The 144,179-nt window shown below is 38.3% G+C and overlaps 1 protein-coding gene across 1 annotated transcript; it reads left to right on the top strand.

Annotated features, from left to right (window-relative positions):
• Positions 1-50,625: 50,625 nt before the first annotated feature.
• Positions 50,626-142,327, top strand: LOC150083384 (arrestin domain-containing protein 3-like). The gene is made up of 6 exons (XM_090377234.1): positions 50,626-50,746; positions 87,732-87,860; positions 124,524-124,738; positions 129,541-129,723; positions 136,508-136,693; positions 142,151-142,327. The coding sequence occupies exons 1-6, from the start codon at positions 50,626-50,628 to the stop codon at positions 142,325-142,327; spliced, it is 1,011 nt and encodes a 336-aa protein (XP_090233360.1).
• The last annotated feature ends 1,852 nt before the right edge of the window (positions 142,328-144,179 follow it).

Genomic DNA, 144,179 nt, shown 5'->3' with positions numbered 1-144,179 from the left:
TGAAATGTTTTTTTTTTTTTGGCTGATGCTGTATGAGCTTGCTTTCTTGCATCATATGCCTCTACTAATGCTAATGATATTTCATATATTAGTATTTATCTCATAAGTTGTATATAGTTATAAACCATTTACAACATACATCTATGAGACAAAAGGAACTCAATTTGAATTAGCGCTGAGCGTAGAGAATTATGCGATTCCAAAGCCGTCTTGAGACTCTTCGCCATGCATTCTACTACTGATCCAGGCTAGTATATACAAGAGGATCGGACATGTAGGCATGTCTGATTCACTTGTAGATTGTCTGTGATCAATAATGCGTGCAATAATTCCTTTACCAGCTCGATTCGGTTTAAATCGTCAAAACCTTCAAACCAAATAACAATATAGGGGGGAAATTAGTCAAGATCTTATAGAGTACTATAAGTTTTTGCTAGTCAATAAGTTCATACTCTCTCTCTCTCTCTCTCTCTCTCTCTCTCTCTCTCTCTCTCTCTCTATATATATATATATATATATATATATATATATTTTTTTTTTTTTTATTGTTCTCAAAAAAAAAAGTTGCCATCCTTTCTTATTCCTCCAGTAAATAATTAAGCGTAGGGCTCCCTATACATAACGATTTTTTCCCTCGTTTAAAAGTCTCTATTCCCTTTATATACACTTTGAGCGCGTTTCTATAAAAAAACTGTTATGGCAGTTATTTTAGTAACAAAAATAAAATTATCTAAAAAAATAAAAAACCTATTACTTGTTTCGTACGACTACTAGAGAAGTCACACTGTCTCAGACCACCTACTCTTAGCATCTCAGAAAGAGAAAGCAGGCGTAAAATCAAACGGTGACCGTCAAGCTCTTGCACCTTGCCAAACACCTCATGGCCATGCAGGCAAAGGGTGTTTCAGCCACCTGTTCTACCTGCACCACTCCAGGCCACAAACAAGAGGCTGTTTATGGCCGAGATTTCATCAAGGTCAATGACAGCTCCCCACTTCCTGATTCTCTACACACCTTCATGTATGCGAATAATAAATCCAAATAACCAATAAATACAGTAAGAAGTGTTTGTGCTGCGCCTTATCTCCGCTAAACAAGGAAAACCGGTGACGCTCCATGAGTGCATCTATTGATGCTAGGAAAGAAACGAACACCACGGTTCATTTAGTATGAACATCATTAATTTTGTCACCCTGAATTTTAAATGTATGAATCTCATATTACTATTTCCGCTTTCTTGTACACGTTCCGTTTACTCCCATGTCCAAGCTACTTAGAAATATGAGAAAATAAAAATAAGATATACAACTATATATTTATAATCAAATGATTTAGAGTAAAGAAATATACAGACAAAAGCTAACATACTTTTCTTGATGGAGGGGATATGGGTTATTCAGCAAAAATCTCTAAGAAAAGAAAAACGGAATTTGGACACGCTACTGACTCAATAAAGCTCCTGAGTTTTTTTGAAGAGTTTAGTTTTCTTTAATTTCAAATTTTGAGAAGCTTCAACTGGTGGAACAACCATAACAGGAATCGCATGGAATTCAAATTTGCTACCGGCATTAGATGCTAAATTATTTCGAAACAGCGGGTTCAGATATCACTTAACTCGAAGAGACAGCGAAAACCAGTTCAGCCAAGGAGGGACCCGAACGGCTAGGCGGCTATCGCTGCCGGGGTCAACTACAGCCAAGTCCGCCCCTGAAGCCATGACAGATTTGTCTGACAGTAATCAGTCTTAGGATTAGCATTGTCAGCTGATAACTCTCGTCTCCAAGTGGCCTAGGGTAGGCGGAAAGTGGATCCATAGTCGGCTTAGTAGAATCGATTGTGATTAGGGACAGGAGTGGTTGAATTATTCATAAAATTTGTAATTTTACTTTTGAGTTACTTGACTTGTCTTTACTCGACCACGCATGTAAGGAAAAATGGTGAGTCGAAGGTGAGTAAAAATTATGTAAGGAAAAAGAGTGAAACAATGTGAGTCTAGATATGGAAATGGAGGATGGAACAGTAGAGAAGTCTCCTCCGATATTAAAATCAGGGGTTATTAGGTTGGATACAGTTGATGTTGGCACCTCTAAGAATATATCTCTCAGATATATTCTCAGAGGTGCCTTCCCTTACACGTCCTAAAACAGGACGTGTTATAGTCAAAAATATTTTGATAAATTTCAATATATCCACCGAAAAAATATCAGAACACCTTGAAAAGAAAAATATGGAGACGTCCAAAAATTTTTAGTTTGTGATGCAAATAAATTAACTCGGACTGCGATTAGCAACATTAGCTATGTGGGATGTCCTTGAAAGTAAAGCTATTAGGATCTCTGGAGAACAAAGTGTTAAAGTCAAAAATTCGGGGCTGGAGATATCGCAAAGACTCAAGATCAACAGTTCGCAACATATGCTTCAGTGTTACAAAAAAGGAGTTGAAAAAGAAAAGACTGAACTGAAGCTAAAGAAAGTTTTGCAGTTATTATAAGCACAAATTTTGAAAGTATTGCAACAAGTGAGGAGGGTGGAAGAGAAAATCAAGAACAAAGTTAGACCATCTAACTAAAATAAAAGTTAAATCCATGAATAAGATTAGAAACAAGGAAGTTTTCATTGAAGCAGATTCAATAGAAGTTAAATTGCAGCAAGAGAGTCAACTTGTAAAGCAAATAGGATTGAAGTTGACGTTTCAAAGAAACCGAGCATAAAAGTTGTAGTTTATGATGTATAGACAGATGTCAGTAAAGAAAAATTTATTCAACAAGTATGGGAAAGAAACGTATGTGATTTTCGTTATGACTTGGACCAGGCACATTCAGTAGCTAAGGTGAAAATCAAAAGTGCACAAAAATGGATCTTAAAGGTGCTGAAAACAATTAGAGATGTTTTAGTAGATAAGGGTGGACTTTATGTAAATTGGTCATCTTCAAAGGTGAGAGAGATATTGCAATAGTACTAAAAAGCCCTTTGTTAGGGCTTTTTAGTACTATGTTGGTGACAGAGCATGGATTATGGTTCAAACTGAGTGAGTTAGGGGTTGAAGAAAACCCTAAGTGTGCTTGCAGAATGCTAGAGGACACTGAGCATATAATGAAGCATTACGTTTCATATGATGATTTAAAGAGAATATTTCTCCACTAAATCGACAATGCAGTTGTGGATGTGCAGGAGCTCTTTAAAGAAATAAAGTGAGGCGTTTCTGGACTTGTCAGGAGCTGTCTACCTGAGAAGAAGAAAGTAAGCTCTCATTGTAAATAATTGTCTTAAAATTTATACACAATAAAACTCATGTATATTGATATATTTATGGTATTATTTTTACAAAGCTTTTATAGTTTAAAGTTGTGTTTTTTAAAGGTTTTTTTTAGAATTCAGAAAAGTTGATTGCACTAGATGTTTTTATGCGAATAAAACAACAAATTCTTCAGTTGTGTTGATTAGCAGAGATCCGCCTCTTCGGGGAAAAGGCGATAACACCTCACATTATGCTCAAATCGTTTTAAGTGGAGGAGGCGGCTAAGTGATCATTTTTGTGTTATAATGAAACGAGTTATAAAGTGCGGATGAGCTGATAGCTCAGGTAGCAAGGACTCTGCCTTAGAATTGTAAAGAGATGATGATAGCTGATAGAATTTTTCTTCCGTTTCTTTAAGAATAGTTCCTATTGTTTATGGTTGCTATTTTCCCTCGTTGTCCAAAAGATTATTAACGTAGCCCCTGAAAATAAACTGGATTTTATGACCTTTTTAGCAGAAATAATTACATTGTGATTTTTGAAGCCAAATAGAGTAACCAAAGATGAAGCTAACTTGAGAATTTTTACCAACTGTTACAGTGTGTGGTGCCAATGTAATTAAGACACTCAGTATTATGCGTCTGTAACAGAGTGCAGTCTTCGTTCGGTTTGCTGGATGAAATACCGAAGTTTTCGGGAAATAAAATCATGCAACCCTCCTTCTGAAAGCGACTAACTCGTCCACTTTATAAGAAAGCTGATAAAAGTCTTTCCTATCAAAAGGGGATTTGAACCCAGCTTTGTCCATACAAAGCTGTGGAAGGACTGTGATTGTAACCATTTTGCCAACAACGAGGGCGTGTTATACGGATTTTATCAGAATTATCCTGTGAAAATACGAAAGTTACCACAATACATATTTTTGTGTGACGGTTTAAAATTTCTAAAATTGTATAAGGTACGTTAGTTCTTTACATTCCATTGTTTATCATCCCATATCAATGTTTGTTTGTTTGTTATTTGGTTTTTAGGAGCATTAGCAACTAAGGCCATATTGCTCCAGGATATGCGGTTGTCATTCCCTGACCTTTCCGCATCCTCCGTATTTGGTGGTGACGGGCTCGAACTCCGGTCTAATCAAGAAGAGTGTGCTACGCACTGCTGCTCCTTCCCACCTGGCTACGGAGGCGCCCATATCAATGGGATGGTAAACAATGGAATGTAAAGAACTAACGTACATAATATTAGCATTTTCAACTAACGCTAAACATGAAGGTGTTTTAATTATTCTTTATAAGCGCGACACCGTTGTAATGAACAAAGCGGAACACAATAGAGTAAGAGTATACTGTATAACAACCAGAAGACCACATTCACGTGGGTGTGACGTTAATGCAAATATGACAGCGATGACCGAAAGGAACACACAACACAAGTATTGAGGTGAAAATCGTCACTAGTGCCGGTCCTAGAGTTAAGAGAGATTGGGTGCAAGAATTAACGTTGTGAATACCCAGTCCTTGGGAGCCATTTATTCGCATTGGAATCTTATTCAATCGGAGAAGAGTGCGTTGCACTCACTACATCCCCTCCCAAGGACTAGCCCTAGTCATCATATGACTTTGCATGTCAAAGACTGTACACCCACAAAAATTCTGTTGTGAACTTTCCAGGTAGAGTGAGCACGTAATAAACAGAAGGCAAAACGCACTGAGTTCAAAGTGAGAGGTGTTGATCTTCAAGATAAGCTGCGCACAAGAAGCACTGTATTGTTTAGAATATGCTTCTAAACAACTAATACCATGAGGCTTCCATGTGTCATGTCCGTAAAATGAATGAATTCTGTGGGCGGTTTCCTGATTTTTCTGGATGGTGGGTGAAAAATCAAATCGCAACCCTCGCTGGAATCAACTAACTCTGCCATGTACGAGTAACCTCTGACCTAGTCGTGCCGAAATATAAACGAGTGTGTTGAATAACTAACTCGAAGCACTTTGAATTCACAGTATATTTTAAGTATTATGGCTTCAATATTCCTTATGGGGGGATGGAAGACTTCAAACATGGAAAACATATGGATATGTAATGCTGCCATGCGCTAAAACGCTATTGCTCTTATAGTTGTCGCTTATGATTTTTGCTATTTCTATTTAAGCTGGTTTTCTGTTACAAAATTTGTGTGTGTTGCTAGTTGTGTACACATTATGAAAGAAAAAAAAAAAAAAAAAAAGAGTTGCCTGTAATTGTAAGTATGAATTTTGCCAAGGCTTTTATTATTATAAATATAGGCCGATTCTAAGGCGTCGACTCCTTGATCCTTATTTTTTCCACCCTAAACATATCGAATAAGCAAAGACAGAGCATATAGTGGAAACACTACCCGAAGGGTGAATAGATTATGATGCTAACTTGAATTTTTTTTTTTTTTTTTTTTTTACAATCCGGTACAAGGTAAGTGTGGGGGGAGGAATGACAAAAGTACCACAGTTTTAACGAAATTGCCACCAATCATTGATATAAAATAAGCAAAGCTCGATAGAACTATGTATAACGACCGCTCGAGTTTACATCTTTGAATTAAGCAAAAAAACTTAACGTAAAATTTAAATGGGAAAATGAAAAAAAAATAGTAAAGTTTTATTTTAAAATCTTAGGATTACGTTTTCGTAAATCATTTTCAAAAATTTAAACACTGCCCTAAAAGGATTTTCTTCTGCAGATGAAACATAAGTGGAAAGCAAACTATGGGTACAAATGATAAATAAACAGAGTTCGATGTAAAGAAATGACAAAAGTCTGAAGCGATATCTTAACTCTGAAGTTTATGCTTAACAACAAATTTAAAAGTAAATCATTTGAAAATGTAACTTTTTTTTAACGTAATATTGTAGACTTCTTCCCATTTTATGGTTTCCAGTCTATCTTTCAGATGTAGATTTTTTGAGAGCAATGTGAACTAGATAAATGGTGCTGAAAAATTTTGCCTTTCTCTTCGTAATCAATTATTACTGATAGCTCGATGTCAATGACTGGTCACAAATTTTTCATATAACAAGGAAATGGCGAGGTCACTTTTGCCAACGCTCCTATAAATATCAAGTACGGTCCAATGAGTATACCGAGTTTACCGGTTCCTGCGAAAATAATTCTTCCGAAATCACATTCCGAACCGCTTCCGCATGTACCGTAAATAGTTCGAAGCCAACAATAGAAAATCATTTAAGAAAATGATTTTCTTCGAACAGAAATCATTTTCTTAGTCAGCTTTATAATAATAGTCTGGCGGCGGTCTGTGAAAACAGGGTGACGATGTTATGTAAGAAGGGCATTATCATAAAGAGGTTTTGCTTGACTTCACCTACAATATCACGGCACATTCACGTAATTCAATTGTCCCCTTACTCGTAAGAAAGTAAAACTGCGTTTAAACTGCGTGTTTTCTTTTAAAAAGAAGTGTTTTTATGCTCGTTTAGGAGGGAAAAAGTGGAGAAGATGATACTTTCGCACTCGGGAATTTTGACTTTACTGTTTTTCAGTGCGTTAGCCTATTAACAGCTTACTTGCAACTAATCAACATTCAGTATGATGCACTAGCATTGCATTACGGGTGAAACGCTAAATTATCTCCTTTAACACAAATCGAACACGAAATTTACTTCTAAAAATAAAAATTATAGACAGATTATACACGACATTTAAAATCTCCCATATCTGCTAATCTTTGAACCTGATTCACTCCAGCTATTAGAATTCTTCAGATTTCGAGGTGTGGGAGATCATATTACACACACACTTTCCTATAAAGGACAGCAGTTGAGTGTCTAACAGAAAATATTAAGTTACTTTTAGAAGCAAAAGGCAATCGCATTATATTGGGCAAGGAGATTCCGAATGTCAAGTTTGCTGCGATATTCTCTTACAGTTCCACTGAACGAAACTGAGAATTCCCACGTTTTGTGTAACCCTCAGTTTGCTTCCATGGAGTAACGTTTTATAAGAATCACACTCGGAATTTTTCTAGAAGTATGGCTTCCCTGCATACATTTGCATCTCTGCAAAGAGATCGATAACGGAGTTTTCTTGGTCCGCTTATTCTTCACAGCCCATACCTAGAGAATAAATTTTGTTCCATATCTAAAGGAACAGTGCTATCACAGCACCCTGGATGAGAAGATAATGCAATCCCACCTAAAAGTTTGGAATCACGTTTCATTTTTCTTCTTCACTTTCAAAGTATTTATTAAAGTAGTACCAACTTGTTTATCAATTTTTATAAATAATATTTTATATTATGTATAAAAAACAATAAACCGAAATAATATTAAGAAATATTTAAGAAATTTCTAGAATATTACAGAAAGGTGTAGAAGATTCCTGAATGTGGTAGACCACATTCAGGAAATACGTTGTAGAATTCTAGATATTATGAATTCTAGAAATTCTTATCAGAATTAGATAATTCTAGGAAGTGGGAGTGTTGTTTCAATATGTCCAGTTCTCTTCACGGCTCCGCTCATACCTTTCATCAATCGTAATGAAGAAATTTTGATGAACACCGACGGCATCAAGATACTAACCCCTGTCATGTCTGGAACTGACCCAGCTATGTATAAGATATTTCTAGAATATTCCAGAAAGGTGTAGAAGATTCCTGAATATGGCAGAACGTTGCAGATAAAATCTAGAATATTGTAGAAAGTGGGAGTATTGTTTCAATATGTCCGGTTCTCTGCACGGCTCTGCTCATACCTTTCATCCATCGCAATGAAGATATTTTGGTGACCACCGACGACATCAAGATACTAATCCCTGTCATATCTGGAACTGACCCAGCTAAAATTACATATGCTATAAATAAGAGGATCGCTAAGTTAGCTTTCTATCTTGAACAGTTTGGGCTGCACTAAGCCCCAGTAAATCTGACATAAAGATATTCTCTTTAAAGCCATCACCCAAAATTCTTCCCTCTTTCCGTGTAGCCCAGATTCCCATGGTGACCAGCCACAAAGACCTTGGGGTTATTATTGACCCAAAACTTAGATTCCATCAGCATATTGAGGCGCTAGTAACAAGAATGAGTAGCTTTAGATGGTGCCAAACAAATCTTTGTATATGCAAATGACTATAATAATATAGTCATTTGCATTTACAAATAGAACAATGAAGAAATATATCCGGATGTAATTTACCCTACTGTGCTCTATGCAGCAGAAATTTGGGCTTCAGCTGACTCGACAGCCAAGAAAAAAATATGCCGAAGAGTTTTGGCTACTCTTGGGCCCTTCATGAACATCGCATTCCTCCACTGATAACGACGACCCAAATGGCGAGACAGATAGAGCTTCCAAGGCTACCCAACAACAATAGGCTCAAAACTACTAATAAACTGCTAACTGGTCTCATTTCATCCCCAAATTTCTGGGATCTCTGTACCCGACGCACCCCTGCACAATCTTTAAGGTCAACCCCAACGCTGCTGCCAAAGTTACGCAGACTCAAACTGAGTGACAGATTCACACCGGCGCAGTCACTACCGGCAATTCAAATATTGGAATCGGGTATAAATTTGCATATAGACGCCGAATCGCAAAGCAAGTTTCGGCTTTACTCAATATGTAAACTGCTCAGTGAATTTGATGACACACACATACGTGTGTGTGTGGCCTTCGGATCCAGTGATGAATCCCAAACTGTTACCCGCCAAAATGAGTGCTCGTGCTTCGCCAAACTAATTGGTTAACTGCATAACTGCACGCAGATCTTAACTGTCTAATTGTCTTTGGCAGTTGTGTCAACTGGAGTTGTTGTTGTATGTGTGTGTTCAAAAATGTATGTAATTTTAATATACACAAGGGGGCTCCGTCCCCTGCTCGCTTTTCTCGCCAACCACCGCGCACACTTTTCTACGTAATATGTAGAGGTAGGACGGAGTAAGTCAAATCTTTTCTACGTAAAAGACACACCTGTCGAAACGCACTGATCGATATCTAATCTAATATATAAAAGAAAATAGAAGTGTAAGAAAAACTATAAAAAGTAAAATTGTGTGAATGTTGAGTGAATGAAAGTTATTATTAATTGCATGTTCTATCTTAGCTTCTACACCGGAAAGACTGATGGCTATGCAGGCCATCCAAGCTGACACCATACTGTTGTTTTTCCTAGCTGGCATGGTGTGGGATGCTAGCCATTAGGTTAACTCCCAGGCCAGTGTGGGACAGAGCTGCAAAAAGCACACTCCACCATAGGGATCTCTTTCCCTATGTTCTTTTATTCCTACCACCTAGGATGGTTGAGCATCCTTCCCCCAATCCCCTTCCTCCCACCCTGGATGGCCCCTACGCCCTTTTGCCTGGTGGCTCACCCCATAACCACTTTCAACTCTCACCCTCTGGACCAGGATGGGCGTCCTGTACCAGGGGTCCCCTTACTGTCTCCCCTTTAAAATCAGGCGAGTGCCTCAACTACTGCCCCCTCTGTTCTCTACCCCTTTTATCCCACCCTCTTTCTATCTCCCCGTTATCTCCTTTCCAATAATTTTTTGGGCTCTCCTTGGATGCTTAGGCTAACCCTGGGTTTACCCCGCCAGAGCTTTTTTCTCTCCTAATGTGTCCTGGCCCACCTCCCCAGAGGCCGTGATAGAAAATGGGGATGTTATGGCTCTCCACAGGCTAAGTGGCCAGAGGAACAACACAACCCACACTCATACTTCACAAAACACATACCCTGGCCTTATGCACAATATTCTATTCTACACAGAGTAAAAACGCGGAGTTGGGGGATATCTAATCAGGAAATGACCTATGTAATTATTTAACTGTGCATTTGTAGTGCGCGGCATTCTCAAAATCAAATAAATATCACTATAATTATTTACCTGTGTTTACATAGGTCACTTAAGAAAAGGCCTTTTGCTTCGTGTTTCATAATGAATGGGGAATACTGTTGCATCCCAAAGAGCAGGATTAAAATATTTACAAACTATACAAATATTTAAAAAATACTAAACTACATACTGCATTTACAAATATACAATATTCATTAATATACAAAAAAACGCTACAATGGAACATAAAATATTAGACAGTGACAACCGTGCACGAGGTTGGTGAACGTTATGGAGGCAGTTGTCAATAATTAATTATATTTTTAGTGACGTAATTGCTTCGCCCTCTTCTCCCATTGGTTCGAATAAATATCACTAGGAAGAAAACTTTTTTAATGTATAGAGAGCTATCATATAATTGACACTAACTATAACTTACCTTCCACTTAGAAAATTGTTAATCTATTTTATATTACTGTGCTCTAACTTTTCATTATTATAATTGTTAACATAACTTAAATTCTTTATTATTATATTTCTAAATTGTATGTGGACGTATATCCATGACTTGTCAAACCCCTAGCCTTTGTACCTGGTTGTGTGCAACCTACTGTATCTGGTTGTGTGCAATAAAAAGGTTATTTCTTATAGAAGATTGTAGACGATTCTAGAGTGTTTTGCAATTATAAATTGAGGATTAAAAGCTGTAACTTACTGAACACCTGTCATTCAGAAAGAGTGTTTTGTGTGTTTCCAGATGAATGTTGAAAAAAAAAAAAAAAAAAAAAAAAAGTGCTATTATAACACAGTATAAAGAAAGTTATTCCATGAAAATTATAGTCCCAAAACTAGATGTTTCATTTAAAGGAGTACAAGCTACTATTCGACAATTCAAGGAGACCGGCAGTTTAAAGGGCAAACCACGATCAAGACGACCACGCGTAACAACAGGAGCACAAGATAAGACCAAAACACTGATTTCTAAACGCAGTCGATGACTTACTGCACCTGAAATCCGAGCCAAGTTCAACAGGAACAGAGAAACTCCCGTGTCACCCACTGTAAAACTTCGTATTAAACAAGCAGGACTTCCATGGTCATGTAGCAGTCCAAAAACTCTTATTCAAACCGGAAAATCGAAAGAAACGTTTGGCTTCGACTAAGAGCCATCAACGTTGGACAACTAAAGAGTGGAAAAATGTACAGTGGATGGATGAACCCATATTTTAAATTTTTGGATCCAAGCGTACAGTTCAAGCACAGTGGGGGTTCTAACATGACGTAGGGTTGCTTCTGTTTTTCTGGAGTGGGTGACATCGTCAGAATTGAAGGAATTTTAAGAAAAGAAGGCTATAAAAACATTCTTAAACACAATGCAATATCTTATAGACTTCGACTTTCTGGGAGAAATTTTATATTACAACAAAACAATGACCCAAAACACAGCTCTAAGCCGTGCAAGGACTTTCCAGCAACTAAACAACAGGAGGGGGGATATTGCAAATTATGGTGTAGCCACCCCAATTGCCTGACTTAAACCCAATAGTGCTTTTATGGTATCATCTAAACCAGTGGTTCCCAAACTGTCCGCCGCAGCGAATTCACAGGGGGAGCGGCGGGATATTTTAAATTTTTGAGGGAATTCTTTCAATTTATGTGTATTATTTTTTCAAACGGCTATTAAGTTGTAAGGACATAATACTTATTAAGTTCTTTGTTCCAATCTACTTAATAAACAGAACTGTTAGGTATTTCTTTTGGCCTAGAGGCGCCGTGAAAAAATTACTGAGACATAAGGACGCCGTGAACCGAGAAAATTTGGGAACCTCTGATCTGGACTGTTACGACTGTGAAATTTGCCTATCTTCACGAAATTTATCTATATATATGTATATTCATGTCGATGGTGGCCCCAAGGCTTCTGCCCCTCTCCACCTGTGTGCTCTGTAATTGATGTAAAACTTCTTCAAGGGGCCTGCAAAGTGTGAAATGCAAGAATGTTAGTAAAGTGTAATATGTTATTATTAGCCAGGCCTCTTCGCCACCAGGGAGCAGTCACTATATGGGCAAATGCTCCCTGGTGCCCGACCCCGTCACGAGGAGCCGGGCCCGAATCTACTATTCTGTCTGTGTGACTAGCACACTATACCGCACCCACCAGAAGAAGTGCAAGCCTGGTGGGTGCCAGCCTTCCCGCTCCCAGGTGGCCCAACCTGGAAGCCAGCAAAAAAATAAAAATAATAATAAAAAAAATAATAATAATAATAATAATAAATAAATAAAAATAATAATAAAAAATAAAAAAATAATAATAATAATAAAAATATAATAATAATAACCACTCCAGCAGGCCATAAGGAATATAAACAAGCAGTATACCCCACTTAACCTAACAGGAGTCCCCGCCCAACCAGGAGGTACAAACGAAGCTAGAAAGATGGGCAGAGAAGAGACTCCATGGCAGACACTACAATGATCTCCATCAATATCACATAGATAAAATTGCTTCCAATGCATGGCTCACGAGCGGAACGCTCTTCCCCGAGACTGAAGGATTCATGCTCGCCATCCAAGACCAGGTAATCAACACCAGGAACTATAGAAAATACATCGCCAAGGAACCCGGAGTGTCTGATGACACGTGTTGACGATGCCACCTGGCCTCAGAAACGATCCAACACATCACTGCGGGATGCAAGGTGATCATGGGGACTGAGTACACTCATAGACACGACCAGGTAGCCAGGATAATACATCAGAAGCTAGCAAGGAAATACCAGTTGATCGAAGAAAGTGTACCGTACTACAAGTATGAACCCCAGGCAGTACTAGAGACCCCAACCCACAAGTTGTACTGGGACCGCGCCATAATAACGGATAAGGTAATCCCGCACAACAGACCGGACATAACCCTTGTGGACAAGAAGGAAAAGGCAACCTATCTGATTGACACAGCGGTACCCAACACTGGCAACCTGCAGAAAACCCATGGGGAAAAAAATCAGGAAGTACACGAACCTAAGACAGGAGATCAAAGAGATGTGGCATATGCAACAAGTAACGACCATCCCGATCATCGTGTCAACCACAGGTATGGTGCCAAAGACCCTACATAACGGCCTAGCAGTAATAGGTCTCCCAGCGAACACCTACAAGGAATTTCAGAAAGTCGCAATCCTGAACACCTGTAGGATAGTCAGAGAGTTCCTCGACCAACAGTAACACCAGACATACCAACAACCACCCTGTGTACTTGGTAGCAATACCCGTCACGAGGTGGAAGTTCCAATCAGGGAGAAATAATATAAAAGCAATAATAATAATAAATAAATAAATACAAATTCATCCTGACTTCAGTAAAGAGGAATAATAATAATAAACCTCGATCCGAGTGCCAGCTAAAAAAGAAAAAAAGTATAGTAAGACTTACTATGCACACATGACCAGCACAGACATTTGTCTATGCTTTGTGAAGACAGACTTTGCAAATTCCTGCAAGGCATTAAACTCTTCTCTGCTTTGAAGGTAGAGGTTCTCATTGCACAAACCCAATTCATGAATTACCTATTTTAGTCGCATCCTATATTGTTCATAAATTAAACAGTCGTATAATACATGAGACCAAGACTCTTCACACGAGCAGAGGCAGTTTGGATCTGCTGTTAACCAAAAATAACATAATTTTAAATTAAAGGAACCATGGCCAGTTAAAAAATAAGAAGTTTTCATCACTGGATAAAATCATACATTAAATCTTTTTATCCCAGGAAAACGATATCCTTGGTATGAAGAGCCTGGTAACCACTCCTGTATCACTTACTTCCCATCTTCTCTGCCAGATTTCCATCAACTGATTCACAAGTTTCTTTTTAGCCTTACCACGTTGAATTATAACATCACTTTTTAATCCCATAAAGAAAATATTATTATTCATGTGGGGACAAACGATATTAAACGTACACGATCTGACGATTTGTTGGAAAAATACAGGACCATGCTGAGGAAATGTCGCGAGCTAGGCCATAATGTCTATGTGTCTGCAATTCTGCCCAGACACGATAGGAGGGATTATATGTTAAGAGCCTTGTGGATTAACTCAAGACTTGAAGGAATCTGCAAGGCTTTAGGGGGTAAATTTCTATCAGCATGGCCCACACTTGTAGGTAGAAGGAATTTGTTTTGTAGAGACGGGATACACTTAAACAAAGGTGGTGCAAAAGTTTTTGCCAGTATTATTGAGGATACCTTAAAGGCTCAGGGAAACTGCTAGTTAGGGGGGATGTGGGTAATACTGACACGCGTTTATCTGATAATATTGGTCAATGTAACTCTTGCACATACCTTAAGAGTTCTTATCTGTTACCCCAACTGGACGTATTATCTAGATGTTCTGGGGGCAAAGACGTTTCATGTGAGCAGGTAGCTAATATCAGGGAAGAGAGCCTAAAAAACTTCAAGGGTTGTGTTAGGGTTGTTAAATATACAAGAACAGTAAATCTTAATTGTTTATACAGTAACGTTAGAAGTGTCGTCAATAAAATGAGCGAATTCGAACTGCTGGTTAAAACAAGTAACGCGGACATAATAGGGCTTACGGAGACGTGGTGCCACCCGGAAATTGGGGATGATGAGTTTCAGTACGGCTTGTATAATGTATTTAGGAAGGATAGAGTAGATAGAAGGGGTGGTGGGGTAATGCTTCTTATCAGAAGCAGCCTGAGTGCGACGATAGCTTTCCCAGATTCAGACATTTCACATGCTAGTATAGAGTCTGTATGGTGTGAGATAGTTGGAAACAAAGGTACAATGCGAGTAGGCGTAATCTACAGACCAGGTGATTGTGAAGACTATGACAAAAGCCTCTACATGCAAATGGAATGGGCAAGTAAGCGTCAATGCCTTATTATGGGTGATTTCAATTTGCCTCTAATTGATTGGAGTAAATGGGAAGGAAACTCGACATGGGGAACAAAATTTTTAAATCAACTAGATGACTGTTATTTGTATCAACATGTCAGGGAAAGTACTAGAGAAAAGAATATCATAGACCTCATCATCACACATGAATCAGATGACATAACAGGGCTGACAGTAGAGGAACCAGTAGCAGGAAGTGACCACGGAGTTCTACGGTGGATGATGACGAGAGAGGTAGCAGAAGTAAAAGGCAAAGGAATGGGTTTTAATTTCAGAAAAGGAAATTACGATGCCTTAAGGTACTACATGGCCTCTATTAACTGGGTAGATATCGCGCTGAGAATGAATACAATTGAACTGTGGTACGCTTTTAAAACATTAATCACAGATGCCTTGAATGCGTACATACCATTAAAAAAATACTCCACGAGAAGGGTTCCAAGTTGGATGAATAGTGAAGTTGCCACATTACTTGAGCAGAAAAAGGTGGCATGGAAACGTTACAGAGCAATAAAAAGTACTGAAGCCTATAACAGCTACAAGGTGATGTGTAATAGAGCCACAGAAAAGGTTCGACAGGCAAAGGCAGTTTATGAGAAATCACTAGCAAACAGAGCAAAGAGGGGGATAAAGAATTCTTCACATATATAAATGCCAAGAAGAGCAGGACAAACCAGATCGGACCTTTACGTAAGGGAAAGGGGATAGTAATAAATACACCAGCTGCCGTTGCAGATGAACTCAACAGTTATTTTGCATCGATATTTACAAATGAAAAGCCTTTTGTGGCAATGCGAAATTGTGGGAGCGAAGTTAAAAAATATGTAATTAATGATATTGAAATTTCGCAAGATTATTTAATGAAAAAACTTTCAAGCCTACAGACTAGTAAGGCTCCTGGAGTTGATGGAATATACCCTGTAATCTTGAGGGAGGCGGCAAGCGAGTGCATTGAACCACTGAGGCTGGTTATGCGAGCATCACTAAACTCTGGGGAGATTCCCTTGGATTGGAAAAGTGCAAATGTATCTCCCATACATAAGGGTGGCTCTAAAAGTGAAGTGGGAAATTATCGACCTGTCAGTCTGACTTCAGTAGTAGGGAACATCATGGAGGCATTGATCAAGGGTGGAATTCAGGATCATTTGGATCGAATTGAAATTCTCAAGAATACTCAGCATGGTTTTGTAAAGGGAAAATCATGTTTAACAAATCTGGTTCGCTATTTCGAAAGGGTCACTCACGAGCTGGATTTAGGGAATAATTTCGACATTGTTTATTTAGATTTCAGCAAAGCTTTTGACTCAGTCCCACATGAGCGGTTGCTTTATAAGCTGGAACAGGTTGGAATCACTGGGAAAATCCTTAGATGGATAGAAGGATGGCTTCAGGGCAGGAGGCAGAGGGTTGTGATAAATGGCTATTCCTCAGATTGGGTTGATGTAAGAAGTGGGGTTCCCCAAGGATCAGTATTAGGACCACTGTTGTTTTTAATTTTCATAAACGACATTGATGAAGGGATAGAGGGCGTGATGTCTAAATTTGCAGATGATGTTAAAATTGGTAGAGTAGTTAATGATCACTGTCAAGCTGAGCTTCTTCAGAGAGACCTAGATAGACTTCAAGAATGGTCAGAAAAATGGCAGCTGTGCTTTAATCCAACAAAGTGTAAGGTATTACACCTGGGAAACAGTAATCCCAAAATAACTTATTCACTTGGTGGAGTTCAACTAAACCCAGTACTGGAGGAAAGGGACTTGGGTGTTACGATACGGTCAGACATGAAATTCTCTGAGCATTGTAAACAGGTTGCAAGGAAGGCCCATGGTGTCCTATCGATGATCTATCGAACTTTTGCAAGTAGAGATAATGACGTGATAATCCCATTATATAAGGCCTATGTTAGACCACACTTGGAATACTGTGTTCAAGTATGGAGACCGCACCTAAAGAAAGACATCGAGCTTCTTGAAAGGGTACAAAGAAGGGTAACTCGCCTGGTGAGATCGGCAAAAGGGCGTCCTTATGAAGAAAGACTTCGAATATGTGGGTTGCAGAGTTTGGAAACTAGACACCTTAGAGGAGATTTGATTGAGGTGTTTAAGGCTCTGAGAGGCATCAGTAAAATGAATGAGGACAAAATTTTCAAGATTATAAATGATGCTAGAACTAGGGGACATAAATTCAAGTTACGCGGGGAAATGTTTAGATTGGACTGCAGGAAGTTTTATTTTAGCCAGCGAGTTATAAATTACTGGAATAAGTTGCCTTCATGGGTGGTAGAGGCCGACAGTTTGGGGAAATTCAAAGGTCATCTGGATAGTACTTTCGGGTAAGGGAAGCGCATATGATGATAGGATTAATTTCCTTTTTATTTAATTTTTAATTTCATTTTATTATTTTTATTTATTTATTAATTATTATTATTTATTTATTTATTTAATTTTTGTTTTGTTCGGATTTTTTTTTTTTTTTTGGCTGGTGCAGCATAAGCCATAGGCTTTCTTGCACCATACGGCCGTTACTAATACTAATACTAAATCTAAAGAAATACCCTTCCTTAAAAGAATTTAAGGAAGGGTACAAACAAAAGGCTCTATAAGCCACATACAAATCAAGAGGCTGGAAGCCCGACAGAACTTGGATCGCATTAGTGGATACTGGTCTACAAATCCTAAATAATGAAAGTATCATTTGTCTTTGTATGGACAAAAATTTCTGTTTGAATTTTACATTCAAGATTTTTGTGTACCAAACATTAGCGCCATATACCACTATGAGTAAAACAACAGCCTTGTAATAAAGTAACCAAGGCCCTCTTTCTTAAACCCCATATCAGTTGTTCCAATTCGAACAATGGCAGAGGAGCCGACCGGGCTAGCCAGGTGGGTTAAGTGCCTACCTGGCAACCCAAAGGTCGCGGGTTAGAATCCCGCCTCGTGCTTGGATATCACGATGGTGCCGCACCTCCGGTTACAGTTGGATTTCACGGCCACGATGAACGAAGGAAGCAGGAAAAAACTGGTTCCTTCGTGTATTGCTCACATCATACGAAATAAATAAATGGCAGAGGAAATTTTTTAATATTTTTGCTTAAATATTGTAAGTGCGACATAAAAGTCAACCGATTATCAATAACTAAACCCAAATGTTTAGTACAAGTAACCATAGGGATACATTTACCATCCAATTTTACTACAGGATGTCTTTCAATATCTAGTTTGCTTTTACCCAACATCATGCCTGTTTTCTTATTTGAAATCTTAAGTTTATGTTCTTCAGACCACCCAAATAAACTGTTCATGACCCGCGAAGCAGTCTCTTCTAACTCTCGCCTGGACATACCAGGAACATAGACCACCAGATCATCAGCATATGCAATTCTATGACAATTAATAATTGTCTTCTGCAACCATAAATTCAGCACAATGTTCCAGAACATGGGACCTAGGATATAGCCCTGGGGACACCTACGACTAACGAGTTTAGAAAAATCCATATGCTGAGACTTGATTACTATTTTTCTACCAGTGAGATAACTGGCAATGGCTCTATACAAAAGATCTGAGCATTCTACTTGTCTTAAGGAACGAAGTATGCTCTCATGCCACGCACTATCGAAGGCGCAATCGAAATCGATGTATAGCACGAGAACATACTTGCAAGATGACTGATTGACATAATCTACTAAATCCTTTATTGCTATAATCCTCTTTATCCTCAGCTGAACACTTTTTTTAAACCATACTGAAATTGCAGATGAACTCCTTTTTGAAATAACCAATCAGTCAACCTGCATAATAATAATCTTTCATAAATTTTTGCTATATTAGACAATAAGGAAATTGGCCTATAACCCCTAAGGTCAGTAGCCTCTCTGCCCGGCTTTGATAACAATTTCGCCAAAGCAACCTTCCAAAATCCTGGATAAACACCAGAAATATAACTGATTCCAAACATTTATTAAATATATTTAACAATAAATGTGGGTAAACATCTAGAAACTTAATAATAACATTATTCTCTATTAAGTCCAAACCAGGTGTTTTGTGTGTGTTGATATACTGACAAACCTGTTTCAAATCTGACTCAGTAAATAGCAAATTATCTGGAGGACCTTTATAATTACTGTTCAAATACCAAATGCCTGCTTTTTATTGTCTTCAGCCTGAACATCCCAAGCTTAAATGTCCAGGCTGAACATCTTCAGCCTGAACATTTAAAAAGATGGTCAGATATTAGTTGAACAGTCGACAAACAATCCTTCGTTTCACATTCCCCCTATTTCACCGTGGATATCAAAGAACTGAATTGTAATTTGTTAGTCACTAATTTATATACGAGGCCTCAGGGGTCAGTATTTCCAACCCCCTGAAGTGCAATTGCATAATTTCTGTACGTAGCCAACTACTTAAGTAGATATAAATTGGCATCATGCCTGTCTAGGGGCAGCGAAAGTATTAAAGATCTCTGATAAAGCGAACTCTTGGTTCACTCCACAAATTAAAGTTATTTTTAAAAAGAAACAAAATCTTTACCGAAAGTGGAAAAGAACTGGACATCCGAGTGATCGGACTATGTACAAATGTGAAAGGGCGAGGTCCATTCGAATGAAAAGACAAGCATACTTTGAGGTTATGAGAAAAAAAAAAAAAACTAAAAAAAAGAAAGAATAGTAAGCAAGAACAATAACAAAAAAGAAATGACGGAGCAGCTTTTTAGAGACTGGACAGAAGCCACTTTCGGAAAGCCTCTAAATGAAAACCAGAAAAATTGTAAGGAAAATGTCCGCGAAATGCAGCAAATGATTAAAAAAATTGATGGAAACCGCTGACACGAACCAAATTAGAGCTGGGAACGTAATATTACGTGAAATTAATATTACCAGGGAAAACTTAAGGGAAGCTATTAACTCTGTCCCCAGTAAAGCAACGATCGGGCAGGACCAGTTCCTATTATTCATGATAAAAATGTGTAGCGCATACATAATCGACCAGCTCCACCACCTCTCTTTCAACAAATACTAAGTGAGGGGGTTATCCCGAAAGTATGGAAAAGATATCATGTAAAACCAGTTCCAAAAATAAACAAGCCTAAAACCAGTAAAAATTTCAGGGCCATTGCAATCGGATGCGCTCTGCAAAAAATATTTGAAAAAGCAATCTTAAACACCGTCAATCAGCACTGCCTTGGGGACAGGCCAGAATGCTTGTATTCTATGCTTCCCCGAAGGTCGACTATTACAAAATTAATGGAGATACTACTACGAATAGAGCGAGCTTTAAATAATAAACAACAGTTGGACATCATTTTCTTCGATGTAGCAGCAGCTTTCGACATCTCCATTCCAGCTATGACAGTAATCTTGAAGGAGTATTTCCTCATTATAGGAAGCACCTTGAGAGTCTGACCACTCTTCAAGACATATTATCACAATTAACGGGAAACAAACAGCAACTTACCGTATCTCCAGGGGAGTATCCCAAGGGGGCATATTGCCCGCCACCTTCTTCGCAATAGCACTAGCCCCATTTTTAGCTCAAAATTGTGAACGATTCATTACATATGCAGATGACTTGAAATTTTTTGTTACCTCTTAAGAGCAAGACACTGCACTTCATCTATCCAAGGAAGCAAACAAGACAATCAGGAAGCTAGAAGAATACTTAGATTACATTGGTCTGAAACTAAATAAAAAGAAAATTGCCCAAATGACAATCACCAACAAAAAGAAGAAAAACGAAATTACAATCTTTGTGAACAATACCAGAGTTCAAAAAGCCCTCGCACATGTTGACCTCGGCCTTAAGTGGGGTGAAGGATTAACCTTCATACCTCACTTCGAATACATTAGAAAGACAACATACGCAGCACTCTAAAGCACTAGACAAGAACTCGCGGGTCTCCGAAGCCTTCATCTCATAATCCAATATATTCTGAAATGTGTTACACCAGTTCCGTTGTACGCATCAACTATCTGGTCATCGGCCCGTGAGAACATCAAGGCCTTCTTAGACGTGTAATGCTGGCTCCTGAGATGGCTAAATAGGATCGCAGGGAAATCGTTTATCATTTCAAGAGTGATCATGTATGCCAATCTTGACATCACACCCTGGAAGCATATCATCATTATATATATTAACTCTGGTAAAGTTATTAACAGAAAAACTAGATGCGAATCAAGTAGAAAATTTGATCGCTCGCCCTCGGATGATGCGACTGAAATAAATGGGAAAGAACCAAGTCTTAACAAGTGTGAATTGACTCAGACTCTCTGGGAAGGTTCTTCCCAGCAAATACTGTTAAGTATTTTAATAATTTAAAGAGATTCAGAAAAACTATGTGCATATAATATGTACAGGAAAGAAATCTTTCGTATTATGTACCGGATACTATAGAGAATTATAGGAGCGAGGGAATGATGCCAGCAGTAGGGAAGATGGATCGCAAATTAGTATCACATATGACATACCCGATATCCTTCCTGATAAGATAGAATATACATTGAAGAAAATGAAGAATCAGAAAGCCCAGGGGAAGATGAAGTTACTGTAGAGTTTTTAAAATTGGGAAGAAGAGACATGGCACAAAAACTGGCAAGACTCTTCACAAAATGCATTAGAAGTGGTGTGATGCCTAAGGAGTGGAATAATGAAATAACAGTTTTGCTGCATAAAAAAGGAGATAAATCAGAAATTGGAAATTATAGACCAATTAGCTTGTTATCCCACATCTACAAGTTGTTCACAAGGGTCATTACTAACAGATTAGAAAGAATACTTGATGAGAATCAACCGAAAGAGCACGCTGGCTTTAGGACTGGATTCTCAACTATGGATCACCTTCAGGTAATATCACAGCTAATGGAGAAAACAAATGAATATAAAACACCAATATGCCTGGCATTTATGGATTATGAAAAGGCATTTGACTCCATACAGCATAAGGCAATGTTTCGGGCACTGGAAAGACAAGGCATAGATACCCCATATGTTATGATTTTGAAGAAAATATATGAGAACGCTATCTCCTTTATTAGACTAGACAAAGACAGTAATAAATTTAAAATTGAGAAAGGAGTTCGACAAGGAGACATAATATCTCCGAAGTTGTTTACTGCTGCCCTTCAGGAAGCTTTCAGAAGATTAGACTGGTCACAGAAAGGAGTCAACGTGAATGGAGAATAGCTAAACCATTTACGATTTGCAGATGACATTGTGGTCATAAGCCACGATCCCAAAGAATTAGAGGAAAATCTTAATCAGTTATGCAGAGTTAGTAAGGATTTTGGACTATAGATGAATATGGCTAAAACAAAAGTAATGATGAACAAGTATGCCATAGAAAGGGATATAATGATTGAAGGAGCAGTAATTGAAAACGTGGAGTCATATACTTATCTGGGACAATTCATCAGCTGTAATAATAATACATGGCTGGAAGTCAAGAGAAGAATAAATTTTGGATGGACAGCATTCAGGAAATATAGTCACATACTGAGGAGCAATATCCCAATTTGTCTGAAACGTAAAATAATGAACCAATGTATACTACCTACTATGACTTATGGAAGTGAAACTAGGGCACTCACCAAAAGAATGGAAAAGAAGCTGAGAACTACACAACGAAGAATGGAACGAATTATATTGGGAACCAGACTGTTAGATAAGAAGAGAAGCACACACATGGATTAGGCAGCAAACTCAAGTCAAGGACATTCTGATCAAAACTAAAGAACTAAAATGGTCTTGGGCAAGACACATAGCTCGAAGACATGACAGATGGACTAAGAAAATAACAGAATGGTACCCAAGAGTAGCTAAGAGAAAACCTGGAAGATAATGACGGAGATGGACAGATGAAATTCATGAGTTTGTTGGTAGTAAATGGATGGCCATTGCACAAAACAGAAGGAACTGGAAAGTTGCTGGAGAGGCCTTCATCCTGCAGTGGATGGCCGGCAAGTACAAATATAATAAGAACACTAATTTAATAATAAATATAATAATATTTACTTCTTAACAATTACTTAGTAATTAATTAATTAATAACAACTTAATAATTAATGTAATAATCACATGCTCTGTGTTTTTTTTTTTATTTTAAAATTTTCTAAATAAGTTCATGTAAATATGCTTGTAAATATTGAAATAATGAAACCACACCCTCTAGCCACATGCTGTTAATGGGTGTCTCGAAAGATAAATAAACAGATAATAATAATAAAACTGAAGAATGCAGAATAAACATGGTTTGAGTCTTCCTTTCTGCTTTCCATTTACGAAATAGAATAAAGCTTCTGGTATCCAGAAAAGGTCCGGACAGGAGAATTTGCAGAAGGTAATTTAAAATCGTAATTTCAAATAAGATATTAGTAAACAGCTCAAAGAATCAAGTTTGCACAATTTGTGGTTACTGTTAATTTTGTGCTAGGAATTTTGACTGGTTTACAAGAATTGTGTTACAGCACTCCATTCACATGACACAGTTTCAGTACATCCTACGAATTAACACCAGTAGGAATGGTGCGAATTTTTGAGAAGCCAGATCATAAATAACATGAGTGCTAGTCAAGGGCCCCGCCTGATCCGTTGTTCCACTGGCTGTGGGAGGTATAAGTAACTGAAGTTAAAGTAGCTTTTCTGTTTGTACACTAGGATTATGTCTTGCTATCGCCCACTGAAGTACTTAAGTAACAGAGAGCGAGCAACTAAAACTTGCAAGTTTTCATTCAAGAGGAAGGCTCATGCTAAAAAAAAAGGAAAACACAAATAAAGTTTAGGCAAGAAGCTGTAAGCGAACGGCAAAATGAAAACTAAAACAAAAATTGTGAAAGAATAGATACCCATCAACATCTCAACATCGTCTACGTATCTGAATTCTTACAATTCCCGTTACCAAGCAACGGAGCTGCCCAAGACTAGTTTCCGAGCCACTACACGGTGAATGGTAGCATTAAGCAAAATGAAAAGTAAAACAAAAATTGTGAAAGAATAGATATCCATCTCAACATCGTCTACGTATCTGAATTCTTACAATTCCTGTTACCAAGCAACGGTAAAACTAGTTTCGGACTAGTCTTACCGTTCTTACACACAGTGAATTAAGCAAAAAACAAAAGTATCTTAGTTTCATCGTTAGAAATGACAGCCGAGCTTGAGTTATATACTTGTATATGCTTAGATTCATGTCAAACTACTCAAAAGGTAATTTCTTTTTCTCCAGAGTCTGCAGCACCTTAAAGGAATAAAAGGAACATCTTGTTTTCCTTTTTTACTTATGAACGATATGTTTTTTTCGGGATGAAAAGCACAAGAAACGTACGGGGTAATGCTACAATTCTACGAAACGTCTTGACTAAATTTTGCTTAAGGAGGCTCCAAATTCTTCATAATTAAAGAGATCCGAACTCTTATATGCAACTTTCCACGTGTAAAGTGGCAGAAGTTGTTTACAAATTAGAAGCTCCTATTGGCTCACATTAACCTGTTAATCCACATCCTGTGGCACCATGTGCGCTATCGCCATAGTTACCCAATACATTGCGCGATAAATCGATAACGCTATACCAGTGGTTTTCCACCTTTTTTTTAATAACGGCACCCCTAAGTAATTTATTTTATTTTGCGGCACCCCTACTCAATTTTCTGCCTGTTAGATTCCATTCTCTCTCTGTATATATCCGTGTATATATATATATATATATATAGAAAATTATTTTAATGTTATGTGCAAATCTTTAATTTAACTTATGCTAATAATGAAAATACCGTGTACCCTGGGAGCGATGTATGTTGAATAAAGGGGGGGAAGAACGGAAAAGAGTAACGTTATAAACAAAGTGCGAATTTTGAAAAATGTAAAATTTGAAAAGAACGAAAATAGAAATAGCAGATTATTGAAAAGAACGACCAAAGTAGAAATAGCATTGCAGTATCTTTCATAATTTCTGTGTCATCTTCAGAGGTCATCCACCTAAATTATGAAAAAGAACAGCAATACTCTTACTTCTGTTTCTGACATGTTCTGTATGTCAAAAAAAAAAAAAAAAAAAAAACACGTGTACGCGGACACGTTGTAAAAAATAATTTAGAATATAAATTTTGAAAAAATAAAATACAAGTTAAGCAAAAATATTATTCCAAAGTATAACATACAGAACATGGATGACCTTACAGAAGTAAGTAACCCGCCAAAAAGAGAAGACAAAGGAAGCGAGTGTCCGATTGACAAGAATGACAAGAATGTCAGTTATTGACATTCTTGTCATTCTTGTCAATCGGACACTCGCTTCCTTTGTCTTCTCTTTTTGGCGGGTTACTTACTTCTGTAAGGTCATCCATGTTCTGTATGTTATACTTTGGAATAATATTTTTGCTTAACTTGTATTTTATTTTTTCAAAATTTATATTCTAAATTATTTTTTACAACGTGTCCGCGTACACGTGTTTTTTTTTTTTTTTTTTTTTTTACATACAGAACATGTCAGAAACAGAAGTAAGAGTATTGCTGTTCTTTTTCATAATTTAGGTGGATGACCTCTGAAGATGACACAGAAATTATGAAAGATACTGCAATGCTATTTCTACTTTGGTCGTTCTTTTCAATAATCTGCTATTTCTATTTTCGTTCTTTTCAAATTTTACATTTTTCAAAATTCGCACTTTGTTTATAACGTTACTCTTTTCCGTTCTTCCCCCCCTTTATTCAACATACATCGCTCCCAGGGTACACGGTATTTTCATTATTAGCATAAGTTAAATTAAAGATTTGCACATAACATTAAAATAATTTTCTATATATACATTATGGTTGTAGGGTACCTTTGCTCTTGCAGTGTCCCTGATCCATAATTCATATTATTGATATTCCATTTTATCTCTATTCAAATTCAAATCCATTTTCTTTCTTTACTTAATTTTAATTTTTATTCATAATTATATATATATATATATATATAAATAAACACATAGAAACACAGTGTTTGGTACATGATCAGGTGTAGCCCCCTGATGAAATACCTGATCTATGTACCAATTTTTTAATTTTTAATAATTTTTATTTGTATCTTTATTATCTTCCTCTCACTTTTAGTCATTTCCTTTTCAGCTTTTGCATATGATTTGCCTGTTAATTCAGCATTAATTCAGCCTTAATTCTACTTTTTTTTTTTTTTTTTTTTTTTTTTTAGGTTCTTAACATTCTTTCTCTCTTATTTTCTTCATCTAGGCCTGGCATTTTGTGGTTAATAACTTCTCCATCTATATTTTCTTCTATTTCATTTTACTTTTATTTGTAATACTTATATATATATATTTTTTTTTTTATTATATTATATATATATAATATTTAAAAAATATATATGTTATATTATATTTATTACAATAATATAATTATAAAAATTTCATTTCATAATACAAATTATATATATATAATATACTGTATATATATATAATTAAATATATAACTATATATTCTTTATATAGAGGTACTAAGTAAACATCAATTATAGATCACCACAACATTAAAAAGATACTGTACACCTTTTTATAATGAAATAAACATATAAATTAAAAAATAGTAATAAGTAACTTAAACCCAAATTAAGTGGCACCCCTGGAATGTTGTTGCGGCACCCTAAGGCACCCCCCGGTTGAAAACCACTACGCTATACAACTGAATGCAAACTTCCTTCTATATTCAAGAAGTTTCTTGATTTCGTATTGTGAATAGTGCCAGTTTAATAAGTTGTCCTGAAGTGCAAAATCAGCTGGAGGAGGAGTAGTTTTTTTAATAGTTAAGTAACCACAAACTTTCCGTTATTAATATTATTTAGAGTAAAATTACGCCTCACTTTAATCAAGTAATAGGTGGCCTATTAGAATAATCAGAAAGTGAAGGAGAGGGAGAGAAAGAATGCAAGTTATTTTTTAATAAATTAAATTTCCCTTTATACAACTAAAAGAATTTCTACGTTTTCAGTTTAAAAAAAATAGACAAACAACATGGAATCTAATATACATTAATAAGTTATTTATATAGTACACACTCCCCTACCAAAGTATTAGAGCAATATAGCTAATAGCAATCCTCCTTGGCACAAATTCAAGGGATTAACAAATATTAGTATTTGAATGGCTAAGTGATGCAGGGAAGCAGTGCTTTCTGCACCTGCCTAACAAAACAAAAGGGAAAAAAATCCTAGTCACTCATACATTCTCATCTCCAAAAAAGCATTCATCGAATTTTGCTTTGCACTTAACCAAATTACTCCTCTCCACTTCACTTCACTTCGGCTATCTTGGTAAGCAATTTATCCCAATCATCAATATTTCTAGAGATTTTGATTCATTTTGTAAAGATTTGCCCCATATAATAAACCACCCTTACATAAGCATTCTCATAGACGTCCCAGCTGAACCAACAGCGGTCGAATGATTGGCGAACACAACTACAGAAGAAAATTAAGTTTCTCTTAATTCAATATCTGTCAGCAATGACTTTGTAAACTCTTCTGGTCTCGACAGCATAGAGAATAAACAGAAATTTATTTATTTTGCACAGTGGCATATTCTATTGCCATTTGGGTTCAATGTAAATAAGGCAGAAAAGAATCCATTATAGTTCACAACTATACTTGGTACACCAGAGAGTATCGCTATCCTAAATTTTAGGACTGCAGAACTGAATTCTTTGAATTTTGACGCACTCGCCTTTTCTTTGCTCAAGCAGCGAATATCTATACCTTTCAGATTTACTTGAGTTGTTCCCAATTAGCAAAGAAAGAAGTAAAGGCAGAAGGGATAGTTTTCCTACCGTCTAGGATAGGTCTCATGTTCCGACAGAAGACAATTACAAGAATAAAAAACACTTCTGTAATATGTTAATTTGAATCCAATATTTCAGTGTGGCTTAAAAGAAAGGTAATTCTTTCAGTTAAAATATTATTTTATCGTCTTAAAAATACTAAAGATATTAAAATTTTCTTTGGGCATATTTACTAGAGTTTTTTCAATATCAAAACATCTCTCTAGAAATTCTAGTGCAAGGCAAAGAAAGAATACAGGTACATTCAAATATCATACGTTCAAAGTTAACTGAGTAAAACACACAAAAGTTGTGTTATGGAGATGATTAATAATCTTAACGTCAATATACACTATACTGCCAAAATCCACCGGTCGCGTACATGTTTCAAATAATCTTTTATTGATTCAATAACGTGTAAGCTCACCTTTCACCTTAATTACACACCACATCCTTTCTGGTAGACTCAGAACCAATTTCTGATAACAGAAAGATGGTATTTCTGTCTATTCGTTCTTTAAGAGGGTAGTCAATTCAAGTACTGGTTGCGGACTTGTCGGAATGGTCCGAAGCCGACAGCGCAGTTCATCCCAAAGGTGATCAGTCAGTTAAGGTCAGCGCTCTGGGCAGGTCAATGAAGCGTTTGCATACTCATGTCTTCGAACCAATCACAACATGCTGTGGGAGTATGACATGGTGCATTGTCATGCAGAAACAGAAAATGGCTCGCTCGCTCTCTCGCTCTCTCTCTCTCCCCTAACTGCCACAGGGTAGATATCCGGAATGTAAATGTACCGTATGGCATTTAGTGTTCCAGGAACGATAACTTATGGTCCAAAACCAAACCACAAAAAATAACCCTAGATGGCGGCAGCATCTCCACCAAACTTCAGAGTTGGGACGACACGCACTTCTAAATAACGTTCTGTGGCACCTGCCACATCGAAACGCGGCTATCAGATCGGAAAAATGTGTACAGGAACTCCCCACTTACGTAAGGGTTACGTTCCGCGGAACGCTACGTAAGTCGGAATTTCCCCTATGCTTGTGCAGCAGTCGCAACTGTGCTCGCTGAATTGATTGAATCAAAAAATAAATGTTCGGCAAACATGTATATAAAATGATTTATTGTATTTATTCAATTTTTTTATCTCATGCGCAGGAAAAATTAGAAAAGCATGCAATTTAAAAAAATTTCAAAATTATAAAATTACAAAAAAAAAAAAAGAGAGGAGACAGGCATAACGTCAGTAAGTTTTACCTCTCGAGCATCTTTGCCAGAATCGACGTCTTCAGCTGATAAGTACGCCGCTCCAGAGGTTGAGGTCCGTGGAGATTTAGAAGGGGTCGGCCGCTTAACCTTACGAAAGAACATATTAATGGATGACTGGACGGTGGCTTTTTTCTTTTCATTGTAGATTTCTTTGTAGCAAGCAAGCATATCATTCACCCCTCTGTTAACTTTTAAGAATCGTTCGCTGTCAGGATCCATCTTCTCAAACACCGCCATTGCCGATGCAATTCCATGAAATGCCATTGCCATCTCTCTGGGGATGAAGCATCTCGGCTCCTCACTTGGTTCATCTTAAGCTTCGTCAGCATTTTCTTCTTTCACTATCGCTGCCTGAAAGTTAATAAATTCTTCTTTAGATAATTCCTTCTCTTCTTCCTCTATTAAGTCCTCCACGTCTTTGGCATCAACCTTCAACTAAAGTAGCTCTGCAGCCTTTACAATCTTATCGGTAACCTCTTCATATGATTCGTCTTTTCCAAATCCTTCGAAGCCTTTTACGTGCCGTGGGCATATTTTCTCCCATGCGCCATTTAAACAACTTTTAGTAATTTCCGCCCAGGTGATTATTAATGTTTATGATGGCGTGGTAAATATTGCAAGATTTCTAAAGGTCTCTTAACGTAAAATTTTTCTCATCATCTACTGCAGACAATGCCTTAGCAAACGTTGTGCGTAAACAGTATGCTTTTAAATTCGAAATAACACCCTGATCCATAGGTTGGATGAGTGAAGTCGTGTTTGGCGGTAGAAATATGACTCTCACGTTCGAATTGAAATAATCTAGATGGGTAGGATGTCCAGGAGCATTATCTAATAGAAACAAAATCTTGAAAGGAACGTCGTTGTCTTTACAATATTTTTCAACCTCGGAAATGAAGCAGCATTTAAACCAATCCTCAAAGAGAGGATTGGTTTAAATGTTAGCCATGCTCTCTGGTTCGATCGGAAATGCACGGGTATGGTGGCGCTATTGGATGCCCTTAAATGCACGAGGATTTCCAGAATGGTACACAAGCAGTGGTTTTAATCTGTAATCACCCGTTGCATTAGTCCCAACCAAAAGCGTAGCCCATTTCTTTTGAAGCCGTGGAACCTGGCATTGTATATTCGATCCGACATTTTTTTCCAATACAGAGCAGTCTCGTCACCGTTAAAAATTCTACGTTCAATAGCCGCCTTCATCAATAATTTTTTTCAACACATCACAAAATTTCTCTGCAGCTGCAGAATCAGCACCAGCGACTTCGCCGCAAATTTTAACATTGTGGAAACCAGTGCGATGCTTGAACCTATTAAACCATCCGTTGCTTGCCACGAACTTGGGTTGGGGTTCGCCGTACTTATCCTTAATATCTTTATAAATACTTCTTGCTTTTGCTTGAATGGTCATTAGATTCAGGGGCACTCGCTTCTCAATCTGATTTTCCATCTATATTATTAACAGCTGTTCCATTCTTCGATACAGCACCTGAACGCTGTTTTGTGATCACTGTTGATCTTAAGTGCGTTGATCCTTTGACTTTTTTTTTATACGCGCACTGTACTTTAAAATAGTATTCACTGTTGAAGCAGCGAGACCTAATTCCGTGCAATAGATGACAAACTTTGTTCTGCTTCGTACTTCTTAATTAATAATCTTCATTTCTAAATCAATTTTGTTTCGTTTCGTTTCCTAGCACTACCAGCACTTGCACTTTCCGTTGATCGCTTTCCCTTCATCACTGTCATAAGTAAATAGGAATGAAGAGAAGATTCTGATATTTTTTTATCTGACAGTTTTTTATATGATTGAAAATTTCAGTGAAGGAGGGAATACATTTCACCATAATAACGTAAAAACCCACACGATTCCAATTATCGGAATTACTGCAAATGCAATAAGATCCAGTTTACTACCCATTTATAATTAGATGCACTAACAGAAAAGCAAACATAAATCGGAAAGTGCAAATTGTTTTTATTGTTTTATGGTCGTAACCTCCAGAAATGTGTTTTAGAAAAAATATCACAAAGGAGTTCAAAAATTGATTCTTATAACATAACATACGATAACGATGAAAGTGTAATGCAATTTCCATTATAAAAATGACTTTTAGAGAGATAAATAGCTTAGTTATATAGCGAAAATTTCAACTTCCAAGGACTTGGAACGAATTACAAAAAAAACAGTGTTATTGGGTTCACATTACGATATTTTCACGATACCTCCATTTATTCTTACGGGATGCAAAATACGTTTCCACGATTTTTTTAATTTGCACAGGCCGGCAAAAACTTACTTAAAGTCGAAATTCCGTAAGTCGAGTATTACGTAATTCGGGGAGTTCCTGTACTGCGATTCTTCATTCACAGCAAGCTTTCAAACGCTCCAAAGACCAATTACGAAGGGTTGTGCGCCAAGCAGGTCAACATTACGATTTATTTGCTGTTATGTTTGGTTATGTACAGTCCTTTCACTAATATCCGTTATTGTGGCCTCCCGGAACTCCTCGTTGACAATATTCGACAAAGACTGGCAGGATCTACATGCCATTCTTCTGGGCGCCCTCCGGTCTCTTTCCATCAGTTTCTAAAGGTGTACCCAAACGTTTTCCGTCTACAGTGACACCATAACGTTTCCACTTGGTGATTACATCAGTCACTATTAATCTAAGATGTCGCAGTTCGGCTCAAATTGTACGAACAAATCGATTACCAATATGGCATTCTGTAATTGCTGTTGTTGGTATTTAGGCGCATCAGGTGTATCATCGGTTTGGCTGAAACAAGAAGAAGAAATGAATCACTTATAAGTTTATCAAGTGGAAATCTGCTGTACACCAATGGAAACAGTGAAAGGAGTGAAGGTGGAGTTGACTTTCTGGTCCATAAAGATATAAAAAACATTTTGTAATTCAAAAGTACATCACCAAGGGTGTCAAGACTACTACTCAGGATTTCTAAGAGGTATAAGCTAAAAGTTATAATGATTTATGCACCAACATCGAGCCATGATGATGAAGAGGTTGAAGAAATGTACACCGAAATTGAGTCTTCTAGATGAACTTTTCTAACTCACTACACTATCATTATGGGGGACTTCAATGCTAAGGTTGGAAAGAGACAAAACAGCGCAGAAAGGGGAAACTGTAGGAAATTTTGGAATTGGTGAAAGAAATGAAAGAGGTGAAAGACTTGTGGAATTTGCAGAATCTAGAGGAATGTCAGTAATGAACACTTTTTTCAAGAAAAGGGTAAACAGAAGGTGGACATGGAAGAGCCCAAATGGATTAACAACTAATGAAATCGACTTCATCCTCACTAACAGAAGATATATCGTGAATGATGTTACTGTCCTGAACAAGGTAAATGTTGGAAGTGATCACAGAATGGTAAGATGCACACTTGATATAGATGTAAGAAAAGAAAGGAAAAAACTGACTCGAGTAAATAATACACAGGTCTTTGAGATAACAGAAGAGGAGAAAAGGCAGTATGTACTGGAACTTAAGAACAAGTTTGAGCTTCTGCAGACTGTTCAGGACCAAGATATCGACGAGGAATATTACAACTTTCTGAAAGTGATAAAGCTCAAGAAATCTATAGGTAAAAAGAAATCCAAAGAAGAAGGAAAAAAATCAGTCAAGAAACACTTGTCATGATGAACCGAAGACGACAAATTAAGAAGAAGAAAAACACTGACAGTGAGACAATTGAGTTATGCAAAGCCATTAGAAAGAGACTCAGAGAGGACATAAGAAAATTTAACTCAAGAAAAGTAGAACAAGTATTAAGGGAAAACAAAGGACTTAAATCAGTAATACAGAAAGACAAATGATACTGAAACCGAAGAATAGCTATGGTGTATTTATGAATAGCAGAGAAGGCATAATTCAAATAGCAGAAGACTACTATAAAGAGTTATACAGGGAGCGAGGGAATGATGCCAGCAAAGGGGAAGTTGGATAGCAAATTAGTAACACATACAACATACCTAATAACCTTCCTAATGAGGTAGAACATGCGTTGAAGAAAATGAAGAATCAGAAAGCTCCGGGGGAATATGAAGTTACTGTAGAGTTGTTAAAATTGGGAGGAAGAGACATGACACAAAAACTGGCAAGGCTCTTCACAAAATACATTAGAAAAGGTGTGGCACCTAAGGAGTGGAATAATGCAATCATAGTTTTGCTGCATAAGAAAGGAGATAAATCAGAAATTGGAAATTATAGACCAATTAGCTTGTTATCCCACATCTACAAGTTGTTCACAAGGGTAATTACTAACAGATTAGAAAGAATACTTGATGAGCATCAACTGAAAGAGCAAGCTGGCTTTAGGACAGGATTCTCAACTATGGATCACCACCTTCACGTAATGTCACAGCTAATGGAGAAAGCAAATGAATATAAAACACCATTATGCCCGGCATTTGTGGATTATGAAAAGGCATTTGACTCCATACAGCATAAGGCAATGTTTCGGGCACTGGAAAGACAAAGCATAGATACCCCATATATTATGATTTTGAAGAAAATATATGAGAATGCTACCTCCTTTATCAGAATAGACAAGGTGCCGTTATTTCGATTTTTTTCGTTATCTAGAAAGTTTTATTTTTAATGTATTTAATGCAGAAATAATGCGGTCAAATAAGAAATAGAGAGATTAAGAATGCAATTTTATTAACTGTACATAAAAAAGCAGAAACATGTTGACGATCCAATGTTATATTGTGCCATTAATACACTCTGCTTACGCGCCGTTCTATTTTCTTTATTATCTCAAGTTTAGTCTGCGCGGTAGCATAGAGGTATCGTCACCGTCCTCCCCACACCGGGTGGAAGAGGCCCGGGTTCGAATCCCATCGATAATCCAAGGAACTTTTATAGGCTTTTTTCATTCCGTTAGTCGGTCTCAGGCGTAGATAGCAAGGTTTCCCCCCCCCCAGAAACTGGGGTCTTTTCGTCTAGCAAAACAGGCAAATCGACCAGAGAACACGCACAATTTACAGACACAAAACACATGGGTATTTTGATCAAACCCAGAATTACATTAGGATTGCATTAGGATCAAACCCAAAATTAACATTCTGGGTTTGATCCTAATGTAATAGTTTGGATTATATCAATTTGTCACTAAGCTTTAATGTTCTTCTTTTTCTTCTCTGTATGAAGTTTATTAACTTTAGGAGCCATAGTGAGGGGGTTTTAATTTAAAATAAAATGTACAACACCTTATAATCCTTGATATCAGTACAGAATTCAATTTGAAAATGGCGAACGTAAAGAAATTCAGTAACCACGTGACTTGCAGTTTTCTTTTCTTTTTTTTTTTCGGCACTATTATTATTATTATTATTATTATTATTATTTATATGGTGCAATGAAGCCTGAGGCTTATGCTGCACCAGCCAAAAAAAATTTCCTGATTTACCCTGAAAGAGAGAGAAAGAGTCAAAAGTAGAAGGGAATCGCCAAGAAAGACGAGAATGGTGATATCGAGCTGAGGACTCTGGGTGTGCCAAGCCCATACAGCAGGACATCGGCCTGTACGTATACATCCCATCTCAATGTGCTGTTATTTCGACAGTCTACTCACTGTACTGTCACGGGGATGCATCCTTTGATGCCTCATTGTTGTAAATCGCTAAGCTCAACGCCTCGATCCACTGTAGTCAACAAATCCCAGCGGTGTCCACATACTTTTAGTATTAGTAACGGCCGCATGGTGCAAGAAAACCTATGGCTTATGTTGCACCAGCCAAAAAAAAAAAAAAAAAAAAAAAAAAAAATCCTAACAAAACAATGATAAAAACAAAAAATAAATAAATAATAATAATTAATAAAAAAATAATAAAAAATAAATAAATAAATAAATAATAATAATTAATAAAAAAATAATAAATAAATAAATAAATAATAATAAAATATAAATAAAAAGGAAATTAAACCTGTCATCTTATGCGCTTCCCTTACCCGAAAGTACTATCCAGATGACCTTTGAATTTCCCCAAACTGTCGGCCTCTACCACCCATGAAGGCAACTTATTCCAGTAATTGACAACTCGCTGGCTAAAATAAAACTTCCTGCAGTCCAATCTAAACATTTCCCCCCGTAACTTGAATTTATGTCCCCTAGTTCTAGAATCATTTATAATCTTGAAAATTTCGTCCTCATTCATTTTACTGATGCCTCTCAGAGCCTTAAACACCTCAATCAAATCTCCTCTAAGGTGTCTAGTTTCCAAACTCTGCAACCCACATATTCGAAGTCTTTCTTCATAAGGACGCCCTTTTGCCGATCTCACCAGGCGAGTTACCCTTCTTTGCACCCTTTCAAGAAGCTCGATGTCTTTCTTTAGGTGCAGTCTCCATACTTGAACACAGTATTCCAAGTGTGGTCTAACATAAGCCTTATATAATGGGATTATCACGTCCCTATCTCTACTTGCAAAAGTTCGATAGATCATCGATAGGACACCATGGGCCTTCCTTGCAACCTGTTTACAATGCTCAGAGAATTTCATGTCTGACCGTATCGTAACACCCAAATCCCTTTCCTCCAGTACTGGGGGTTTAGTTGAACTCCACCAAGTGAATAAGTTTTTTTGGGATTACTGTTTCCCAGGTGTAATACCTTACACTTTGTTGGATTAAAGCACAGCTGCCATTTTTCTGACCATTCTTGAAGTCTATCTAGGTCTCTCTGAAGAAGCTCAGCTTGACAGTGATCATTAACTACTCTACCAATTTTAACACCATCTGCAAATTTAGACATCACGCCCTCTATCCCTTCATCAATGTCGTTTATGAAAATTAAAAACAACAGTGGTCCTAATACGGATCCTTGGGGAACCCCACTTCTTACATCAAACCCAATCTGAGGAATAGCCATTTATCACAACCCTCTGCTCCTGCCCTGAAGCTATCCTTCTATCTATCTAAGGATTTTCCCAGTGATTCCAACCTGTTCCAGCTTATAAAGCAACTGCTCATGTGGGACTGAGACAAAAGCTTTGCTGAAATCTAAATAAACAATGTCGAAATTATTCCCTAAATCCAGCTCGTGAGTGACCCTTTCGAAATAGCGAACCAGATTTGTTAAACATGATTTTCCCTTTACAAAACCATGCTGAGTATCCTTGAGAATTTCAATTCGATCCAAATGATCCTGAATTCCACCCTTGATCATTGCCTCCATGATTTTCCCTACTACTGAAGTCAGACTGACAGGTCGATAATTTCCAACTTCACTTTTAGAGCCACCCTTATGTATGGGAGATACATTTGCACTTTTCCAATCCAAGGGAATCTCCCCAGAGTCTAGTGATGCTCGCATAATTAGCCTCAATGGTTCAATGCACTCGCTTGCCGCCTCTCTTAAGGGTTATAGGGTATATTCCATCAACTCCAGGAGCCTTACTGATCTGTAGGCTCGAAAGTTTTTCATTAAATAATCTTGCGAAATTTCAATATCATTAATTACATATTTTTTAACTTCGCTCCCACAATTTCCCATTGCCACAAAAGGCTTTTCATTTGTAAATATCGATGCAAAATAACTGTTGAGTTCATCTGCAACGGCAGGTGGTGTATTTATTACTATCCCCTTTCCCTTACGTAAAGGTCCGATCTGGTTTGTCCTGCTCTTCTTGGCATTTATATATATGAAGAATTCTTTATCCCCCCTCTTTGCTCTGTTTGCTAGTGATTTCTCATAAACTGCCTTTGCCTGTCGAACCTTTTCTGTGGCTCTATTACAGATCACCTTGTAGCTGTTATAGGCTTCAGTACTTTTTATTGCTCTGTAACCTTTCCATGCCACCTTTTTCTGCTCAAGTAATGTGACAACTTCACTATTCATCCAACCTGGAACCCTTCTCGTGGAGTATTTTTTTAATGGTATATACGCATTCAAGGCATCTGTGATTAATGTTTTAAAAGCGTACCACAGTTCAATTATATTCATTCTCAGCGCGATATCTACCCAGTTAATAGAGGCCATGTAGTACCTTAAGGCATCGTAATTTCCTTTTCTGAAATTAAAACCCATTCCTTTGCCTTTTACTTCTGCTACCTCTCTCGTCATCATCCACCGTAGAACTCCGTGATCACTTCCTGCTACTGGTTCCTCTACTGTCAGCCCTGTTATGTCATCTGATTCATGTGTGATGATGAGGTCTAGGATATTCTTTTCTCTAGTACTTTCCCTGACATGTTGATACAAACAACAGTCATCTAGTTGATTTAAAAATTTTGTTCCCCATGTAGAGTTTCCTTCCCATTTACTCCAATCAATTAGCGGCAAATTGAAATCACCCATAATAAGGCATTGACGCTTACTTGCCCATTCCATTTGCATGTAGAGGCTTTTGTCATAATCTTCACAATCACCTGGTCTGTAGATTACTCCTCGCATTATACCTTTGTTTCCAACTATCTCACACCATACAGACTCTATACTAGCATGTGAAATGTCTGAATCCGGGAAAGCTATCGTCGCACTCAGGCTGCTTCTGATAAGAAGCATTACCCCACCACCCCTTCTATCTACTCCATCCTTCCTAAATACATTATACAAGCCGTACTGAAACTCATCATCCCCAATTTCCGGGTGGCACCACGTCTCTGTAAGCCCTATTATGTCCGCGTTACTTGTTTTAACCAGCAGTTCGAATTCGCTCATTTTATTGACGACACTTCTAACGTTACTGTATAAACAATTAAGATTTACTGTTCTTGTATATTTAACAACCCTAACACAACCCTTGAAGTTTTTTAGGCTCTCTTCCCTGATATTAGCTATCCGCTCACGTGAAACGTCTTTGCCCCCAGAACATCTAGATAATACGTCCAGTTGGGGTAACAGATAAGAACTCTTAAGGTATGTGCAAGAGTTACATTGACCAATATTATCAGATAAACGCGTTGTCAGTATTACCCACATCCCCCCTAACTAGCAGTTTCCCTGAACCTTTAAGGTATCCTCAATAATACTGGCAAAAACTTTTGCACCACCTTTGTTTAAGTGTATCCCGTCTCTACAAAACAAATTCCTTCTACCTACAAGTGTGGGCCATGCCCCCCTAAAGCCTTGCAGATTCCTTCAAGTCTTGAGTTAATCCACAAGACTCTTTAAGCAATATAGTATTCATAGTATACTAAATAAGGCTGCTCTTTTGATATATAAACGCGGTACTCTCTCCTCTCTCCCATAAGCGCTTAACTATAACGTAGATATCTCATTGTTATTGAGAAGGATTTATTGTAGTATAATGAAACGATAACTTGTATAGTACTCTTCATGGAAACTAATATTAAAGACTAAAGAAACAAAGAAATATATATATTGTTCAAGGGATTTATTAATTTCTTTTCCTTTGATGTCTGTGTTGGTTAAGCTAAACTTATACTGTACTTTCATTTTTATAGCAGGGGGTTCTGGGGTTTCATGCATTTCATTCAGGAGTTCAGCAGATAAAGATCATCTTTCCACACATTTCCCAACCCATTCTATTTCTCAGGAGATAACAGCATGTGGTGTCATTACGTAATTTATACTCACCCTTACGTAATTTATACAACATATCGCACTCCATTGCCGAACTCATACTACCTTTTCAATGTTCTAATTCCAGTTGGATTAAAGAATAACTTAGTATTCATTCACTGAGTAGAGAAAATTGACAAACATGTCATGCATCTTAAAAACGAATCCCAGCAAAATTCCGAAATAATTTTCTCTCGCGAAGGAAAAATATCCCGAATTTAATCGTAAATTCGATTTCAGATTTTAACAAGAGTTTTTCTTTCTCAGTCTGTTTGCAAATAGGTTGTGCCATTCTCCAACCATCGTGTTCTTTATTCCTGTTTGATATTTTCCTGTTGTTTGTTTGTTCATTCCTTTCCGAAAGGCGCTTCCGTCGTTTCGAAAACTGAAGGAAGAGGAAATCTTCTGCCTCCTTATTCCATTAAAAGTACTCAATGTTTTACCTGGAGGACAGTCACCTGTCTTAACTGTCCCTACGCAATCCTTTAAGTAATCACGTGACTAAGCATCACGAGGTCGCGGTATTCCATCACCTTGGGCGAATTTTCCACTACGAAATCCTGTTTAGTACCCAGCCCTTCGAATAAATGCCAGGGGCGGTCTGGGGAGGGGGGATGAAACAACTCACCATACGAGTAAGAACAAGATAAGTGGAAGATGAAGGTAGGAACGGGAAGAATATACGGAGTTCTCAGGTTCTCTGCCAAGAACGGGACTAGGGTTTGATGCGGGATGTGAAACGCATATTTTTCCTAAAACTTCGCGCAGAGGGGGGTGTGTACTCAGCTAACCGTTGCTGACTAACGTTAATCTAGTGTAGTGTGCAGGATAAATAAGCTGAAGGTCAAGGTAAGAAATCTTTGTTTTAACTCCCTTTAAATGTTTTATAATTGGCAGAATCTACATATTTTGAAATGCGATTTCCTTGTGATGATAGGAATACTAACTAAGCTGAATGATTATCATTGAACTTTCTTATCACCAGTGTACTGTAATATCGATGGGTTGTCCTCATCTGAAATCAGACACGAGAAATCAATATTTGAATGGACCCCATTTAGTCTCGTTCAAAGTTTTCAAAGTTCCAGAGTTACCTTCGCATTTAGTGAACTTTTCACTCTGCTATATAATTACGGCCTACTTTATATTCTTTCTAAAACACAATTTCTTGTATTTTCAAATTAAAGATTCCTGCTTCGCTTTTACAATATACCATTAGCTATTTCTCTGTCGGTCTTCAGTTCTTTACTGCTTACAATAAAAAACAATAGAGATTACGAATATGAGGAAGTTTCACATGCACATTATCTGGGTTATTTATATGTGAACGTGTCAGTGCGTTTTCCACTAAATTAACAGAAACGTTTTGTGACTAAAGTCTAAGTAGTATTAGTGAAACAGTATTTGATTTAAACAGAAAAGCTCAAGAACTGTTCAAACACGATATACGAATATGACAAAGAATTCCAGAAGTCGATTCTGTAAACTCTTCGTCATCCCCATTTTTTTTAACCAAAAACCACCTCTCTTGTTAGAAATAATTCTTTCAGAATTGGATGTGATTTTTCACCCACACCTGTAACTGACATTTACCTATTTAGACCATTTTTTTTTTTCGTACACCACACATAGTGGAAGCCTTAACTGATTTATCAATGTTTTCGAAGCTTTTCACGACGCAGGTATGCCTAAAAATTGCTTATTATGGGTTTATTTTCACTCCCTCTTTCTTTGATAAGTTGACTGAAATAATAAGCGCTGTCGTTAGCTATCACACACTGCTCTATTGGCTGACGTAAAGAAGGCTTACTATATTGACATAACCAGCAATTAGTAATAAAATTAGAGAAATTTAGCTCTTATGTTGTCCGCAGGACGCTTCCAAGCACCACTCTCCAAATTTAAAACGAATATAAAACTGGTTTAAATGGATTCTTTGCACCTAAAGAAACATTAATGATACGACGCATCCGGAATCGAGGTAAAGGAGCTCCAACCCAACCCCAAACTACTAACAAATAACTATGAGCGAAAGCAGACATTTTGTCAATTTACTTTATAGAAAGTAAAGAAAATTTCAATTTTTTATATCATTTTCGTAATCACTTCCCTCGGTTTTATAAATTGACAAAATGTCTCCTTTCGCCCATAGTTATTTGTTGGTGGTTTAATGGTTTGGGGACGAGTTGCAGCTCCTTTACCTCGGTTCCGGATGCGTCTTATCATTAATGTTTCTTTGGGTGCAAGAATTCATTTAAACTAGTTTTACATTCGTTTTAAATTTGGAGACTGGTGCTCGGAAGCGTTCTGCAGACAACATAAAGGTAAATTTCTCTCGCTTTATTACAAATTGACATACAACGCAGAACCTATTGAGCCCTGTAGCTTTGTCTGTTGCTTATTATATTCATGACATAACTAGCATACAAATCATCAGGGCCAACAAGACAGGTGAGAGCATTATCCACTATAAGAAAACGCTTATTGTCCATTACGTTTTATACAATCATTCTACACAGCAGGGGCAGGAATAGCATTAAAACACTGTTGCCTAAGTAACAATGAACCTCTTTATTTTCTATTTGATCTACAAATCATCGGTAATGTGTAGGCAATTATACACAACATTACCGATGGGCAGAAACCAGCAAGAGATTCGCTTTATAGACTTTGTATAGCTTTAATACCAAACAGAAAGAAAAAAAAAAAACAGACGATGTTTAGCTGTTTAAACCCCAGTGTGCTCTTCTCTTCATTGGAACTGCTTGCAGACTACGCTTCTAACAACGCCCTTGTTTCATTAAGCACTTGTGGTGAATAACCCCTTCGTAATCTTTTCGTTCATGATGGTAGCTAAAGCAGTCTCCCATTGTGTGTATTAGCAGTTCAATCACTTTTATATTATGCAGACTGCTATTCTTCATAAAGCGCTGGAACCATTTCTGACCAAAATGTTGCAATTTCTAAACTTGCATATTTTTGCTTTAAATAAACTCCTTCATTGATTTCAGTATTTTCCATTAGACTATCCCTTATTTCTACTATGTAGTATCAGTGGGATCAACTGACGATGTTACCAACAGTAAATTCTAAGTGGAAAGCATTCAAGGAATTAATCGTGGATGTTACTAAAAGTTTCATACCTATTAAGAAATATTGTTCAAGGTTTAGGCCTAAATGGTTATCTAATGAACTAATGAGACTCGTAACAGGGAAGAAAAATGTATGGTATGCATATAAATTATCAAGCGACTCAGAAGCCTATGACAGATATAAGCTAGTCTGTAATCAGGTCACAAAGGAGGTTAGGCAGGCGAAGGCAGATTACGAGAAATCCTTGGAAAAAGATGCTAAGATAAACAGCAAGGATTTCTTTACTTATATAAAGTCTAAAAGGAAGGGGATTAATCTGATTGGTCCACTTGACATCGATGGTTCGACTGTTGATGATCCTGCTCAGATAGCAAACAAACTGAATGAGTATTTTGCATCTACATTCACACATGAGGAATTATTAAGGTTTGAAAACGCAGAAGGTTATCAAATTGTAGCAGGATACTTAATGCTTTTGTAATAACTGATGAGAGCAAAGCGGAGGAGAAATTGTTGAAGTTAAACATAAGAAAAGAACCTGGGGTGGATGGGATCTATCCAGTTATATTAAAGGAGGCGGTAAAGCAACTAGACAAACCCTTAGCCATAATTATGAGGGCATCCTTGGACTCAGGGGAGGTTCCCACGGACTGGAGATGTGCAAATGTATCCCCAATTCACAAAGGGGGATCGAAGGGTGACACGAGTAATTACAGACCAGTTAGTTTAACTTCTGTTCCGGGTAAAATAATGGAGTCACTGGTTATAGATGCATTGCAGGATCATCTAGAGACAAGACTGCAGCAATAATTCAGACACAGCATGGAAACCCATGTTAAGGGAAAGTCTTGTCTGACAAATTTGATAGGATATTATGATGTGGTTACAAAGGAACTGGATGCAAAAAATAATTCTGATAACATATATTTGGATTTCAGGAAAGCTTTTGACACTGTTGCGCATGAAAGACTATTGTACAAATTGGAGCAGAATGGTATTAAGGGTAAGTTGCTACAATGGATAAAAGGATGGTTAAGTGGGAGAAGACAGAGGGTGGTAATCAATGGGTGCTGCTTTCGTGGACTAATGTTATTAGTGGAGTCCCACAGGGTTCGGTGTTGGGTCCACTGTTGTTTTGTATATTTATCAATGATATTGATGAAGGTATATCAGGCTTAATGTCGAAGTTTGCAGATGACACGAAGGTTGGCAGGGTTGTTAATGACAGTCATGGCAGTGTGCTACTGCAACAGGATCTAGATAATTTGGGCAGATGGGCTAAGAAGTGGCAACTGAAGTTTAACCTTGACAAATGCAAAGTACTGCATATGGGTAGAAGTAACCCCAGAGAAACGTACCAACTGTGTGGTACTACACTTAAGGTGGTAGAAAATGAAAAAGACCTGGGAGTAATTGTGCAGGCAGATATGAAGTTTTCTGAGCAATGCAGACAGGCTGCCAGGGCAGGTCATGAGTTTTGTCATTGATATATAGGAATTTTGCTAGCAGGGAAAAGGAGGTGATTATCCCTCTGTATAAGGCCACGGCTTGAGTACTGCGTACAGGTCTGGAGGCCTCATTTTAGGAGGGATGTAGATTTACTTGAGCGTGTACAGAAGAGGGCAACAAGGTTGGTGAGGGGAATGAAGGGATCCTCTTACCAAGAGAGGCTTAAGTTCCGCAAATTGCAGTGGCTGGAGACTAGGCACCTGCCCGGTGATCTGATTGAGGTGTATAAGGCCTTGAATGGGTCGAGCACGCTGAATTCTGATGGGATCCTTCCACTTGTTCAGATTACGAACCTAAGGGGGCATAAATTCAAATTAAGAAAGGACAGATGTAGAATAGATGTGCAGAAATTTGCCTTTAGCCAGCGGGTGGTTAATTGCTGGAACAAACTTCCATCTGTCGTTATGGAAGTTGATAGGTTGAATAAATTTAAGGAGGAACTGGACAGGCATTTGGAGAGAACGGTGTGTTTTTTTTTTTTTTTTTTTTTTTTTTGGCTGATGCTGCATAAGCTCATACACATGCTTTCTTGCATCGCATGCCACTACTACTGCACCTTAGCAACATCTTTTAATTTTATTAGCACTAGAGCACTGTCCTTACTATCTTAATATATCACAAGCATTATCAACACAAACAACTCATTACCCTGAAACTAAAATTACTGTAACACAGAGCGAAAACGGATACAAAAATAGATTTTGACAAGTTTAATAATGGGAAATATATTTTTGTATCCGTTTTCGCGCTGTGTTGCAGTAATTTTAGTTTCATAATGAATCCAGAGCGCACAGGCCTCTTTAATTAAACTCATTACCCTTCATTAAGAAGTTTTAAATATCTGGTTTCACATTTATAGTTTTTCGCTAAATCACATGTTGTTACAATCTTTCTTAACTTTTTTCATTCATAACTTATGAAATAAATTACATAAAAAAAGGAATATATCGCATAGCAATGCTACAGAATTAACTATTCCAAAAGAAGCACAACAGAATCTTGTTTATCAGAAACTATCAGGAGCCAAACTTGTTCGGATAACCGATATTTTCGTATATTAAATATCTCAAAACTATACATTAAATGTTTTCAGAAAGATATTAAAAAAATAGGCGAACGTTTTATTTTCAGAAAACTACATTATATATAAACATTGTGATGTTTTTATGTACTAAAAAGACCTAAACATTCATTCAGTCCGGCTTTGGCTCTTCTGGTTTTTTGTAGCACTTTTTACCCACTGTCGGCTTACTGTGACAGGCCCAGCAAGCCGACAGTGGATAAAAATGATAAGCCGACAGCAAGAATAAAAAGGATACCAGCAGAATCCAAGCAATGGAAATGAAGGTGTTAAGGACTGTGCTACGTAAAACTAGAAGAGACAAAATTAGAAATATTGGCATTAGAATGAACTTGGGAATAGAAAGTTTGAGGGAGAAGATGACTGCATCACGTTTGCGATGGTTTGGACACATGAAAAGAATGAACTCGAACAGAATACCAAGAATGTTTGAGATGAAAATGGACAAAAAAAAAAAAGGCGGAGAGGAAGACCCAGGAAAAGATGGAGAGATCAGATTAGGGAAGATGTGGAAACGAAGGGAATTGAGTAGGAGAGAGAGTGACAGAAGATAAGATTTGGGAAGATAGAAAATGGACGGCTTTCATTCACGTGACTCAAACCTAGATTGGAACAGAGAGGAAGATGCAGATACCTAAACATTGTTATAGTATTAATGAGTACTAAATGTGCTGATAATATGCAAAAAAAAATTAACAAGAATGTAGCCTGCCAGGTTTAAAAAAATTGCTGGCTTGCAAAAGTTCAGCATTAAAAGGATATTAAACTTAATCATTTACAAGCAGATTCTAAAATCTCAGAATATAGTTTACTTTAAAAAAAATATTTCATTACTGAATTAGAAAGATATCAGTAATTACAGAAAACTCAGTAAAATGCGGCACTTTACAATCTGGAATTGTTTAAAATCCAGCAAATTTTACAAAAAAAAAATAAAAAATTAAAATTAAAATCCGGAAATATTAAGAAATCTGGCACTCATTGCTTTTAAGAAAACAAGCAAAAGAAGAGTGACATTCCTTTCTTTGACAATCTTGTCCTTTAATCTGTTGTTTTTGCGGCTAGGCGGATTTTAACTGCGTAGGTTGTTAATTTTCACCGCAGAACAAACCTGCCTTTGTAACGAGTTTCCTGGCACTGCACTACTTTCAAACAAATGGCCTCACCAGAAAGTTTAATTGGCCATTTGTTTAAAAGATGAGACACTTACGACAGCCTGTTGCGGGACTAACTGGTCTCTCATTAGACAACAGGTAATCTCTGGTGGCAACACGCAGACAAAACTGTTGCAAAGAAGTTGTTCGATGTGAGTTGCCATGCGGTAAACGCGATCAGTTTTCAAAGTTGTAATATAGCTAAAGCTATCTGTTGAAAGTAGTGCAATACCAATAGCTAAAGCTATCTGTTGAAAGTAGTGCAATACCAAAGTTACTAGTTACAAAGGCAAGTTTTTTTCTGCTGCGAGAATTAAGACTATTGCATTATCCATCCAGTTTAAATCCTACTTCACGCAAAAAGAGAATAAAGAAAGAAGACAAGATAGTCAATATAAATGTTTACAGATGTAAATAAGTTCAGCTCCTCTCACTAGAATGCATAACTTTATAAAACTTCTTTACAGATAATATTTTCGGCATAGATATTTGGACAACAGTTAACTGCATAAACCTTTTAAGGCTGCGGAGAACTTTCCGGAATCTCCATAAGATAGGTATTAGCAAACGAAATGTATGATGCTCATCTTTCAATGGCTTTTACTGATCACAACTGATAACGTTTGTCAATCATAACAATGTCATCGATGATAGCCATCGAAAATGGAACTCTGTATGACAAAGTTGAGTTTTTATAGCCTTTATTAAGTTTCTTAAATGCGTAATTAAAAACTAATCAACCTAAGTTTATTAAATAAAGTTACCTAATTTGCCATAACCTTATTTAGCCATAACCACGTAAAACAGGATAATTAGTAGTTGGTTTTAAATTAAGCATTTAGGAAACCAAATGTTATTAAATAAGGATATGTTACTTTTTTATTTAAATTTGATTTGTAGTAGTTGCCAGTGATGAGAGTTTTATTGTCAATCTTAATCAGTAGAAACCAATGAGAAACGAACGTTAGTGAGATTGTCGAACTTTCGACCCATCGAAGATACTCGGAAAGTCCTCCATAGCATTAAAAGGCCTCCTTGATCTTTCTTGGTAGAGACGTTGACTGTCTACTTTGTTGTGTTTGAGGTTTAATAAAACTTACCTTTTCCTTCAGGTTCCTCTAGACAGTGGTTCCCAAACTACTGACATCTACGGATCCTTTCAAAAATAAAAAAAAGTTTACGGACCCCTTCAAAAATCAAAAACGTGCGGACCCTATGTATATAGAGAGCGATTCAGGAAGAATAGTAAATATTTTGGGAGGTTATAGTATCGATTATGAAAAAGTTCATAATAAACATGTCCAATTCTCAATAGATACGGAGATACAGCCATTTGAAACTGGCGAGCACAGCTCCCTTTCTTTTTTTTTTTTTTTTTTCAAACCCCAAACACGAGAGGTTTACTTAGTACCGTGCTTGGGTTGGAGGTTGAGAAGACGAAAGAAGATATTTGTTGACATTAGACTTTAACTTCTGTAGACTGTAATTTTCAGGATATACGTATGAAGGAAGGTTGTTCCAGAAAACTGCAGTTGAATGAATAAACGAGGAAGATGAAAAATTGGTTCTGTGAGTTTGAAGTTGGAGAATAAATGGATGTTGGCTGGTGACAGCACGTATTCGGACTGTTTTGAAAGAGAAAGCGGGAATTATAGAAGCCAATTCAGAAGAACAGTGCCTATGGAAGTAACTGTAGAAAAGGCATGCAGCAGAAACAGTACATCTATGAGACAGAGATTGGAGAGATTCTGTTAAAGAGGTGTCATTAATAAACCTAACTGCCCTCTTCTGAATGGAACCTACAAGCCTGAGAGAGGTTTTGGGGGCACTGTCCCAGATGTAATATTCCATGGTAGGGTGGATTTGCGATTTGACAGAGTGATCAGCTGTTTGGAAGAAAAGTAACGGCGAGAGCGAAAGAGAAAACCAAGTTTTTTAAATGCAGAGGAATCAATATTTGTAATGTGCTTGTGCCAAGAGAGATTAAAAGTCAGGGTAATCCCCAAAAGAGATATATCATTTTGCCTAGAAATCAGAGTGTCACCAAAGATAAGCATAGGAGCAGAAGAATCCTTTTTTGCGAGATATAAGACAAGACTGAGTTTTAAAGGATTGAAATCAACTAAGCTGTCTTTGCCCCACTGGAGAATTACCTGGAGATCGGCATTTGAGGAATTGGTAGCGGATATTCAAGAAGTTGAAACTGACTGAGCATGGCAAGGTTTTTGAAATTGCAAAGTGCAATGCTATATGCTATCATCGGCAAAACTATGGATAGGATTTTCAGTCCATGGAAGAAGGTCATTAATATACAAGAGGAAAAGAGCGGGGGGAAGAACTGAACCCTGGGGAACACCAGCATTAGTGAAGAAGTTTGAAGACAGAGAGCCATCTACCATCACCCTCAGTGAGCGATCAGAGGGAAAACTGGATAACCAATTACAAAAAACAGTTGGAAAACCATAAGATGGAAGCTTGTTTAGAAGACCTTTATGCCAAACGCGATCGAAAACCTTTGAGATGTCAAGAGCAACTGCTTGTGTTTCACCAAATTTTTCCATTGAATTTGTCCGTAAACGGGTAGCATAAGCCAAAATATCACCAGTGGATCAACACTGACGGAATCTATACTGGCGATCGTTGATCAGACGGAAGGTTTCTAGGTAGTTTAAGAGTTGGCGGTTAATTGATTTCTCCATTACTTTAGAAAGAGTAGAAGTAATTGCAATGGGACGATAACTGGATGGGAGGGATTTGTCACCCTTTTTAGGAACTGGCTGGATATGAGCAAATTTCCAAGAAGAAGGAAAAACACCTTTGGAATAAGAAAGTGAAAAAAGGCGGCAAAGAACAGGAGTAAGTTCAGGAGCACAGGTTTTGAGAACAAGTGGAGAAATGCCATCAGGACCTGGAGCTTTCTTACCATCGAGATTCGTCAAAATCCTTCTGACATCCTTTTGACGGAAGACCACAGGAGGCATTCAATGGAGCGTGTTGGGAATGGTTGGAAGTGTTTTACCAAGATAATTAATACACGAGTTGGAAGAGAAATGGGATGCTATCAGGTCAGCTTTATCCTTGGCTGAAGTGACAACAGAACCATCTGGTTTTGACAGATGTGGGAGCAGAGATGGGCAAAAGTTGCGGCCAATAGCTTTAGCAAGAGACCAGAATGCTCGGCTACCATTAGGGCAAGAAGCACGTTTTCTACTCCTAGCCTGTTCAAAATCTAGTTTGGACTGATTAATAACTTCTTTACAATTGTTGCGAGCTTTAGTGTAGGCAGAAAATGAAGAACTGGAAACAAGCCAATTAAGATAATGCAACATTCTTCTCCTGAACGGACTTAGCACATTTATTGGAAAACCAAGGTTTAGATAAAGGACGAGATTTTTGAGTGGAGCGTGGAATAAAGGACGAGATTTTTGAGTGGAGCGTGGAATAAAGGATTCCATTCCTACAAGAATAAGTTCACTGACACGATCTGAGCAAACGTTGACGTCAGAAGTTTTGAAACAGTGGTCCGACCAAGGAAAAGAAATCTCGCAGGTCATCCCATTTTGCATTCTTGTAATGCCAAACAATACGAGGTTGGGAATAGCCATGAGATAAAGACTCCATTGGAGAAGAGACAATCACCAAGTTATGATCTGAGGTACCTAAGGACCACTCGGTTCGACCGTGTGCTTAGAAGGGTTGTTTGTGAGAAAAAGATCAAGCGTGTTGGCTGTATGGTCGAGATTGTCCGGTATTCTTGTAGGTAAATGAACAATCTGTGCAAGGTCATTAGAAATTGCAAAAGCCTCAGCATCTCGACCAGCTGGGTCGGTGTGACTAGAAAACGGAAGCCAGCTGGAGTAGTGAACATTAAAATCACCAAGGAAAATTACCTCACTGTTAGGAAAGTTGGACTGGAGAAAGTCAAATTGCAAAGAAAGGAAGTCAAAGAGCTCCAAGTGATTAGTGGACTTGGGAGAACGGTAGAGACAACAGATGAATTTGACACAATGAGGTAGAGAGATTTTAAGCCAGAGAAGATCGAAACGAGGAGATTCCAAATTACCAAGTCTCTGATAGGGATAATCGGAACGGACATATGCACAAGTATCACCTTTGAGGCGAAAGGAATCATACAGCGAATAATTTGGGCAACTGAGATGGGCAGTGGTCGAATCAACCGATAATTGAGATTCTGTCAGAAAAAGTACATGGGGTTTGGCAGACTGCAAGTGGAAATGGACATCGTTGAGATTAGAAATAGTGCCCGAGAAATGCTTCAGTCCACTGTAGCGCGCGCTTTCGCTCTTTCTCACTTCTCCCCCTTCTTTGACCACAAAACACTTTGGGTACTACTCATTTTATGGCATTATGTCACTACCCGCTATTAGTTCCTGTGTGTGTGTGTGTGTGTGTGTAAAAACAAATGAAAATTCATTAAAACTCCCTACGTTCTCTTTCTATCTTGTGAACTCCTGTGATGCTATGGTTCCGTGTCGGAGTATGAACAGAAAATTTATTTATTATAAAAAATTAAGTTTCAAAAGAAAATATACTCTGAAAAATCTTTCCTGCTATTGATACTTTGAAGAACCATAACCTGTATAACCATAACCTGCATAAGCTTTTTCTTCACACAGAAATTAGTCTAGATCTTTTCTTTGATGAGGGAGGTGGGGGGGGGGTGCTAACCTAGATATTGTTTAATTAAAAGAATAAAAAAATTTAATAAAAAGATCAGTAATGAAATGTTTCTCCCTATATAAGTTGGTTATTTATTTTTCTTTTTTTTTTTTCATTACTGGGTACACAAAACAAAATTTAAATATGCACAATGTGACCTGATAGACAAATTAAGTACAAAGAAAAAAACTGCTGAACTTTTACAATACTTCAGCTTATACAGAAAGTCTGTATTCGTAACGCATATGCTTTTCCATTTTCAGACATTAGAAGAAAACGAATGAACCAAAAAGGAAATTCCCTTTGCAAGAAGTGAGACCAAATCAGCTTTACCAACCCTTGTAAAGTTACAATATTCATAGGGACCAGGGTCATTGGCTCGACAAGGCTACAATATTCATGAAACATTTTCAGTCATGAGCAACGGTGCGTCTGTTTTCCGTGAGCATCGGAATAGAATGGATCTGCTAGAATGATGTGAAACAGAAGCATAAGATGGCGCGGAAACTACGGAAGTTTATGATCTTATTGGAAAATGAAAGCCTGCTCTACTTGCCAGGATCATTTCTTACCGGCAGGGTGGTTATGGAGTTTGATGAAGATACCCCTGTTACAGGTAAGAGTGTTCTGCACTTAATTTCTGGAGAGCATTTCAGTAAATATACAAATAGGTTCCTTGAATAGTCAAGGTAGAAAACTAGGTTTTACGCACTCTACGATATTCATTAAGCAATCATAGTTTAATAAACTATCGTAGTTTATTAAAATTGAGTTGCATTATTTAATTTAATTAGATTTTTAATTAGATTATGAAAAAGCATTTTATCGAGTAAACAGACGAAAACTATGGGACATATTGAGTAATAAAGGATACCTAAAGCATCTTACAAAAATAATACAGAGTTTATATAAAGGAACAAAAATAGTAATAGATACAGGTAATAAATTAATAGAAGAAAGTATAATAAATCAAGGAGTTAGACAGCTTGTCACCAGCGTTGTTTAACATATATATCGAGGATATGATATGTAAATGGAAAGAGGAAATTAATACAGGCATATATTTAAATACAAAGAATAGGATTAATACACTGTTATTTGCAGATGATCAAGTAATTATTTAAGATAGTGAAGATAATTTACAAAGAGCAGTATTTAAAGTTAACCAAATAACAGAAGAATATAAAGTTAAAATATCAACGATGAAAACTAGAACAGTGGCTTTTAAGGGGGAAAATACGGTGAGAACAAAAATAGTTATAGACAATAAAATATTAGAACAAGTGAAACATTTTAAATATCTAAGATGTGATATAACATATGATGTCGAAGAAGATATGAACCAGAAATTGGCGAAATCTCAAAATATATGTGGAACAATAAAAAGAACTCTGGCCAAGAAAATAAGGAAAGAAACACAATTGAAATTTTACAAAGTAATGGCAATACCAACACTTCCTGACGATTCTGAAACAAAAAGACATTAATAGAATACAAGCTGCAGAAATGAAATTTTTAAGATATGTTAAAGGATGTACAAAATTAGATAAAATACCAAATGTAAATATTAGAAAGGAATTAAAGATTTGCTCAATTATAGAATATAGACAAAGATGGAAAGAACATGTAGAAAGAATGGAAGATAATAGATTCCCTAAATTAGCTTACACATATAGAGCAAAAGGAAAACGAGACAGAGGAAGACCAAAGGAAAGGTGGGCAGACCTCTTTGAGATCGGAACAGGCGGGTCGCCTAATCCGTGAAGGAAGACAAGACAATACATTATTTAAATGTTTTTTCTTTATTACCGAGATTTTTTTGTTCAATCCTTTTACCGGATATTAGTTTTTGTCTATAATACAGAAAGTTACACGGTGTGTTTATCCCAAAAATGCTTACTCCAATTTTCTAGCATTAATTAAATGAAATCCAAATCCTAAGTTAAAATGGGATAGCAGAGACATCTTCCTAGAATTAGCACCAAAGATAACTGAGGAGATGAGATAGTCATGGCCCTGGCTTACATAAACAAGGTCACGGTGATCCCTGCATCAATGGCAATTGCATTGTTCCAGTACATTCGCAACCTTGGGGACCTGGAACCGGTGTGTTATAAAGAATCTGTTGTCATCATCTTTATATTCTCATAGGCAGCATAGTGTACAGCGCCATTGTTTCCCGTCGCCGGCCGAAATTATGAAATATTTGCATAGGGGAAAGAAAGAAAGAAAGAAAAATTATGGACCTTTTTTTTCAAGCCATGTACGAGTGTCTTGTACGAGGATTGCACGTTTCATTTCCTCCCCGAGGAATAAAAAAAAAAAAAAAACAGGCCGACCACAGAGAACACGCAATTTACAGACAGTCTCATTGCTTTAGTTGCCTTGCAGCGTATTCTGGACAAATCTCAATCTCCTTACAATCATACTTGGGCAAGCTCTAATAAATAGCTCAAAACCAAATAACTTCTCATTCGTTATTTTCTAGCGTATAGTTTAGCTACACTTGGATACCCCCACCCATAGTTGTCAGAAGGAGATTTTTTTCCTTATAAAAGGCGACTGATCTCTACTTTTGGGTTAAATTTATTAATATTCTGTCAGGAAAACGTTACCACGACGTCGCCAGTAACAAGGAAGAAAGAAACAAAGAAGATATAGATTAACAACTTCGACAAGGTGACCATGGTTTTTAAAATAGCGCAATCAATTTAGGTAGCAAAATTCATATAGCGACTGCATTACAAGAACATACAAGGTGGGGATATATTATCTGCCACATTACTAACCGCCGCAAATAGAAAATATAGAAGATAAAGAAAAACGGATTTTATTTGAAACGAAAGGACAACTCTAAAAGTTTCGTGGAACTGTATGTAACATAACTGCTAAATGGTGAGGCTGTAAAAGCCGAGTATGAAAATAGTGTCGACGAAACAGAAAGCAATTTTGTGAAATGTATTGAGAGTTTAAATCTGTCATTAAAGTGCAAAGATGTTACCCGCTAGAATATAGAGAAAAATCACCAGGAAGACAGCTATCCAGTGATAATTGAAACAGTTTAAAGAAACATACAGGAACTGCTGCATCAAGAGCTTCTGCATCAGACAAGTAGACCGGCAGAGCTTGTTTAGAGTCAAGGTACATATTTGGCGTGAGGGTGAAGACCGCTTGTTATTTTACAAGTTATAATTATAGAAGGTTGACATTTAGCATATATTAAAATAGTTTTCGATTTCGTTAACTGTTGTCAGAGGTACATCGCACAGCAGCTTATGAGCCGTTTATATTAGAGAACGCAAACTGATTAATTTTACTAATATTATTAATTTAACAGTTTAACATATTAAGTTTTATTCCCAATTTTACATGGTTCTAAACGGATGGTAATCATTTTCAAGTTGTACGGTTATAGAGGTTCTTTCAACAGCAGAAAACCTAAAATCAAGTTTAGTGGATGTCTAAAATACCACCTTCTTTTTTTTGGTTTCTGTCATCACTATTTCTATACTTCTTATCACTACATAGTAAAGGTTAAGTACGAGGCTCGTATATTTCACAGTTGTATGGTGTTTGTGGGCGCCAAACCGTTATCTTGTAGGAAACAGTTTGGAATATTTTGGCCGGAGAACTGGATGTTATCCACGTTTTGGAATAAAACTGCAGACTTGTAACTTGATATTAAAACACTATCTCAGTAATAATGTGTAACGGCTCTTTGATTGTACGTTTAACTCTTTTCTGTCGATGATCATGGTTCCGACATCCCCCCCCCACACTTTTTATAATTATGTACCGTAAATAAATAAATAAATTTTCTGTTTATACTCTGGGACGACCAAACGGTCAGAGGAGTTCACAAGATATACAGATTACAAGAAACAGCACCGTATTCAGTAGTCACGGGCTTGAACCCCGGTCACTCAAGACACGTGTACTTATGCACCGGCGCGCCTGACCACTAGGCTACGGCGGCCTTCTAAGCTCTTTTTCAGCGCCATTTTATCGACATTTCATTAATAGCCTACATAAAGGCAGCTGTTGCCAAGTGGTCAGAGCAAGTGCACGTGCTTTGAGTGACTGAGGTTCAAGCCCACGGCGTCTAAATACAGTGCTGTTTCTTGTATTCTCTTTCTATCTTGTAAACTTCTTTAATCGTGTGATCGCCTAGGAGTATAAACAGAAAAAATTTATTTTTAATAATAATAATAATAATTAGAACAAAATATCACTGGCTTATAAAAATGTGTTTAAAATACAAGGCCAGACTGGCAGGTTTTAGAGTCAGAGACTCTAAACAATTGTGGCCCTCATCGTAATCACTTATGTCATGACTTCAATTCCAAAATTTTCTGCAGGCTCCGGAGGCGATAGCCTCTTTTTACATAAAGCAGTGTGCACTCTCGAAAAGAACCACAGTACCACCACTCACTCAATGACACAGAGACTATTGCTTTTGCCATACTGACTCTCGAAGGGCACGACTAAATGCGCTGTTACTTTTGTTACTGTAGATATTTTTCCCGCAAGTTATTTCGTCAATGTTTGCACTAATCTTACAAAATTACGATGTATACCTTAATAAGGATTTAAAACCCTTTTAGTCATTAATTAATGTGTATAAATTAATACTTATTGCTACTATTTCAAGCCAGTAAAAGGCAATTTCAAGGCCAATTAAGAATAATTAGAAAGAGTTCATCGTTCAGGAATACGATTCTCATTCACTTGATTGATAAGAGCTTTCAGCTACATCGTAACATAAAAAGTAGGGCTATTTAATGGGGCCATCTCTTCGAGTCAGTTTTATTGGATCACATCTTAATGTATAAACAACTATAGCATATTTGTAGAGTCGAGGATCACGTCATCTACAGGTAGAGGGAAGCCTGGCTTCCCTAGTGTGACGAGGCAGTAATAGCAGTACAGTATTAGGGTTTTAGGAGCACCAGCGACTAAGGCCATATTGCTCGTGTATACTGTCTAAATTGCGTGCGTTCGATTTTCTTGACGAAAACCCCCTAGTTTCTGCGAGAAAAACGATGCTACCCTTACCTGAGACAGGCTAACTCAGCCACGTTTTGAAAAAGGCCCATGAAAATTCCTCACGTCATCGAAGGGCTCAAACTCAAGTCTTTTTCCATCCGGTGTGCGGAGAGTGATGATTCCACCAACTGTGCTACCCACGAAGGCAGAGTGACAAGGCACCAATATCATTGGCCATCATCATTAAGCACTTGGCCTAGAATGAATTTCACCGAATCATAATGAAATTTTAGACAATCTGTAAGATGAAAAATCTTACACGTTTAATATTTTAGAAAAGAGTGAGATTTATTTAAAATAAAGATTAGGAAATGGCAATATGGGGCAGCGGAACAGTACTGGCCACAAATACTAATTAGATAATGGGTCACAGGCAAGGGGATTAAATGTAGACAAGGTAACGAGTAAAGGTTAGCGTGGGAGACTACGGGCCGAACGTGGCTATGTCTACTGGCGAGGAGGTGCGAACAATTTAGGCTAGGACAGAACAATACGAGAAGGACACAATCGGTCGGACATTCCTTTTGATCGGGGACCTCCGGAGTCCAGCCAGGTGGTAAATAGGGGTCAAATGTTAAGGTGAGATTTTAAAATTGGCGTCCGTCTGTCGGCGATCGCAAGGTTAGAAGATAGTGAAAAACAAATTCGTTAAAAGCACAAACAAAGTAGCGGCGCGCTTCAAAGGAACAGACAATCTGGGAAAATTATAATTTATTAAAATAAGAGGTTGAATTGTACATAGTAAAATTAGCTTGAGAAAAGTCGAAGGACGAATAGGGCAGAAAGAAAGTCGAAGAAAAGGAGAAGATTGGTTATAGAAAAAAAAGGGGGCAGAGCTGACATACAAGGGCGGTACGTAATTCAGAGAAACAAAAAGTGAGAAACGGGACGAAGAAAGGGAGAGCCTTCTTGGAGTGGTTGAAAAAAAAATGGGAGTTAGAAGCAGAATGGAGTGATGTGGGTATTTTTGGAAATGGGTTAATGTTATACTAAGTTGAATTTTCTGTCGTGTTTGATAGTTGGGTGAGATAGTTTGGACACAACACACTGAGTTGAGTTTGGTGGTAGTTTTAAGGAAATTTAAATAGTCAGCGGACACAGCAGTTAAGAGTTTCGACAGTGTAAGGAAAAGTAAGTTAGTAACAGTTAATAGTTGAGGGTTTCGTCGTTGTAGAAATTATGTGTTAGCAGCAGTTGAGTTTTTGGGGTGTTAGGAAGAGTAAGACGATTAAGCCGGTCCGTCATTAGAAGGCAAGAGCAGTGGCCGTTTTTGCGAGTCAATCCGTCATGGATAGTGGCCGTATGCTAATGAGCATTGTCCAATAATTCTTATTTTAATAAGAAGTTTGTGAAAGGAGGAGTAAAGAAGGGTAGCGCCCTGTGAAGTCTTCTTCTTGAAAGTGTTTTTATTAGGTGGAGCGAGGGTAGCCCCTGTGGTCTCTCTTGTGGACAAGATAGCCATATAAGGTGAGAAAAGGCCTCAGGATGGAGATAGCAGTCCCCATATCGACGGAGTATGATAGTGTGCAACGTGCCAGCCCAGTTCAGGTGTACAGTGAGTCCATCAGAATACCAGAATTGTGATCCTCACTAGAAAATTCGATAGGAGTTCTAGAATGAATGCCCTGATATTCGATGATGACATTTCCAACTAAGAGTGGGAGGATCCAAAACAGCGAAGCCCGACTAAGAGGAAATTAAGTAAGTGACTAACATAGTATTCTCGTTACCTTAAAGGACTTTAGGACCCTAATAACAGATTAGTGGAGATTTAAGATACTGAGAGATATATACATGTATAAAAATATATACGTAATGTAGAGAGAGATAAGTTAGGTAATAATAATAGAAATTTGACAGGTATAACTTTGTAATTAGTGAAAGGAACTAAAGAAGAAGAAAAGGGTGTTAATGATAGTAGTGGCTTTGATTAATAATAAAACATATGTTATGTTATAAGCAAAGGAGAGAAAGGGAATATTTGTCATAAGTTGTTTCCTGAAAAATGTAGGTATGATTAGCATTTTGGAAGGGGAGGGTAAGGTCCTAAACCAGTGTATAAGGTAAGAATTATGGAGCATGTAAGGAAATTTATGGAAGAAACTATAACAGTTGCTGTACTAATATTGTTTGTGTTGTAAAGGAAGGGATAACATTAATAGAGTATAACCAATGTATTTAGTTATATATATAACTAATACTAAGTAGACAAAGTTGAATATTAATAGTACATGCCTCAGTTTGTTCATTTTTTATGTTGTATATATATATATATAAATAAACTATGTTATATTATATATTTGTGTGTGTAGTTTGTCATCCTGGAACACCCATCTCTTCCAAAGGGAATTATAATTAATCGAGAAGTTCCCTTGAATTTGGAATTCTCCTAGGAAGTAAAAGTCAGATGCGTAAGTGGGGGAAATAAGAATAAAGTGGACAAACATTAAAAGGGAACAAACGAAATAAAATTAAGAATAAATAAGAAGAAAAAACAATAAAACGAAAATAATTAAATATATAAATCATCGTCAATGAATTCCACCCCCCACAAATCTATCTTATTTGTGTTGAAGTAGGGTTTTAGGAGAATTAGCGACTGAGGGCATATACTCTGTGTATACTGGCTGCAAATTGCGTGTTCTGTGGTTGATTTTCTGTTTTCTGTAAAAAAAAAACGCAAGTTTCCAAGAGAAAAAAAAAAACTATGCTGCCTTCGATAAAAAAACTATGCTGCCCTAATACTGTACTGCCTTAGACCAATTAAGTCAATTACGTTGTGAAAAGCCCATAAAAATTTCTCACATCATCGACGGGACTCGAACTCAGGTCTTTTCCACCCTGTGTAGAGATGACGGCGATTCTACCAACTGTGCTACCGAGGTCCCTATCTTCTTTAAACAAAAACACAGCCAACGACGTCGGAACACCAAAGGAAAAATTGCACAAAATGCTAGTTCAAAATTAAAGCAAAATTTTCGAGATAAAATTAAAGATGTTTTTCATTTTAACTTCAGTTTTGATTAATAAATACATTTCATACTGCAACTTTCGTTCACTTATATATTTAACAGAAAGTTAATTTTAGAAATTTAAGAGTCAACTTAGAACCATAGTAATCTAGAAGCACAGTAGATTAAGTAGCACCAATTTATAAAAATTGATTGAACACGGTTGTAATTGTTGCACTGGTCGTAGATGTTTCTTTTTCAAAGTTGGAAGAAAGACGTCAAGCTCTGTCAGTTCAAGTTTTCTCACTTTAATACTTTGACGATTTGAGGAAAGATGCTTTGTAGGAGAACGTTGTGGATGGAACAACTACGAGTTAATATTCGTTACAGTTCATAGAGTGAATTAGTCGCAGTAATTCTTATGGTGGGCAAAAGCAATCGAAAATATACCTTCTCAAACGAACGGTCTACTCGCTGTACAGGGACAGAAAAGTAGAAATAATTCTCGTAACATTTAAAGACACACTGCGCAAATAGTGGCACACTTACGTGCGTTCGCTTCACCTGACTACTAATGTCAGATTGTTTTCGATAACCGTTACGGCAACTTCGACTATGAGATGGTAGTGTATTGTGCTTCTTGATTTTTCTCCGAGACAATTTGATACTTCAACGCATTGTATCAATAAATTGCGGGGCTCTGCTAATAACATTAGTCAACGAAGAAGAGTGTCCATTGATTACCACTCTGTCTTCTCCCACTCAACCATCCCTTTATCCATATCAGAAACTTGCCCTTAATGCCATACTGCCCAATTTGTACAGCAGTATCATGTGCAACAGTATCAAAAGCTTTCTTGAAATCCAAGTACTGTATATGATATCAAAATTATTTTTTGCATCCAGTTCCTTTGTGACCACATCGTAGTATCCAATCAAATTGGTCAGACAAGATTTCCCCTTAACCATGCTGTGTCTGAACTATAACTGCATTCTCGCCTAGATGATCCTGCATTGCTTCTTTACCCAGCTAATCTATTATTTTCCCTGAAAGAGAAGATAAACTAACAGGTCTGTAATTACTCTTGTCACCCTTTGATCCCCTCTTTGTGAATTGGGAATACATTCGCACTTCGCCGTGGGGATCTCCCTTGAATCCAAGGATGCTCTCATAATTATGGCTAAGGGTTTGCTTACTTCCTTTTCTGCCTCCCTTAATATAACTGGATAGATCCTCATCCACTTAGGTACCTTTCTTACGTTTAACTTCGATAAGTTATCCTCCACTTTCGTCTGTTATTACAAAATCCTATAGCTTCCTGTTTGAGTTTGATAAACTTCCGGCCTCCAATTCCCTACAGAATTCCTCATGTGTGAATGTAGATGTAAAATACTCATTCAGTTTGTTAGCTACCTGAGCATAATAATAAATAGTCGAACCACTGATATCAAGTGGATCAATCTGATTTGTCCCCTTCCTTCTAGTCGTCTTTGCCGTTTTTTTCTGCATCATCTGCCAAAGATTTCTCGCAATCCGCCTTCGCTTGCCTAACCCCCTTTGTAACTCGATTACAGACTACCTTGTATCTACCATAGACTTCTGTGTCGCCTGATAATTTATATGCATCCCATGCGTTTTTCTTCTCTGCCACGAGTCTCATTAATTCATCCGACATCCATTTAGGCCTAAACCTTGAACAGTATTTCTTAGTCGGTATGAAAGGCCCAGTAGCTTCCAAGATTAATTCCTTGAACGTGTCCCATTTATTCTTGAGCACCTTCGCCAATCTTATTCTTCCAATCCGGACCCTTCATAGTTAGTAAGTGGAAGACCTCCACTTAACTATCATATCAGTACATGTCACAGCACTGGCAAGGCCCTTTTCGCTTTTGAATTATATCGAGTAAGTACTTGGCTGCGCGCAGCCCTGGAAAAATTCAGTTGTCCATAATCTTACATGATTACGTCATTATTCTTGTAAACACTGACTAGACAATAGCTCTAGCTCTCTCTCTCATCTCCACTCGCATACCAAAAGAAAAAACAAGAGCTAAATTTAAATCTACAGAATTTTAATCTTACGATTTGCTACCGTCTGCGCTTATCAGTTGCCTATGTTACTTTACTCGCAGCAGGGTCGCTGTCCGCGGTTCTGTTTGTTCCCAGAGGGGAAATGTGTGGGGTCGGCGATCGAGTCACCTTGTAGCATGTACGTGCTGATGTACCCGACGAGTCTCTCTGTCCTTGTTCGTGACCTTGATCCACAAGTCATTCAAAACAAGGTATTATCGATTTCCTTGTAGAGTTTGATACGCACCTGTCATCTTAGCCACGCTCTTGTAATCAAGTAAGAATCTTCGTGGAAACTCGTTATCTCGATGTCATTCTTCTATGTATGTCGCTAGAATCACATTACGACTCCTATTGAATTGAAAAGGAGAAAAAGTTTTCTGCCTTTTTACAGAGGCTTGAAATGGTATAGATCACCTGACGATAGGCAAATTCAATTTAATTTCAATTGTCGTTTAATAAAAGTTGACCAGAGATATTCCATTATTACACAAAGACATGAACAGCAATAACTGGGGATACACAACTGACTATCCGTCACACCAAATATTGCTATCCTTTCAGCCTCTTTCATACACATCAGTGAAAATCTCGGTGGGCTGATTTATATTAAATAGATCACGACTTCCAAGTGAAATTTGTATTGCATCCTTTATATAGGATGGTTCAAAATTCACTCAACCAAAATATCAGTTTTAGTTCTTTTATTATCAGATTACGTAATCAAGCAATTATAATAACTACAATAAGTAATTGTGAAAAATATCTGGTACAAGTGAACCCGGAATTTTGCTAGGAAATTCGGAAGGAGAAACGAAGCGACAGCGTAGGTGTGTGCAAACGGCATATAAGCAAAAAAAAAAGAGACTTCTAGGAATCGCCGAAGTGGCAAATATTAATCTAGCGACGTCCTAGGAAAACCATGGGCTCCAAATGTCCAACGATGTTTGGAAGTACGTCCACAGTCCTAGAGATTTGCACAACGAGGGTTCCGCGGCAAAGGAACAAGCGCCGCTACATTAAATAAACGAAGCCAGACGTCGACTGCACGGGAGCCTTCTTGAACTGTGGAATAATGACAATAGAATCTATGGAGCAACGACTTTACAGGCTTCACATCAGACGGTCACAAGTTGTTTTTGTAGTAGAGTTTTAGGAGCATCAGCGACTAAAGCCATATTGTTCCGTGTCTATATAGTGTCTGTAAATTCCGTGCGTTCTGAGATAGAAAAACCCGAGTTTCAGGGAGAAAAAACCATGGTATCCTCGCCTGAGACTGACTAACTTAGCCATGTTGTGAAAGAGGCCCATAAAAACTTTTCCCGTCATCGACGGGACTCCAACTCAGGTCCTTTCCACCCGATATGGGGAGAACGGCGATCCTACCAACTGTGCTACTCACGAGGGCAGACGGTCGCATGTGGAGAATGCTTGTGGAACGTGATATATTGCAGTGAATTGTACTCACAATGAAATTCGGAGGTGTGAGATGCACAGTGCGGGACTGCTTCTAGGTCTGAGTAGGACTGATGCCAAAAACACTAACGACGATTGCTACAGTGACATGGACAATTTCATGTCTACACTGTAATAGTTCTATTGAAATTGGCCCTCCAATGTTCCAGCACGTTAAATCCCATATCGAGCAGTGCAAAAACCTGATTTTAGAAAACGAAGTCCAACAACTCAATTTGCCAGCCGAAGAGTGCGGACCTAAATCCGATCTTACACATTTCGAATGAAGTGGAATGCAGATCACTGCGCCCCTTGTAGAGCTGAACTAGCTACAGCACTGAAGGAAGAACGGACACAAATTCTTTTTATGAGGAATTGCTCGAAAATGTTCCACGAAGGACTGATACGGCTGCTGGAGCCAAAAGGCGAGCTAGTTCCTTATTGATTTCATTAAAACTCAATTTTCTAAACGTGATGGTTTCCGAATACTTCTGGAAGGGTAGTGTGTACTTATAACAAATATCAAACTAAGTATTCTTGTTAGTTTATTAATTTCATTTATAGCTTAAACAAACTGTAGGAATGCGTCCATACTTATCCACAGATCAGTTAACTAGGGACAAATATATATATTTTTAATGCTGTTCTAAGTAAACCCTTTTGTTTTTTGCTTAGGTTGCAAATAAACCAATTCTTTTTGATTTCTGACTAGGACGTAAAAACTTCACTTTCAAATGAGATGAGTTTTGTTCAAATGCTGCTAATATTTATTTTTCATTAAATTATTTTAAAAGGCGGGCCAGGCATACTTATTCCGCTTTAAGCAACGTTAGCTAGTAATTAAAAAAAAAAACAAAAAACAAGGTAATCGCTATTCTTAGAAGAGCGATTTACTCCATATGTCTAACTTTTTTTTTTTTTTTTAATTGGTCATCGTCCAAAGAAGCTTGATCAGACCTAGGGAATGGCTTAAGATTTATATTCTCTGTATATTAGAATTACCTCTCAAGAAAACAATACACCAAATTCCGGATCTTCCAGAGATACTAAATTCTCCCAAACAGGAAATGCAGTTAGCATGAATAAAATAGCTCCTCCCTCTCAAAATTTTCTATATTGCATGAGTGCCGATGAACTAGCATTAAGAATAACACAGCACGCAATCAGGCCGTCAATCGAAGTTTGACTTCTAAAGCGTTTGATCATTAGTGTCTCGACTTATCAATTTATTTTTTTTATCTTCTAGCAAGCTCTATAAAAATTATATTAATATGTTAATAAGAATAGAGCCCAGGTCCTGTACTAACCTTATACTAAAGGAAAAACACTTAATTTTTATTTATTTATTGCAGCTCTCAGACGAGTAATATAAATTGCAATGCAGGGATAAATACCTGACTGTGTATTATGCTGGTAGCAAGAAATGCTTGTGAACTAATTTAGTGAACTTAAATGTGTGATAAAAAACTGGATTCCTTCGCGGGAAATTCCTTACACTCCTCTTGATACCGGCTAATTACAGCCCACAATGTAAAGGCTTTTAATAAATTCTTTCCAGTCTTTGATTGCATGTGAAACTAATATTTCCACACGAATGTTAAAAGGCCAAATCGCTATACAGTCACAGAGTTAATGTCTTTTGAGGTTATGATGGACATCATAGCAAGATCCAAACTTCCTTACATTTCGAGGGTACAGCCGCTAGATAGTCCACCGGACCGGACTGAACCTATTGGTAACTGTCTAGGAGGCTTCCGGATCAGCTAGCGTATAATCTTCTGGCTCTATACTACCAGAAAGTAGTGCATTACAGAGACCATATTTGGTCAAAGAGCTGGGTATATTCTTGCCATATCCAAAATTTAATTACTTCATGTAACATGTCTTCGGCACCTTTTGTTACTACTAATAGAACAAACTTATCTGCGAAAAGATCTAAATCTCCAAAAACACTTCGTTCGTTTCACAAATATACGTGGTTTCAGTTCCAATCTCAATGATGTACATTTCCACTTACTGTCTGCCAAACCCCATGTACTTTTTATGACAGTATCCCAGTTATCGGTTGATAACTGGGATACTGTCAGACTTGCTTCAATTAATGCTAATCTCAGTTGTCCGAATTTTTCGCTGTATGATTCCTTTCGATTCAAATGTGGTACTTGAGCACATGTTTGTTTTGATATGCCCTGTCAGAGACTTAGTAAATTGCAATCTCCTCTTTTCGATCTTCTCTGGCTTTCTGGCAAATTCATCGGTTGCCTCTATCGTTCTCCCAACTCCATTAATCACTAAAACCTCTTTGGTTCCCTCTTTGAAACTTGACTTTCTCCAGTCCAACTGTCCTAAAATTGAGGCAAGTTTCCTTGGTGATATTAATGTTCACAACTGCAGCTGGCATCCGTTTTCTAGTGACACGGATCCAGCTGGTCGAGATGTGAGGCTTTTGTAATTATTAAAGACCTCACACAATACCAAAGACGCACCCAACACGTTTGAGCTTTTCCTCACAAACAACTCTTCTAAGTACACAGTCGAGGTAAGTGGTCCTCAAGGCACCTCGGATCACAAACTTGGTGATTATATCTTTTCCAATGGAGCGGAAAGGTCAGGGAATACCACCGCATTTCCCCCGAGCAATATGGCCTTAGTTGCTAATGCTCCTAAAAACCAAATAACAAACAACAACCCACCTCTGTCAAAACCAGACGGTTCTATTGCCACTTCAGCCAAAGATAAAGCTGGCCTGCTAGCATCCTATTTTTCTTCCAATTCGTGTATAGATTATTTTGGTAAACCACCTTCCGCCATTCCCAGTACACTCCATTCAATGCCTTCTGTGGGCTTCCATCAAAAGAATGCCAGAAGGATTTTGACGAATCTTGATGCTAAGAAAACTCCAGGTACTGATGATATTTCTCCACTTGTTCTCGAAACCTGCGTTCCTGAACAAGAGAAACCTGTGTTTCTCTTGTTTTTTTTTTTTTCACCTTTTTTTCACTTTCTTATTCCAAAACGTGTTGTTTTCTCTTCTGCTTGGAAATTTGCCCATATCAATCCAGTTCCTAAAAAGGGTGACAAATCCTTTCCATTCAATTATCATCCCATTGCACTTACTTCTACTCTTTTTAAAGTAATGGAGAAATCAAGTAACTGCCAACTCTTAAACTATCTAGAAACCTTTCATCTGATCAACGATCGCCAGTTTGGATTCCGCCAGTGTTCATCCACTGGCTTACGTTACACATATATGGATAAACTCAATGAAAACGCTTGTTGAAACTCAACTAGTTTCTCTTGACATTTAAAAGGGCTTTTTATCGTGCTTGGCATAAAGGACTTCTAAATAAGCTTCAAACTTATGGTTTTCCAACTGCATTTTGTAATTGGGTATCCAGTTTTCTCTCTAACCACTAGCTGCGGATGATGGGCTCTCTCCTTCTAACTTCTCCACTAATGCTAGTGTTCCCCAAGGTCCAGTTGTTTCTCCCAATCTTTTCCTCTTTTATATTAATGACCTTCTTCCATTGACCAGAAATCCCATCCATAGTTTTGCTGATGATAGCACATTGCATTCCACCTTCCAGTTTGAGAAACCTTGCCCTGCACAAGCAGCTTCAACTTCTTGAATATCTTCTATCAGTTCCTTAAATGTTGATCTTCAAGTAGTTCTCCAGTGGGGCAAAGATAACTTACTTGATTTCAAAGAACTCAATTCTCTCTTATATCTTGCAAAAAAGATTCTTCTTCTATGCCTCTTCGAAAAAACTCCGATTTCTAGGCAAGATCATCACTATTGGGGATTACCCTGACTTGTAGTCTCTCTTGGCATAAGTACATTACAAATATTGCTTCCTCTCCATCAAAAAACTGGGTTTTTTTCTTTCGCTCTCGGCGTTACTTTTCTTCACTCTGTATAAATCGCAAATCCCCCCCCCTACCATGGAATATTGTTCCCACATCTGGGGCGGTACCCCCAAAACCTTTCTCAGGCTTCTAGAATTCCTTCAAAAGAGGAAAGTAGCTTAATTAATGACTCGTCTGTACATTCTGTGTCATAGACGTTCTGATTCTGCTGCATGCCTTTTCTAGATACTTCTATGGGCACTGTTCTTCTGAATTGGCCCATGTGGGTAGCACAGTTGGTAGGATCGCTGTCCATACCCACACCAAGTGGAAAAGACCTGAATTCGAATCCCGTCGATGACAGGAGGAATTTTTATGGGTCTTTTTCACAACGTAGCTGAGTTAGTCGGTCTCAGGCGATGGTAGCAAGGTTTTTTCTCCAAAAACTCGGTTTTTGGTCCCGCAAACAGAAAATCGACTTAAGAACATAGCAGTTTTACAGACAATATACACGGAGCAACATGGCCTCAGTCGCTGATGCTCCTAAAATCCAATAACAACAACTTCTGAATTGGCTTCTCTAATTCCTGCTCTCTTCCAAAGCAGATGTTTGCCATACAAATCTGGGTAACGTTTAGAAACTACCCTATTCAAAAATTTCATCAGGACTTCAGGACAAGTCCTGCAGTATTGGATGTCGCAAACCAAGTCTCCAACCTTTTCTTTACAGAGAAATGATTGGTACGAAAATTTTGAAGCTTGCTAAACTGCAAAGAAAAGAAATAGTATGATGAATAAAAAAAAACAAAAAAAACAAAAAACGTGCACTTCAGCTATGAAGATCATACCCTGATGAACGCTATCCCCTTTGGAAAAGAGAGTTCAGGTCCGTTCTAAGACTGAAGAAATTTTCTATAAATGTTGCTCTCACTCAGGTCCGTAATTAGCCAGTCTCAAGACTGGAAGGTTCCGCCTCGGAAACTACTTTTTTCTCACACTTGCGTTCAGATCGCTCTAGAATACATGCAATTTACAGATATGTATACAGACGCCTTTGTTACCTTAGTGCTTGCATTAAACTTCGTTAATAATTAGAACACCTGGGGTAGACGGGATCATATATTAAGGGAGGCAGCTAAGGAAGTAAGCAAACCCTTAGCCATAATTATGAGAACTTCCTTGGAATCAGGGGAGGTCTCCATGGACTGCAGGTATGTAAATATATCACCACTTCACAAAGGGGGGGAGGGTTCAAAAGGTGACACAAGTAACTACAGATCTGTTTGGTTTGGTTTTTTTTTTTTTAGGAGCATTAGCAACTAAGGCCATATTGCTCCGGGATATGCGGTGGTCATACCCTGAATGACCTTTCCGCATCCTCCGTATTTGGTGGTGACGGGCTCGAACCCCGGTCTAATCAAGAAGCGTGTGCTACGCACTGCTGCTCCTTTCCACCTGGCTACGGAGGCGCCCGTACAGATCTGTTAGTTTAACTTGTGTTCCGGAGAAAATAATGGAATCACTGGTTAAAGAAGCATTACAGGATCATCTAGACAAGACTGCAGTAATAATTAAGACACAGCATGGGTTTGTTAAAGGGAGGTCATGTTTGACCAATTTGATTGGATACTATGATGTGGTCACAGAGGAACTGAATGCCAAAAATAATTTTCATATCGTATACTTGGATTTCAGGAAAGCTTTTGATACTGTTGCACATGGAAGACTGCTGTACAAATTGGAGAGGTATGGCATTAAGGGTAAGTTACTACAATGGATAAAGGGATGGTTGAGTGGGAGAAGACAGAGGATGGTAATCAATGGGTGCTGCTCTTCTTGGACTAATGTTATTAGTGGAGTCCCACAGGGTTCGGTGTTGGGTCCACTGTTGTTTTGTATATTTATCAATGATATTGGTGAGGGTATATCAGGTTTCATGTCCAAGTTTGCAGATGATACAAAGATTGGAAGGGTTGTTAACGACAGTAAAGACAATATGCTACTCCAACTGGATCTAGATAAGTTGAGCAAATGGGCTGAGAAGTGGCAACTGAAGTTTAACATTGAGAAATGAAAAGTACTGCAAATGGGTAGCAATAACCGAAGAGAAACGTACCAACTGTGTGGTACTACACTCAGGAAAGTGGAAAGTGAAAAAGACCTGAGGGTAATTGTACAATCAAATATGAAGTTCGCTGACAGTGTAGACGGGCTGCCAGGGCAGGTCATGGAGTTTTGTCAATGATATATAGGAATTTTGCTAGCAGGGACAGGGAGGGGATTATCCCGTTGTACAAGGCAATGGTCAGGCCACACCTAGAGTACTGTGTACAGATCTGGAGGCCTCATTTTAGGAAAGATGTAGAGTTGCTAGAACGAATACAAAGAATGGCAACAAGATTGGTGAGGGGAACAAAGGGATGCTCTTACCAAGAAAGAGTTTAAGTTCTGCAAATTGCAGCGCCTGGAGAATAGGCACCTGCGAGGTGATCTGATTGAGGTGTATAAGGCCTTGAATGGGCTGAGTAAGCTGAATGCTGATGGGATTCTTCCTCTTGCTCAGATTAAGAACCTGAGGGGGCACAGATTCAAATTGAGGAAAGAGAGTTGTAGAATAGATGTGCGGAAATTTGACTTTAGCCAGCGGGTTGATTGGTGGAAGAGACTTCCATCTTTTTTTGTGGAAGTTGATAGCCTTAAATTTATTTAGGCTGAGCTGGAGAGGCATTCAGAACGAATGGAGGGGTGAAATGGGAAGATTTTTTTTTTTTTTTTTTTGGCTGATGCTGCATAAGCTTGCTTTCTTGCATCGTATGCCTCTACTAATGCTAATACCTTTGTCCTGAGGCCTCAAGCGAGGTAGTAAAGCGGGGAGACGGTTTCAGACAAACTGACCTTCAGAGGAATGGCATACATCCCTTTTCAAGTGAATTCACCAGAAGTAATGGAGTTGGACTGTTAACCCTCGCAAACTCGTAATGGTAACACAAATATATCCATAGTACATTTTAACTTATTATTATGATTCTTATAAATAAAGAACTATTAGTTATTAGGCCTAACCGAACCTTAAGTACAGATGAGAACAGTAGCAGATATAGAAATCCTTAGCTAAGCACTGTTCATATCCTTAATTTAATATGGGACATATTTATAATAATTGTTCTAACTTTAATATATCCATTATCACTGATGAAATTCAAAGAGAGATAAAATCTTTATTCGAGATAATCTTCAGCAATGTTCATCTTCTATGAATCGTGATGACACTCAGTCAGTGTTGGTTGACTATTTTGCAACTGAGAAGGAATGATAAAACTTGGAACGCGGAAGTAGGTTCGTTTATGCCGACAACAAAGAGGTTGGGAAACTTTTATAATGATGCTCAGAAGTCTGGAATCGGAGTGCTATTTCATCATTTGCGGTTTTCATTCGAATACAATTCTGCAAGTTGTTCAAGGCTGGTTTCGGCCACAAAAGTATAAACAGACAAACGTCCAGAGAAAATTTTCCATTAATAAAACCAGTACTTATTCTGTCCAATTAGCTACAGACTTGTCTCTGGTACCATTAACCTCGCCTTGTTTCTATACCTTTCCGAGAACCGTACAAGTTCCCACACAGACCTTCAGAGGTTGTAGAAATATTCCGCATCGCCTCCACTTTATGGCCTGGCACAGATGCTAAAAAGTCAAAGTCATTGACCGAGCCGCGTGCAAGTGGGCATTGCTAACATCTTTCGCCAATGGCGATGGGAAAAGTAGAGAAAGCAAAAACGGAACGTGGAGAATTGAATGGAGGGAGGGTTGAGGTGAGCGAGAAGAAGTAAAAAAATGGATTAAAAATTAAATGGCTAAAACTGGACTTCTTGTAAGCATCAGATTTTTATTACTTTTATTCACATTCTTGTACCCTTTCATAAACCGGGAAAGAATGCAAAATTACTTAAATGTTGAAAGGGATGATTATGGAAATAAAGTTGACATAAGTAAAAAAATTTAAGGCGTATTAAAAAGGAAAAATAAAACTTAGATGTAAAATTTCCTAAATGACATTAGCTAATGAAATCTTTTTTAATGCACTGGAAGCCCGATTAAAATAATTTTTTTGTAATTTATGTGAACATATACATACATATATAAAATGAAAAAAAAAAATGAGGGAGATAGAGAGCGATAGAAGGATGATGGAATGTAACACATAAAATATGTATAATAATTACAAATATATATATATATATATACTTATATTTGAATAATGTTTGAAATAATTGAAAACGAATCTTACTTAAAAAAGGGGGTAAAGCATCAAACATTTTTCTTGGTAAATATTTTCACTATTCCTATACCTACTTTTGAACTTACGGTTTACACTCTTCATTGTTTTCACCCTTCATTCACTCTTCATTTCTTTTATATATTTTAGACTTTATATACTTTTTATATATTTTTGTAACTTTTATATGGAGCCACAAAATAATGAATACATGCTACATGGGCAGAGTAGTATAAATTTGACCCCGGGAACACATGCTCTGTACAGCATCCCGCAACACGTCTATCAATCTATACATACACATATTACACACACAGAACAGAGCACAGCAGCATCTAATGCTTCTAACTTGGATAAATATGGGATCTATAACTTTAAATACAACACATGTAATAATAAACTATGTTTAACCTGTCCTCGCAACACATAACAAATGACGCTAAAAAACCTACCTTTTGTAAATCCAGTAATGTTATATATCTAATAACATGCAAAACTTGTAATATAAAATACGTTGAACAAACAAGTAATAAACTACACCTGAGACTAAATCTACACAGATCAGACATCAACAACGACAAATATAGACACATAGTAATAATATAGAACAAGAAATAGAATATATGCACTTTCAAACACACAGCTTTACCAATATATACATATCCATACTAGCGCACATCAATAACACCGACATTAGAACTAAACAAGAACTATACCCGTATGGGTATAGTTCTTCTTGTTTACCCATATGGGTACCCTTTATACCCATATGGGCTCAATAATAAATTCAACCATAAAATTATTACTAATAACATAGCAGACTGTTGTATTGACAAATTCAATATAATTAAATTCCACAGCAAACCACACAAACATTCTAAAAAAAATCTAAGAATGCTAACGGTAAACATAAGCCGATTTTAGGCAATTTTGATGCAACCTTTAAAGACTGGGACAAAAATAACATAGATGTACAATATATACATAACTTACTTTTCAGCACTAAACACAGTATACTGAAAGCACTGCACAAGTTCATACACACATTCAACTTCGGGTCCAAACATCTCTTTCATATAATAGACGATATCTGTAAATTCAATCTAAAAAACCCACACAATATAACGGATACAAAAGAATCTATCATAATCTTAAATTTCCATAGTAAAATAATGGATAACATCAACATTAATAAATATATAAATCATCATAATGACCTGCTTCCTAACAATAGCCAATGCAACATAAAAGTTAGATATAAATATAAGAAACCCTTTGGAATATTAGCCTGCAACTACAAATCAATAGCAACTAATTTAATATCCTATAATACAGACATTAACGACTGCATATGCAAACAAAGTAACATGCAACAATATATTGATCCTGACCATGGGCACATCATCACAGGAAATTTAAACATCCTTCCAGATCCAACGCTCAGATATATACTAGCACAAGGATTCAAATTCAGACCATGTACCAAAATAAATCTAACTGAATTCAAGAAACAGCTATATCAAGACCTATTAAACTACTGCTTTCGACAAGTATAAACATGCACACCTATATAAGCATACCACATGTTTGATTTTTTTTTTTTTTCCTTGTTAGTTGTTGGCGCATCAGCTTCTATGGCCATAATGCACCTCCCAAAGATTTTGCATTTTATTGTGATCCAAGCCCGAGGCGAGAATCGAACCCGCGACCTTTGGGTTGCCAGGCAGGCACTTTTACCTACCTGGCTAGCCCGGTCGGCACACATGTGGATTAGCTATACTTTCAACCTAAGAGGAAATACTTGATGATTTCTACTTCAAAAACCTGAAAGAATTTAAATTCACACGTGAAGAAATCTCACAAGAGATCACTTTCCGATTTAAAATTAGCTCCAAATCAAAGAATACTTCGAATTGGGTGTTTGCTTTGCCCCACGTATTTTTTCAGCTATCTCTACTTTAGACATGTTATTTATTGGGTGGACCGCTCACCGATTTAAGCCGTTCACTGTTGTGACGAAGTGCTATTGTTGTCTTGCTTTCGGACACACTTCAAGTACGTGTAAACAAGAAAGCCCTTCTTGTGGGCCGACCGGGCTAGCCGAGTGGGTAAAGTACCTGCCCGGCAACCCAAAGGTCGCGGGTTCGATTCTCGCCTCGGGCTTGGATCAAAGTACTACAAAAACCTTGGGAGGTGCAATATGGCCACAGACGCCGATGCGCCAACAACTACCAAATAAAAAAAAAAAAAAAAAATCCTTCTTGTGGACATTGTGGAAAACTAGGCCATATCTTTGCTGAGTGCCCCAGCAAGGATCAACCGCCTGTCTGCATTAATTGCAAAAGGCACAAACATGATGCTAATCATTCGGTCAGAGATATCAACTGTCCTGAATACATAAAGGCTCAAGACACAGTAAGGCAACGAACAATTCCCTTCTAATATCACAGTCTTATCGAGTTCAAGCACTTCCCAGTCAAATATTTCGACTGTAAACTTAAAATTTCTGCAAGCCAATCCTCACCATTCACGCACCGTGGCAGATGAGCTACGTCGTGTATCTGAGGAGGAACACATTGACATTCTCATTCTTCAAGAACCATATACAAGTCTTGAGTCCTAATCACTCGACTTATTTTATCTCAATGTATTGCCCCTAGTCATCTGAATTGATTCCTCACTTACACTATATCGATTCCGTATTCAATTTATTAGGCCCTATTCCTCTGTTAATTTTACTCGACTCAAACTCCAAGTCTGCATTGTGGCATAGTTCCTTCACAGATGCGCGGGGACTACTGCTTGAGGATACCATCTTCTCCCATCAGCTTACTGTCTTGAATCAACCAAACCAGCCATGTACCTTTTCTAATTCCCTGAGTGAATCAAATATAGACATCTCTCTGGCCACAGCCCGTATTGCTCCTTATATTACTGACTGGCACGTCGAAACTGACCTAACAACAAGTGACCATCGCTCTATCGTCTTCCTGCTGGGATCAACTCTTCCTCTTCAACAACCTCTTCGTAATCTCATACGTTACTCTCTTAGAAACATAAAATGGGAACGTTTTAGTCGTTCCGTTCTCTCTCACTTGTCTGAAGACAACCTAGAAAATTTTAATTCTCTTACCACCGAACAACTAGCACTGCAGATTCAAAACATTATCATCACTACAATTCAGAAATCTACGCATAAAAAGAAACTAAAAACTAACTGCACACCTTGGTGGAATAACGAACTTTCCTCTACTCGGAAACTTGTACATAAAGCCAGAAGAAAGTTTCAGCGCAAACGGCGTACTTGGCCTCAAGAAGAAGTCAACAGATTACATGAAGAATACAAAACTCTCAAAAGAAAATACGTAAAATTTATTTATGAAAGCAAATTGCAATCCTGGCACAATTTTGTCCGTACGTCTGGGAATAATAATCCTTGGGGCATCACCTATAAAATTGCTAAAAATAAAATGATCTTGGGTGACATTTTTAACTCAATTACCTCCAACAGTATGGAAACTATTACACTAACAGACTCCATAAATGCCATCTTGGACCAACTGCTGCCTAATGATGATCTCACTATTGACACTTCACGCCGTCTATCTATTCGAGATTTAAACCAAAAATACCTTCCTTTAGAAGAAACAAGTCCATTCACTGCAGAAGAACTTACTTCAATCTTGAATAAAATTCAGTCAAACAAATGTCCTGGCGATGACCTGATTGACAATATATTTATCAAACACTTTTATGACCTAAGGCCCAAAGTTCTACTTAAATTATTTAACAACTGCTTAAATACTGGAACGTTTCCCAAACCATGGAAACACGCCATTCTTAAGATTTTACATAAACCTGGTAAGCCACTAGATAATGCCAGATCCTACCGCCCCATAGCCTTGCTCTCTCACCTGGGAAAAGTGTTAGAGAGATTAATCGCCAATAAAATAACCACACTGCAGGGAGCCACAAGCTCCACATCCTCTCTTCAATACGGATTTCGGCAAGGGCTTGGATGCGAAGACGCCTTATTAAACTCCACCACCTCATTGACTGCTCCACTTCCAAGTACGTTATGGCAATCTTTATCGATTTTGAGGGCGCTTTTGATACTTTATGGTGGGAGAGTGCCCTCAGTAGATTCCGTTCCAATCACTGCTCTCTTCAGCTTTATAAACTTGTTAGAAACTACTTTGCTGATCGCACCGTCATCACTAAAAGCACGAAGATTAACAGATGTCTCCCGTGGTTGCTCCCAAGGATCAATTTTGGGTCCCTTGATTTGGAACCTAGTTCTCGATGATTGGCTGCTTAGGACGACTGAATTTCAAAATGTGCAACAACTTGCGTATGCAGATGACATTATCATTTTAGTGAATGGAAACTCAAGATCTGAATTAGAACTCTATGCCAATAAAGTACTCTTTGAACTATCGTCCTGGTCCTCTAAGAACAAATTAAAATTATCCCCAACAAAATCGAAGATCATGATTTTTAAACACAAATTAGATTATCGCAGACCACCAGTTGTAAAACTTGACAAGAAATCACTTCCACTTGTCCGAAGCACCAAATTTTTAGGAGTCATCATCGACGACCACTTTTCCTTTACTGAGCATATTCAACATCTGTCCGTCAAAGTTAAGAGTTTTACCGCAATGCTGCTCCAAATTACCAGACAAGACTGGGGACTGAACACTAAAACCCTACATCTATTTTATAATGCTGCCATAATCCCAATTACAACCTATGCTGCCAGCCTTTGGTTTAGACGTACTGCACTCAAAACAGTACAAACCAAGTTATCCACTATTCAACGTTGTTTTCTCCTTAGCCTACTTCACGTTTGCCGAACAGTATCAACTCCAGCATTACAGACTCTTGCAGGCACCATACCACTTGCCTTGCATGTTGTGTTTAGAGGGCTTTGCTTTCACATCCGCAAAGGCATTTCTACAGAATTTCAGGGAATCATTGTTCCTCAGGCTAATCCCAAAACTGAGCGAACCAGATGCTGGAATTTGTTAGTGAACACCTGGCAGAATAGATGGAATTCTACCGAAAAAGGAGCTATCATCAAAAATTTCGTTCCCGACGTAACTGCACTACTCTCATCATCCACCAGAAAACTGTTTTCACCCTCACTGTTTACCTCCTACATACTAACTGGTCATGGTTCGCTTAAAGCAAAACTCTACCAATTCAGACTTTCCAGTACAGTCTCCTGTCGATGTGGGCTAGCGGAAGACTCTCCTCACGTACTTTTTGAATGCTCCATTTACGACGATCTAAGATTGGCTCTTAAGGCAACAGTACCAAACTTGTGTCCCGGAGGTGAGAAGATACTCATTTCTGTCAACAATTTCCAGGCCCTTCAAACCTTCTGCAATGCTGCTTTTAATCGCAGAAAGTCTCTCAACCTCAATGTTAACTCAAGAAATGAAACTGAAAACACATCATAAATCAGAATACAACTGTGCGCTGCCTCGTCGTCCTGATGATGTCATATACAAAATTGCTGTGGCTTTCAAGAACACGCAAAGATTTTAACAGATGCTGCACTTCTCTGACTCATCCTTTATCAAAACTCTATTCAACTAAACCTCTGCTCAGTGATACCGTCATCGACCAAAGACTTCTGACACCACTCCAGTTTAATAAAATTCAGAATTATATCAGAACTTGTTCCTGCCGATCATGATTGAATGACAATACTACTTCTGTTTGACAATACACCCTTTCTCTTTGTGGACCACTTTGGGCAGCACTACACAAAGATGTGGGCAAGAAATGGATAAAGATTTTATTTTACTTTTTTTTTATATATACATATCTTTTTTATTATTATTTTTTATTATTATTATTATTTTTTTTTACTTTATGCTATTCTCATCCTTATTTCTTCGTCTTCTGCTGTCCTGTCTCCTAGGAATGAGAGAGTGTGTGTATGTGTGTGTGTGTGTGCGCGCGCGCGCTCGGTTGCCGGCTTGCTGGCACGGGGTTCTTTTTTTTTTTTTTTGAATGGCTCCAAACCCTCTTTGGACATTTAGTACGTGACTGTTGAGGTTGGCCATGGTTCCTGCGCAGTTGTGGCCTACCTCCCCGTAGTGTAGACGGACACTGGGCAGGCTTTCCAGGTGATCGCCTGCCTGGTAACAAAACGGCCAGAAACAACTAAACAACACACACACTGCACGAACATAACGTTACACACATTTCTGGCCTGTTACAGTGCTTTGTAACCATCACAGTGTACAAAGACGGAGTTGAACTTTCGTTCAGGTGCCGTCCTACATAAGATACTATACATGTCTACACATACTTTCAACCTATTAAAACATAAATATGCATCACTAAGTTCAAATATATATATAGACAGTACAAAACCAACTACTATAACTTACCTAAATAAAAACTACTAGATATACACAAAGACTTCATCATTATACATGTGGATAAAGCATCAAACAATTATGCCTGTATTTGCAAAACTTTTTATGCACACACCTTGAGAACTGAACTGAACTGAACTCCAGCAACACATACAAACCAATATCCAGTGCCTGCAATATTATTACAAAGAAACTCATAACTTTCAACAAAAAATTAAAACTGAACATTAACAATTATAACTTACCATATATATATTTCATTCCAAAATTCCACAAAAAAACCCATAGGATTCAGATTTATAACGTCCTGCAAGAATAGTTATGTACACAAACCGGGCAAAACACTTGAACAGCTACAGCAACCGCTGTTAAACATCATACATAATAGCAGAATCATAGGCAACAACCTACCAGTATTAAATTTCTTACAGAATAATAATGTTACCAATATACAAACCTTTGACTTCCACAGCTTATTTACAAGCATTAACCAAACCAAACTAAAAACAGTACTCAAAGATATTTATGTTAAATACAGAGAGAATATAACCTGCAATACCAATTTCTGGAACAACCTACTGAACCTGTGTATATCCAATAACTTTGTATACGACGGCAAAACAGGATATCAACAAACTAACGGAACACCCATGGGAAGTTCTGCTTCATGCATTATAGCTAACCTATTTCTATATTGGTCTGAAAACTCATTTCCACAGAACCTTAACTTCTACAGATATATAGATGACCTCATAGTTATTAACTGCCCTAATTTCATTATAGATTATGGACACTTATACCCCAATGAACTCATACTAGAAAAAACAAACAACGATGCTACTGCCCATTTCCTAGATCTAGAAATTACATTAATAAACAACAAACGTGACGCATTCAACTTTAATATAGTCAACCTCACACAGTGGAACTCCAATATTTCTAGACGAGTACACATGCCAACGTTATACTAGCGCAAAGCATCAGAATAGCCACCATTTGCAGCAATACAACTATCGATAACATCAAGATACTATACAAAAAACTAATTAACAACCATTTTCCTAAAGCATATCTTCGCTACCATCTCTGTAAAGCCCTTAACATCTTAAAGCATAAAAAACTATGGGACATTAAAATAAACAGCATAATCTTTAATTAATAACTAAACCCATACACACCAAGTAACTTATTTCATATCATTTCTATTTATACAGACACCATAACATAATTTTTTCCACACCTAACGCTAGGAGTCGCTAGCATTCCCCACATAAATATACCGGCACCCCGCCATCTTGTTCTTTTGGTCAGTTTTACAAAGTAACGGTAAGTCCCTCTCTTCCGGCCAATACTGATATTCCTTACTATAGTTTATCCAGTTTTTTCAATTCTTTTCACTTGCTTCGGTAAGGTCATCTATGATCTGTATGCACTACGTATTATAACCACTTTTATTGTCAGATCCCCTACAAACTTAATAATGCAAAATTCATATCAAAATTTGCCTTCGCAGCACGTGGCAACTACACACGTGCACCATAGCATTCAGATCATGTCGGAAACAGAAGCAAGAACATTGCTGTCTTTTTCATAATTTTGGTGGATGACCTCTGATGATGACACTGAAGTTGTGAAGGACACCGCAATGTTATTTCATTTTGGTCGCTTTTTCACTTCTTATCTATATTTTAATTTCCAGTCCATTTCTTCCTCTTTTTCATTCCATATATCGCTCCCAGTGTATACCATATTTTCATTAGACTTAAACCAATAAAATCTCATCCACGCGTTCTACTTATAATATTATATATATATACACAAATTGTGGCTGCAGGGTACGTTTTGCTAATGCAGTGTCCCTGATCCGCAAGCTATATTACTATTATATTTTTCATACAGGCACTTCCCCCCCATATTAATTAGCTTGTTAATACCATTATTCATTACTATATATATAGGGTTGTTAAAATTAAAGTATCCCTATGTAGAGGGCTCTGGAACGAGTTCTAAAAAATTGAAGAGAAATTTGGACAACAGGTACAATAAAGAATGCGCTCGCCATTTATTGGGAAAAAAAATTAGTTACAAAATTTGTCACTGTATGGCAAGTAACTATCATAATTACGATTATGCAAATAACGTACGTTATTTGCATAATCGTAAGTTATTGCCACAGCGCCACTACTCAGCTCTACTGTACTGTATAAAAGCAAAGCAGTCTCTTTAATATCATACACTAGATGTTTGCCTGCTGTAGAGCAGGCAAACATCTATTGTATGATTACAGTCTACTATTGCTGCTGTAGTGCAGGCAATCATACATGTTTGCCTGCACTACAGCAGCAAGGCCAACAACGTTGCAGTAAAAGGAGCTATTAGTGAAGCTGTACTATCAGAACAGCAATAATGCAGCTGTGGCTATCAAATAATTCGGCATCAGAAGCGCAGAAGGCGTGGACCTATGACTGTTTGTACTGTCCGCAAAACGATTGCGAAATTTGAAGCAACAGAGCATCTTGGTGTTCAACCAGGTAGAGGTCGAAAACGAGTGGACTCCTCTCGTGTTGAAGATGTGGCTATCGTGGATTTATCAAGTCAATCTCCATGTGGCAGCGCAAGTGTGTCTGCCAGCTGTTTCTCGTGAAGTGGACATGCCGTATTCCACTGTAAGGCTAGTAATGCGTCAGGTGTTGCGGTACTATCCTTACAAAATGCGCATACTACAGCAGTTAAATAAAGCATAGTGATGCAGATATTCGTTTCACATACGCACTTCAGTTTCTGGTGAAAATGACAGTGGATATCACTTGGCCATGGCACCCTTTGGAGTGATGAAGCCCACTTCTGCTTAAATGGACAAGTGAATAAGCACAACTGTCAAATTTGGACAACAGAAAACATTTGAGTAATCCAAGAGGTCCCTTTGCATTCTCCAAAAGTGACAGTGTGGTGTGGATTTACGGCCACATTCATGATTGGGCCATATTTTTTTGAATAGGTAACACTGACTGGACCCTGCACCTGTTCCGTCACTGAACAGCGATATTAGGTATGTTCGGGGTCTGACGGCACCTGGGATTTCTCCCATCTCCGCGTATGTTCTCTGTATCGGACAAGCCAGAGATTTAAAAGTGTGTGGGATATGTACTATATAGTTTGTTGTGCCCATTGTTCGTCCAGCCTGTTAGCCGCCGGGCCCCTAGTGAGACCCGACGTTACCAATACCTGCCACGGGGAGGCCGGCCGGGTGTTACCAATATTTGTACTCTGGCGGGTCTTGCCACTTACTTTCCTGGGATTTCAGTGGCTAGGACCAAAAAAAAAAAAAAAAAAATCGAAGTCGAAATTAATACTAACTTAACAAGTTAGTATTAATAGTATGTGACGTGGGGCTGTGCGGTGAAAGTGAATTTTAAAAACCAAATAGGTTTGGGCAAGAATTTTGATATGTAGGGCTAAACGCTGTGCAAGACAAAAGTTTGGGGGGAGGATGAAGACTGGGGGGAATAAATTGGAAATAAAGGGCCGACAGAGTAGATGGCCCCTGCAGGTAGTGAGGCATGCCCGTGCCCCACCAGAGTGAGAAAATTGGGAAGGCAAACCTCTCCCCCCCCCTTCTCAGAAGTTTGTAAAGAAAGATCTGCTCAAGAGAGTGCGGATTTGGGTCACCAATAGGCTGTCCCGGCGGGAGAGTGCCACCGTATGTCGTCTTCATCAGTTTGCAGGCCCTAAAAAGCTGGCCATTGAGTCTCATCTAGGTGGGAAACTAATAGGGGGTTAAATCTGGGATGTCATCCTTCCAGACTGCATGTGGTCTGGGTCCTATTTTCTGGTCATTATCTTGGGGTCATAATCAAGTCTACTGGCTGTCATTATGGGGTTTCATCCCTTCCGTGATGTTTGCTGGTCCTTACACTACCTTTTGTCATTATGTAGTGGGTCTATGCTGCAAGGTCTTGGGGCAGTGTCCCTTTGTTCTGATGTCACGACTATTTAAAGGTGTTTTTCGCTTCCATTGGCGGTAATCATGACTCTTGTGGTTAGACAATATATATTTTCACTTGTCATTTTCCAGTGCATTTTGTGGTCAGTCCAAGGTCTGTATAGTCGGCTCCTCTGTGTCATCTCGTTGCTATTTGTAGGTTTATTTTGTTTCATTCCGTTAAGGAATTCTATATATGGCGGTTAGTGTTTGGCGCCTGGTAAATAATCCTTGGGCAAAATCACTTAAGGCTAAATATTCCTCTTGCGTATCTAAATGTGACTCAAGATCCCTGAGTAGATAGTGAACTCTAGTTATTAGTCTGCATCTAAGGTCTTCGTATTGGGTACACTCAAATATAATATGCACCCAGCTTTCTTGTTCCCTGCAAGTACAACGCAGGTCCTCCACTATTCCCAATGCTGTAAGCTTTGCATTGAAAGCCCCATGACCCGTAAGGAGGTAGGTCATGTAAAGTCCAGGTTGGAAGAATGGGGTATACTCTGTCTACGTCCGATATGAACTTTTTGGTGATATTCCCTTTTGTTGTGTTTGTTCAGCGGTATTGCCAGGTTTGTTTTAGGTATTTCTGCAGCCTGTTCTTTTCAGCCTTGTGGGTTGCACTGTTATTCATTGTGCAGTCTAGGTGGGTGCAAGGCATTCCTTTGGTTATGTAATAGGCTATTCCAATGCGTATGATGTCCAGGTCAAGGGGAAGGTCTCCGGCCAAGACCTGTAGGGCAACAGTGCTAGTGGTGCTGCAGGCTCTAGTAATGGTTAACAGGATAGTTCTATGGATTGAGTCGATTATGCGTCTATTTACGGCGGTTGATGCTTTGTGATACCAAACCACCAAGGCGTATGTTATAGCTGGTAGGAATGTTGTTTTATAATATAAGGAGAGTATGCGACGTTTAAGTCCCCAGTCACGACGGACCACACGGGCTAACAGTGCAGAGTACTTCCCTATCTTTGTTCTTAGATGTGTGAGATGCTGCTTGAAGGAAAGATTACAATCTAATATCACCCCCAGGTACTTAAGCTGGCTTTGGAGTTTAATTGTGCTGTTGTTCACCTTTATTTGAGGCGGCCTGCGCAGGTCAATGGAGCTTTTTAGTAAGATTGAGGATGTCTTAGTTGGTGAGATTTTTAGGCAGTGTAAGATGGTCCAGTCCTGTAGTATCTTGAGGGCATGGTTTGCTTTTACCTCCAACTGTGCAGCAATTTTCATGATCAAGTCATCGGCAAAAGCTTGGGTTTGGACGTCACCAAGGTCCATGGCCAGGAACTCATCCAAGACATTGTTCCACAGGAGCGGCCCCAGGACGGAACCCTGGGGAAAACCCCTGCAGACACGGCGGTTTACCCTACCATAGGGTGCTACGACACTAATACTCCTGTCGGTAAGGTAAGACTTGATAGTGAGATACAAGTTGCAGGGAAGGTTGGCCCACCTTAGTCTTGCCAGGACACTCGGCCACCAAATGGTGTCGAAAGCCTCGGCAAAATCTATGGAGATGATTAGGTAGTATTTACTGTTGGAACTGGCCACACCATGCAGCAGATGTCTAAGTGCCTCTACTGTCAAAGACTCGGGCTTAAAGCCGAACTGGGTAGACATATGCAGTTCAGCACTCTTGTAATGTGTGTCAATTCGGGCATATAGCATTCTCTCAAATAGTTTGCTGATCACTGGTAGCAAAGCTATTGGTCTGTAGGTGGTTGGCTGTTGTGGAGGCTTCGTGGGTGTTTTTGGGATCAGCTTCAGTCCCGCAGTCTTCCAGTTTCTTGGGAAGATGCCTTGATCCAAACAGTTATTGAATAGATTTAGGAGGAGTTCAGGGGTCAGGTCCGTTACTTTTCTGATAATTTCCGGCTCGAAATAATCGAGGCCAGGGCACTTATTATTTCTTACGTGATTTGCCGCGGATTTGATGTCATCTAGCGTGAACCTGGTTCACAGGAGTCAGTGGTGTACATGTCATTTTCTTGGCATATTTTATGCTGTTCAGGTGAAGTAGGCATGGCAGTCTCTGGGAAAATAGTGCCCAGAATATTTGTGATTGACTGTTGCCATGTGGTGGTTTGGCTCCCCTGTGGTGTCAGTGTGGTAGAAATAACTTCCCTTCCCCTGGGGAGTTTCTTTGTGATTATCCTATAGACTACCCCCCACGGCTCATTATTTCCTGTTATGCCTGCCAAGTTTTCCCAGGCTCTTTGTTTGCTGTTGTTTATCGCATCCGTATATCTGTTTCTTGCTTCTCTATAGCGCTCCTTCAGTATCTGGACCTAAGCAGCAGGCCATGTGCGTCTTGCCCGTTGAAAGAGTTTTGTTCTTCTCATGGTCTCCCTTCTGAGTTGCTGGATCTCGTGAGTCCACCACGGGACTGCTCCCGGTTTGGGATTTCTCCTCTTCATTGATGCTTCACTCGCCGCAAGTATTATTTCCGTTACCCTCTTTTAATTCTAATCTGGGTCCCCATTCTGGTTTGTTGTTTCCAGGGCCACAGTGGGCATTAAGACCTCTCTGAACCTTTCCCAGTTCGCCGGGCGGATGGAGAAGCGATTTAGTGTTTGTTTAGGTATCAGTAGCCTGTTTAATGATCTTCTGATTTGGCGGGTAATCACCCTGTGGTCGGAAGTCGTCCACAAGTTTCTGACGATCCAATCCTCAACGTACCCTGCAAGGTTTCCCGTGGACAATGTGACGTCAATAGTCGCCTCCCAGAGGGTATTACAAAATGTAGGCATCTGGTGTGGTCTGTTCAGGACAGTGAACCGGGAGTTCGAGAGAAAGTCCTCTAAAATCTGTCCATTTCTGGTACCTCTGTCATTTCTGTCTGGGGTCAGACTGTGCCAGGCTGGGGAGCGGCAGTTTACATCTACCCCAATTATGATACTTTGATCAGGGAGCATGTCGGTCAAGGCCTGGAAGTACCTGGTGATGGGTGCGATGTCCTCGCCCAGCCTGCTGTAAAGGGCCACAGCATAGATTTGGCCTAATGGCATTAAGATGTGGGCACACGCCGCCCAGGGTGCACAAAGCTGTGTTACTTTAGTCACAGTATAATTGGGAATGAGCACCACAACCGCAGCCCAAGGGGTGTCACTCTCGTCATGGACTATTTTGTATGCTGCCAGATATCCGCACCTCGTTTTGAGTGTGGTATATGGTTCCTGTAGTAGTAGGACGTCAGCTGCTTCCTCGTCCGCTATGACCCTAAGTTGCTGGGCCACTGCTCTAGCTCTCTGCGCGTTATGCTGTATTATTGCAATTTTGGATCTGTTGTACTCTTTAGTGAGTCTCTCCATAGTCGGTTCGTGACTGATATAACCCTTTTACTTTTAGATAAACTGGACAGTTTGGGGTATATGGTATATCTGATAGAATGCGAATAGTCCATTTTTCCCTGCCTTACAGTTTGTACAGATTGGATCTTGCTCAGACATGTTTTATATTCATGTCCCCTGCCAGAGCAGTGACCGCAGGTTGATTCTGTTTGTATACACGTATGAGTTGTGTGGCCGTATTTACAACACCGGAAGCATTTCGGGATTGCCACATGCTCCCGGAATCGGTGGGATCCCCATTCAACGTAGATTCTCTCTTGATTCTTTAGTTGCTGCCAGACAGTCGGGGCCAGCTCTAGAACCCAGATTCTGTTTGGTCCTGCCCTAGATCTGATGGAGCACCTGGGCTGCACCAGGGTTTGCTGTTCCTGTAGTTGCTGGCAGGTCGGTCTCAGATTTCTGTTTATGATCGCTGTGGCTAACTGTTCCGGGGTTAGGTCCTTGTCTATGTCAAAGACAATGATAGCAGGTCCTCTCTTTTTTGGCAATTCTGCAGTCAAACCCAAGGTGGCAATTTTTGGGTTATCCATTATCGTCTGTATGTCTTCGTTTCCCTCCGTTTCAACAACGTGTCCTACATTCCCCGTTTTCCGGATGGACTTTATCTTAGTAGCTTTGAGGTCATCTTTTAGTTCCTTCATCGCAGTTGTCTTTATTTCTTCACTAGTTCTCTTTTCCTGGAGGCCATCTGTAGCCACAGGTCTAAGCATAACCAAGTTGGGTGTCTTCGAGAGAGGTTGCTTATTTTTTTGGGGTCCGCTGTGAGTTTGTTTTCCCTGATTTTGGTTACTCCTCAGCGTTTCAGCATATGTAGGAGCACGCTGTTGCATTTTATTTGCCCCACAGTCTTTATAGGCCTGCAGCCTTGCGGTGATCTTTTCATTCTCAACATAAGTCTTGAAAAGGATAGTCTCCATCTTGTTAAAGATTGTGACGATTTGCTACCTCACAAAGGTGGTTATCCTGTTATTCGGTTCTTTAAATATTAATTCCAGTGGTGTCTTGCGTGCCAGTGACGTTTCATAGACAGTGCCCACCGGTAGGGAGGGATCCATGGGGGGAGTTTCCTGCTGCTTTTCGTTGTTTGTTTCTTTCTTCGCATTGCCACTTTCCTGAGTGTCCTTATTCTCAGTTTGGGAGCGTGTTCCGTGCTCTATTTTTGCTGTTAACAGCTTTTTGTTTTTATGCTTGCTTTGCGTTTGGGGGTACCTGGACAGGCATCTTCTAAGTCCTCCTGTTGTTCTAGGGGGGGGGGGGGGTATCTCGTCGTCCTGCCCTTTTGGCTGAGTTTCTTTCAGTTTGTGATTTCTGCTATCCATATCAGCAAAGGTTCCGGATAATCGAATGTGCGGATAATCGGGGTTGTCAATCCTTTTATCAGTTTGTGGCTGTAATACGCTAGTGAACAATACCTGCTACACGTACTGGTGTTTAATGTTCAAATTTAGAGTTTAAGGGTTGGAGAGGCTTTAAATTGTGGCGCATGTTTAGACACTGATAAAACCTCCAGTATTTGTCTTAAAGTTTTCTGAGTGGTTCCTTTAATAGAGGAAGCCATCCTTTCTTTTAATGATATTTGTTGAATCAAGATCCGATGACGTTTACACCTTAAAAAGTTTGCCGAAAATCTCTCGTTTTTGTAGTTTGGACAGTACTAGACGTCAGTTACGACCACGTACCCCCAGGGCTTTTCCAATTTCTGTAAATATTTCATATTATACTGAACAAGCGGTTTATGCAAGTATTCCTGCGTCTTTATACATTCAGTCTTAGTTGGCAATTATTTTCACCTAGCATGCGATATTAAACAGCTTTGAAGCAATTCACTCGTTACCGATCCAAGATGGCGTCGCTATTGTTACGATAATAAGGGATCGGGAACGCGAGAAACGAACATATAAAATATCTCTAGACTCTGTAAAAATATCATTTTTTTTTTTTACTGATAATAACTAAAGAATCTTATGAGGGCAATAAAAAGAGAGATTATTTTGTAGGTTTGTAGGGCTTCCCAAAGTTTGGTCCGCTTTAATCAAAACGATTATTCTAAACATATGCTGCCAGCATATTGCTGTACTGGTTTACATAGGAAAATTTCTTAAAAACGTTCATATCTCTAAAAATAGTTGACGAAAAGTCGCAAAAGATCACCTGTACATCCAGTCCAATTTCCTCTTTCTTCCAACACCATCTGCGATCAGAAATTCGATGTTTTTCACAAGAAAAATAACTTTTTTTTCCCCCACGGAGCTCACTATTCGCGTGACTACACTGGTCAGGGTATTGTTGGCAAATTTCGCAATACCAAATCTGCAGCAACGTGAATGCCTTCAGGATACCATATTCATGCAAGATGGTGCGCCACCCCATATTCACCGTTGTGTCCAAAGATTGCTAAGGCAACACTTTACAGACGAACGGGTCATCAGCCGTTGTTTCCAGACATTTTGGCCACCCCGATCACCGGACCTCAACCCCATGCGACTTCTGGTTGTGGGTTTTTTAAAGAACCAGGTGTATCGGGAAGGATGTTAAACTCTGGTAGATCGGAAGGACAGCATTAGACGTCATGTGCTGGCTATTCCAGTTGACATGTTACGTTCTGGTGTTCTTCGAATGGAAACTGTTTTTGACCAAAATGGAGGATACATTGAACAATTGCATCGCTGCTCAAGTGATTTGTATTGCCACAGCGCCATATAGTAACAAATTTTGTAACTATTTTTTTTTTTTCAATGGCGAGCATATTCTTTATTACATGTTGTCCAAATTTTTCTTCAGTATGAGCCTTAAAACTCGCTCCAGAGCCCTCTACATAGGGATACTTTGATTTTAACCACCTTGTATATATATATATATACACACACATATATACAATTTAATTGATGGAGAGGGTTACATTTCAGGTGCGTCAGCAAATAGTAATAACTGCTGATTTATAAAAAAACAGAGAGAGAGAGCGAGTAAACGACATGCGCGAACCACGAAAATTTCATTTCTGTGCATCCGCCACATTAAACATTCATTCATCCAACCAGCCAATGTCGACAAACATACATGTCCTGTGCTTCAGCTGTAATATACGGTATATAGATAGCATATGTGATATTTGTTTTTTTTTTTTTTTTTTTTTTTTTAGGGGCATTAGCAACTAAGGCCATATTGCTCCGGGGATATGTAGTGGTCATTCCCTGACCTTTGCGCATCCTCCGTATTTGGTGGTCACGGGCTCGAACCCCAGTCTAATCAAGAAGCGTGTGCTACGCACTGCTGCTCTTGTCCACCTGGCTACGGAGGCGTCCGTATGTGATATGTATCAAAAAATAATAATAATTGCCGCATTTCTATTGGTCCGACTTGGAAATTTGGAATGGACTGACAAATATTTTTAAAGGGCTCCAATATAAAATTTCATGAAAATCTGTCCACTGGGAGTCGAGCTGTACAGGAGGATGGAAATACGACATGGTGAAGGTAATAGGGGCATATATGCACATATGCTAAAAACAAAGTTAGTGGTTAAAATAAGTTTTTATTTAGCTATTAGTGGGCTATCGGACATGCAAATTTTTTTTCCTTCTTAACTTTGTGTTACATTTTAATTTAAGTCAAAGTGTGGGGATTTAAGAAGTATCTTTACATTAGTTTTCTCACGAAAGAAAAGTAAGTGACGTGACAATGAAGAGAAATACGAGTATAATAAGTTTGTTTTTCATCAGTTTGCAGCTGTGTCCTTGTCGTAGTTTTGGGCTATTTCCTTTGAATGACACGTTTAGGGAATGTTGTTTATTTACAAACTATCAATTTAGCACTACGGTTCAGCGCTATTATTAAAACATTTGTTAAGAATAATATATAAATGTAAATTAATGAGGACAAACCTAATTTAATAGGTCCATCCTCATATTCTCGCCCTACATTATATGATCGCACTAAATTTCATGGCAATCTTCTCACTCTATAGTATAGTTTTATAAATATGAGTAGAGTATGTATGTAAATAAACTTCCTTTTTATCATACGTATTTTATTAGTTTTTCTTTCATTTTGCGGAATTCCTGGATAGATTTCCCAATAACTTCGGACAACCGGGAGTCTAATACAATAAGAACATTTCTACTTTCGACTGGGATCTGTTTTTCCATTCCCTCTCCATAGACGGTAATTTAATTCCTTTGCTATGATAAAAGTCAATCTGAAGAAAACTAACAGTTCATTTCATGTTACAGGTCTATCCTTCCATATAGTTGGAGAAGGCGTAGTTCGTTTATCCGATAAACATGGTACAGGCCACAACGACAAAGAGAACTATATTGACTTCAAGCTGGTTATGTTGGGTAAAGCAAACGAAGCGGGAGGTAAGTAGTGATCAGACGTATATACCGAATGCAGTTTTTTTAAATCATTATCCGGTGAAAAGTAACTATAATAGATGAATATTATAGTTTCGTTTTTATTTCTGCTTGCACTTTTCTCCATATATTTTTCTTTGCTCTTTTTTCTTTCTGTTCGTTCGTTACTTACATATATTTCCTATATTCATTATGATCGTTGGGTTCTTTCTCTCTATCATTGCCTCTAGTTCAAAAACAACTCTCATCTTTACATCTTTCTTCCTTTTATATACTATACTATATATATATATATATATATATATATTACAGCAGTATGAAAATAATCATATAAAACTTAATGCAACAGTATATTTAAGAAGTTAGTTAGTTAACGTACGCAGTACACATTTCAGGCGCGTTCGCAAATAATAATATTAATTCATGATTTATAAAAGAAGTCAACTCATCGACATGAAAATTTGTTACAAATATTTCAACAAATATTTGTTACAAATATTTTATGCTAAGTAAGCACTAAATTTTGAAATGGATCAGAGCTCCTGTTAAATTATTAAATTTATAGTAATAAGGAAAACTGGGAAAGGAATGATATGAAATTGGAATTTAACTTAGAATATATGTTGAAAATTTGGTAGCAAATAGCATTTTTCTTGTCTATTAATGAAAAAAACACTTTATGCACCACTACCCTATTCGGCTCTTTTTAAGTTAATATGGTCGAACCCACAAACAACCTTTTCAGCTCGAGTTAATTACTCAACCATGACCAGGGTTTCGAAACTGACTGGAGTCTCGTCAGTGGGCAGGTAGTTATTGTGAAGACCCGTGCAACGCATATGATGGATATATATTGTATATGACAGTATATATCCATCATATGCGAGATTCAAGCTGGTGCAATAAATAAAATAAGACAGTAAGTCTAGGGCAAAAGCCTCAAGATATTGAAATTATATAAAGCTATGCTGGGCATAGTCTCTCTCTGAAAGTAACTATGAGCAAACTGGGTTTCCTGCTTAGTGCATCGACCTTATATTGTGGAGGCACTTCTCCAAGAGTGACCTTAGTACTGCGTTGTTTGGTTTTTTGGAGCATTAGCAACTAAGGCCATATTGCTCCGGGATATGCGGTGGTCATTCCCTGACCTTTCCGCATCATCCATATTTGGTGGTGACGGGCTTGAACCCCGGTCTAATCAAGAAGCGTGTGCTATGCACTGCTGCTCCTTCCCACCTGGCTACGGAGTCGCACCTTAGTACTGCACTACTCTAAATAAAAAGCAATACTCCAATAGAGAAGTATATTGCTGTTTATTTAAAAAGTGTATGCAACTACCCAGACCCCAACTTAAGATTGATTTACTGACTAGCAAACCCAGTTTGCTAACAGAGGCTATATGCCCGGCATGTACAATGAATTTTTATAGCTTTCATAGTGAGGCTTTTATGCTAAACTAAATTATGTCTACTTTATTTACTTCACCATCTTGCATCCCACATATTGTGGCAATCTCTCGTCACCGGGTTTTTCACGTCTTCATAATGCCTGCCTACCGATGAGACTCCAATTAGAGTCGAATCACGGGTCTGCGTAGTGGCATATACTTAAATAAAAAGAGATGCACTTTTCTATTGGAGAAGTGCCTTTTCTTTAGCGTAGTACAATAACAAGCAAACTCGTGGCGAAGTGCCTCCACAATATGATATCGATTAACTAGGTAGCAAACCCAGTTTGCTGCTAGTTACGTACAGAAAGAAGCTGTGAGCGACATTGTGCAATTCTTCTGTTTTATTACCGTTGAAAATAACAGATCTAAAGATTTTTTGTTCGATATAAGAAACACTAGCGTAATGATGTTTAATGCTCATTAACGTTTTGGAGAAGTTTAGTATTAGTTTTGTTTGATTTACTTAATTAAAATGTGCAATTAGTGATTTAGTTTCTTTTAATTTTAAGAATTCTCCCCTCCCACGAGGGAGCCACGCTCCACAGTTAGCAAACAGCCAACATAATACGTTACTAACATAATCGTCGAAGAAGGAGGAAATATTCATATACTGCTAAAGAAAACATACCCTCTGATCATAAGCATTAGTTGCGGCAAATGATGCAAGCAAGTAAGCTTATACAGCGTCAGACAAAAAAAAACCTTAAAAAACGACGCCCCCCCAGTAGCGGATTAAGATCGGTTGAGGCCCCGGGCGCAGAAGAAAATATTGGGCCCCTTAAAAAAAAGAGAGACAGGGAAAATAAAAATACATGTTAACCATTTTTTTAAATAAATAAAAAATATTATGTACTATTGTTTTATTTCCAATAAAATTTGAATATAATATATGTATAATATAATTAATAATAGAATAATAATAATAATAATCACAAAGTTTTGAACTAATAGTTGAACATATTAGTTCAACTAATTTGTTGGGGTTTTGTGTGGGCCCTTCTGAAGTCGGGGCCCAGGGCGCGCGCCCGGTGCGCCCGCCGTTAAATCCGCCTCTGAACCCCCTCCCCCATTTCACCTATTCATTCCATCTAATAGTTTGTCTAGTTCCTCCTTGAATTTATTTAATAATCGACTTACACGACACATGGAAGTTTGTTCCAGCAATCAGCGACCCGCTGGCTAAAGACAAACTTCCTCATGTGTGTGAGATTGAACATGAGGAAGAATCCCATCAGCACTGAGCTAGCTCAATCCACAAAAAGCCTTAAACACCACAATCATATCACGTCGTAGAGTTCTTATTGGTAATAGCACCCCTTTGTTCTCTTCTCCAATCTTGTTGTCCTTCTCTGTACTCGTTCCAGCAGCTCTACATCCTTCCTAAAATGAGGCCTCCAGAACTGAATGCAGTAGTCTCAGGCCACATGCCTGACTACTGCCTTATACAATGGGATAATCACCTTATCCCTGCTAGCAAAATTCCTGTATATCATTGACAACCCCCCCCCCCCATGAGCTGTCCTAGCAGCCTGTCTGCATTTCTCAGAGAACTTCATATCCGACTGCACGTTACCCCCAGGTCTTTTTCATTGATTAGACCGGGGTTCGAGCTCGTGACCACCAAATATGGAGGATGCGGAAAGGTCAGGGAATGACCACCGCATATCCTCGGAGCAATATGGCCTTAGTTGCTAATGCTCCTAAAAAAAAACCACCTTTTTCATTCTCCACTACCCTCAGTGTAATACAGCAAAGTTGGTATGTTACTCTGAGGTTACTGCTACCTATATGTAATTGTTTGTTTGTTATTTGGTTTATAGGAGCATTATCCGTATTTGGTGGTCACGGGCTCGAACCCCGGTCTAATCAAGAAGCGTGTGCTACACGCTGCTGCTCCTGCCCACCTGACTACGGAGGCGCCTCCATATGTAGTGCTTTGCATTTTTCAATGTTAAACTTCAATTTCTTGCTCAGCCCATCTGCCTAACTTATCTAAATCCCGTTGCAGTAGCATACTGTCATTTCTGTCATTAACCACCCTGCGAACATTTACAAACTTGAACATTAAGCCTGATATGCCTTCAATATCATTAATAAATATAGAAGAAAACAATGGGCCCAACACGGAATCCTGGAGAACTCCTCTAATAACATTAGCCCACAACATGTCCATTGATTATCACTTTCTTGTCATATCCCACTCAACCATCCCTTTATCCATATCAGAAACTTGCCCTTAATGCCACACTGTTCCAACTTGTACAGCAGTCTTTTATGTGAAACAGTATCAAAAGCTTTGCTGAAACCAAAGTAAATTACATCAAAATTATTTTTGCATTCGTTTCCTTTGTGACCACATCGTAGTATCCAATCGAATTGGCCAGGCAAGATTTCCTCTTAACAAACCCACGCTGTGTCTGAAGTATTATTGTAGCTTTGTCCAGATGATCCTACATTACTTATTTTACCATTGACTCCATTATTTTCCCTGGAACAGAAGTTAGACTAACACGTCTGTAATTACTCGTGTCACTCTGTGACCCTCCCTCTGTGAATTCGGTATTCTTTCGCACATCTCGAGTCCGTGGAGAACTCTGCTGAATCCAAGGGTGCTCATAATTATGGCTAAGGGTTTGCTTACTTCTTTTGCTGCTTACCTTAATATAATTAGATAAAGCCCATCCACCCCGGGTGCCTTTTTTTTTATGTTTAACTTCAACAATTTCTCTTCCACTTTCCTCTCAATCATTACAAAATCATTTAACTCTGTTAGAATTTTATAAACTTCTGGCATTAGCTTCACTAATGAATTCCTCATGTGTGAATGTAGATGCAAAATACTCATTTAGTTTGTCAGCAACCCGAGCAGGATCATCAAGAGTCGAACCATCAAGTGGACAATCTGATTAATCCCCGTACTTCTAGTGTTGACATAAGTAAAGAATTCTTTGCTTCCTTCGCCAAAGATTTCTCGTAATCTGCCTTCGCTTGCCTAACTACTTTGTGATTTGATTACAGACTAGTTTATATCACTAGCTTCTGTGTTGCATGATAATTTATATGTATCCTGTGCATTTTTCTTCTCTACCACGAGTCAGACAAAAAATTGTATTCAGTTTGTCGAGTATTATCATTACATTTTCTTAAATATGTTTATTATCAGTGAGAAAACTGATCGTTTTCCTGAATATTTTGGAATAACCACATTTTCTAATGGCGCCATCTCGTGTTGTTGTTTGATACTTACTTTCATGTGCTGGAGTACTAACAGATTAGAAAGAACACTTGATAAGAATCAACCGAAAGAGCAAGCTGGCTTTAGGACTGGATTCTCAACTATGGATCACTTCCACGTAATATCACAGCTAATGGAGAAAGCAAATGAATATAAAACACCATTATGCCTGGCATTTGTGAATTATGAAAAGGCATCTAACTCCATATAGCATAAAGCAGTGTTTCGGGTACTGGAAAGACAAGGCATAGATACCCCATATATTATGATTTTAAAGAAAATATATGAGAACGCTACCTCATTTATTAGACTAGACAAAGACAGTAGCAAATTTAAAATTGAGAAAGGAGTTTGACAAGGAGACAATATCTCCGAAGTTATTTACTGCTACCCTTGAGGAAGCTTTCAGAAGATTAGACTGGTCGCAGAAAGGAGTCAATGTGAATGGAGAGTACCTAAACCATTTACGATTTGCAGATGACATTGTGGTCATAAGCCACGATCCCAAACAATTTAAGGAAAATCTTAATCAGTTATGCAGAGTTAGTAAGGATTTTGGACTAAAGATGAATATGGCTAAAACAAAAGTAATGATAAACAAGTAGGCCACAGAAAGGGATATAACAATTGAAGGAGCAGTAATTGAAAAGGTGGAGTCATATACTTATCTGGGACAAGTTATTAGCTGTAATAATGATAAATGGCTGGAAGTCAAGAGAAGAATAAATTTTGGATGGATAGCATTCAGGAAATATGGTCACATATTGAGGAGCAATATCCCAATTTGTCTGAACGTAAAATAATGAACCAATGTATACTACCCACCATGACTTATGGAAGTGAAACTTCAGCACTCAACAAAAGAATGGAAGAGAAGCTGAGAACTACACAGCGAAGAATGGAACGAATTATATTGTGAATCAGACTGTTAGATAAGAAACACACAAATAGATTAGGCAGCAAACTCAAGTAAAGGACATTCTCATCAAAACTAAAGAACTAAAATGGTCTTGGGCAGAACACGTAGCTCGAAGACATGATGACAGATGAACTAAGAGAATAACAGAATGGTATCCAAGAGAAGCTAGAAGAAAACCTGAAAGACAACGACGGAGATGGACAGATAAAATTCATGAGTTTGTTGGTTGTAAATTGATGACCATTGCACAAAACAGAAGGAACTGGAAGGCTGCTGGAGAGGCCTTCATCCTGTAGTCCATCATCATCCTGGACTGAAAACGGATGATGATGATTTACTTTTAGAGATTTTCGAGGGGTGAAAAGATGACTAGCATCACAAATAGAAATATAAACAAAAGATATTTATTAATAATTAAGGCAAAGCTAAGTAATATTTGACAGGTGCTCTCAAAATATTCCAAAATGAGCATTTGCAACTTTTATACAACAATTTTGGTATACACGACAATGTGGCTGAAATGTTATCAGAAGCTCTTAATTTGCTTCAGTTTATCATTTTAAATGGAAAACAAAATGAAAAATTCACCAGATGCAAACTAATATTTAGTTGAACCGCCTCTGGCCCTGATGGCAACAGCACACCGTCGAGGCATTGACAAGATCAATTTCTGAAAATAATCAACTGATAGTTCCTGGTTCCAAACACGGATTATGGCTTCCTGAAGTTCACGAAGGGTCTTTGGTTTCTTTCTGGCAACTGCAGATTCCACACGATGCCAACAGTTTTCTATAGGATTCAGGTCCGGACTGTTTCCTTTTTTTTTTTTTTTTTTATGAAAACCCCAAACACGAAAAGGTATCAAAACCTATAGTACTTAGTACCGTGCATGGGTTGAAGGAGAAGTATGGGGGGAGGGGGATGCCGGAAACTTTGCTCTAGAGACTAAACATGGGTTTCACCACTTCAAGCCTCCAATAAGCAAAGTGGTGGTATTTCACCGGTTGATGAAAGTCACCTACCACCTATGTGGCCATAATGCACCTCCCTAGGTTTCTGCAGTACTTTGATCCAAGCCCGAGGCGGGATTCGAACCCGCGACCTTTGGGTTGCTAGGTATGCACTTTACCCACCTGACTAGCCCGGTCGGCGGCTGTTTCCTGGCCAGCTAACAGTTGTAATGGACCGTTCTTCCAACCATTTTTTCACCTGTAACAAATGTAAACACATTACTGTCGAACCTCTAATGCAGAAATTAAGCTAAAGTAATTACACAAGTGCCTACCTACACTTTCCGCCCGATGACAAGGAGCAGAGTCGTCCTGAAAGATGCAGTTGTTTGGTAGGTTGATGTGGTCTCTAATGGTTGGCAGCAATTTGCCTTCGAATATAGTCAGGGATCCATTGGCATTTACGAACCTTTTATAAACTGCAGGTGACCTACTCCGCGATACGAAATGCACCCCCATATCATTTGGCTGGTAGGGAATTTCACTGTAGACACCATACAGTCTGGATGGTATTCTTCACCACGTCTACGGCGAATCGTTTGTCTCCCATCAGAGCCATTCAGGTTGAATTTCTTCTCATTCGAGAAAATAACTGACTTCCACTACTCAGGGGTCCATCTGACATGCTCCTTACACCAAATTAATCTGGCCTTTTTCATTCTGTGTGAGGAGGGGCTTCTTCTTAGGACGACGGGCTACAAGTTCATTTTTGAAGAGGCGTCTTCTGACTGTTACTGCACTTGCTACCACTCCTGTATGTTCTTCCCATTCTCTTTTCAGTTCGGACGAAGAAGCTTTACGGTTTTTAATGCATAAGCGCTTAAAAAAACGGTTCCTCTTTTCCTATCAGCAGAACCAGTATTCTTGAGTTTGTAAAGAAATCTACTCACTGTCGACTGATTACAAGACACTATAAACAATATGACGGGAAAACATCCTTCCTCAAGTAAAGCAACAATAGCACTCTTTCTTCGTGGCGTCAACTGCACGTAACTCGCCATCCTGACACAAGCAAGGAATGACTGCAACTCTTGCATAGCGTGCTTATATAGCTGAAAGTAACAGCTGATGCAATATTATGTCATCACCTACGCGTGTCCAACTTATCTGATGCAATTTGTAAGAAATATTGCCATATACTTATTCGGACGACAGTTACAATTTTAAGGGGTGATGCACTTTCTTTGAACACCAGTGTATATATAACACATAACAGCATTAGTTAAAAATTATATATAATATTAAATCGCATATTTATTACTGCTCTATCGATAAATATGTCCAATAAACATATTGCACACATTTATCAGTAAACGACAGTACACTACATGCCACCTTTCAGTTCGACAAATCCTGCTCTATCAATTAAAGATTTAATTTTCAAATTAGGATTTTTATTTTAAAAACTTTATTAAACATTAGTTTAAGAGACGTATACGGCATAATACTGTATTAACAATTTCTTATTAAAATATTTGAAAGCTTTAAAATGAAAGGCGTACTTTTGTGGCCTCTCCAAATAACTACCTTTCGGAAGATATTTAAATTAGCCAGTCCGCTGTCAACTACAGTTATACTTTTAGGGCCTCTGGGAATGGGTTTACATAGCCCATGCCCGGAACACAGCTATTCTTATTCATGATTAAAAGTATTTAAAACTTTATGAAGTTTTATATACAAACTCTTACAATGTGGAGAGGGCCAAAAATCCACAGTACCTTATGTCCAGTCTGCATATAGCACAGTAGTTTTATAAATCGAGCCTTTTCCACACCGGGTGGAAAAGGCTCAGGTTCTAATCTCGTAAATGACGCAAGGAACTTTTATGGGCTTTTTCACACCGTGGTTGAGTTAATCAGTCTCAGCCTTGGGCAGTAAGGTTTTGTTTTTTTACCCAGAAATTCGTGTTTTTCGTCCAACAAAACAGCCAATCCGACTAGAGAACACATGCAATTTACGGGCATATTAAACATGGACAGATGAGTCAGTTTGATGTGGCTCTAGTGTGATATTTTATAAAGTACCTTAGGTCCTCAACTGATCTAAACTCGCCACTGGAATTGGTCAATATAATCGAGAGTAGCAATCCGCATAAAAAGCCTGTTAGTTGCTCCTGACTTATGGAAGACATTATTTTTACTTTCAGGATTGAGAAACGTATTTCAGCGTGCTTCAGTCGCAGGGGCGATTAAAACAATCCTTAAGACGGCAAACACCTTGCAAATTAATCTTGTATATAAATTTCTGCTATTGTTTCAGCAGAAATTTCTTCCTCTGTAGTATCGATCCATGGGTGATATCTTGGCTTATTTTACTCGTCTTTGGAGAAATTTCATGAATGTTTGGCATAAAGGTCTTCTGAGTAAGCGTCCTTCTTATGATTTGCCAGTTTTCTTTCAGACCATCCAATACTTGTGTTAGCTCTGTCTAACTTCTGGGCACTGATGCCATGAAAGTCCCTGTTCTTTCACCCATACTTTTCTCGCTATAAAATTATGACCCTCTTCCTTGGACTAAAGTCCTATCCATAATATCTCTGTTGAAGTACACATTCCACCTTCCAGTTCGGCAAACGCTGCTCTGCACAAACAGCTACAGCCTCTCGAATATCCCCAACTAGCTACTCAGAGGGCAATATGTCCCGGGTGATCGGACGACGATCCGCCAGGGCCAACTTCAAATTTGCATCATCGACTAATCGTTATGACATAAGTGATTCAGATGGGGCCAAAACAGCCAGTCCGGCCCTGATTCGTCTCCAGTATGGACGGATACGCGGAAGCAGCGGCCACCTTCTCGGTGATTGCTGCTTCTTGTAGAGGCCATAAACAACTAAGCAATACACACTGCACCAACATAGAACTATACTCATTCCTGACATTTTACAAAGTCCATCATCACAAAATATCACGGCTGATATTAAAGTTCAGGAGTCGCCTACATAAGCTACAATAACCATGTCCATTCCGGCCCTGACCTTTAGATTTTCTCCAGTGGATAGACGAAAACAGTCTCTTTCTTTCTAAAATCTCGGTTTTCTTATTTCTTCTGGGGAAAGTCCGTTTCTCTTGTGTTCATCTTCGATAACAGGAAGATTTCTAGACAAGACCACATATCTTTATTGGGAATAACTCCGACTTCTAACCTCTCTTGGCATAAGCACACTACAAATATTGCCTGCTCTGCATAAAAAAGAAACAAAAAACCCTAGGTTTTCTTTTTGTCCTCTTGGCGATACTTTTTCTTTTTGATTCTGTACAAATCTCATATCTACCCTACCCAGACGTACTGTTCTCACATCTGGTGTGGTTCCGCCAAAACCTCTTAAGCCCTTAACATTATATCTTTTGGACAGAATGTAGGAGCTTAAGAAGTTATTTAATGATATTTCTCTTAAAAACTCTCTTCATGTTGTTACTGACATTCAGTTTACGTCAGTCCGAAAACGTGCCTCAAGTTACTTAATATCCATTCACTGTTCAATCCCAAATTCACAGGACTAACTTTTTCTCTTTCTCATTTACCCTTTCTACTTTTGTCCTTTGAAAGGAGGAGGGGGACTTCCACTACAAGTATTATTTACTGAAAATTAATCTAAAGAAATTCAAGTGCAATGTCAACAGGTATCTTTTTGTTTTCAACCTTTATTCCACCTACACTACTAGGATATACTACTGGTTCTAATACCTTTGGTTTTTAAAATTGCCATGAAAAAAAAAATGCTTCAGAAGATGGGCGAACATAAATTTACAAACAAATTAGCATTAGCAGTGGCAAATGATGCAGAAACGCAAGCTTATACAGCATCAGCAAAAAAACCCGACACCTCCCATTTCATCTATTAGTTCCCAGCCAAAAGTTCTTCCTTGAATTTATGTGCAACAATATCAAAAGCTTCCCCGAAATACGACTACAGTATATGATATAAAAATAATTTTTTGCACTCAGTTCGTGACCACATCGTAGTATTCAATCATATTGGTCAAACAAGATTTCCCCTTAAAAAATCTATGCTGTATCTGAAGTACAATTGCGGCCTTGTCTAAATCAGTGGTCTCCAAACGTTTTGGTCGCGCACCCTTATTTTACTTAAAAGGATTAGCGCGCACCCAGGAATAAGGCAATGGTCAGGCCACCTTGAGTACTGTATACAGTTTTGCAGATTAAGTTATACAGTTGTTCAGGCTTAAGTTTTGCAGATTATAGTGTCTGGAGACTAGGCACCTGCGAGGTGATCTGATTGAGGTGTATAAAGCCTTGAATGGTTTGAGCATGCTCAATGTTGATGGGATTCGTCCTCTTGCTCAGAATAATCACCTGAGAGGGCATAAAATCAAAATGAGGAAAGACAGTTGTAGGATAGATGTGCGGAAGTTTGCCTTTGTAGTTGATTGGTGGAAGAGACTTCCATCTTTTGTTGTGGAAGTTGATAGCCTAAATAAATTTAAGGTTGAGCTGGACAGGTATTTGGAACGAATGGAGGAGTGAAATGGGAGCTGTTCTATTTTTATTTATTTTTTTTTTTTGGCTGATGCTGGATAAGCTTGCTTTCTTGCATCGTATGCCTCTGCTAATGCTAATAATTGCGGCCTTGTCTAAATCAAACGTTTTGGTCGCGCATCCTTATTTTACTTAAAAGGACTAGCGCGCACCCAGGAATAAATAAATTAAATATATAATTTATAAAATCATTTGTTTGATCTATATTTGTTCAGTTCAGCTTTGAACTATCGTCCTGGTCCTCTAAGAACAAATTAAAATTATCCCCAACAAAATCGAAGATCATGATTTTTAAACACAAATTAGACTATCGCAGACCACCAGTTGTAAAACTTGACAAGAAATCACTTCCACTTGTCCGAAGCACCAAATTTTTAGGAGTCATCATCGACGACCGCTTTTCCTTTACTGAGCATATTCAACATCTGTCTGTCAAAGTTAAGAGTTTTACCGCGATGCTGCTCCAAATTACCAGACATGACTGGGGACTGAACACTAAAACCCTACATCTATTTTACAATGCTGCCATAATCCCAATTACAACCTACGCTGCCAGCCTTTGGTTTAGACGTACTGCACTCAAAACAGTACAAACCAAGTTATCCACTATTCAACGTTGCTTTCTCCTCAGCCTACTTCACGTTTGCCGAACAGTATCAACTCCAGCTTTACAGACTCTTGCAGGCACCATACCACTTGACTTGCATGTTGTGTTTAGAGGGCTTTGCTTTTACATCCGCAAAGGCATTTCCGTGGAATTTCAGGGAATCATTGTTAACCCTCAGACTGATCCCAAAACTGAGCGAACCAGATGCTGGAATTTGTTAGTGAATACCTGGCAGAATAGATGGAATTCTACCGAAAAAGGAGCTATCACCAAAAACTTCGTTCCCGACGTAACTGCACTACTTGCATCATCCACCAGAAAATGGTTTTCACCCTCACTGTTTACCTCCTACATACTAACTGGGCATGGTTCGCTTAACGCAAAACTCTACCAATTCAGACTTTCCAATACAGTCTCCTGTCGATGTGGGCTACCGGAAGACTCTCCTCACGTACTTTTTGAATGCTCCATTTACGATGATCTAAGATCGGCTCTTAAGGCAACAGTACCAAACTTGTGTCCCGGAGGTGAGAAGATACTCATTTCTGTCAACAATTTCCAGGCCCTTCAAACCTTCTGCAATGCTGCTTTTAATCGCAGGAAGGCTCTCAACCTCAATGTTAATTCAAGAAATGAAACTGAAAATGCATCATAAATCATAATACAACTGTGCGCTGCCTCGTCGTCCTGATGACGTCATATACAAAATTGTTGTGGCTTTCAAGAACACACAAAGATTTTGACAGATGCTGCACTTCTCTGACTCATCCTTTATCAAGACTCTCTTCAACTAAACCTCTGCTCAGTGATACCGTCATCTACCAGAGACTTCTGACACCACTCCAGATTAACAGAATTCAGAATTATATCTAGAACTTGTTCCTGCCGATCATGATTGAATGACATTACAACTTCTGTTTGACAATACACCTTTTCTCTTTGTGGACCACTTTGGGCAGCACTGCATACAGATGTGGGCAAGAAATGGATAAAGATTTTATTTTTTTTTTTTTTTTTTTTTTTTTTTTTTTACTTTATGCTATTCTCATCCTTATTTCTTCGTCTTCTGCTGTCCTTTCTCCTGGGAGTGTGTGTGTGTGTGTGTGTGTGTGTGTGTGTGTGTGTGTGTGTGTGTGTGTGTGTGTGTGTGTGTGTGTGTGTGTGTGTGTGTGCGTGCGCGCGCTGTTGCCGGCTTGCTGGCGCGGGGTTCTTTTGAATGGCTCCAAATCCTCTTTGGACATTCAGTACGTGACTGTTGAGGTTGGCCATGGTTCTTGCGCAGTTGTGGCCTACCTCCCCGTGGTGTAGACGGACACTGGGCAGGCTTTCCAGGTGATCGCCTGCCTGGTGACAAAACGGCCAGAAACAACTAAACAACACAACAACACACACACTGCACGAACATAACGTTACACACATTTCTGGCCTGTTACAGTGCTTTCTGTAACCATCACAGTGTACAAAGACGGAGATGAACTTTCGTTCAGGTGCCGTCCTACATAAGATACTATACATGTCTACATATATTTGTTCAGTGGTTACTCTGTACCCTTCCTCTCCTATCTCCGCTTGGTGAGGCATGAGCCTGCCCCACCGACTTGAGGTTATCTTTACTATTGGCCCCATATTTCTGTCTCTCACCCCCCAGTCTTCAGTCTCCCTTCCCTCTCTAGCTATCTCAACATAGCGTTTGACCCTTGTCAAAATTATACAAGCCCCACACTCAAAAAAAATTGCAACTGAACCCCGCATAACTTATATCTCTTTCGGCCTGACCCAATATCTAGCGCCTCTCCCCCCCTCCTTTTTTTTAGGTCCTAACTACTGGAATCTCAGGAAATTAGGTGGCAGGACCTGCCAGAGTAAATCTCTAAAATACTGGTGTGCCTGGTCTGCCTCCACGTGGTATAGTGTGGGCAACGGCGGGTTCCATTTGGGACCCAACGGCTAAAAGACCAGATGAACAACGGTACAAAACATTACACACCACAATAACCATACACTTAAACCTCTGGCTTCCACAGCTGTATCACACCACAATGTATACTATGCGGAGATGGGGGAAAACCCCAGGTGCCGTTAGACCCTAAACACTATACAGTACTATATTTGTTCAGTAAGTTAAACATGGATGGAAGATAATACTCCGAGCCCGAAGCGAGCATGTGGCTGCTTCGTTTCGGACATGGGCGAAACCGACGGCATGATCAAACAAAGCCGCATATTGAAGTACTGTATTAAAAAAACATTTATAATTTTTATTTTCAATTACATTTCGAAAAACTAAAAAGTTTTCATAATTAATAAATATTGATTTATTGCGAATTATCTCGCGCATCCCTAGGGGTGCGCGCACCCAACTTTGGAGACCACTGATCTAATTAATCCTGCATTACTTCTTTTACCATTGACTATTATTTTCCCTGGAACAGAAGTTAAACACGTTAAATTATGATTACTTAATCAAATGCTTCTGTGCTTCATTCATAAATACTATTGCTGGACTCTTCATAATGTAGAAGTTATGAAGAATATAAGCAAAATGTATTAATTGCATTGGAGCTCATGGGGGTTTATAATCATTACTGAGGTTTATAATCATCAATAGCCAAGCCATGCGGCAATCTTTCGCCACTGGAAAGACATGGGCAAATATTACGTTTATATTATATAAAACAAGAACTACAGTATAACTGGAAAGATGTCCAGACCAGTCAATAAGTATAGTATTAGTATAGTATAGCAGTCAATAAGTCAACTTCCCTTGAGTGGAAGAATTACTAGTCATGGGAGTCGAAAGAGACGGCGCCACCTCTAGATTTTAGACATACTTTTTACTAGATAACTGAATAGACATACATGGGTTATTGTAATTGTTTTTTTTTTTCAACTCCACAATCACTTCCCTAAAAGAGTTGTGGCAATATTCGTGTTACTGGGTGTGACAGACGTCTGGCTTTCTTAATAAGGCTTGATTTTATATCAAAGTCAAACCACAGATGTTGCTAAATGTACCATTCACACGCGGCAGAAAATGCTTGAAGAGGGGAAATTATTTTCGTTAACAACAAAACTAACCTCAAAAAGGAAAATGTGATATACAGTACTGTATTAAACATTTGCAGAACGCGGGAATTCAGCGCATGTACTGTACTCGTATTTTGTTAATACAGTACTGGGAATACTATACTGTATGGCCCCTCCGTAGCCAGGTGGGAAGGAGCAGCAGTGCGTAGCACACGCTTCTTGATTAGCCCGGATTCGAGCCCGTCACCACCAAATGCGGAGGATGCGGAAAGGTCAGGGAATGACCACCGCATATCCTGGAGCAATATGGCCATAGTTGCTAATGCTCCTAAAAACCAAATAACAACATAACTATACTGTATACTGAAATAGTTTATATCTATATAATATCGGTGTAGATACAACATAGATAACTCTTAAGAAACTACGATGGTAGGCATCACTTGCTCTATCTCATATAGTGCTCTTCCTTCGCAACGAGTTGCCATGGTATTGCACTACATCAAATAAGTAACACTTCACTAGTAGAGAAGACTATTGTTACTTATTCTCAGTAAGTACCACCACCCAGACGGCACCGTTTTGAAATATTGTATGGGATAATAGTTCTCGATTATCCTCATACTATCCCTATTAGACTAAGAAAAGCAATAAAGATGTAGGAAGGTGATAGCAGGAGAGGTAGAGGAAAGAAATGCCGTAGAAGGAAGAAAGGGACAGTTGCTCCTTCAACTCGCACAAAAGCTCATATATTCCCCGAATAGGCAACGCTTCCCCAGTAGAGAAAACTGTTGTTACCTATTCGAGGAAACTCAGCTCCTTCGACTCTCACACAAATCTCATATATTCCTCTAACAGGCAAATGCCTCTAATAGGCTAATGCCTCTAATCGCTTCCCCAGTAGAGAAGATTGTTACCTATTCGAGGAAACTCAGTGGCCATCAAGCCCCCCAGACGGCACCGTTTCAAAACTATTGACCTATCATCGGTGGGGGGGGGGGGACAGGTACCCTGGTATTGCAGACATGACAACCCAGTTGTGAAGATAATCAAACAATATGAGAGACGCCAAAAGGTTTATATAATAATGTTTTAAATTAACTAAATGCAACAAGACATTATATACTTTAAGAGTTAAGAGTTTAATATCTATATAATATCGGTGTAGATACACCATAGATAACTCTTAAGAAACTACGATGGTAGTGTGGTAGGCATCATTTGCTGTGTCTCATTATGTTCTTCCTTCCACAGATAAGAGTTATCTATGGTGTATCTACACTGATATTATATAGATATTAAACTCTTAAAGTATTATGCCTTGTTGCATGTAGTTAATTTTAAATATTATCATATAAACCTTTTGGCATCTCTCATATTGTGTGATTATCTTCACAACTGGGTGGTCATGTATGCAATACCAGGGTACCTGCCCACCCACCGATGAGCGGCCAACTAACCTTGAAACGGTGCTGTCAGCCTGACATTCACGGAGTTTCCGAGAATAGGTAACAATCTTCTCTACTGGGGAAGCGTTGCCTATTCGAGGAATTTATGAGCTTTTGAGTAGTGTGAGTTGAAGGAGTAACTGTCCCTTTCTTCCTTCTACGGCATTTCCTTCCGCTATCTCTCCTACTATCACCTTCCTACATCTTTTTTGCTTTCCTAGATCTAATATGGATAGTATGAGGATAACAGAGATCTTTATCCCATACCATTTTTCAAACGGTGCCATCTGGGTGGTGGTACTCACTGAGAATAAATAACAATAGTCTTCTCTATTAGTGAAGTGTTACTTATTCGAGGTAGTGCAATACCATGGCAACTCATTGTGAAGGAAGAGCACAATATGAGTTAGAGCAAATGATGCCTACCACACTCAGTGTGGTAGGCACTTCAGAAACTACCATCATAGTGTCTGAAGAGTTATCTATGGTGTATCTACACCGATATTAAACTCAAAGTAATATGCCTTGTTGCATTTAGTTAATTTTACACCGAAATAGTTTATATATACATATATATTTTTAGTATTCTTTTTATTATTATTATTAGCTGTATGGTGCAAGGAAGCCTGTGGCTTATGCTGCACCAGCCAAAAAAATCTGAATTACCCCGAGAGAGAGAGAATCGCCAAGAAAGAGAAAAATGATGATATCCAGTTCAGAACCCTATGTGTGCCAAGCTCATACTCACCAGATGTGAGCCCCTGGGGTTCCCCCATAAGGGGTTGATATTCGAACTGCAATCAAACTAAAATTGATCTGAATGTTTATGAACATTTTTACAAATGTTCATGAAATGGCAGCAAAGAATATAATTCGTTCCTTCATGCACAAAATGGGAGAATATCAACTATGCTGAAATTTGTCGAAATTATTAGATATCTAATCTTATTCGGTGACAAAGCGGAATATGTGAAACATCTAATTGAGGAAGGAATCGAATAATTACGGTCGAAATCTGTTGTGGCATTGTTCGGGGGCTTAAGGCAGCGAAAATTTATGGACTCTTAAGAGAGTCAAGTAGAAAGGATTAAATTTAATTCACGAGATGGAACAACAAAGTACTTATTAGGATAATTTTATTAAGTCCAGTAATATCCAAAATATTAATCTTGAAAAAAAAAAAATCTTAATTTTTTTGTTGTTAAGCTAATAATTTAACAGGCTTTTGCCCTAAATTCACTGAGATTAGTAATCTAATTAAAATGATTATATACAAAGTTCTATTCTTAGATCTCGCATGCAATAATTTCCCTATGCATCGTACTCTCAGCACACGCATCGAGTCAGCTTTGCCTGTTGTAATTATTTCCATCAAAATATTTATTGGTATAAATTCTGACTCCATCATGTAACTTTATATTGTACAATCCCTTTTCCTAGTTAAGTTTTTAATTCAATAAAATGAAAAGCGTTCATGCTGGACCAAAAGAAAAAAAAATGTAAAATTCAACTTAAAAATACCAATCCTAGCAATCTTAAATACCAATCTTGTTTCCTTGTAAAAATAGATGATTTCCATCCTTTACCCCAAATACTTGATTTAGCTTTGGATTTTATTTATTTAATTATTTGTTTAAGAGGACATCTTTGCCACTTTCCTCAGAAGTTTGTCACCCTGTGCGAATATACGTTTTTGTAACAACCGTGAGCTGCACTCTAGGAAAAATAAAATTTCAGAAAACTAAAAAATTAAGTTTATCGCTTTCTTTGGATAAGAAAGAAAAACATTTTTATCGTTTTTATCAAAGGCCTGTATTTCTTAAAATCTACAACATTGACAAATTATTATTATTATTTATTATTAGCTATATGGTGCAAGGAAGCCTGAGACTTATACTGCACCAACCAAAAAAATAAAATTCCTGAGAGAGAGAGAGAGAGAGAGAGAGAGAGAGAGAGAGAGAGAGAGAGAGAATCACTAAGAAAGAGAAGAATGATGATATCCAGTTCAGGACCCTGGGTGTGCCAAGCCTATACTCACCAGATGTGAGCCCCTGGGTTAATGTGGTGTAAAGGTTAATACGGCTCTTTATAAATCTGACGTGTTTCTACAAGATGAACAAAGATCGTTTTCTACTTGAATACGTAGGGGTCTTCAAACATCTGGTTCTAGGCGAGTTGGTGTAATAATTCGTTTAATTTTAACGCGAAAAACACGAGGGGAAGACAAATATGACTTCAATTTTTCTGAAAAGGATACACAGATCATTAACCTAACTGGTTTCAGCCGTGTCGAACTACAACTGCATCCGGGCAAGGACAAAGTTCAGAAGCCTAACAAAATGATAAATTGGTCTAGTATTTACGCCCCAAGTTAACGAATACACAAGATTTAATATGCTTGAACAGAAAAACATGTGCAAATGACCCACAGAAACAGGAGTTGGTGAACAAAAACTAAACAAGCAATATTTAAAGATACATTTAAAGCAACGTACAAAGAAAATATTCCGTATTTTTTTAAACGTGTTCCTAAAATGTCCTTAAAAATCGCTTTTGTAATTTCTTTTAATTTAAGCAAATGAAGCAGACTGCGACTCCCATCCAAAAGATAGTTGCTTTTCACTGGGAAAAAAAATACTCCTAACCTTTGTAGTTGGCAGTGAAGATTTAAGAAATAAAAGGTAAATACTGTATATGAATATAAATAACTAAATTTTCTGTTTATACTCCGGGACGACCAAACGGTCAGAGGAGTTTAAAGATACACAGAATACAAGAAACAGCACCGTATTCAGCAGTCACGGGCTTGAACCCCGGTCACTCAAGGCACGTGAATGCACCCGCGCGCCTGATCACTAGGCTACGGAAGAGATCAGGCGATGAAGGACGAACAAACAGATGAGAGAGAAATATATATGATGTTGGGGGAAAAAGATAGGGGATGAGACAGAGAGAAGTCGGAGCAGAGAGTCGAAGTGGTAGTCGGAATGTAAGGCAGAACAAGAACGGTGTTGTGAGAGAAGTAAGAGTAAATAATGATAGTGCATGTAAAGTTAAGATAGTTATGTGCCTGACAGGGAGAGAGAATCTCCAAGTAAAGCGATGCCCTTATGGAGAAATGGAATCCATACGAGAAGTGAGAAGCTAATCCTTATTTGCCCACGACAACCCGCCAGCAGTACAGCCTACTAAGCTAGAGTGAAGGCCATCCCTTAGGTGAATTAATCGACAAGCACCAGAGATCCTTCAGAAAGATGGAAGCAGCAGCAGTAATTACCCAAGGGAACACCAACTTAAGACAAGGCAAGAGCCGGATGGAATAAAGTAAGTGGACTGTTACTTTCACTATATATAAGACACAAAGAAAATTCCAGGACATATACATATGGGTGTAGGCCTAAAGTTTGGGCAGTATAGAAAAAAGGAGTAGCAGCGAAACTGGAATATGTAAGTCAACATAAATGAAGGTATAAGAACTAAAGTACTTGTATGTTTATATATATACATACACTAAGGCTCTGGTAGCACTAAGTAATAGATTGAGTGCTTTAGGTAAATGAATTGTGTTAATTAATAGAATAAGTTAAAGTTGTGATAACGTTAGGGAGAGCAGATATAGTTAATGTTCCACAGAAGGAAAAGTTTCGTAAATTAAGAAACCTGACACGTATAGGAGGTTTCTCGTACAGAGGGTAGATATTAAAATAGATCGCAGCTTGCTATACACAAGCCAACTTCTTAAAGGTGTTGAGAAATAAGATAAGTGAAATTTTGTATTAAAACTCAAATGGAAGGGCTTCAAGAGTAGAAGATTCCCTTAATGTCAGAAAGAATAATATATATATATATACACACATAAAAAAAAAAAAAATATATATATATATATATATATATATATATAAAGTAAGGAAGTTTAACCTGTTAGAGAGCAAGAGCAAAAAAAGTAAAATTGTTAATTATGCCTATATTGTTCACCAAGATTAAGTATACATAATGAGATAACCAGATTAGACTCGGCTAGTATATGTTTGAGCTCTCTTCATTTTTGAGAAGTATTCGTAGATATTGTACTTATGAAGTATATAATATGTATTATGCCGACCAGGCTAGCCAGGTAGGTAAAGTGCCTGCCTGGCAACCCAAAGGTCGCTTGTTCGATTCCCGCCTCGGGCGAGAATCACAGTAAAATGCAAGAACTTTTGGAGGTGCATTATGGCCATAGAAGATGATGCGCTAACAAGGAGAAAATATGTATTATAATGCACTTGTAAATATTATGACATGAATTAAAGCTGTATCAAAAGTATAATATTTGTTGGTAATTATTCATAGACTCAGACACTGGCTTGTCGACATAATTAGGTTTTATGAGGACCGAGGGAAATCACAACGCCCTATATCCGAGGTTTGAGGGCACTTCTCTTTATTACTGTTTATCCCATTAATTGAGTAAGCATATTAATAGAGATAGCGAAAACAAAATACAAAGATCTCCCACAATATCGTTGATATAACTCACAAAGATCAAAAGGGTTTTTTTTATGACAAAACTATATCACTAAAATATAATTTTGAAAGTTAATCATCCCAGAACGAAAACTAGTACGATGAGTAGATTTACTAATTTCGATTATTCCAACTTTTAGGGGATGTATGAAAAGCTCAGAGACCGGCCCGCCTCCAACGCTGTAACAGGCTGCAGTGGGGAGGAAAGCATGTCATGGGGGCAGAGATACTGAGTTAGAAACGTAGAGACAGATATTAACTTTATTTGTTTGCAATCGCGTAGAAAAGTTCACGGATGGCTAAGAGACGTTGGAGCTTATCAGCTACATGCAAGTAGGACATAGGTATTCAGGTGGTGGAAGCATTAAGAATGGCAGGCTTGCTCCTTCCGCATGATTATGCTATTTATTTATCTAACGTATAAGTTTGTGCAGTGGCATCTAGTTAACTTCTTCGTAACATGAGGCTATTGCCCTAAAAAAAATTATGCTATTTATTTATTTATTTTTTTTCTTTTTATGCTAAATGCGTCGTTCTACAATACTGGGTTCTACACAATAGACCGACAGACGATTTTTATTTCCATTATTACTGAGTGATGCAATTTGGAAAAAGTACGTAAATGCTGAGTGAACAGTGATTTTTTTCAAGATCTCATTAACGTTGTTATTCATTTTGCCATCTATAAGAGCTGGAACCTGGGTGCTGTCGTTTTGGGACAACACGGTTCTGGCTACAGGATAACACTGGACTAAGTGTAGCATGAGCGATATTAACAGCCATTATGAGCTGCATATACCGTATACTATACACGTATAGGATGGATCATGCTCCATGCGATTTTTAGGCGTTCCTGACCTTGAAAAGTGAGCTAAGATGACACTGATTTGGTAGATATATGAAGGTTAATGACGGCCGTCGTAAGTGTATATTAAAGAATATATCCAACAAATGACTGTTGCACGTGTTTGAGAAGTGGAATGCTGAGAGAGGTAAATTACATGAAGCACTTTGAAGAGGACACTGCTTCTAACGTTCCCGTTCCAAATAACACATAATGCAGTATAAAAATTTTTCATTATATTATCCTTTAAAATACAATAATTAGCTATTAAAAAGTTGTCGCTTAAGGTTAATGTGCGATTTGCTCGTATAAATACATAGAACACACAGTGTCACAACTTTCCGTCATCAAAACTTCTTTTTAAGGAATTGATCTAAGAAAAGTTTCTTATTTAAGAGCGAGAAGAGAGGGGAAAAAAACGCAAATAAATAACTTACAAATACTCATCCTGTGACTAGCTTGTACGGGAATAATTTATATTGTTTGACTCTTATTGATCGGTAAACTCCTAGCAAGGATATCCTTATTCCTTAGTGTTGGAATGTATAACTGAATTAAGTTATACAAATACTTTTCTCTCTTTTGGTTAAAAATAGAAAAGATTGAATGAAGACATGAGCGAGAGAAGTCATAATGCAATTCCAATTAAATGCTACCGGTACGGAAAACTGTCTTCCTAAACAAGCTTGAGGTCTAATTCCTTGCACATTCTTAAAAGAATGCAAATCCGCACCTAAAATGGGAAACACACTAAAACGTTTTCCAGACGATACGAGCAAGAAACGGAAGAGCCGATTATAATCAGCCCCTCAAGATCATATGAATCCTGTTAAAAGTTATTATTTTTATTATTAGCCATATGGTGCAAGGAAGCCTGAGGCTTATACTGCACCAGCCAAAAAAAAAAAAAAAAAAAATTTCTGAATTACCGAGAGAGAGAGAAGTAGAAGGGAATCACCAAGAAAAAGAAGAATAATGATATCCAGCTGAGGATCCTGGGTGTGCCAAACCCATACTCACCAGATGTGAGCCCTTGGGGTTAATTTATGTATAAAGAGTAAAAACAGTTTATAGACTTATGAGTCTATAAACTGTTTGAGACGACAGGAAAGTGTCCCAAATAGGTGTTATCTATTTATTTCTCTTACAGTTCTGGCAATTGACTCGAAAATATTTAATATAATTAAATTAACAGTGTTTCTCAACATTTTACTGTTCGCGGTCTCATTTTGAGTAAACTAAAGGCCAAACTATTCCGTAAGTCTGGCCATAATAAGCAAGCTTATTTCATCTTCGTCTCGAGGCAATTTATTTTGGTATGTTGCGACCTTTCATGGGATCACCCTAAGAAACTGCAGCACAACGATTGGCGGACGGGGCCGGCATGAGGACAATTTGGCCTCTAATAGTTTCGAAAATTGGTTTTTGCTCAATAATTAGTACTTCACAGAAATTAAGTTTCACTTCTTCAGTCCTTTTTTTATACATCTTCATTTTTTTCTTATATGACTAGGAGACCAAAAAGCGAAGCGATCAATTCTCTCCGAACCTCGGGTCTGTGTCCAGTTAGGTTGTTGGTTTTTAGGCGCAGCCGTATTGCGCTGTTGTGTATTACGACTGTACAAGGGATTGTACACGGACTGAACAACCCGGAATAACTAATGGCAGCCGTAGCCGAGTGGTCAAGCGCGGGTGCATAAGTACACGTGCCTTGAGTGACCAGGGTTCAAGCCCGTGACTGCTAAATAAGGTGCTGTTTCTTGTATTCTGCCTATCTTGTGAACTCCTCTGATCGTTTGGTCGTCAAGGAGTATAAACAGAAAATTTATTTTTTTAATGGGCGAAAATCCTACTCCCTCCGCCTGAGACCGCCTAACTATATCTCCGATCGAAGAGGCCTTAAAGAATTCTTCCAGTCTGTGACGAAACTCAAACACGGACTTCACCAAATGAAAGACAAGTGGTGAAACTACTGTACTGTCACGGAGGACAGTTGACATGTAATTTAACATGGCACAGAAGTACATTTTTCTAAGGATGTTATGCATTTCGTAAAGAACACAATGTTAATATTTATGAGACATAACAGAATAACTATTAACGCAGCTATGCTGTTATATGTCATTGCTAACAGACAAGAGTTCTTTTTTTTTTTCTTTTCTAAACCACATATTTTTAAGCCAGTAAAGTGCACATGGCACGTTTGTTGACAGCTCGCCAGGAACCACTGAATGATCGGAGAATTTTATGCAGAGACGATTAAATAATTCAGGATATCATGAATTATTTAACCAGAAATAAACTGAATTTGTTACAAACAATAGATAATGACAACTAAGTCGGCATAAAATTACGGTAAAAAGTTAAATAAGCTATAGATATGAAGGCCCTCAGGATTTCGACGGATAAATAATACACCTGTTAACCGTTAATAGCCGAATTTTTTTTTTTTTTTTTTTTCAGTTTAAGTTTAGAACCGATTATTCTTGATAGCAATAAATTCCGTTTGACATCTAAAAGATATCGAAACCACATATATTTCGAAGAGGAAATAAGGTATTTAGGTGTGTGTGTGGGGGGGGGGGGGGCAGATGCTGAGAAACGACCCGTCGTGATTTTGACCATGGGAGAGATTCGGAAGAGATTTGTTAATAAACAAATCTCTTCCGAATTATACAAAGAAAAATCGGGCCTGGCGTAACCGATTGATCGGGTGCACACGCAAATACGTGTATAGTAGTACAAGAATTTGAGTTAATCAGGTTCTGGTGCACGTTGACGTTAAATACGATTAAATTCTTGTATTCTCTTTGTTGTAAATTCTTCTCATGCCATGTAACTGTCCCAGAGTATTAATATAAATCATTATTAACATTCAAATCCGCATGATTAACTCAACTTATGACTTAAAGATTGCAGGTTGATTAGGCACAAAACAGAAAAAATAGACAAATACGTTGGCAAACACCTGAAATCAAAGCAAATTACCATATAAATAAAAGTAATAGTTAGTGAAATAGCACTAATTTCCCAGTTTATTGATTGTCCAAAACAAAATCATTTTGACGAACACAGACGGCCAATTTAAGCAATATATCAGAAAGCAAGAGTTTCTCTAATATACTTGCACTCCTAACAAGGGGACACTTTTACCACAGAACGCCAATCAACACCTTTTAAAAGTAATCTAGAAGTAATATTTGGTAAAACTTTAGTATCCAGTACCCCCTGGCCTTGGCCAACGACAGGTTTTTGCTTGAATTCCCCCAGAAGACGCGTAAAAACATAACCTTTTTTTTTTTCATGACCTCTCTTATAGGCTTTTTTTTTTTTTTTTTTACCTTCTAATTACAACTGGGTTTTTTTTTTTTTACCTTCTAATTACAACTGGTTTTTTTTTTTTTTACCTTCTAATTACAACTGGGTTTTTTTTTTTACCTTCTAATTACAACTGGGTTTTTTTTTTTACCTTCTAATTACAACTGGGTTTTTTTTTTTCAGTTCAAGTCCTTCACGCAACCTTCTGTTCATCGTGTAGAGTAACACGAGGAGTACTGGATACTAAATTTCAGCCCAATATTTAAACAGCGTGAGAAATTAATAGCGACTTACCATTTCAGAAGAATGATCGAGCTAGGCAAAAAGTTTTAGATCCTCTCAGATACGGGTAGCCATACCAAAACAAAAATCTTTCAAAAAATGTATATTAAACATTACGTTTCATATGGCGAAGCTGTTGGCTCAACGAATGTCCACAGTGGTAGAGGAACGACCAGGATATGAAAACAGCAAATATTACACACTTTTCCAACTTTCATGACCATTTGAAATAACTACAACCCCAATTATCTTGCATGGAACGAGCGAAGAAACGTCATAGCAGGTGATTCGTCGCATGAAGTGTAGATCAAGATTTCAATTTAAATGTACAGGTAAGCGTATGCCAGCATTTGTTTTGGGAACATATACCACGTTAATTAATACCCAAATTAAAACTGAACAAAACAACAACTTTGACGTGTAAACAGAATATAAAACAAGATACTTCACTGAGACCGAAAACAAAACAATTTTCACTTTTCTTCCTACAATTGCACCTGCTTCCTAGGAATATAACTTAGACAGAAACAACAAAATACTAGCCTCTCTGTTACGATCTCTATTGTGGTCAGGTAATGCATGATAATGCCGCTTGGCAATTGTAGGTGTCAACGCGACATAACCATGCACCAACTCCCAAAAGAGGAAGCGATGGATGATGACAGAGGGGTGTCGAAGAATGAATGATGCGAGACTTCCGAATTGAATAATGAGCTGGTTGCTTCTGTTCGACTTCATCAATTATTAAAATAACAAAAAGGATTTTCAATACATAAAATAGATGATTTGGTCCAGGCACAGACTGTTTACGAGAAGAAAGAGAAAATGCTCAATAACAGCAGAGAGGGTAAAAAAAAAAAGCTGTTGTTAGTTAGAGTACTATTAGTTGACGTACCGACATGAGTCGTGTTCGCCAGTGCATATGGTACCAAATGTCAACTTTATCGTGTATTACGAGCGTGTGTGTGTGTTCATGGGACGGATTTGTATGGCGTGGTAGACTGAAAAGCCCTAAATGACTCACGTGGAAAATGTCACAGTATGTAATAAGTTGAATTTTAATTTCTGTAATTTTCAGGAAATACGCGAAGAAGGTTGTTTCAAAGAAGAGAAATAGAAAGGTTTTATATATATATATATATATTAGTTACAGTCGTTATAATTATTAACTTTCTTTTTTATCACTAATATATATATATATATATATATATATATATATATATATTGATAAAAATAATAGGATATAATGACATTACTGAACGTCTAAGCAAGCAAGAAAAAGTAATAAATTACACTAGTTTACAAATTTAAGTTTGTTCACTGGGGTTTGAATTTCAATAGGTCCTACTGCCGAAATATGTTGCTGTGATTTCAAATATGACTTAGATTTTTTTCTATCACATCCAGATACATCACAATTTAAGAAATAAAAAAGTATTGTTTTTTACGAAAGTATATAACTTTATTGTATTTAGTAATGACAATTGATCGGATTACATTTTCATATATCAAAAAATACGTAAATACTAACAAGTATTAATCAAAATTCTGAAACTTTCATTAATCAGACCTTTGTCTCTTTGTTGGAAAAGAACTTTTAATTGTTTTTCTTTTATGTACAGTGCCCGATTTCTCTCTTTTTAAACACCAGCAGTAGTCAGCCATCATGCTTGTATTCCACCTTCCCTAGTACCTCTGCTCCGTTTCCTTTATGTCCTGATGGAATCTCTCCCCTTGTTTTTCGTTCATCTATGCAAGATTTTCGGGGGGGGGGGGAAATCAAGATGGGCATGCAAAAAGTGAATTTTGATGCTCATATTTCAACCTAAATTGCGAAGCTTTTCGAGCATATTCTGAACAATTTTCTCATAATCCTATGATTTATGATTTCCTAGAAAGTTTTCCATTACACTTTTAAAAGCAATCCAGGCTTTCCTTTCAACGTCAGTCATAGCAGTTTCAAACTGACCGTCTAAAACCAATTTTCCAATTTGGGAACCAATGAAGATACTCTCCCTTAAGTTTTGCGTCAGATAAACCGAGAAATTTACTGCAAAGGTACTTAAAGCAGTTGCCATCCTTATTCAATGCTTTAACAAATTGCTTCATTATGCCTAACTTGATATGCAGTGGAGGTTAAAGTATTTTATCTGGCTTCACCAATCTGTCGTGTACAATATTTTTTGACCCCGGTGCAAGATTGTGTCTCTGAGGCCATTACTTCTTTGTCCAATGCAGCGCTTTAGCTCTGCTATCCCATTCACAAATAAAGCGTAGCATTTTAGTATACCCACCCTGTTGCTCCAACAACATACATAACACTTTTAAGTCTCCATATAGTTGCCATTCGTGATCTTGATATTTCATTTTCTCCAGAAGCAACTTTAGTTTGTCATAAGTTTCTTTTAAGTAGACTGAATGAGCAACTAGCACAGATGTGTACTTATCTCCATTATACAAGAGAACACCTTTTAAACTAGTCTTAGAAGAGTCTATAAATAGTCTCCATTCACTAGGAACATATGATGGAGCTCCTAAGGCACTTATTAAACCAGCGATATCACTGCAATATACGAAAGGACCTTCTTGTGAAAAATACTGTATCAACTCCCTTTCACAATTTCTGTACCAGGAAAATGATGTACCTGGAGCAAGTAAGTTCTTCGCTTGAATCTGGATCCCAGAATTTCAGCAGAATACTTTGGAAAACCTAAGTCCCTTACTAAATCGTTCAGTTCGACTTGCGTGAATTGCTGTGGTGATAAAATATTTTCTGGTTGATAACATTCCTCTTCACTAACCTCTTTAGCTTCTGTTTCGGTGGAAGAAGATGTGGACTCCAAAGTTTCTGGTGGAGGTTTTACAGGCAGATCAGGTCCATGCGGAACAGTTCTTATGGCTGACGGTAGATCTGGATATTTGATGTCTTTTTTATTTTTCGAATTGTAACCTTTAACGTCACATACACATAAGTAACATTCGGCATGGCTTACTGGCTCGCGCCACACCATAGGAATAGCAAATGGCAAGCACACCTTTTTTCCTTGACTCCATTTTCTAAGATGTTCGACACATGTATGGCATACTTTATGCGGTGCCCACGATTTATCCTGATCGCCTAGTTTTATGTCAAAGTATGCATAATACGATTTTTTCACAAAATCAGTAATATTTCGCCTCTGCTTTACAGAAACAGAACCACATATGTAACAAAATATGTCGGGACTGTTTATACATTTCTGGTTGCCATACTAAAAGAAAACTAACACACAATGAGAGCTCACAACGGTTTTTACAGGAGTACTGTGACCGCATAAGGGATGTGCCACTTATATAGGGTCTGTGGTTGAGTGGACTGTGCAAACAAGTGAGTGCATGCTCAGACAAGTTTAACCCATAACTACACACAGGAGTCTCCCTGACTCCACTCGGAAAATAAAATTCTGGGAATCACAGATGACCAGACAATATACTATAATCTGTGATAAGAAAATTTTGGATTTGTACAGAATCAGTAACTACTCACAGCTAAAATGACTCCAAGAATGAAAGCGGTGGATGAGGAGGACGAAATTACAAATTTTGTCTCCCCTCCTGGAAGACTCTCAAACAGGTTGCCCTGTGGCCTTTAAACAGCCATACCAAATCAACCTTCAGGCCCTCTGGTTATTCTGATAGTATTCTCCTCCCCACCACCACCACCCTCTGCAGTGGCGAATCAGGTGGCATGGTAGTTTTGCTAGTGATGTAGGAAAATGCTTTGCGATGCTTATTCTAAGAACAGTTAGAAGTCAATATCAATCTATCCAAGTAAAGATGTATTCTTTTTTTGCTAGGGCGTTGATCTACTGCCCTACTGCCCCAGAGGAAGAAAAAGAAAGGGAAGTTGGTGAACCCACCTTCAATCCTTTATCAGCTAGTTCACAGAATAGCTTTGACTACCGAAGGACAGGAGGAATGTATACCACCTCGACATTTAGGAGCACACATACAGTTGAAGTTCAAGGACAAAGTTGTTCCAAGCTGTACATCCTATTTCTCGGTATCCTAATATTTTGAAAAGTAATCCGAATTACTGCTGCCTTGGAGATGTTAATGAGGGCAGGAGGTCTCCAGGCTGGATTTCTCTTGGACAACACAATAGCAAGGATATCAGATGTCCCTTCATGTACTGTCGCAGCATGTTTCCTATCTGGTCCAATATCTATATGCTATTTCATACTGTGTGAGGTTTGTTCTCCCGATTGGTCTGCAGGTACCTGGTCACAAAGAATTCCTTGGTTGAGTCAGCTGTGTGATTGTTGGGCTGTGTTCTGAAACAATAAGTAGGTTGTTTTGTTTATTTGCAATGAAGGGTATTAAAGAAGGGCCTGAAAATGATCCCATTGGTCTGATTGGTTACTGATAATTTGTTCAAAATGGCTCTGGGGAGAATTCTATTTTGAAAGATGCGTAGTACGATTATTGTGGGTTATTTTTGGATAATAATTGAACTTGTGAAAATCTTCGGCAACAAAATAAAACGAATTATTCATTGGGAAGACTGTTGTTACCTATTCTCGGAAACTCTGAGCAGCATAAAGTATTCCCTGACCGGTTGGAAGCTAGTTGGCTTTATCATCGGTGGGTGGGCAGGTACTGTAAGCGTTCGCTTACTATGGAAGCATGGTGTAAAGCTACTATACTTCAATAGAAATGCAAGATTGAGAAATTTCTGAGAAGTAGAGCTCTCTCTCTCTCTCTCTGAAAAGGTCAAATGGATAAGGAAAATGAAAAGGAGCAAACACGTTAAATTTGGCATAGTGGTGTACCTTACAATAACGATGAAATGAGGAGACAGCGAGAAAATTCGGACAGGTATAAGAGATTTATAGGGATTGTATAAGAATTACCAAAACGGTCACATTACGGAAGTCGATACAAGATGCGAGAAAATATGGTCATATGACATTAATAAGCGTATGATCCCCTCCATCGGCTAAACAGGTCCAACAGCGGTGAACCATGATCAATATATGGGTGTGTATAAGATTCTGTGGCAACAAATCCCATTCTTCCACCAGCACAGACCTTAGCTCACCAAGTGACCGAGGAGATGGCTGTCGGGGTGCAAAGCGACGCCCAAGGGTGTCTGGCCACAGAAGTCGTTGGATATTTTCAGTTTCAAGATATTCCTTCACCACTTAAGCTCTATGTGCAGTGGCGTTGTCGTGCATGAAAAGAAAACCTGGGCCAACTGCAACCCTAAAAAGTCGCACATGGGGTTGTGGATCTGTTCTCGGTACCTCTGCGGAGTTACGGATGACGCGAGGAACTTTAGTGGACTTTTTTCACGTGGCTGAGTTAGTCGGTCTCAGGCGTAGATAGCAAGGTCCCCCCCCTCCAGAAACTGGGGTTTTTTCGTCCAGCAAAACAGGCAAATCGATCAGAGAACACACGCAATTTCCAGTCATAATACATATATGGGTATATGTGAGAGATTACGGGTGGCCCTAAAATAATAATTTAAATTTTAATTTGCGCAATTACGGTACACCTATCAACAACATAAAGAGGGATACCGCCGTTGATCGTCATTCCGTTTCCACCATGTTTCCCTTTTTCTGATGTTGGAGGGATGGTACCGCATTCCTTGTATTTGCATGATATAAGGTCTAGAATCTGTAAGCTGAAACAGTACTCATCAGAGAACAGAACTGTAACCCATTTGTCAGGACTCCAAGTCATATGTTCATGGCACCAGTTTTGACGAGCTCTACAGTGGATTGGGTATAATGTGATACAAACCACTGACTTCCTTGCGTAGAATCCGCTTGAATTGAGCATTCCACACACAGTCCATTTGGAAATGTTTTCACCTGTGGCCGTAGCAACCTCAAGAGACGGTTGATGACAGGACATCGTAGGTATCCGTCTTGCTGTTAGAGCCAGATAGTGGTCTGTTCTGGTGACCTTGGCCAGCTCTTTTTGCGTGAAGCATACACATTAAGCCAACGTGCCACCTCCGCCTGCAACTGGCCTGCTGCAAGTCGTCCAATGGCCCACCATCTCAAAGAATGATCTAAACGATGATGACTTGCCGTCCTGAGTACCGAAGGTTAGCATTAGCAGTGACATATGATGCAAGAAAACACGGTTATACAGCATCAGCCAAAAAAAAAAAAAAACCTTCCCATATCAACTATCCATTCGCTCCAAACGTTTGTCTAGTTCTTCCTTGAATTGAGTTAAGCTATCAACTTTTGAAGTTTGTTCCAGCAATCAAGCAATCCAGCAATTTGTTCCAAGATGTTTGTTCCAGCAATCAAGCAATCCAGCAATTTGTTCCAAGAAGTTTGTTCCAGCAATCAAGCACACGCTTGCTAAAGACAAATTTCCGTCCATCTATTCTGCAACTATCTTTTCTCTATTTAAATTTATGCCCCCGCAGGTGCATAATATGAGCAAGAGCAAGAATCACATCAGCATTGAGCTTGCTAAAACCATTCAAGGCCTTACACACCAGAATCAGATAAACTCGCAGGTGCCTAGTCTTCAGACGGTGCAATTTGCAGAATTGAAGTCTTTCTTGGTAAGAGCAACTCTTTGTTCCTCTCACCAATCTCGTTTCCCTTCTCTCTACTCGTTCCGCAGCTCTACAATTCCTAAAATCCGTCCTAAAATTAGGTCTCCATACCTGTATGCAGTATTCAAGGTATGGCCTTACCTTCGCTTTATACAAGGGGACAGTCACCTCCTTATCCCTGGCCCTCGTGGATAGCACAGTTGGTAGGATCGCCGTCCTTCCCACACCAGCTAGAAAAGACCTGAGTTCGAATCACGTCGATGAAGGGAGGTGTTTATGGGTCTTTTTCACAACGTGCTTGACTTAGTCGGTCTCAGCTGAGGGTAGCATGGTTTTTCCCTCCCGGAAACTTGGGTTTTTTGCCCAGAAAACCGACCTCAGAACTTACGAAATTTACAGACATTAAACACGGAGCAACATGGCCTTAGTTGCCGATGCTCCTAAAACACAATAACAACAACAAATACCTTATCCTTGCTAGAAAAGTTCCTGTATATCATTGACAGGACCCCATGGGGTTGTTATAGCAGCCTGCCTGCACTGCTCAGAAAACTTCATATCTGGCTGCACAATAACCCTGAGGTCTTTTTCATTCTCCACTACCCTGAGTGTAGTACTGCACAGTTGGTACGTTAGTCTGGGGTTAATGCTACCCATATGCAGTACTTTGCATTTTTCAATGCTAAACTTCAATTGCCATTGCTCAGCCCATCTGCCTAACTTACTAGATCCTGTTCCAGTAGCGTACTGTTATTACTATCACTAACAAACCTACCAACCTTCGTATCGTCTGCAAACTTGGACATTGTCTGATATACCTTATCAATATCATTGATAAATACAGAAAACAACGATGGGCCCAACACCGAATCCTGGGGTTCTCCACTAATGACATTAGTCCACGAAGAGCAGTGGCCGTTGATTACCACTCTCTGTTTGCTCCCTCTCAGCCATCCCTTTATCCATAGCAGCAACTTTACCTTAATGCAATACTGCTACAATTTGTACAGCCTTCGGAGCAATATGGCCTTAGTTGCTAATGCTCCTAAAAACCAAATAACGACAACAACAAATTGTACAGCCTTCTTTTATGTGCAACTTTGTCAAAAGATTTCCTGAAATCCAAATACAGTATTTTTTGCACCCCGTTCCTTTTTGACCACATTGTAGTATCCAATCAAATTGGTCAGACACGACTTCCCCTTAACAAACCCATGCTGTGTCTGAACTGTAACTGCAGTCTTGTCTAGATGATCCTGCAATGCTTCTTTAACTCCAGTGACTCCATTATTTTTCCGGAACAGAAGTTAAACTAACTGGTCTGTAATTACTCGTGTCATCCTTTGATTCCTTTTTGTGAATTGAGAATACATTTGCACACCTCCAGTCCACGGGGACCTACCATGAATCCACAGATGCTCTCATAATAGTGGCTAAGGGTTTGCTTATTTCTTTTGCTGCCTCCTTTAATATAACTGGAAACACCCCGTCCAACCTAGGTGCCTTTCTTATATTTAAATTCAACAATTTCTCCTCCGCTTTGCTCTCAGTTATTACAAAATCCTTTAGCTCTCTGTTAGAGTTTGATATACGTCTGGAAATTCCCACCATAAATAACTCCACGTGTGTGAATGTACTCGTAGATGCAAAATACTCATTCAGCTTGTCAGCTACCTGAGTAGCATCATCAACAGTCAAACCACTGATATCAAGTGGACCAATCTGATTCTTCTCCTTTCTTTTAGGTTTATATAAGTAAAAAAGTCTTTGCTGTTTTTCTTTGCCAAAGATTTCTCGTGATCTGCACTCGCTTGCCTTACCTCCTTTGTAACTTTATTATAGACTAGCTCATATCTACCATGGTCTTCGGTGTCGCCTGATAATTTATACGTATCCCATGCATTTTTCTCCTCTGCCACGAATCTCATTAGTTCATCTCATATCCATTTAAGCCTAAACCTTGAACAGTACTTCTTGGAACAAAAAAAAAAACATTGTAGCTTCCAAGATTACTTCCGTGAATGCTTCCCATTTAGAATTTGATGTTGGTAACATGTAGCTATCCCACTAAAAAGCCAAAAAATGGGAATGAAGTGTTGTGGTCGCGGTATTTCTTCCATTTCGAATCTTCTTGAGCCTCTTATGCTTTTCCCCTTCTTATCTCCAACCCTTTCTCTTATTCCTGAAGTTTCTAAAATGTTCCTCATAACTTTATGAAAACTTTCATTTGAACCCGACGTTCACCCACATTTCGAAAGTTGATCCTGGCTTTCCCATCTAACTTCAACCCACGCCGCTAGCTAAGACCACGGCTCTAAAATTCTCCGCGGCTGCTCCTACTCTTCTAGATATCTCATTCGACTTTCACATGCGTCCTAAAAACTGAGCCCTTTTCCCCGCTTCTACGCCCCTTATATCTCGAAAATGTTCTCCCATTTCCCCTCTCCTTTTTCTTGTTTAATCCTCTTTAATCCGACCTGTCCTTGGCCATCTTACTAACCTCACTAAATAGAAATACGTGTTTGCTCCTTTTCATTTCCCTTATCCCCGTTTCTACGTCCCTTATATCTCTAAAATGTTCTCCCATTTCCCCTCCCCTTTTTCTTGTTTAATCCTCTTTAATCCGACCTGTCCGAAGTTTCTCTCTGGGAAGAAAGAAACAGTCCAGATGGTATCCCATAGTATGTCATGGTCAGGAGCGGGTGGTATAGCAGGCGCGGCGATAGCAGCCTGTATGCGTATTTTCCACTTGAAGAGAGCGGTGCAGAAATGTAAGAAGGCATTGAAAGCCTCCTTGGCCTTGACCAGGGAGTGAAAAGGCTGTACAACTGAAAGATTGCTCTGCAGAAGTAACTGTTGCTCGAGATCAAAGTATGTGACACATTCGAGTATAAGATGGTTCCAATCTTCTGTATCTCCACATATACAAGTGTCATCATCGGAGACGCTGAGTTGTCTAAGTTGAGCTTTGATAAATCCATGACTTGTGAGGATAACGGTAGTCTCCAGGTTGGGGGCAAGTCAGGGTACGTTTGGTGAAGAATTCTATATCTGGGATGAATGTCCTTGTGGTTTTGTTGCCTTTGGTATCGGTAGACCAGCGGGCTTTGCCAGAATTTGGAGACATTTTTAATGTTATTGTATGATATTTTTTAGCACTAATAGTGGTATATGATGCAAAAAAAAAAAAAAAAAAACCAAGCTTATACAGCATCAGGAAAAAAAAAAAAAACTTGTCATTTCACCTAACCATTCCCTCCAAACGTTTGTCTAGTTCTTCCTTGAATTTATTTAAGCTATCAACTTCCACAGCGACAGATGGAAGTTTGTTCCAGCAATCAACCACCCGCTGCTGGCTGAAGGAAAATTTCTGGATAGATGTGCGGAAATTTGTCTTCCATCCACAGCCTCTTCTTTTCCGAGACAAGGTTCCCATCGGTAATGATCGAGATTCCAAGAAATTTGATGGGCTGGTGCCATGGTTCTGGTGCCATGTAGGAGCTCAGAGAAAGCGTTGTTTGCAACGATAAAGCAGCATTGTGTACTTACCACATTATCAGAATCATCGGTAGGGTTTCCCGCATGTACCCATGGTCAAGCATCAGTCGAATTTCGCCATCGTGTAGCGCACACCAACTGATTTTATCCATTTTTTTCTTTTTTTTTTTAATTTATATGTCAATCTCTATATTATTTATGAGTTTTAAATATTTTACGTGCTCTATCTATTCTTAATGAAATTATTTTTCGGGGAACAGTTTTACTGCATTTCATACATATGGCATGTGAGTGCCTTCGGCCTAATTCCGCATGTTTACACTATTGTTTATCTATTTTGCAATTCACGGGACAATACACTATTTTATTCATTGTCATTTATTATAACACTTATTAATTCTTAGAAAACATTTGAAGAAGTATATCTTTAAAAATAAAATAAAATAAAATAACGCCAATGTCTGATCCAGGACGATAAGTACGTGAACCCATACTTATGTTATGTTATGTTATATTCTGTGAGAAAATGATTTCCTAGGTACAAGATTTCGCTTTACGTGATGATTTCCAGGAATTAGGAAGCATCAATCGCATAACTCTAACTCGAGGGAACACACACACACATACAAAAATTATATTATGGTCACTCGTAATTTCTTACATAAACCTGTATTTGTGTCTGTAAATTGCGTGTGTTCTCTGGTCGATTTGCATGTTTTGTTGGACGAAAAATCCCCAGTTTCTGAGGAAAAAAATCTTGCTATCTACGCCTGAGGCTGACTAACTCAGCCACGGAGTGAAAACACACTTGGACAGACAATTAAAAAACATTATAAAAGAAATTGCATCTAGTACTATGAAGCAGCAACCATAACCACAGTAATCGAGGAATCAAAGAAGGAGAAACAAACGACAGCGAATTTCTGGCGGCCTTCACGTGCAAGGAAACAAACACCTCAGAAAGGGACCGATTAACTCGGCCACTGTATAAAAATAAGCCATTTAAATTATCCAGTCTCGAATGGATTCGAATCGTTCGGTACCATTGTGTTAACCAAAAGTGGATTAAAGTTTCTTTTTACTGCTAAAATAGAGGGTGAAACAAGGAACATCATTATATCCATAATGAAATGGATATAATGCAGCTGTACATTCTATGATTTGGTTTGCTTCTTTAGCAACCCCACCACAACTAACTCGGCCCGTAACAAACGCTTGCCCCAACTACAAACGGATCGTATGACTGTTCCTAATGTATCGAATAACTAATCGTGTGTGTGTGTGTGTGTATATATATATATATCTGATCAACATTCGTACAAATTTTCAAACGGATCCATACATTCCTTCTAGGCAGAGAAATTAAAACGGCAACTGGCTTATTAATGAAACTATCAATCGATAATAATTCTTATTTTACTTTTTGTTTGTTTGTTTGTTTCCTACAGCAACTGAAGGACGTGTGGTTATTATGTCTCCGGGACTTCACACCTTTCCTTTCAAGTTAGGACTTCCGTTGGGATTGCCATCTACATTTCTTGGAAAGCATGGTTGGGTTCAATACTTCTGTAAAGCAGAACTACGTGAATTCAGTGGCGTTATCCACAAGAATCAGCAAGTGTTTATTGTGATGACCCCCATAGACCTGAATCTGGAACCATCTCTTTTAATGGTAAGCAAGCAAATAATCAATTGGTCGTTACTAAAATGAGATTGAAGGAAGAAAAGAGGATAATTTAAATTGCAAATTATGCCTTTACATACCTTACATATAAAGCATATTTTTTGTCTGTAGTAAATCACCGAAGTAGGTGAAATGGCATCGTTTTTGTTACACCTCATATTGTGAACGCCTTCACGAGTTGCCTGTTATTGCACTACCTCGAATAAGCAACGCTTCCACAGTAGAGAAGACTAATGTTGCATATTCTCGGCGGTTACCACCACCCAGATTTCGTTTGCACCGTTTCCAAGTTTTCCTTGGAAGCACCGTTTCCAAGTTTTTTGGCCTCTCAATCTGTTATATAATGAGTAACAACCCAGTTATGAATTTTAGCTCCACATTATGAGAAATGCCAGACGGTGTGCGACCTGTCGATGACCTAACAAAGCGATGCCATTTCACCCATTTCGGTGATTTACTACAAACTAAAACGATGTTTTGCACTAACTCTTTCGTCTAGTAAATTTTCCGTAGTCTGAGGCTTTCGCCCTAAACCATTTTTAACAAATTACGTATTTATTTTTTATGATTATTACATATAGGCATATTATTGGAAACGCTCTATCAGTACAAGATTGGGAAACCTTGTACGCTCAATGGCAACCTTCTTAGTACTCAGCATGAGTTCAACTAGTTTCATAAAAATAATCAGAATGGGAGCTACATCACTCTTGTTGCAATGCAACCTCCTAAGCTTGTTGTAGTCGAAAGTAAGATTTCTCTATCGAATACCACATGACAGACATCTCGGTTTTTTTTTTTTTTTTCGAGTTAAGGTACAGTGACTGTGGATGCATATATGATACAGCATTGGCTGTCATGCTTCTTGAACCATTTCAAACACCTTTAGCTCGATGGACAATAGCACTGCTTGCTACTGGTTGTCCTGATTGTCTTTTTAAAAAGTCGCATGTGGCAGGTTGGGATGTTTAGAATTTGCATCAAAGCAACTAAGATCATGAGGCGTTAGTATATCGTGTCTGTTAATTGCTTGCATTCAGTAGAATGCAAGCAATTAACAGACGCAATATACTGTCCTGTAACCCTTTTCCGAGACTGATTACCTTGGCCACGATATGAAAAACGCTCTTAAACTATACAGCACGACACAAACAAAACAGAGATGGACTGGAATTTGCGCAATGGATCCATCCATGCTATTGTTGTTTTTGGTGGTGGTGTTCAGTTTTCAGGAGCATCGGCGATAAGGCCATGTTGCTCCGTGTATATTGTGTGTGTTCAGAGGTCGATTTTCTGTTTGCTGAACGAAAACTAGAGTTTCCGGGAGAAAAAACCCATGCTACCCTCGCCTGAGAGCGACTAACCTCAACCACATTGTGAAAAAGACCCATAAAAATTCCTCCCGTCATCGACGGGATTCGAACTCAGATCTTTTCAGCCCGGTGTGGGGAGGACGGCGATCCTACCAGCTGTGCTACCCATGAGGGCCATTCATGCTATGACAGTGTTCCTCCCCCTCACCCTAACACTATAACAATCTATAGAGTTTTATACTGTGGAGGTTATTCGTTCAAGATGTGGATGCGTTAGTTCACAATTAGATCACATCTAGTTTGGTGTCACACACATACACCGATGAGCCAAAACATTATGACCAGCGAGTCGTTATGCAAATCGAAGCAACTGCAGGTGAACTACGGCGCGTGCGCAGGTCGGGACACGGTATAAAAAACACCTGATACTGAGCTACGTTAATCAGTGTTACTCTTGTTCTTCAGATGGGAAAGGCAGCGGACTTAAGCGAGTTTGACAAAGGCTAAATTGTAATGGCCAGACGACTGGGTCAGAGCATATCCGAAATGGCATGGCTGGTGGGACGCTCATAGTCAGCCGTGGTTAGTACCTACCGAAAGTGGTCCGAGGAGGGGGAACCCACGAACCGCAAGCGAGGTGTTGGACGACCACGGCTTATCGATGCTCGAGGTGAGCGAAGGCTCTCCAGGATGGTAGGATGGTACGTGGCAACGGAAAGGCGACTGTGACGCAACTCGCCGGTAATTGGAATGCTGGTGACGGGAGTAATGTGTCACAACACACAGTATATTGAACCCTGCTGCAAATGGGGCTGCGTAGCCACAGGCCGCTCCGAGTGCCCATGCTAACCACGGTTCGCCGGCGACAGCGCCTACAGTGGGCATGCGAGCATCGAAACTGGTCCTTGAGCGATTGCAAGAAGGTCGTCTGGTCCGATGAATCACGTTTCCTGTTGCACCATGTGGATGGCTGGGTTGTTTGTTTGTTTGTTATTTGTTTTTAGGAACATTAGCAACTAAGGCCATATTGCTCCGGGATATGCGGTGGTCATCCCTGACCTTTTCGCATCCTCCGTATTTGGTGGTGACGGTCTCGAACCCCGATCTAATCAAGAAGAGTGTGCTACGCACTGCTGCTCCTTCCCACCTGGCTACGGAGGCGCCCGATGGACGGGTACGTGTGCGTTGTTTACCTGGGGAAGTGCTGGCCCCTGGATGAACCGTGGGACGAAAACAATCCAGTGGTGGCGGTGTCATGCTTTGAGCGATGTTCTGCGGGAATACCCAAGGTCCAGTCATCCATGTCCCGGGCACTCTGGCGTCTACCACCTACCTAAACACCATTGCTGACCAGGTACACCCTTTCAAGGGCAACGGTCTTCCCCTCTGGCGGTGCAGTCTTTCAGCAGGATAATGCGCCATGCCACACCGACAGAATTATTCGAGACTGGTTCGCGGAACATGAAAGACTTCCAGGTATTTCCTGCCCTCAAAATTCCCCAGACATCAATCCCATCAAGCATCTGTGGTTTGTGTTGGAACAGCAACGCCGATCTGCGGCGTCTCAACCACGGACCTTACAGGAGTTAAAGGATCTGCTGGTTAAGTGTTGGTATCTGGTACCAATTAGAAATTTTGGTACCATTTAGAAATTTTGTAGCGTCCATGCCTAGCCGGGTACGAGCTTTTTTTGGCTGCACGTGAAGGACTAACATCATATTAGATAGGTGGTCATAATGTTTTGGCTCATCGGTGTAGTGCCTGCTGTATATTAGAGAAGAACCTAAATGTGGAGCATGATTAACAATTTTTCTTTGGTTATATACATAATAAATGAACTCTTTCGTCAGAACAGCTTTGTACCAATGAAGTACTATAGTTGGCTGGTTTTTGTAGGGTTTAGGCGCATCAGCAAATTGGGCCATATTGTGCTCTATATTATGTCTGTAAACTGCATGTGTTCTGAAAAAATCCGAGTTTTCGGAAGAAAAACCATGCTATCCTCGCCCAAGACCAACTAACTCGGCCACATTATGCAAAAGACTCAAAAATTCCTCGCGTCATTGACGGGATTCGAACTGAGATCTTTTCCACCCAGTTTGGGGAAGACAATGATTATACCAAGTGTTCCACCCACAAGGGCCCAATGAAGTATTTTAATTTTTTACTTTGAAGAGATATAGGATAACTGCGGTGTCTCAACCACGGACCTTACAGGAGTTAAAGGATCTGCTAAACTAACCTGTCTAATTAGGCTACATGAGGGAATGTTTGCCATAATTGAAAGTACATTATCAGACAGTAGAATGGCTGCTGAAAATGCTTTATAGTCCTATCTCTGACAAAATTGGCATTTGTTAGAGCTGGATTACACAGCTTTAAGATTTGCAAACTTTGTTAACTATCATAGTGAGCAGAAGAGTTGCTATAATCATATACATAATAAATGAACTCTTTCCTCAGAACTGATTTGCAAACTTTGTTAACTATCATAGTGAGCAGAAGAGTTGTTATAGTTATATACATAATAAATGAACTCTTTCCTCAGAACTGATGATTTGTATCAATCGTGCTTCCTGTTTGAACTGCCAAGTGCTTTGCTCCATGGCCCTACTTTTATCAAGATGCCCGAATAATACTTGGTGTAGCCATATGACGTCACAATCACTTATTTTGCATACAGTGATGCACTTACGCTATGACTGGGGTTTCTAGAATTTTGGCCAGTATGTGTATTTTAATTTGTTCTTTCCAATAATAAATATTGTTTTGACAGTAGTTCCCTTAACTTAGATTCTGTTTAGATTTTTTTTAGATCAAAGAACAATTAATGTCCAGATTTACAGGGTAATTTTTAATCATCATACTATTTCCTTTCATTACAATTTCGCCAACTCAAATCATTACTCAGTAGAGAAGAATTTGGAGATACTGTCGGCAACATTGAAAACTGCAGGAATTGTTCTGGAGTTCCTGGATGAAATTTTTGACAACATGGTGGTTTCTAATCGCTACCCTGAGGTGTATGGCAAGGAGTGGAGCCAACAATTTCAACCGATTTAAACCCATGTGATTTTATCTCTGCGGTTATCTGAAAGATAGAGTGTTTCAGAAGAATTCAAGAACACTCCTTGGCTGAGGAAAGTGATCGAAGATGAATTTTTTCTGCGTCGGTGGAAACGTTGGGGCATGATCATCGTTGCCTCACACTCCAGCGGAGACATATTATTGATCAACGTGGAGGACGCATTGAACATGTTGTGGAGTGAATTTCTCCAACACTGCTAAATACAGTTCAAGTGTTAATTTCTCTTTCTAAACAATATTTTACATTCTTCAGATGAATAAAACGGTATGATGAATAAAAAAAAAAAAAAAAAAAAAATCACCCTGTACTATAAGCTGGCTACAAAAATTTCTTGCAAACAATGTTCATGCATCACTTCATCCTCTGTCTTGATGAAACATTTCTTCCAGCAACCATTCCATTGTGAGATCGAGGAAAATCTCGGAGTGCCATGTCTTACTGCTGGTCCAATTACCTGTCGAATACGACTTGATCGCGGAGGTTATGTACCTGGAGAGAGTATTTGTATTTATGCTGCCATTGACAATACAAGCAAGGTGACAATACGTAGGACGAAAGCAGTTCTCACTGAGGTAATGCCATTTTAAAAATACTAAATATTAGAAAACCTTTTAATAAACGCTCCAGTGAACTTTGCACTTTAAAAAAAAATTTATAGTGTGTATAAATAATATACAGGGCATTTCAAAATTGCAAGGAACAAATATAGGAACATGTTCTATAGCTAAAATAAGAAAAAAGTTCCCAAAAACATGTCTCAAAAGTGTTTATTTACTAGGTATTAAACATTAACATATATCATAAAAAACTCTTGTTTATTTACCAAATATTAAACATTAACATAAATTACAAATCGTGTAAAACGCAAAAACATTGTAATGTTTAAATTTATGTCATAAAAATGTGAGTGTAAAAAGAACTTTAAACAGTACAAAGCATATGTACAAACACCAACATGAACAGTGTTGTTCTGCTACATGAATGATACCAATTACTTAGTAATCAGTGTGGCGGAGTACATATTAACCTGTCAAGTACGGTTATAACCAGCAATTACCATTAATTGAGTTTCGGATTGCAGGACGACGGCTTCATTGTTTACTGTGCATTTATTAAACTGATATTATGGAAGATACTACAAATCTGTTTACCTTTGCCAAGATAATCTGATATGATTTTAATTTATGGTGAGGTTCATAAGAATTCTGTAGCTGCTGTTCGAAGATACATCAAACAATTTCCAATCAACGAACGCCAAATCATAAAATATTTGTTGCATTGGACTTAGAGAAACAAGTGCACCGAAACTATTACGAGTGAGCGCTAGTAGAGGGCTATTTCCACGAATATTGGAAATATCCCTCTGCGAATACTGAATGGCAAATACACTGTGCTGGCACTTTATTAGGTACACCTCTTCTGTGCACACAAATGGTTTGTCCCACAACGTTGCAAGTCACATGACCACAGTTGTGGATATAAATGCAGCAGAACAACCTTTCTAGTATCAGTTAATCGCCCAAACCGTAACAAGAATGGGGAAAAGGGGTGATCTAACGGACTTCGAACGTGGCATGGTAGCAGGTGCAAGATGTGCAGGACAAAGCATCTCTGAAACGGCAGTTCTCTTGAACTTTTCACTCACCAGTTTCAAGGATGTATCGAGAATGGTGCAACAAACAGAAAACATGCTCTCTCAACAGCACTCCTGTGGAAGAAAATCGCTTGTTGATGAGAAAGGTCAGAGGAGGATGGCTAGGATTGTGCAAGCAAACAGACGGGCCACAATGTCGCACATCGCGTCAGAATACAACCTTGGTGCGCAGAACAAAATATCGCAACGGACCACTATTCGCACTTTGTAGCGAATGGGTTACAACAGCCGACGGCCACATCGCGTACCTTTGTAATCAATGAAGAACAAGAGAGCACGCCTCCTGTGGGCACAGCAATACCAGCACTGGACTATCGAGGATTGGAAAACAATTGCTTGGTCTGATGAGTCGAAGTTCCTGGTGCATCATGTTGATGGAAGACTCAGAATTTACCGAAAACAACATGAATCCATGGACCCGCCATGTCTGACGAATACTGTGCAAGGTGGTGGGGGCAGTATTATGGTGTGGGGAATGTTTTCTTGGCACACGTTGGGTCCATTGATACCCATGGATTCACGTCTGAATGCCACATCGTACCTTAACATCGTTGCTGACCAACTGCATCTTCAGTCAGATGGTTACTTCCACCAGGATAATGCGCCGGTGCACAAAGCCCGAATCACTATGGAATGGTTCCGGGAACATGACAATGACTTTTCTTTGCTGCAGTGGCCTGCTCAGTTCCTCGGATCTCAATCCTATTGAACATAGGCCGCCGTAGCCTAGTGGTCGGGCGCGCGGGTGCATAAGTATACGTGCCTTGAGTGACCGGGGTTCAAGCCCGTGACTACTGAATACGGTGCTGTTTCTTGTATTCTGTCTATCTTGTGAACTCCTCTGACCGTTTGGTCGTCCCGGAGTATAAACAGAAAATTTATTTATTTATTTTTATTTTATCATTGGGATGAGCTGGAAAGGGCTGTTCGCTGCAGGCCTACACTTCTGTCGAATCTCATGAAACTGTGTGAATCTCATGTCTGCATGGTACTCCATTCCTGCACAACGTTTTCAGCATCTTGTTCAATCCATGCCTAGACGAATTCAGGCTGTTTTAAAGGCTAAAGGAGGCTCAACACGTTACTAGCTACGTGTACCCAATAAAGTGGCAGCACAGTGTACTTCATGCTGTTGAAATATCTACCTACCAAAATTACTAGAAGGTTGTTAGATTCTGTAAATGTTTCAAGGTATGGAAGGCACTCCATGAATAGCAATCGTGTCCATTTCAGAGTACACAGATGCAAGAACTCGTGCCACAAGATATGAATAAAGCAGAAAATTTTGGAGTGGCTCATTTTGCGATGCACTCGTGATCCGCAATTTCTCGGCCATGTTCTGGTGGAATTCTCGATATACCTTTAACTTTAATGTTTAACTTTAAAACACTACAGTGTGTTTTTAACAGCAACACTTTCAGAAATGGCATACCTACATTGTCTGCGGAACAATTTGTGGTAACCATTTGAACATTACTAATGTTCAAACGGTTAATCGGCGGAGGATGCGGTCTATGCACGACGGTGCACCAGCCTACTTTTATTACGGGTCTGACTTTTTAAATACGGAGTACAATAACCGATGGAATCTGTCTGGAGACCCTTAATAATACAATAACTGATGGAATGGTCGTTTGATCATCATGGCCATTGCAGACCACCACTATCATCAGATCTCACATCCTTAGATGATTTGGTGTGGCGCCACATGAAATCCATGGTTTATTCTACGCGTATTGCCATGAAAGAGAAATCGCATTTTCTCTTTCATGCTGCACTAAACAAAATGGAGGTCACTTTGAGAGCTGCCTTAGATGTTTTCCTTTTAGCGGCTCATATTAGTTTATTTTTTACTTTTTACTTACTTATCTGTTGTCGTTCCAGCTTCTTGCCGGGTCGATAAGATAACCAGTCTTCTCTATTTAGTTCAATCTTACCTCCATTTCTCTCACTCCCATCAAATGTCTCTTCTCTCCACCTTTTCTTGTCATCTTCTTCTCGGCCTTCCTCTTGGTCTTTTACTCTCCATTTTCCTTTCTAACACCCTCTTTGGCAGTCTGTTATCCCCCATTCTTTTTACATGGCCAAACCATCTCACTCTGTTTCTCTCAATCATTTCTTGTAATCGTTCTTCTACGTTCTCCCGAATGGCCACGTTTCTTACTCTTGTTATTGTTGTAATACGATTTTAGGAGCATCGGCAACTAAAGCCATATTGCTCCGTATATACTCTCTGTAAATTGCGTGTGTTCTGTGGTCGATTTTCTGTTTGTTGGACGAAAAACCCGAGTTGCCGGGATAAAAAAAGCCATGCTACCCTTGCCTGCGATCGACTAACTCAGCCACGTTGTAAAATAGGTCCATAAAAATTCCTAACGTCATCGACAGGACTCGAACTCAGGTCTTTTCCACCCGGTGTGAAGAGAACGACTCTCTCTCTCTCTCTCTCTCCTGGTCTTTCCACACACACCTCTCAGAAACTTCATTTCCATCGCTTGCATTCTGATAATATCCTTCACCAACATTACCCATGATTCCGTTCCATAAGTTATTACTAGTACATAATAAGCTCTATAGAGTACCATTTTGCACTTCTCAGGTACCTCCTTTCTCCAAACAGTTACACAGTTATAAAACATACTTACTTTGTCTGCTCTTTTACATATCTCCTTACAGTTCTCCCTTCTATATCGACTGTATTTCCTAAATATCTGAAACTATCCACTTCTTCTATCCCTCAATAAAGACGTTAATTCCCTCCTTTCTTGTCATTCTCATTGCTTTACTCTTGGCATCACTAAACATTAAACTGTATTTCTTTGCCTTCTCTACCCAGCTTTCCGCCTGCTCCTGTACCCCCTTCTACACATCCCCATAAATGAACAAAAATCATCAGGAAATATCATTACTCTTATTTTTTTCTGTCCCAATTCTTTTTTCCACAATCTTCACTATATGAACAGTAGAGATGAGAGTGCACTACCCTGTCTCAGTACATTACTAAATTCAAACCAGCCTGTGTTTCCAACCATTGTTTTCACACAGCTTTCAATTTCTCTGTATACTCTCTATCAACGCCTTTCCTACTTTGTTTCCTTAACACTTCCCAAACTCCTCTTCTCTCTATGCTATCATACGCATTTTCAGTACCCAAAAAAGTCATGCACAGATCCCTTCTACACTCTTAATGTTTTTCTATCATTTGCCTCACAGAAAAAATTAGATGCGTGGTTGATCTGCAATTCCCTCATCCTTCTTTCAACCTTTTATCGAACTCTCCTCTCCATCCCTCTATAATTCTCACAATCAATCTTCTCTTCCAATCTGTCGGTATCCTTTTCTCTTTCCATACTATGTTCATTACTCTGTGCATCCATTGCAACCCTGCTTGGACAGTACATCTTACCATTTCTATATTCACTTTATCACACCCTGGCGATTTACCCCTTTCATATTTTCCATTTCTGCCACCACTTCACTGCTTAATGCCCCCTCCTCTCTTCACCTTACCTCTTCTTCCATTGTATCTCCTTTTTCTCTGCTGTTCAATAGCATCCTAAAATAGTCTTTCCACCTCCTTATTTCTTCTTCATTTGTGATTATTCTTCCCATCCCATTATACAGGTAATATTGCTCCTTCCTATCCCTTCTCCTATTCTTCACTAATCCAAATAACATCTTTTTTCCTATTATTAACATCCCGCAGATCTTGCAACCAACTCTCCAACCATCTCTTCTTTTATTTCGACTATTCTCTTTGCATCCCTTTTTGCTTCTTTATATTCGCTCTCTGACTCGTCCGTTGGGTTTTTACATCGCTTTCTAAAAGCCTTATTCTTCCTTAGAGTAGCCTCTTTTGATTTCTCGTTCCACCACTGTATCTCTTTCCATCTTCTCACACACTTCCTCCGCAGTCGCAACCAAAGCGTTTTTAAATCCTTCCCATTCCTCCTCTACTCCTTATACTTCATTCTGCTATTATCCAGTTGGACAGACAACTTGAGTAGTCGAGAAGACCCGCTAAAACCCGACTACTCAAGTTGTCTGTCCAACTGTCTAATAAAGTTTCGAGACTTTAGGACCTTCACATATTTTTTTTTCACTTCCATTATCCATAGATCATGGGTAATGGGAGAATGAAGGCCTCCGTTTCTCTATACATTTTTTTTATATTTTAATCCTCCTCTCGTCTTCTTTTATTTCTCTTTTTCATTAATGATATCACCCCTATAAATAGTTTATGATCACTGTCCATCGCTATTCCCTGTAGTACCTTAATATCCTTCACTCTCTCAACCATAGGTCACTACTAATCAATATGTATTCAATTATTGACTTCTGTTTCCCGTCACAGCTATACTTCGTACAACTGTGACTATGCTGTTTCTGGAACCACTTATTTTCCAACTTCTTAGTCCATTTCTCAAGTATAGGCCCAACATTCTTTGGCCCTCCTCACCTCTCCCTTTTCCAAACTTGCCTAAAACCTTTTCAGTTTCTTTTTATGTTTTGTAATTTGTGATTATCCCGGAAATAAAGACTTTTCAGACATGTTTATAGGACAGTTTTTAGGCGCATTATCATATATGCATAATGCACCTATTGTCCTCACCATGTCCGTCCCTTCCTCTGTCTGTCTGTTCGTCCGCCCTTCTGCATGTAACAACTCTCAGTAAGCAGATTTTTAAGAAATTTTACATTTCATGAAAATCTGTCCACTGAGAGTCGAGTTATTTTACATTTGGACCGTGCAAAAAGATTTGTCCAGCCATTCCAAATTTCATTAAAAAAATAGGACTAATAGAAATCGGACAATTATTATTATTGTTATTTACTTATTATATATATATATTTTTTCGTCCTCATGTAACAACTCGACTCCCAATGGATGGATTTTCATGAAATTTTATATTTCGACTCATAGAAAGGCTTGTTTAGCCATTTCATATTTCATTAAAATTGAACCGACCGAAATCTGACAGTTATTATTACTTTGCCCATCCGTCCGCATGTAATAACTCAAATCTCAGTGAATGTATTTAAGAAATTTCATAATTCGCTCTGTTAGATTTGTCAAGCCTTCCTATATTTCATTAAAAGGACCGATAGAAAGTCGGTAATTATTATATTTTTCATACGTATCACATAGGCTGTCCATATCATCATTCTCTTTCTTGGTGATTCCCTTCAAGCTCTCTCTCTCTCGGTAACTTAGAATTTTTTTTTTTATTTATTTATTTATTTATTTTTTTTTTGGCTGCTGCAGCAAAAGCTTTGGGCTTCCTTGCACCATATGGCTAATATAATAATAATATATCCTATATTGTAGCTGAAACACTGAATATCATTTTTGTTGCCATGCGCTGTTTGGAGGAATGAATTGGCAAAACAGCAGATACGTAGAAACGAAATTTTCTCAGTTCACTCATAAAAGTGGTGGCATCTTTTTATTATTATTATTATTAAAATCATGAATTATTAATATTTGTTAACCAGCCTGAAATTTAACGCGCTGCGTACATTAACTAACTTGTTCTTATCTTATTTTTAGGCTGTCAAATATGCTCTTAGCAATACGTGTTCCGTGCAATTTTGAAACACCCTGTATATAAAAATTTTTAAACATTAAATATATATTTATAAATAGCACATTTGATAGCTTAAATGGGAAAATTAATACCTGTACTCTTCTTTTATTTCAGACAATCCAATACACTGCTAAAAATAAACTCGTCCAAACTGAAACGCGAGAATTGGCCTCACTCCAAAAAGGGAGAATCTCACCTGGCTCACAGGATCAATGGCAGAACGAACTTCTTCATATTCCTCCTTTACCGCCTACTAATCTTCGTGGTTGTCACCTAATCAGGATTCAGTATGATGTCTATGTAAGTTGGATTCTTAAAACTACCGAAACAGAATGCATGAGCAAAAAGATAAGCACTTTCTGCTGATATTCTTATTCAGTAAAGCGCCATCCAAATACTTGTGAAAAGGATAAATGCAAACAAAAGAGTAACAATATAATATATCATTTAGTGTTGGTGATTCTTTTAAATAAAAAAAACTAACTTTTTTTTAGACATTTTAGGCTTTGTTCATAATTGTTATTTGTATTTTAACAATTAGTCATAAAATAATGGTTTACGAAACACTGTTATACCACGTTAAAGGAATCATTGCGAACTGCAACAATCAATGTTGAAGGGGTGCCAAATGCATCTTCGTTCAAGCAAAAATTAAAAATGAAACTATCAAAATTGATTAATTAATTAAAATTACGAAACAGATGAGCAAGGGCCTACACACTCGCCCAAGCAAGTACAGACGCAAAGTCTCCTGTTTAACGAATGGCGCAACTGCTGCCAGAAACAAGCCAGGAAACCCGACACTGCATCAAATCCAACAGGTGAATACAGACACCCACCTAAAAATACAAGCACGAGAAAGTTTGAGCGAATCACACTTCAAGAAGGCATCGGCTCTTTAGAAATTCCCAAACTGCTCACTTTTTGTCATGGCCTGCTAACTCCAAAAGAACATTGGAAGCACAACACAAAAATAAGTCTTGAATATGGATAATCCCCTAACTAGGTAGCAACTCAAACAAACCGGGGGGGGGGGTAAATTTCTATGTCGACCGAAGCCAATCGACAAGTAGGTACTGCAATATAAAAAAAAAAAAAAAACATTTGAAATAATGAAAACTGTGAAAAAAAAGCACCAGGAAGCGAAACAAAAGTGTAAAAAAAAGCTATGAGAAATATAAAAACATTGAGAATAAAATTCGTATTTATTATATACAATTAACTGATTACAGTTCTATCACGCGCCTCGTTACCGGTACTAATCCCCCCCCCATCCCATCGCTCCTATTCGAACGCATCAAATGCGAATTCGGTGTAATGTAATGAAAATACTGTAACGATATACTGAGGTGTGCGAATCCCCGTTTTTTATTTGTTTATTTTATTTTTTGTTATTAAAAGCTAAATATATTCGAAACTGAAAAATATATACTCAAATATCAGCAACGCAATACAAAGCTTAAGCCCCCTCCCTTCCTTCACAAGAAGAGGTACTGGATAAGCATACGCAAGGTGACAATATGAAAAGAGAAGTACTGATAATGTTAGTCTCCCCCTCCCAATTATAAACCTTGTTAGCAATGTGTTATTTCTGTTCAGGTAGAACAAGATAATGAAACATGCCACATACAGATTACAAAACTGCCTGTAATGTTCCATCCATTTTCACTTTTTGAATATCGACACCATTTATCATGAGGTAACAAATAATGTCCTGCTGAATTAAATTAGATGTCAATAAATAAATAAAAAAAAAGACAGTACCATGTTAACTAAACATGAAGGAATTCTACTTGTTTCTCTGTAATGATACATAAAAATAATAATAAAATCGCACTTAAACTGACATACATATGATTAAACTAGACACCTTGCCAATGATATGCTATATAAGCAAATTTGAACCTCTCCATAGACATTAAAAACTTACATAAGGCAAACTAGTAATAGTTTACTGCAGTTTTAAAATTTCAAAACCCTTCCAATTGTTCCTAGCATAGCTTTTATGTATCAGTTAACAATTATAACAGAAATATTACAATACCTGATATTATGCAGCTAAAACCAGTGCATAATACATAAATCCAGCGGTGGTCACTATGTGCATTTTTTTTTTTTTTTACTTTAAACATATAGCAATTATTTTTAAATTTTATATAATACTGCATTTTATGGATATCTAGTCAATTTAGAAGCAGACGATATTTTTTACAAAGTAATGTTCCTTCATAATAGATAGCCAGCAAACTAATTACTTATACAAGAACAGGAAAGTTTATACGTCAAGCCTGTTGAAATCAATTATTCACTTTATTTCTACTAACTACATGTATTTTCTAATTCACCTACGAGTATTGTTTGACATTTTTTTTCTTACATAAATGCAAGGCATTTAATAAACTTAAGACCAAACCACATTAACGATGGCGATACAATATATCAAGCCTACTCAAACTTCCCTCTCTAAATTTCATTATCCCCATGACAACTCAAAATTGCCAGCAGATGGCGATGGCATACATTCACTCGCGATCTTTTTTATCATTACCAACCTTATAAATATTCACAATTAAATTTGTAAAATAAATAAATTCATTCCTTGAATTTTATAAAATTTTATTATAAATTTTATTTATAAAATTTAGTTTAATAAATAACAGCATTAACTCATTTGTAACAATAGTTCAGTAGGCAATCAACATTACATAATACCAACGCATGATATATTTTTTTAATACTTGGAAAAGAAAGATAAGACATTAATGTACAAAGAAAAGAAACAGAAAAATAAATATGATGAAATAGGCCAAATTTCAAAAATGTTCCACATTGACAGTTCATTCACTTTTCCGATTTTTAAACGAAGGAATGGGGAAATATATCCCCTGTCCTGAAAGGTTGGTAAGTAACGATTCGAAGAAGGAAGGAATGATAATTCAAAAATAGTAGTAGTAGTAGTAGTAGTGGCATGTGATGCAAGAAAGCAAGTGTATGAGCTTATGCAGCATCAGCCAAAAAAAAAAAAAAAAATCACACCATTCCCTCCAAATGCCTGTCCAGTTCCTCCTTAAATTTATTTAACCTATCAACTTCCACAACGATAGATGGAAGTTTGTTCCAGCAATTAACCACCCTCTGGCTAAATGCAAATTTCCGCACATCTATTCTACATCTGTCTTTTCTTAATTTGAATTTATGCCCCCTTAGGTTTGTAATCTGAACAAGTGGAAGGATTCCATTAGAATTCAGCGTGATCAACCCATTCAAATGTTCCACATTAACGATTCATTCACTTTTCCGACTTTTAAACAAGGATATGAGAGGTACATCCTGATAATCGCACCCCCAAAAAGATATAATAATAACATTTTTAGCTTAGGACGTAATATTTTATTTTCAGCCTCAGCTTTCCCTCCCTCCGCAGATTTTTTATTATTTTTGAGGAGGGGGAGTTATAACTTGTTCACTTGAAGGATATTCTCTAAGATAACATTTCTTAAAACTATGGGTCCATCGAAATGCTTCGAGTGGTCCACGAATAATGTCTGAAATTCCTATTAACATTTAAAAACTGAAACCACTTAGAGCATAGAAAGAATTTTGTTAAGCATGAGGGTTCAGAAAATGTTTTTCAAACTAAAAGGAATAAAAGAGGTCCTAATATCGCTAAAGTTTGAGAATCACTTTTCTCTAACACATCCTTTTTTCTGAAGACGCAATGAGTGCTTCTTCTTGTCTATAACACTGAGTGTTAGGCGCGAAAGCAACTAAGGCTATGAAGCGACAGCACGTTGTCTGTAAATTGCATGTATTCTATAGTTGATTTCCTTTGCTGGACTAAAAATGTTTCCAGGAGAAAAATACATGCACTCTCGCCGCCTAACACCGACTAAGTCGGCTTCCATGTTGTAAAAAAAGCCCATAACAGTTCCTTGCTTCATTGACGGGATTAGAAAGTGGCATTTTCAACCCGGTGTAGGGAGGATGGTGGTTATATCCTCCACGAGGGTCCTGGGTTAGTGTAGGTGACCTTATCTATTCTGTAATTTTAATTAATTTATTTATTTTATTTGCTAGTTTGATTTTTTTAATATTCGCTTGAATGAAAGTGGCAGTTGGCGCCTCTTCCGCATTACTCGTTGCAGATTGCAACAATTCCTTTAACCAGGTTTCATTGCATTTTAATTTTTGAAATCGTTATTTGGTTACACCACGCTTCATTACATTTTAGTAATAAAAATATTTCCGTGAGTCTTCCGATGATTTCTATTTCAACTGTTAACTCGTATTGAACGGTATAAATGTGAAAATAAATACTATCTCGCCTCATGCTATATTCGAAATACTCAATTTTTTTATTTATTATTATTTTTTTAATTTGTCCTCGGTAGCGTCATCCTGGACAGTATAGCAGTTTCGCTACTTGTCACTCGTCTGGGTGCGAGTCCCGTCGCAGACTGGCGAATTTTCTGAAGGCTTCTTCAATCGGGCTGTAGTTAGTCGATCATTAGCATTAGCAGCAGTGGCAAATACAAGAAAGCAAGCTTATACAGCATCAGCCAAAAAAAAAAAAAAAAAAAAACAAACGACAATTATCCTTCCACCAATTCATTCTCTCCAATGCTTGTCTAGTTCTTCCTTGAATTTATTTAAGCTATCAACTTTCACAACAACAGATGGAAGTTTGTTCAGCAATCAACCACCCGCTAGCTAAAGGCAAACTTCCGCACATCTGTTCTGCAACCGTCCTTCTTCAATTTGAATTTGCGCCCCCCCCCCCCTCATGTGTGTAGTCCGAGCAAGAGGAAGGAGGAGTAGGATTCCACTGAGTTATTCTGGGTTTTTCAGCCCTCACAAAATGCAAATTGATCCGTGAACAGACACTTGTGCATACATAATAGACACAGCGCAATATGCTCTAAGTCGCTGATGTGCCTAAAAAGTATTGTACTACTATTTACTACTATATATTTTTTAAATAATGAAATTAATAAATATATTAATTATGGTTGTTTTTAGACAGATTAAATAGGAACAGGTAGCCAACTTTGGTGAAGAGTTTTCAGCGCCATCAGACGAAAATATCATTCTTTGTGTGTCATTTATATTCAGAGACACTTGTATATTTCCGTTTCGATTGCATTAACAGTTTTCTTAAGTAATTTTTTTGTTATATCTAAAAAATAATTACATTGCATTTACATATTAATATGGCATTTGATTTTTCTTCAAAATAACTTGAGAATTTCAGGTAGTTTTGCATATTTAATGGTAATATTTCAATTAATTTTAACAGACTTTAAAGAATCTGTGTAAGTCACGTTTATCAAAATGATGAACTTGTGCTGTTGTTGGGTTTTAGACGCATCAGCAACTTAGTCCATATTGCTGGCTGCAAACCCGAATTTCCGGCAGGTAAAACCATGCTACACTCCCCTGAAACTCCGATACATTGTGAAAAGGGCCCATAAAAACTCCTCGCGTCACTGACAGGATTCGAACTCAGCTCTTTTCCAACCTGCATGGGGAGGACTATGATTATACCAACTGTGAAACCCACGAGGGGTCCACGAGATTAGTTTGAAAATTGGATGCTATATAGTTATAAGGACAGATATCCCTAATACGGATGTGATGGAGCGTTATTATTTATTTATTTATTTTGGATTGTTTACAATAGTAAAATTTCATAAATTTCTTACTCAATTTCTTGCTGAATTTCTTACTATTTTCACTGAAATAATTTTGTATTTGCAGTTTATTATTATACCAAGAGGTCCGGATCGCGAGATAAAACTTCAGCTTCCAATTATGATTGCAACCTACCCAGTAAAAAATAAAGATGGAACTGTCAAACGGAGAAAAGGTACATACTATCCATCAACATTACCAGTGTTTCGACCGTGGCTGAAAGCAGAAGTATTAAAATCTTGAGAATTTCATTTCATTGACTTCATCGTACTCTTTCGTGATTGTCTCTAATCTCTCTCTATAACATCACTTGATTTATTAACTTGCAGGCTGTATAAACTATGCACAATGTATTGTTGTTAAGAAAAAAATATTTTATGCTTAAACATTAACTTTAGGCACTACAAACACCGTGTCAGGATTGAAATTAAATTTCGTTAGCACTTTGGTATTGTTCAAATACACGCAGTATACACACATAAGTCATTTAAACATGTATATATTTTACTGTGAATAAATACTTAAGCAAGACTTTGAGTAATATTTATTAGAATGCATCCGTACACCAATACAAACTTCCCCGCTTTTGTGAGCGCTCAGATGCATCTGTCTATTGAAAAGTAATGCCATTTGACTGTTGTTGCATTGTAAAATCCATTTTGTCTGGAACTATATCAATGTCCGAGTGTTTCTGACAATGCTGAGTCCCTTTAGGGGCCCAGCGGCTAAATGAACAGAGGAACAACGGTACACGACACTACACGTATACAAAATCCATACACCTTTAAACCTCTGGCATTGAGAGTGTTCTGTTTCACACCCACAATGTATACAACGCGAATATTTGGGGGGGGGGGTGCCGTATGACACTAAACACACTCTGTCCGAGTGTTTCTCCAAAAGTAATATCCAAACTTTTGTGTTCTATCTGTACCAGCATTGCTACCTGTACACTGCACAGTTACATCTTTCCTGCCTCTTATTATGATTTTAATAACATCGTCTTCCCACAGAAGTTGTTGATTTAACAATTGTTAAACATGGCTGCAATGGCATGCTGATAGTGAATTCTCGGTGCGTGAGAAGACTACTATTGAAAGCATCCAAAGCAACCAGAGAATGCGTATGAGATGACGCTAGGGATTGCAGCACGCTTTTTACCTTGGGTCTTGGGCCAATCACATACGTTCGCGAAAGACGGAAGCACCGATTGCAAAGCTGCTCTCATGAAGTCAGACAATCGGCAAGGATGGAGGTGAATGCTTATTATTATTATTATTATAATTATTATAAAAAGAGCACAAAAAGTGATAAAAAGTCTATAAAAGGGGATAATTTTTATACACCGAGGCAACATAAGGTGGCCAGAGGAGTTTAAAACTTTATCGTAACTATTTTAAGGCAACTAATGCGACAGCGCCATGTTTGTGACGTCGTACGGATTCTACCGATAAACATGCTTACCCATTTCGACGTACAAAAACTAATGCTAATTTGAATCACATAAAGCTTACAATATCTTTTTCCCTGCCAGTAGTGCAATAGTTAATGTCTCTGGTATCGTGTGATGTGTGGAAATGATTTTACTTCGATTCTGTTCGCCGTCTGCAGCTGAAGGCCTATATTCCCTCAGGACCATAACTTTTATAGGATATTTTCATAACGTTGTCTTCTTAACCAGTCTTGATGGAAGATACCATCTTTCTTCTTTCTTGGAAACTTAGGTTAGTCATTTGCAAATGAGAAAACTTATTGCTGAATTTAATACACCGTTTACAAGGCCCACAGTAGGGCAAATTGTGGCTTGTCATAGTCAACAACAATTTTAAAAACAAATATATTTTGTTTTAGGACCCAGGAAATAAAATAAGAGTATGCTTCTTTTCCCAAGCAATGAAATTCTAGTTATGCCAATGTGTCTAAAACTGAAAATAAAATAACATAATGTAATTCATAAAACCGAAATTTTTTTTTTTTTTTTTTTCATGGCAAAGGGCTGAAATTTTAAAATCCCAATCAGAGAAATTCTCTAAGAATTGCTCTATGATTGTCCATCATCTTAACTGGGATACAGTAAAAAACGAGTCCAAATAAA

This window comes from Mastigoproctus giganteus, chromosome 7 (genome assembly GCF_048544385.1).
Source record: "Mastigoproctus giganteus isolate SK-2022 chromosome 7, ASM4854438v1, whole genome shotgun sequence".
NCBI classification, from domain to species: domain Eukaryota; kingdom Metazoa; phylum Arthropoda; class Arachnida; order Uropygi; family Thelyphonidae; genus Mastigoproctus; species Mastigoproctus giganteus.
This window is presented reverse-complemented; position numbering and strand designations above follow the sequence as displayed.

Coding starts and splice junctions, on each gene's coding strand:
- LOC150083384 (XM_090377234.1), top strand. CDS start 50,626: ATGGCGCGGAAACTACGGAAGTTTATGATCTTATTGGAAAATGAAAGC. Junction 50,747..87,731: donor TGAAGATACCCCTGTTACAG/GTAAGAGTGTTC, acceptor TTCATGTTACAG/GTCTATCCTTCCATATAGTT. Junction 124,739..129,540: donor TGGAACCATCTCTTTTAATG/GTAAGCAAGCAA, acceptor CATTTCTTCCAG/CAACCATTCCATTGTGAGAT.